The sequence below is a fragment of the Cervus canadensis genome, chromosome 1 (assembly GCF_019320065.1).
Source record: "Cervus canadensis isolate Bull #8, Minnesota chromosome 1, ASM1932006v1, whole genome shotgun sequence".
NCBI lineage: Eukaryota > Metazoa > Chordata > Mammalia > Artiodactyla > Cervidae > Cervus > Cervus canadensis.
The window spans coordinates 97261215-97405393 of NC_057386.1; the positions used below are offsets into that span (position 1 = coordinate 97261215).

A 144179-nucleotide genomic window follows, 5' to 3' on the forward strand; every position below is an offset into this window, starting at 1 on the left:
GGAGCCTGGAGATCAGTGTCCCCAACTAGGCTCACCCTGCACAGGCACCTACCTCCTAGTCCAGGGGACCCATGTCCTGTTCTGTGAAATTCATGTGACCACTTTGGAAAATAAAATCCATGTAAATGTGAACTATTACAATTAAGTCCACCATCAATGATACTTTCTCTGAAACACTGATCTTCAACAGTCAACTGCACATTTAACCAATACTCGCCTTTCTCTCAGCATGATTTTTAGAAAAGAAATTCATGAGGGAAACCAGTTTATGTCTCGATGTGATTCCTAACTGCAGTATCCTAACCCTCCAGCGTGGCCTGTTACTATTCTGAAACCACCGCCACTACATTTCCTGGGCTAAACATGTCTTTCTTAGTCTTTGCCAAGGAGGAGAGATGATTCCATTAACAGGACCTCATGGCGGGACTTTCTCAACATTATCTCGATATCGAAGCAAAAACTGCTCCAATTCCCAACAGACTCCCGCCCCTAGGCATCTGGACCCACAGGTGCCTCTGCCTCAGGTGCATAGATCAAATCACAGATGGGGATAAAAGCGACCTTAGGGCCTTGAGAAGCAGTACTCAGAAAATAATCTTTCCCCCTCAGGCCTCCTGCCCCCATTCCCCACCAAGAAATCACCTCATCTGAGTTAATGAATGTGGCAAATTAAGGATATAGCATTAGGAGGAGGAAACCACAAAAAGTCAAAAGGAGAAGTGAAGCCCTGAAGATCAAAACTGCAACTCCTCTGATGCTGGGTAACCTGTCATTAGGAGACAGGGGGCAGTACTCTCATGGAATAAAGGCTGCCAAGGGTGACTATTGGAGCTTCCTCCCAAACTAAGCTATGTTCTTTGGGAAATTAAAACGACATTACCATATTTTAAAGAAATAACCAGAGGGAATTTGCTGTAGGACTCAGCTGAAATCCGGTGCTCTGTGACAACCAGGAGAGGTGGGATGGGGTGGGAGGTGGGAGCAAGCTTCAAGAGGGAGGGGACATATGTATACCTGTGACTGACTCATGTTAATGGATGGCAGAAACCAACACAATATTATAAAGCAATTATCCTTCAATTATAAATTTAAAATTATTAAAAAACTTAAAAACCACTGTCAACTCTCAACACCATATAAAAGCAGCCACAATTTATGGATGAAATACATAACTCTCAAATCCTAGTCAGCCCACTTATCTCAAAACTGACATCCACAAAATTCAAATGGGAGGAACGGACATCTGAGAGCCCCCTGAAGTTGTTAAGTGTACGTCATTCATGCACAAGTAAACTTAGGTGGCTTCTTTTTTTAAACTATGACATGAGAAACCAAAACAAGCATTCATTTATTCATCCGAGTCTGAATCACCATTAACATTTTCACCCCAAGAACTGCAGATATCTGGTCACTCATTTTTAACAAGGATAAAACAGCATGAAGCCAGTAGAATATTTATCTTGAACAGAGATCTGGATTAGGACCAGAAAACAGAAGTAGGGATAAGCAAACATTTCTCTGGAAGGAGAAGTGTAAACAGTGTGGCCTTTTCAGTGATGGGTGGAGAGTGAACTCAACCTCTTCATGGCTGATCTACAGAGAGACAGCCAGGGACAGCCAGGGACAGGGACACAGTGCAAGCCAGGGACAGGGCCAAGTGTCGACAACACTAGACATTTTCCTGCTGAAAATGTCCAACTAAAGGGAACACACACTAAGCTCTTTCAGGTTCTCTGAACATCAGGTAAGTACATGAGTTTCAGTTTGAGCAAAGGTCTGGTCAGTTTAGGGAATGATGGCGTTCAAGCTATTCTGATGACAAACCCAAGCTCTCAAAAAAAAGTATCTTCTTAAGAGAATACATCATACATTTCTTGGCAATGAACCTCAGAAATCTAAGCTGGAACTAGTATAGAAAAAGAAAAAATGATCTATAGAAAAGAGTCTCTAAGGTTGAAGAAAAATTAAATAACCCTATAACTGGAAAGAAAGAAGAGAAGGGGGTAAACACAGACACAGACAGGATAAACGCGCTTACTGGTTAAATTCTGCAGGGGAAGCACGGGGAGATGTCCTTAAAAGCTTTAAAGAGGCAAGTTTATGCACAGAAAGGAACTTCCATAGAATGGCTCATAAATTTATATTCCTCTAAGTAGTAATACTAGCTAAAAAAAGCCAGGCTTGACTAAGTATATTTAAACATTGACTGAGTTCCAATCAGAGTCCTCAGTTCTGTGCTGTGCGCTACAGGGACATATGATGTTCCCTGCACGCAAGGTATAATCTGGTCATGTCTGGTTAACTAGAAAACCAGCTGGTAGAATGTTGTCAGTAGCATAAAGACCAAACAAAGAAACAGTAAGTGCAGGGGCTAGCGGGAGGGGTGTGCCCACTTGGGGCTCAACAAAACTGTCAAGGAAGCATTTGAACTGGGTCGGGAAGAGCACACAGAATTTGGACAAAAGTCATTTTCAGGGAGGGACTAGAAACAGAAAAGTCTTATGACGTAGCATGGTGACTACAGTTCATGCTGTATCGCATATTTGAACATTGCTAAGAAAATAGGTCTTATAAGTTCTCCTGATTAAAAAAAAACATTTTTGTGACTACATGAGCTGTCAGACGTTAACTACACTTACAGCAATTGCCTCACAATATTCATAGATATCAAATCATGATATACACCTGAAACTAATAAAATGTTATATATCAATTATGCCTTAATTTTTTTCACAGCTTTTTAATTTTTTGGTCATGAGGCATGTGGGATCCTAGTTCCTGGATCAGGGATCGAACCCACACCTCTTGCAATGGAAGCATGGAGCCTTAACTACAGGATTACGAGGGAAGTTCCTCAATGTTTTTAATTACAAAAAAAAGAAGAAAAGTCTTGAGAGAAATGTAGATTTCCTACGCCCCTTTGGCAAATACTGGCCTAAAATATCCCCTGACAATCACTGTCTCCTGAGCGCTGTGACTGGGGTATTCAGCTGCACCTCAAGTTCATGTGCAAAAACAAACATACACATTCCTTTTTTCAAGTCATTTCTTCGCTTGCATTAATTATGCTACCTTTCGCTTGAGTTACTTAAGTTCAAGCCCTACACATAATGTAATATATTACTCCTTTTTAAGAATTACTTACTCTTAGTTGACAATTCCCTGTCCCTTTCACATCGTCTCCCTTTTCCTCTGAAACATGCCTCAAGCACATTCCTCCATGCATACCAGTCAGGTCCCCCTGGAAACTACGTGCAGAGAACGCAGTGCAAGACAGATAAGCCCATAATTACTTGCAAACTTTGATGCCTGATCTCAGCCTTAAATCCTGGGAAGCTGGACTGGGCCGGGCTTGGAACCGCACAGGAGCTGATGGAGAAACTCAGCTGTGCGGATCTCAGAGCCTAAACCAATGTAGGTCAGCAACCTCTTCCTCTGACCCCAAAAGGCCACGTGGGAATTAATCTGATGGTGAGGAAAGACCCTCACTGAGAATGTCAGCCAGCCAAAAAAAAAACAAAAAAAACTACAAAGCCTGCTTGTCCCAGTGCTCAAGGCAGAGGTGGTCAAGGTCCCACAGCTCAGATATTTCTAGGATGAGAAGAAAAGGTGAGTCTTCTGAGCAGAGGGGTGATAACTGACAGTTTAACAATATTTTGGATTCATTCAGATGGGGAGGAGCAGTCCTATTATTTTATCCTCAAGGGTAACTGTGTACCACCACCCCGCCCCCAAAAGTATCCTCTGGTTCCTGGAGCCCAAGGGCTCTGCACACAAAGGTTTCTAAAACACGGGGAGAGATGGGGGTCTAACACAGGACTGACGGCAAGACTTCCCTCCAGGATGCTACTACCACAGTCTGCTGATTGGGCCATGACAATCCTGACAATCCAGTGCTCATTTCAATGTAAGAACCTTGCTGTTAAAACAGCTACCAAACATGCTAGCAGTCAAGGCAAGCTTCGGACAACTTACGTGGCTACCGCTGTGTTAAACACAATATTGACTTTTATGGTCCAGGCTGTAAACTCCATCCTCGCTGCAGCAACCAGAGTGGCGGGCGGTCATCAGCTGTGAGACCAAAGTCCAGCACCACCTGGGTGAGAAGGAGGTGGCTTGGACGAAGGAAGAAAGGATGCTGAGCAGGCTGTGTGCTGTGGGTGGGCTGCATCTCCAGGCACCAGTAGCCTGACACAGTGTCAGCTGGAGGAGGCAGAGGGCGCGGGTTTTTGAAACTAAGATCCCCACCACCTCCACTGCAATTAGGGTCAGTACTTAGCACTTCCGTTAGGTGAGATTATAGACAGCTGGAAGCTTTCCCTTCATCTAGTTTCTGAGACAAATTCCTCTCTGCCCCCTTGTCCACCCCCTTTTCTATTTGTAAAAATCCAACTCGTGTTCAAATGCAATCTCCTCTCCTTGGTACAGGTCTGCAATTTCAGGAAACTGTTCAGCTCTTCACAAAACTTGGAAAACCACTTAGGGAAAAAAAAGGAACTCCTGGGCTATGAAAAGAGATACCTGGGAGTGGGAGAGGAGAGGAGCAGGCAGAGCACAGCGGATTTTAAGACCATGAAAATACCCTGTATGATGTTACAACGATGGAAACGTGTCATTACACATTTGTCCAAACTCACAGAGCATACGACACCAAGAATGAACCTGAAAGTTAACTAAGGGCTTTGTGATGATGGTGTGTGAAGGTAGATTGGCCATTGGGAGAAAAAAAAGTACCACTCGGGTAAAGGGGAAACCTCTGGACCTTCCTCTCAGTTTTACTGTAAACCTAAAACTGATCTTTAAAAAGTCTTTACTTTAAGTGGGGGACAGTGTGGCTCCCTGATTGTCTTGTGGTAAGAATCCGCCTGCCAGTATAGAGGACATGGGTGTGATCCTTGGTCCACAAAGATCCCACATAAGGTGGGGCAACGAAGCCCACGCACCCCGAAGCCCATGCTCCTCCTCAACAAAGGAGCCACCAGTGAGAAGCCCACACACCAAACAGAGCAGTCCTCGGTCCCTGGTCACTGCAACTACAGAAAGCCCAGGGGAAGCAATGAAGACACAAGTGCAGCCATAAATACACAAACAAATCTTGAAAAAAAAAAATGCGAGTAACAGATTCTTAACAGTTTAAAAAAAGAGACCAGTGAGCTCTCTACACGTATGGATTCTGCCACGAGCTAGGAGGGGAACCATAAAGGGGAACCGTGACATTACCGGCTTGTATCCATTTTGTTCTTCCCTTCAGAGATGAGAAGCCTGGGGTGGGGGATGCGGGGGAGACTAAGGAATATCACACACAGTAAAACTGCACTGATCTGGATCCGGCACCAAAATTTAAGCGAAAGTATTTGTGCTACACTGCTTCGCCCACCCGTGCTCACACCTGCAGTGGCTCCCCAGTGCTTTGGGGGAAGGAACACCACCTCCTGATGAAGACAAGCCACCTGCCACTTCTCCACAGTCTGGACATCGCCCAGAGTCGGGATTAACACAGGGAAGAAGCTGGAGGAGCTGGAAGCAGAAGCAGACAAAAACACTGGACTCTGAGAGTGACAAGACCTGCTGTCAACGGAAGGCCTGACAGGTGCTAAGTGCTGTGCAGCGGGTGTAACTGATGTGCACTCGAGTCCTCGGGACCTTGCAAGAAAAGCCATTTTACATTCACTTTACTGAAGAAAAAACCAAGACAGGTGTGCCCTATGATATAAGTGGGGGGAGCTGGCTTTGAACTCAAGAATACAAATCCACAACGGATTCCCTACTCTATTAACCCTCCAAGTACAGATTGAGGACCTCCACTTATTCTTTGGGGCCACTGAAATTTAAAGCTGAACATGTGTATAATGCTTGCAAGGCCTTGCACGTTCTGGCCAGGGGATCCTGCCTCCCGGAAGAACTCTAACATCAAAGAATCTGGTCCATTCACGAACCCAGGAACACACCTTCAGCCTCTCCAGCCCTGAGTCCTACCCCTCAGGTCGTAACTCCTGGGTGAAGCCGCCTTTAAGCAGCCAGACTACAGAGCCCTCAGTCCTTCCTGCCATCTGAAGAGGACAGTACACTCGGTCCTGATCTACTAACTGCTTTGCACCACCGGTTAGCTTTTAAACTTGGAATCTACAATTGCACAGTTAAATGGGAAGCTCCCTAGAAACATCAGACCTCACACTTCCTTATAAACCTCTTAGGAACTTCAAATGTTAACCTGTAGAGAAGGAATACAGACCATGTACTGAATTGGGTTTTAAATTCCCAGGGCCACTGGTTAACCAGACATTGATCTCCAGCAAGCCTAGGTTTTTATCTGTAAATTATTACAACTTTATATCTACAAATTAGCTAATAAAACACCCACCGTCAAAGGGTAACTGCAAGAGGATGTAAGCAAAGGCCAGGAAGCACGGTGCCTAGAGCACAGGAAATGGTCCCTCCTCCACAGACACGGGGGGCTCCTCCAACACTCCGGAGATGCAGCTACTTACAGGCATCTTAAAAGACTGCAGACACACCACTTACACAGAGAGGCCATAGTTAACGAGGCTTAGAATACGAAAATGTATTTTTAAAACCAGAAATGGCTATTTGCATTATAAAAGAATTTTTCTTAATTTTTATTTATTGCCCATACTAAAGGAATTTTTTTTAATTTTTTAAATTTGTCTCAGAACAAAACAGGGCCATTCCAACATCACACAGAGGAAGAGCCAGTCTGGAGTCTTGACATATCTGGACTGGTCCTCATAAGGTACCAGATACCCACAGTAGGATCTGAGAAACCATTCAACCTGTCTATGTCGGCTTGTGTTCCCTCAGAAGCCTCCAGTTTGGGAGCGACAGAACCAGACATAAATACTTCCAGACCCACAGGACCAAAGGAAAGGACCCAGAGCTGGGAGAGTCCAGAGAGGGAGTGGAGAAGGCCTCCTGGGGAAAGGGCATTTTAGCTAAGGCTTTGATGTGTGAATAAAAGCTTGGTAGGCAGGTAAGCGAGAGGAAAAGTTGAAGAAGGTCCGAGCTGACTGATGTTTAGAGACCGTCCCCTTCATCTTTGGAGTGGGGCTCAGAGAGCAAATGCCTCAGTCGAGGCCATGCTGCAAGGTCCGGGAGGCAAGAGGGCCCAGGAATGAGGCATTCAGGAAAGCAGGTCATCAGGGCTGTGTGGGGCTGAAGGGTGGTAGGTGCAGCGACTCCAGCCTTAAAACCTTTGAAAACCAGAGACTCCTGCCCCAGGCTGGAGTGCCTGGGCCCCTCCACATGCTCCAGGACATGAGCACTGCCTGGGTACTGCATGGCCTGAAAAAGATAGGTTCAAAGGAGGACAGACAAGACCGGCTACATAACTTGCAGAATGAAGACGTGGGGCCACTTGTTCAAGAATTGAGAATTTCAGGACAGGGACAGCAGAGCATTAAACCAGGCTATGGGGACAGAGGTCAGCCTGGGGGGCAGAGAAGGGCCACAGTATGCTTCTGAACACCCCCTGTGTCCCAGAGGGACAAAATATGATGGGGCAGCTGGACAAGCCTCCAAGTGCAGAGACCCGGCTGAGGCAGGGCCCCCGCCTGGGACTCCACCTTTCTGATAAGCCTTAAGTTGTTCTCTTTTGTACATTTTTTAAAAAAATAAAAATCACAGAGGAAAAAAAAAATAAAAAGAATATTTACCTACAAGGTCATTACCCCATAACATCAACTCTTGCATTTTTCTGTTTTTCTTCTAGTCCTTGGTCATACATTTACATATTTTACTAATATATTCATATTGTAGGAACCAATTGATTTTAAGATTTTTATTTACCATATCTAATATTTTATAATAATATTATGTTATTAATTGTAACATTTTATATGTATATTTATATATTAGTATTTATGTATGTTTTGTAGCATGTGTTATAATCAACATGATATATATTTAGTATTTTATGTATTTGTTGATATATTAAATATGCATTAATATATTTTATATATTGTATTAAAATACTTAATTTAATTATATTAATAAAGTCCCCATAATCATTTAATCATCATATAATATCCTATGAAGCTAACATCACAATTTAGCTACTTTCCAGCTGTTAGACAACTATCATAATTCTTTTAGATTTTTATCATTATAAGAATCATGCTTAAAGAACATCTCCAGGTACAAAAGTTTTTTTTTGGTTTTTCTTTTTAACACCTTCACGCACAGAACATTTTTCTTTTAAATCATTCGGGCCCCAGAGTACAAGCTAGACAAGGGGTCAATAACTCCCAGGTAGAAGGTACAGTCCACCTACAGGCACGGGTTCTTCAGGGCACTTTCAATCACCTCCACTAGACAGCCACTCAAGTGTTAACACAGTCACACGGCTAGGAGCGTAGGCAGGTGCAGCATCTCCAGAGAGTGATTTGGCAGAAATTCCACCCTGGATCCTAACCCTAGAAAGATACTTGAGCTTCTGCAGAAACATCTTCTGACCAGGACGTTCACCATCTCTGATAAAAAAAAAAAAGACTGAAAACAATCTAAACGTTCATCAACAGAGGGCTGTGTACTTGACTGCACACTAAAAGTACCCGAGTAGGGTGTTCATAAAGACAGACCATAGACAACCAGGGTTAACGAAACTGGAATCTCGGGGAATGGTCTGGGCATTTAAATCTTTCTGGGGCCCTGTAATGTCCAGCCAGCCTGGAGAACCACTGGGTTAAATAAAGTCTTCTATGTGCATTCAGTCAGTGGAGACTAGGCAGGTATTAGCAACATGCTGGATGGTGTGTATAGCAACTACCATTTCTGTGAATGAAAGGTGATGTTTTTTCTTGTGTCTGCACAGAATATTTCCAGAAGGATAAACTAAAAGAAACTGGTATAATAAAGGTAGCCTGGACTTCGCTGGTGGCTCAGTGGTAAAGAATCCACCTGCCAGTGTAGGAGATACGGGTGTGATTCCCGGTCTGGGAAGATTCCGCATGCCAAGGACCAACTAAGCCCACGTGCCACAGCTACTGAGCCCGTGCCACGAGAGCCCCGGAATCCGCACACACAGAGCCCAGGTGCTGCAACTACTGAGTCCAGAGCACTCGGGAGCCCGCGCTCGGCAACAAGGAAAGTCACCACAATGAGAAGCCCATGCACTACAATGAAGAGTAGCCCCTGCTTGCTACAACTAGAGAAAGCCCATGCAGCATCGAACATCCAGCACAGCCCAAAATAAAAAGGGTGGCCTTTGGAAAGAGAGATTAGGGGTGTGAAGTGAGAAACTTGTATTTCAATGTATACCATTTTATACTGTTTGATTTTTAATCAGGTGCATTTAAAAGTTAACCTTGAACACAATCGTAATTTAATCTGTGCGCTGTTTCTCAGGAGCGTGTGGCACTGAGTGGCACGCAGTGTTCCTGGTCAGGGCTGACCTGTTCCAGGTCAGGGTGTTCCTAGGGTCCCCACAGGGCCCTGCACAGACGGAAGGGACCAGGCAGCTTTCCTGGCCCTCTGCGGGCTCGTGTGGCCCTGGCAACCAGTGCCCCAGCCTAAAGCAAACAGCACTGGCTGCTAAGCCAGGAAGTGTTTGCTCGTGGCCTCCCTCCCCACTCACCGAGGCCATCGCCAATGACACATCAGTCTGGGCCATCTCCTCCTAAAGGGCACGCCGGGTTTATAAACCCATTTTAAATGAGTTTTTCAGCTGAAAACATCACGCATGGAATGCAAAGAAGATGCCATCTTTTTTTCTAAAGCACTTACTTCCTGCAGCCTGCAAACCCCATCTCTGAGGATTTAGAATACCAACATTGTTTTTAGAATTAAGTTCCCCAGTGGCTCAGTGGTAAAGAATCCACCTGCAATGCAGACGACACAGGAGACTCAGGTTCCATCCCTGGGTTGGGGAGACCCCATGGAGGAGGGCATGGCAACTCACTCCAGTATTTTTGCCTGGAGAATCCCAGGGACAGAGGGTCCCGGTGGGCTATAGTCCATAGATTCACAAAGAGTCAGACACGACTGAAGTGACCGAGCACGCGTGCTGTATCTTGTTTGAAACAGCCACTTAGCTAATTTCATTCTATAACGTATTTCAGTTTTACCAAGCCACACGAAAATTTAATAATGCTAAATAGCATAAAACAGTTTTATAGCACAGTTGGCTAGTAATTTCAGAGGTTTACAGATATTATTAAATACTTTTCCTATAGGCTGCTTTCAATAGCTATGGTGTTTCACAACTGATTAGGTATATTACTTAAGTGTCATTTTGATCATTTTATTTATTCATTTTGAGTTTTGGCTGCACTGGGTCTTTGTTGCTACACGGACTTTCTCTAGTTGTGGTGAGTGAGGGCTACACTCTGGCTGCAGTGTGTGGGCTTCTCATTGTCAAGGCTTCTCTTGCTGTGGTGCATGGGCTCCAGGGCACACAGGCTCCAGTAGTTGTGGTACATGGGCTCAGCAGCCGTGCCTGGGCTCTAGAGGGCAGGCTCAACAGTTATGGTGCATAAGCTTAGTTGCTCCGTGGCAGGTGGGATCTTCCCAGATCCAGGATCAAACCCATGTCTCTTGCATTGGCAGGCAGATTCTTTACCACTGTGCCACCACTGAAGTCCCTTAAGTGTCTATTTTATGTTTCTTTGTTTTTTAAGGAGAGGGCACGTCCCTTTAGAGTATTTACCTCATTATTTTTATATCAGAAAAAGAATTCATTCATATTAACGGAAAGAAGGAAACTGCATTGTCTATAACAAGGTTCCTTTGACAAATGACACAACGCATATCAGACACATCAAGAAAAAAACATAGTATATCAAGAGATCAGGTTCTGGAATACCAGAGAATCTTTAAGGATTGTCTGCCTGCAAAAGTCTCATCCATTCATTCATTCATTCCTCTAACAAGCATTTAAGTACAACTTCCTGCCAAGCCCTGCACTAAGCACTACAGCTGGGGCAGGAGGGCTAGGATTAGAAGAATTCCCATATCTAACCACAACATGGATGTTTTCTTGTTTCATTCAATTACTCAAATGTATGCTTAAATTGGCTAAATGATATTTTTGTTACTATTTCTCAATCCTGTTTTAGAAAAGAACTTGAGTAAATGAGGATAGTCAAATAAGAGCTAGATGAAATCAAACACACTAATCTCTTCCCATTACTCCAAAGGTTTCAACCATAAGACAGAAGAAAACTCTCAATTTTCTGGGTACACCAGGGTAAGATGGTTGGCAATCTGAAGTTTAAGTGTAAGGTGTTAAAGGCAGAACTGATTAGACTGGTGATTTTGCTGCTTCTTCCTAACACATCCTAAATCAACACCTGTTTCATCTCTGAGGAATATGCAGGTTAATGTCTAACTTGTCTCCAACTTGTGAAGGAACACAGTTGCCATGACAACTGAACAAAAAGTTTAGTGAGCAAAATTCACCAGTGAAATGCAAAAATCCAAATTCCATCTAACTGACATATGCGTACTTGTAAGCAAATGCTAGTTTTCTGTTTGTTAAACCATCAAAATAAATGAAAATATGTTCTGTGAAAAGTTCCATGGATACAAAATTTAAACACACACGTTTTTGTCAGAGTAGGTCACAAATAAATAAAATGAAACAGTGACTGTTTGACAAGTAAATCTCAGCAGTGTAGCATTTAGCATTACAGGGTCTCGAGAGCATTTTCATCAAGGAAAACCAGATACTTCTAAAGTGAGTATATTTCTAAGGTTGTGTTAAATTGTCAAGTAAATTCATGTATATGTTCCATTTCTACTGATATCCATTACTGATATCCGCAATCTCCTGGATCTAATGCCTAATGATCTGAGGTTGAACTAACATAATAATAATAAAGTGCACAATAAATGTAATGCGTCTGAATCATCCCAAAACCATTCCCTACTCCCCTGGTCCATGGAAAAAACTGTCTTCTATGAATCCCATCCCTGGTGTCAAAAAGGTTGGGGGCTGCTGGATTACACAATGTAACTTAGAGTATATTCAAATAAATGGACTATCAATTTCCCCAGAAAAATCCTTCTATCATCAACACACAGTTTACTTAGGTTGTCCACATGTGATGGATGCGTGGTTACATTATTAATATCCAACATACAACTATCCTCACTAGAAATTAAGCTGAGGTTTCCATCAGATATGCAGGTTTCCCCTCAACCGCCATCAGCTCTGGGGATGAATTTCTACTCCCCCAGTGACCACTCTGCATGAACTGGTGGTCATTTTCAAATAGATATCCATGACTAATCAGACACTAGTGGTCTCTGATTTAAAGGTGTATTACCCCAAATACAGAAATGCTCGTATATGATGAAGAAAATGTCTTAAGTGTGGTGATAAAATCATCTTCATAAAGCAGGCACCTATCTCTTCATAACACAACACTGGGTGCAAATTCCAGAGCATGATCTACATATGAAGCAAGATTCAGGGACAAATAACTAGAAAAAATATTCCAAACGTATCTATGAATGAAAAGCACATAGTTAAAGAGAGAAAAACATGATAGCGGGGGATCCAGACTCATGCGAATACTGAAATCTTATGGAACAGAAAGCACCTGCCATTTAACACACACCTAAAACATCAGTGTTAATGGTTATATTTATTGCACTTAATACATTGTGTTATTTCAGCACAAACATAAAGTGCAATAAGAAAAACAGCACAATGTGTGAGGGGGCACATTGTCCTTCCCGGGAGTCCATCACAGAGGCAGCTGGACACTTCTGGCTGAACACAGAGGAACAGTAGCCCAGCCCCTAGCACCCCCATCCTGCCCCCATCCGCACACGCTGCAAAAGGGTGTCTGTGTGGCCTGAGCGGTGAGTCATGGACGTTCCACTTGCAGACAGGGTGGGGTTGAGGGAAGTCACCATTACATGCCCAGTTAGCTGGAAAAGCCCATCCTGTTTTTCCTCTTTTACATAATAATCATTTTTCACAAACCTGAGATAAGAAGAATACTTGGTAAGTAGGAACTCACCAGATATTTCAGCATTCTTATCCACAAAGGGAAAGACTGACTTTTACAGCCAAGGACGTGATCTCATGGAGCAGGCCTGATCGTTCATGCCAGCAAGGGACTCGGACAATCAGGATAAAACATGTGTTCTTTTGTGCCCACACCAAGAAAAACAGTGTCTGGGGAAATCGCACAGCACCAGTTCTCAAATCAGATTCACCCACCAGGAGTTCACACCAACAGCCAGATCATTTCAGAAGCACAAGGACAATCTTTTACGACTTCCTTTGCCAAGGAACAACAACTGTAGGGGCTTCCTCAGGCTGATCTGATGGGCAGACCATGGGAAACACAACCCAAATCCATGGTGGCAGAAATCAGCCCCTCTTTATCTCTACCCTCTATGCTTTAAAACATTGCGTGCCCAGCCCATCTCTCGAGACCACCTGCTAAGTCAAATGACAACATGTAACATGACCATTTCACATTCAGAACTTAAAACTGTAATACGTCTCTCAGCTTTAAAAACATCCAATCCCAGCCCCTTAAACTTACTTAAGCTTCCCCCAAATCTAAAAAGTTGTGTCACCTTTTTCCAAACACACTTCAAATAAATCTTAGTTAGATCTCTCTTGATCCAGGTGATCACCTGGGGACCTGGCTGCAGCTCCTGAGCCCTGGTGGACACCATGCTGGCTGAGGTTGGGGGAGGCAGGAACCTTGCCCCACCAGTAGAAATTGTGCCCACGAGTATTGCCTTCAATTATCAACTTCACCAATTAAACTGCCCTCCTAAGGATCATCAAGAACTTCGGTGTTAAGTACATTAAAATTCACAGCATATTACTCTTAATAACAGGAACTACCAGTTATTTTAGCAAAGAAGAGAAAATCTATAAAGACTTTTTATCCAAATTGGGTTTCTCGGCAAATCTTACACTTAATCCCTACCTCACAATGGAAAATACTCCAGAGCCTACTTAACATTTAATATAACTTAAATCACAAAAGTAACACAAATGGATTAGAGCAAAACCCAAAACACCAACCAAATATAAAACAGAGAAGAATCAAATAAAAATTTCACCCATGGGTTGACCACCGCTGTTAAAATCCTAGTGCGGGGCTACTCACCCTGTCCCCACGTGTGTGGTCCCACACCTACCTTCAATATCATTCACAAGTTTACATTGTTTTTACTTCTTCCAGAGAACACCTTTGTATGTGCAATACACAAACATGTACACATATGAATACACATGTACATGTATATGTACATAGAGAGAGTCAAAAAATAAAGATTTGGCAGCTGCAGAGTGCCATCCGTTGTCCAGTTGTATCACTTCACCTAACAAATTTTTCCTTTCCACTTAAATAAGATTTTATTCTTGATAGGAAAAACTTGCAAATAATTCTGAAAAACACACCACACTCCTAAAGTCAATCCTGACCGCCCAGCCACCTTCATCCAGGTCTGATGAGGGTCTTAGCACTCCTCTGAAAATTCAATCTGTTTCATGACCAACACCATCGAGGTAAAAAAGAGAAGTAATAACAAGTTGCTTCAGCTCTGTCTCGAGTATTCCAACTACGTAAAGGAGAAATCAGCCTCTGAAAAACAGTTCAGTTTTATAAAGCCTCAATATGAGTGATACTGAATTCCATGAGTTAAGAGGCCCTTGGTAATACCTAAAATCGTTCTGTACTGCATTTTACTCTTCTCACAATATTTTCAAATATATTACCTCCCTATTGCAACCTTATTACACAGGAAGGGTGCAATCACCTTACAAATGACAAAAACTGAGGCCCAGAGAAACAGAGAGACACGCGGGTCTCTACACTCACATGGTGGAACAAAGCAGGATGAAACTGGTCTCCTTGACTGGTCCTCCAAGTGATTTGAACGGAACCCACCATAAGAGCTGGACTCTGACCCCAAATTCTTAACACCCTCCAGGGCCCAGCTCAGGACCAGGCGTTGTGGTGGGGTGGGTGTGCTGACCAATCGCATGATTTATGTATCACGTGTCTTATTAAGAAGATCATTAAAAATGTGCTGTAGTGGAGCTATCTATGTTTTTTCCAGAATTTTCCTCCCTTACCCCAGGAAAATCTCACTAGATGCTAGCGTCCTGGGAGCTGGTGGGCAGGCAGGGGGCAGCCCTCCTGCTAGAGGGAAGAGTAACTCCTGGCCAGGCCCTCAGTCACAGCGAGGATGAGAACAGGGTGTCCTCAGTACGGTACTTAACCAAGAGTGTGCCCCTTATCAGCGTCTGAATGATCTTCCTGTTACAGTTTCCAGTGTGTTCTCTGCTACTGAGGCATGTCGGTGAAGGACCTGCTGTCCTCAGATGTCCTACCCTGGTATGCACAGGTGGACTCAAAGTCATGCACCCAGGAGCTAAGCATCAGACCCTCTCAGATAACGATAAGTGGATTAAATTATACTAACCCTGGAGCAGGTGACTTCAACGTGGAAGACGTGGATTAGCCCGAACTAGGCAATGTGACCTCAAATATTCAGGACTGGAGGGGTGTGTGTGTGTGTGGGGGGGGGGTCTCTTCCCAGTACTTAGTCACTGGCCCAGCGGCTGAAGCGCTCTCTTGACTCCTCGTGTCCCAGGCGACATACATGCTTACCTCATCTACCTGGTCCCAAATAAGACACTGGATAACTCATGATCTTTTCCGCCTCCATCTTGCATACACATCTGAGGCGGAAACTGGTCCACTAATTTACCAGAAACATTTAAAAAAAGATAAAGTTTCAAACTTGAACCAGACATGCAAGAAGTTGGTGGACACATCTTGGCTTTTAAAAGTTCCTAAAATGAACATGTTGACCTGAGACGCAAGGCGACCAGGAACCCAATTCTATTTCTTATTTGAGCTGCCAGACACATAACCTCATTTTGTTCTAATTTATCCTTCTGGAAAAAATTCAAAAGTGTGTGTGTGTGTGTGTGTCAATTAGTTAAAAGTGAAAGCAGAAAGAATTCTTTCAAATTTCAAGACCATAATGCAACTTTATAACTTTAAATGGAGCTTACATTTCACAAAAACCATAATCATAATTCCTCTCAAACTTATAAATTCAATCTCTTCTGATTCTTTTCCTGTTTTCCTAGCAAGCTCTTTCCTCAGAGCTATGAAAAGGGCTTCCTGTCAAGAACCTCAAAGAAATACACTAAGAAGGAATCTCAAATGTGATGATTCTTTGCAGGAGGAACCCTAGGAAATACAAAGATCTGAAAAAGACCTGCAAGGTAAGCTACTTACCCTGGTCCTCAAAGTTCCTCTCTAATAAATTCCAGAGAACTGGAGGGACATAAAGACGGCTGTAAAGTCAGGGACGTGGCGAGGCCCGGGGTTAATAGAGCACTATCCAGGGCAAGACCTCGGAGGAGTGGGGAAAAGTTTAAAATAACTAGTGGAAGTCCATCACTGCAAGAAGATATAGAAAACTTCTAAAACAAAAAAAAAAAGGTATATATATAAACTGGACCTTATTTTTACTTAGGTTTTTCTCCAAATATATAGCAATCTATGCTACAAAACTGCCCCCAAAGCCTACCTGAATCTTCCTTTCCTTCTCAAGATCTACAAGTTACCTCCAGTATCTAAACGCACTGAAAAATACTAAATTCACATTAGGCATGCTAGAGTTTTAAGGGAAGGTTTACACCTTAACTTCTGGAAATCTAAACCACCACAGAGCCCCCAAGGGCAGCTCATTCCCTGTCTGAGGTACCCGTTCCCCTGAAAGCACAAGCCAGCTCCTATTTGGTTAAATCTCATACAGGGCAGGAGGGGGACATTTTCCAGGAGGCTCTCCCAGGACGGCTTCACAGCATCTGAGAGTCAAGTCAGGTGAGAAAGCAGGAGGAAAGACTTGCCCGGGCGCCCCGGGTCAATGTGACGTGTCATGGTTGATTTGCCCTCATCTTCCTGAGTCTTTACTTCACCTTTTCCAAGGTGAAGACACACTGCTGAAGGGTCCTGGGATCACCAATTCTCTCCAACACATTTACCTCCAAAACTTACAGAAAATCCTAAGGCAGTCAACAAAGACAAAACCCATAACCAGTCCTTGGCCCAATTTTGTGTTCTTCACTAGACACTGACAGGAAGTCAGAACACCACACTGAAAATGTTCCCACCAAGTTACAATCAGTTTCCCTAATATGGCCAGGGCCTAAATATAGCCACAGTGTTTTTTGGTTCAAAATACACTCCATTGCAGTTGTGGATGGAGGGAAACACTGTGTGGGCAAGTGAGCAGAGAACATGGCAAACTATGGCCAGGCATTTGGGGCTCTCACACGCTAGACAAGAGCTGCTCAAGCAAAGATAGCTGTAACTCATGCCCTGTTCCCTCCAGGCTTTGTCCCCCCCCCACCCCACCCCCACCAAGTCTGGGTTACTGGGAGGAAGAGAAGAAATTACACACCCTGAGCCTCAAGTAATTCTACCGTTCCCTGAAGCAACAGAGCATCACTAGGACCCACAGCAGTGAAAGGGGTAGATTGCCCTACTCCAATGGTAACGATTCAGTTCACCTGCAGAACACAGGAGAATTTAACGAAGGTGTGTTGTCTTCACAATTTACTTTCCAAACAACAGCACACACCCACACACACACCACAGACACTAAATACTGGTAATATTCACGTAACTGCAACCAGGGGCTTTGTGTGCTCCCAGTAAGTGGAATTTAAGAAAAGCAAAATCTAGAGCATAAAACTTAGTCCAAAATGTATTCAAAGTTTCACTTAAAACTTTTAAAAGGCTTATTACACTGAGTCTAGACCTAGTGCACAGATAGGAAGACTTTAAACTCTTTTTGCAAGGCACTTTAGACGAAAAGTGTCAGGATTGGAAGTAGATGCTCACTTAAAATACTTGCTGGAAAACAACAGTTACGGGGAAAGAAACGAACTTCTCAACGCAAGTGGGCTGAAAGACAATATAAGAAGGCCTCTTTTAAAAAAGAGCCCTTGAAAGCAAACGAGCCTAGAGATTTCGTACTGGACTGTCTGGTCACACAGCTTGGGTGAAATGCAAGTTCAGACGCCAAACAAGCTGCTCGGTTCTCTGCGACTTTACGTCTCCCTGGCTGTAAAATGGGAATTATGGTCATAGCCGCCGCACGAGGTTGTCGGGGAAACGAACCAGAGAAATCAACCTAAGGCACCCAAGAAGCCAGCGCGCCCCCCGGGCGAGCGGCGCGTCTCCGGGGGCGCGTGTTGGGAGGGCAGGTCCGAGCACACACACCCCAGCTTTGTGAGGCCCCCTCCCTCGGCCACTTCCTAGAGCATCTCGGGCCCCGCACACACCACGCGCCGCCGGCCCCGCCAAGACGGAGAAACGACACGCTCCCATCCACGCGTCCGAGAACCGGTCCCCAGGCCAGGGAGGAGGAGGGTACCGCGCTCGTGCCGCCGCGCGCTTCCAAGTTCAGAGCAGAGTCACGGACACAATAGGGCCGAAGCGGCGCCCCGGCCCCCACCGCGGCCCCCAGACCCCCGGGCGGCACCCTGGGAGCCCCGGCAACCGCGAGCGGGAAGGGGGCCCGCGACCGGGCGGACCAGGGCCTGCGGTGCCGGAGGCGGCGGCCTGGGAGACCCCGTCCCCTTTTCCTTTCCCCCATCCCCTTCCCCTCCGCCCCCCGCCCGTCTGTCCCAGGCCCCTCACCTGAAGGCCGGCCCCTCCCGGGGCGCCCGGCCCGGGGCAGCCGCCGCCGCGGAGCCGCCGCCGCCCTTCCTGTTGAAGAGCCTCTGCAGCAGGGTCGGGGCCATGGCGCTGCGGTTCCGCTGCGGCTGCGGCTCCGCGGCCTCGGCCCGGCTCAGCGCGCGGCCGGGGGCGGCGGCGGGGCCATCGCGGCGCGGGGAGCTGTGCTCGGCGCCGGGACCGCCGGCCGGTCATATGACGGGGCTGGCCCGCCGCCGCCGCGCGCTGACAGTTCTCCCCGCGGGAGGAGCCGCCGCCGGCGCGGGAGGAGCGCGGGAGGAGCGCGGCCGCCGCGCGTCCGCCATTGGCCCCGGGACCCCGCCCGGCCCCGGAACCGGGGGGCGGGGGCAGGGGACCGGGGGAGGGGCGCGGGAGGCGGGGGTCTCGGGGGGGTGGGGGCGCGGCGCTTAAAGGGGCCCGGGAGCGGGGCGTGGGAGGCGGGAGCCTCCACCGGGTGGGGCACGACACTTAAAGGGGACCCAACGGGGGAGGGGCGCAGTGCTGAACGGGGAGGGGGGACCAGTCGGGTTGGGGGACCAGTCGGGTTGGGGGACCAGTCGGGTGGGGGCTCAGGTGGGCCGGGAAGGTCGGGGCTGGGGCGCAGGGGGCGGGGCCGGGGGCGGGGCCTGGAGTAGAGGCGGGTTGGAGGTAGTGGCGCGCTGGGGGGGCGGGGCCGCAGGGGGGAACCGCGGCCCGTGGGGGTGGGGCGGGGGCCCGCGGCTCTGGCGGGATGCGGGGGTTCCCGAGGCTGCAGGGGTCAGTTGGAAGCGGCTGGAGCGCTGCAGGGCGGGTCTTTGTTGTTTGTGGAGACAAAGCCCCTGAACTTGGGTCCTGCCTCTGCAGGTGCGCGGGCTCGTTCCCCGGAGGCGTGCGCTGGGGGAGCACCAGGTCGCGGCTCTGCGGGCTGACTGGACTCCCCACACCCAGGGTACTGGTACCTCTGCCGAATGGGCTTGCTTTTGTGAGTGTTTTCTTTTTATTTTAAAAATTTTGGTCGTGTAATTTGCTGTTTGGCGTCTTGAGCCACCATTTCCATAGTTACATAAAAAGTTGCACGTGAAATTAAAAAGCACGTGGAATCCACTACATGGATTTAGGAATTTACGCTATTTTATAACAAGGGACTGCATTCCGGATATTTAACAGACCACATCCTAGTCTGATACCAATGGCAGACGATGTTTGATATGGGGAAGGGAGAACTTAACCTGAGTTCGCTTACCTTTCGGTCCCACCTGGTCTCCGTGAGCACTCTAGCCTGGGGGTGTAAAGGACCTTAGCCTTATAACGCTGGTTCCATAGCTTCAAAACAGACACACACACACAGACACACACACACACTCAAAAAAGCTGAGATCCGACTCTGCCTCCTACGTGTCCTGCGTGAGCAGCAGACTCAGAGTACTTCACCTCAGACTTGTTTGAGGGAGGACTACTGGAGACTCAAAAAGGCAAATGTATTTCCGTGAATAGAAATAGTTCAAAATATCTCTTCTGGGCCCATTTTAGTCTGCATTGTCAATTTTTATTGCACAGGTTTCTAGCCTCGGTGGGATACAAGTAGTGAGTGAAGACGTGATGAAATTTCACAAAGGTAAGGGAAAGGTAGTAGAAATCGAAACTTATTTTTTTCCTTCAGATTTTTACCATTAAAATGGTGGATTCAGTGTTCTTGCTGGTTCACCCTTCCCCACATGGAGTGTGCACAGAACCCTGATTTGCAGCTCTACTGTTTCTGTTTATTGAAAGCAGGTACCCCACTGGACTGCCAGTATTGGTCACTATCTGGTATTCCAGGTATCGGTCTCATCTGTTATGACTTTATTATAAAGATAGGGTCTGGGTCATACACAGTCTGCAAAACACCACTCTCCCTTACCACGTCCTTGGTCAGAAAAAGTCTTTTATTCTTTTCTTTAATTTGTATTCTTTTAGTTTTATTTCTGACTGCGCTGGGTCTTGGTTGCTGCACAAAGGCTTTCTCTAGTTGCAGCAAGCAGGGGCTACTCTTTGTTGCGGTGCTCCAGCTTCTCACTGTGGTGGTTTCTCTTGTTGCGAAGCATGGGCTCTAGGCTCTCTTGCTTCAGTAGTTGCTGCTTGAGGGCTCAAGGGCGCAGGCTCAGTAGTAGTTTTGGTGCAGGGACATAGATGCTCTGCAGCATGTGAGATCTTCCCAGACCAGGGAAAACTGTATCCCCTGCATTGGCTGTGTGTGCTCAGTAGCATCTGACTCTTTCCCAGCCCATGAACTGTAGCCCACCAGGCTTCTCTGTCCATGAGATTTTTCCCAGCAAGAATACTCAAACGAGTTGCCATTTCTTCCTCCAGGTGACCTTCCCCACCCAGGGATAGAACTTGAGTCTCCTGCATTAGCAGGTGGATTCTTTACCACTGAGCGACCGGGTAAGTGTGGCTTCTTATCCACTGGACCACCAGGGAAGTCAGGTCTTTTATTCTTGAAAGTAAAATCTGGACACTCTTTGTGGTAAATTGGAACAGCATACTGTAGAGAAATTTGGCGTGACCTTTGTCCCCCACTTCCTAGGGCTGTTTCTGTCCCAGCCGCATCCTAGGGTGCAGGAACCCTCACCAGAGACAATTAAAAAATCAGCCTGCCCCACCATTATCTTCAATTTTGGACCTGACTGGGCAGCTCGAAAAGAAAAGTGTGCATTTAAAGCTATTAAGAACGTTCTTAGGGGAGAAAAAAGGAACTGAAATGGTGCCCTTTTCTCACTTTGCTTCCTCTCAACACCACATTGTTCCTCATCCTAGCTTCGGCCACACCTCTCTTGCCTTGGATTTTAAAGTGTTATAAAAATCCTAACGAACTGAGTTTTGGGAGGCAACTCTGGACAGCTCTAGCACCTCACTTTCATTATTTCTCCTCTTGGCCGTCTCGGGCCTTTTTCGAAGTCCCATGTGCCCCCTCTCATCTGTGGGTCACTGCCTCTTCCTGAGGCTTGACATCACCCCGGGCTCCAGCACTGGTCCTTCTATTCATCTCACCCACCCCACCCTACTCACTCTGTTTTGGAAAATACATCCGCTGGGTGCTCCTGTAGGCATCAAGAGGAGGAGGAAATCAAACAATATCCTGAACGTTTGGAGATACACAATAGCACTAGGGTGGACAAAGCTGACTTCCTTGTCCTAGTCCATCCTAAGTCCTGGTGTGCATTCCCTGGCGTCAGTGTGAGTTCTGTAAATTGCATCAGGTGTGTGGTTTATGATTAGACTGTCGTGGTCCCTTAGCCTACCCATTACCTGTTACCCATTCTTCCCAAGAGAAGCCCAGTCTTATTCAGGTGCCTGTTCCTCTCCTGGCCCAGGGTGCCTCAGGGCAAGCCAACTATGCCCAAACTGAGTCTGAATGATCTACGGGTAATCCCATTGCTTTTGCAAGGTGAGCTATTGGGCAATGGGAGGCTATTCTAGGCAAGGAGGCAAGAGGGAAAGGAGCTGGCAGAGGAGACATTCTGGAAGTCTCCTCACTCTTTGTAGAGAGCTATAAGGAGAGAGGTGGGGGTTTTTCTTCTTTTGGATGTTATGTGTCTGCATGTAACGCGATAGCCGTTCTGCAGCCTGAGCATGAAACCAGCCAGAGCAGAGAGGTGCGGCCCTCGATAACATTACTGAGGCACAATTCTTGTACCTCATTCGATGAGATAATAGTCCCAACCTTTCCCATTTGATGAGATCACAGTTCTTGTATCTGAAGCCAAAAGCAGCATGTAAGAGAGGGTCCTGTTTTCTGTCCTGGATTGCTTGTCATTTGAGACCAAAAAAACCCTACCTGCTTAATCCTCGGTGTGCCAGATAAACAATCATCACCAATGGACCCGTTCTGTTGTTTTCATATTTTTGTCATAATTTTTTCAAATTATTTACAGGAGGTAAGAATAAAGGAATGGTAAAAATAATTTTGAAATAAATTTTACTATAAATTTAAAGGTAGAAAAGTCAACTTTTTATTCCATATTTTCCTACATTTGGAGGAATGTTACCCAAATGGACCAGGTCCCTTGAATACAACTATTGACGGAACAGAGGATTGTGGGTTTTTGCACCTCCAGCTCCATTTGTGGATCTTGTGAGATAGCAGGCATCAGGCATGTGGTTTTTTGAACAAATTAAATGTAAAAATGTTGATGTGATAGTTTTACTTCTCGGTTTAAAAAATTGCCCACAAAATGCTTCCTTCTTCCAAAGTTTAAAAAGACAACTTCTTTTCAGGTAACACTTACCTGCTTATTAATGCCTCTGAGGTGTGTAACTTTGATCCAGCACTCAATAAAAGCCTCTTAAATTAATGCACTTATTTCAGATTCTATGGACTTTATTTCACCTCCATAGGTGAGGTCTTGGGAGAGATACAGAATCCCTCTCCCACACACTCATTCACACTCATACACAGTGCATAAAATTTAGAGAATGCAGGAAAGTACAAAGATGAATATAGTCATGTTTTCATCCGGCAACCTGAGTAGATAGAAATAGCTACACATAATATATTTGTTACCTTCCTTCCTTTTTCTTTCTTTTTTTCCCCTCTTTTTTTCATTTGTTTGTTTCAGAGGGATTTTTATTTGTGGATCTGATGAGCACCTAAGTCAGTAATTCAACAAACAGTATAGTTTGTTGTTCTTAAATCATTAATTCTACAGGAATTTATCAGTTCATGTATTTAGCCAGTAGTCATCCAGCTTTCCAATACCACCTATGCTTTAGCCAGTGTTTGTTGCACAAGAATTACTTTAGAATTCTGCTTAAACTTGTGATTCGCCCATAAATGTTTTGCCCTACTCCCCAGTTTTTCAAAGCTCACTAAAATGACAAAGATGAGCCAAGGTGTTGGTCTGCAAGGAACAAGAACAAAGGGAAGGAGAAATTTCCGCAAACATTTGGCCAAGGACAAGTGTTTGAAGGTGGAAAGTGGATGAAGGAGGAGCAACAGATTGATCAGAGGAGTTGTTCAAACCCAAGAATGAAGATGCCTGTCAGTCGCCCCAGAGACTCTGAAGCCTGTGCCGTTGGGAGGTGAAGGTCCTTGAAGGATGGGTGAGGATCTAACGTGTTAGATCTAACTAGTGTTAGATCCCAGGTTCTTTCTGTTCTTACCCTGCACAGCCAGGCCCTGTCTATCCATCCACAGACCAAAGAGGGGCATCAGGTGAGTGCCTGGCTCACAGAGAGAGATGGTGGCAGAGAAAAGCTCTCCCGACATTTGCGATGGTGGGAGCCCAGTGGAAGGCCAGTGTTCTACTAGAGCATCTGCTCATGGGTTTCACAAATCAGTACTCCATACCAACAATCTTTCATAAGATGTTTAGAGTTTCACTCCTCAGTATGAACAGAAGTCCAGGATTCACAAACCGAGTGATGAACACCTGCAACCTGGTAAGGAAAATACACACAGAAGCGAAAAAGCGTTCTGGGGTGAACAGAGAGAATGCAAGGAGATGGAGACTTCAAAGCTGTAATTGGTGGGACTTCCCTGGTGGCACAGTGGACAAGAATCTGCCAGACAATGCAGGGGACATGAATTTGATCCCTGGTCTAGAAAGATCCCACATGCCTTGAAGTAACAAAGCCCACGAGCCTCTGCTGCTGAGCCCACATGCTACAACTACTGAAGCCTGCCCACCCTAGAGCCTGAACTCTGCAACAGGAGAAACCACCAAATGAGATGCTCGAGCATTGCAACAAAGAGTAGCCCCCACTCCTCAAAACTAGAGAAAGCCCTCAGAAAGCGGCAAAAAGCCAATGCAACCAAAAATTAATTAGTTAAAAAAAATTGTAATTGATGAATAGCATCTGAGGGACAAAGGAAGATATGCCTGTAACACAAAAATGACAAATGATGAATAAAAGAACACTCAACAAGAAGGTGCTCTCAAAAATTAAATATATGATGATGTGAACAAAACATTCAGTAAAAGGAACTGAGAGATAAAGTTGGAAAAAATGATAAATCAAAAAGATAAGAATGTTACAGAATTCATCCAGGAAGTTACTAATAGGACCTTCAGAAAAGAGAGCAGAGAAAACAGAGGGGAGTACATTACCCAAGAAATAATAAAATTTCCCATAACTGAAGGGTAGGCGTCCCCATGTGGATAAGGGCCCACCTAGAACAATACATTTTTCTTGAATCCTACTTCACGGCATAGCATCATAAGTTTCAGAACATCTTGGGTAAGGAGAAAAATTGTAAAAACTTTCAGAGAGAAAAGCTAATCATGAAAACATGGAGTAGGATTCAGAACGGCATCAGAGTCGTTCCTGGCCACTCTTGATGGTGGCAAACAATAGAGCCCCACCTTAAACTTTCAGAGGGAAGACTTTTCATCCTAGGACCCTTGACCAAACTAAACCATAACTCAGTAATGTAGAATACACACACTTTTAGATACATAAGCTCTTAAACATGGCACCTCCGTTCTTTCTCAGGCAGATGAAAGAGGTATGTTAGCAAAATAGGGAGTTAAAACAAGGAAAGGAAAGATAAGGCAAGATAATACTAGGAAGAAAGGCAGTAAGGTGGCAGGAAGTAGCGACCCAGGGCTTCTAGGAAACAGCCAGGCCAGGGACGGGAAGGAGAAGGGAAGAGGCAGCTATGAAAAACAGAACATAAATATTCCAGCATAGGAATACATTCTTTTAAAAAATTACTTATTTATGTAAATTTTTTTTTATTTGGCTCTGCTGGGTCTTCATTGCTGTGGCTTCTCTTATTGCAGAACATAGGCTTTAGGGCACCTGGACTTCATTGGTTGCAGCATATGGGTTCAGTAGTTATGGACCTCAGGCTTAATTGTCACGTGGTACATGGAATCTTCCTGGACCAGGGATCGAACTTGTGTCCCCTGCATTGGCAGGCAGATTCTTAACCACTGGACCACTAGGGAAGTCCAGGAATATGTTCTTTATAAGTATGTGCACAGATGCTGGAGCATTGGAGAAAAATGAACAATAGGTAGCTGGAAAACCAAATAAGTGATAAAATGAGGCAGTTATTAACTTTAGAAAAAAAATATGCTTGGGCAGGAAAATAAAAAGTGTCCTTGCAATGTGTTACTTGGCTCTTGGTCACTGAGTGAACAGTATTTGTGCAGTCCCACTAATGTAACATCAGCTATTGATTTAACAAAAATTATGTGTGACTGTATTGGGGAGGGAAGAAAAAAAGTAGAGTTGGGGGGAGAGTCAATTTAGTCACAATAGCAGGAGGTCAAGAGACAAAGTCTTATATTGGAAAATCAAGAAATAGTGACAGAGCATATAATTTTTTTAAAGTTATGCAGGAAGATAATCAGTGAAGCTAGCTAGAAAAGTTGAAGGTGGCAGCCTATAGGGCTGGACTTGGGCGAGGGGAAGGGTGGAGTAGGAGGATGCTGGGTTTTATTATAAGCCTTTTAATACTGTTTGACTTTTTAAATGATACATATGAATGTGTTTGTGTGTGTGTTTTCCTTTGATTAAAAAAATAAAGTTTATTTTTAAACAGTCTCACTTGTGGACATTGTTAATGTCCTATTTCTGGGCCCGATACTGTGAGATTCCAATCTAGTGAGAGTGGGACTCAGGAAATGACCTTTAAATAGAATCTCAAGAAATTTAGATGCAGAGGGTTCGTGGACAATACTTTGAGAAACATCACTCAGATATCCTGAAATGCTACACAAAGTTTTACAAGAATATGCATTTCTCTGGGGGAGAGTCCCTACTTTTCCCATTCTCTTTGATGCCCCCCAACCTAAAAGAGTTTATGTATTGCTGTTCTCTGTCTTCCTTCCAAAAATAATTGAGGTTCCATTCATTATTTAAGGTCAAAAGCACAGCTAAGGGACTTCCCTAGTGGTCCAGTTGTTAAGATTCTGTCCAATGCAGGAGACACAGGTTCAATCCCTCATCAGGGAATTAAAATTCCACGTGCAGTGGGGCAACTAAACCCACATACCACAGCTACCAAGCCCTCCAGCCGTAACGAAAGTATCCCACATGGTACAACGACGATCTCATGTCCCCCAATTAAGACCCAATAGCAGCCAAATAAAAAATAATTTTAAAAAAAGCACAGCTAGTTATTGTTGTAGTGAGTAAAACACTTTGTAAAACTCATTAATGGTATAGACTGGGAAGCACTGGCTGAATTTTCAGTCCATAGCAGGTTACCAAGGAGAACCCCACTGCTCTACTATTCAGTACATTGAATATAAATCGAGTGGCCTGATACACCTGAAACTAACACAAAATATAGTAAATCAACTATACTTCAATTAAAAAAAAAAAAAAAACAGAAAACCAGTGGCTTCAAAAAGTTAATATGGATCCATTGGCACCTACAAATGGCATTGTGGAGAAGGAAATGGCAACTCACTCCGGTATTCTTGCCTGGAGAATCCCATGGACAGAGGAGCCTAGCAGGCTACAGTCACGGGGTCACAAAAGTCGGACATGACTTAGTGACTAAACCACCACAATGGCATTGACCAAGCACATAGTTAAATTTTATTCAGTTGAAAAAGCATGTCTATGTTGTCATTGAGTGTTATCTTTATATAATAATGCCACATAAATAGCACTGGAGTCCAACTAGAAAATTTAATGCAGGTCATTTGACGACTTTCTACTTTTATTCAATATTTTAGTAAGTTGATGATATAAACCAGCCTTCCTTAAATTTATTTCATCTTTCAATCTTTTAAAAATTGCTTTTGTCTTTATAAAATGTTAGAGGAGTTCATGAGTTGTGATTTGGATTCGGTTCAGTTTCAGTTCAGTCACTCAGTCGTGTCCAACTCTTTGCGACCCCATGGACTGCAGCACACCAGGCCTCCCTGTCTATCACCAACACTTAAGAGTTTACCCAAACTCATGTCCATTGAGTCGATAATGCCATCCAACTATCTCATCCTCTGCCGTCCCCTTCTCCTCCTGCCCTCAATCTTTCCCAGCATCAGGGTCTTTTCAAATGAGTCAGCTCTTTGCATCAGGTGGTCAAAGTATTGGAATTTCAGCTTCAACGTCAGTCCTTCCAATGAACACTAAATCATTAGGACTGATCTCCTAATGTGGTGCACTGGAGAAGAGAATGGCAAACCACTTCAGTATTCTTGCCTTGAGAACCCCATGAACACTATGAAAAGGCAAAAAGATAGGACACTGAAAGAGGAACTCCCCAGGTCAGTAGGTGCCCAATATCCTACTGGAAATCAGTGGAGAAATAACTCCAGAAAGAATGAAGGGATGGAGTCAAAGCAAAAAAAAAAAAAAAAACCCACCTAACTGTGGATGTGACTGGTGATGGAAGCAAGGTTCGATGCTGTAAAGAGCAATATTGCATCGGAACATGGAATATTAGGTCCATGAATCAGGCAAATTGGAAGTGGTCAAACAGGAGATGGCAAGAGTGAACATCAACATTCTAGGAATCAGTGAACTAAAATGGACAGGAATGGGTGAATTTAACTCAGATGACCATTATATCTATTACTGTGGGCAGAAATCCCTTAGAAGAAATGGAGTAGCCATCATAGTCAACAAGAGTCCAAATACAGTACTTGGATGCAATCTCAAAAATGACAGAATGATCTCTTGTTCGTTTCCAAGGCAAACCATTCAATATCATGGTAATCCAAGTCCATGCCCCGACCAGTAGTGCTGAAGAAGCTGAAGTTGAACAGTTCTATGAAGACCTACAAGACCATTTAGAACTAACACCCAAAAAAAGATGTCCTTTTCATTATAAGGGACTGGAATGCAAAAAAAAAAAAAAAAGGAAGTTTTGGATTCAACTAGGCAGTAAAATATGATTTCAGATTAATAGCTGGAAGGAATTAAATTTTTATTTATTTTCTTTAAATGTATTATACGTTAAGCAGTTAGAGAAGTTACTTGTTCATTTTAGTAGCTCTGAAGAGTATAAAAGGGACTTCCCTGGTGGCCCAGTGGCTAAGACTGCACTCCCAATTGCAGGGGGCCCAGTTTGGATCCCTGGTCAAGGAACTAGATCCCACATGCTACAGTTAAAGATCCTGCGTGTCATCTTGAGCCAAACCCAAGGATCGAACCCAAGTCTCCTGAATTGCAGGCAGATTCCTTACTGTCTGAGCCATGAGGGAAGCACAGTACCTGGTACAACCAAATAAATAAATAGAGTGAATATCTTTAAAAAGTATAAAGCATTTAAAAAAGATGCATCACATAGACCAACACAAACCAATAGCCACGTTACGATTAATATTTGTTGAATAAATAAGAACATATAGCATGGCTATTATTAGTTATTTAAGCAGATTGTACACCAGTTCACATATCAAATAGTTCTTATTAAAAGATCAGTCATCTCTGATACTCTTAGCTGTGGCACACTATTTCTTAAAAATAATAGCAAGTCCATCCATAACACTTATTGTGTCCCAGACCTTGTCCTAAGCATCTTCCTGGTACTAGCTCATTTATCCTTGGCAATATCCCTGTGAGGGAAGTCATGTTACTACTCCCATTTTACAGATGAGAAAACATACAGCTGAGTTCTGAACACAGCTAATGTACAACCACGAAATGATTGGAAAGCACCAGTCTGGCACTGAAATCTTATCTTTTTAACTACTATGCTGTAGTCTCACAGTAGAAACTATTGTAGAAAAAAAGCCACAGAATCAATTACATCAGTATACAAAAAAATAAAAATAAAATCTAGGTCCCCAAAATACGATACCTTTTCTTTAACAGCCAAAGATCTTGTATCATTCTTTGATATCCTTGAACTGATATTTCTATTTCACTTCTCCCACATAATTTTATCTTAATGTAAAACATTTATACTTGAAAACAGTTGTTTGTTCAATTACTATACTCTGTAACAAAATATGTGTATACATTTAAATTAATTATTTGGGCTAATACAAAATTTATCAATATGACATAGATTTGTGTCTTAAACATAAAAAATAAAATTCTGCTATAAATGTATTTCTCAATGATGGAGAAAGGTAAGATTCAGTTTATTCAATCTTGTGGATAAAAATTACTCATTGCATGAATGAGACAGATTCAACATTAAACTTACTTTTCATTCATTTTTATAGCTGTAAACACTGAGAAACCCTATTGACATAAATAAGTAGGTGAGAATGGAAGGAATTTTGTTACAGCATTATAATTGTTTCCAAGTCATATTTTTAAGAATCATTGTGGTCTAAACATTAAAAATTAGACTGGTGTCTACATGTGAAAAACTCACTGTTAGAAGTTAGCGTTAACTTCCAATTGTTTTTAATAGTCTTTCTATTCTCTTCTATGCTTTTTATTCCATTCCAGTCAATCATGACACTCTCATTATTATACTGGATTGGCCATAAAGTTCATTCGGTTGGTGAATACAACGTGCAGTAAAGTTTTTCATGAAAATAAGAAACATGTCTTTTACTTCTACTTAAAACAGAATGAACTTTTTGGCCAACTCAATAGATTTTGAGGGTATTTTGATTTTTTGTCAAGGGTAAGTCCCTCACTCTCATTTTCCTAAAAAAGCTTTTTTGGCTCCTATTTACTTTTCCCAAATCAAGGTTTCATGATCAACTTGTCAATTTTGTAAAAATCTGGGTTGAAATGGCTATTGCAGTACACTGAGTTTTAGATGAATTTGGGCATATTTGATATTGTTCCAATACTGAGTCCTCCCATCCAGGAACTCAGCACATCTGTCTGTCTCTGCAAGGCTTGTTTCATGTCCCACAATGAAGTTTTACAGGTTTTGTTTCATGGGTTTCACATGGGTTTCTTTGTGAACTTTAAGACATATATTTTGACCACTTTCTTTCTCCCCTCTTCCATACTTCCTTCCTCCTTCTCTCTCTCCCTTCTTCCTTCCTTCCTTTCTTTTTTTCTCTTGCCATCCAAAATAGATTGTAAACCCTTGCCAGACTGGAAATAGACTTCCTTTGTAACCTCCTAAGTGCCTAGGATGAAGCTATGCTGGAACTGTTGCTAAGGAAAGAAAACTTGCTGAATAAATAAATGAATGAAAGACCTGATTCATAAACTAGAAACACAACAGGAAGAATTGGGGGTAGATTCCTGGAAAAGATTCAAAGGAATTATAGTTCCTTAAAACTAGATGATAAAGTGTGGCTTGATTATACCACATGGCAGGTTTGACAAGCTGTTTGATTTTTTTTTTTAACCAAAGAAAAGACAAAGTGACCTGGATATTAAAGAGATTCTCCCAGTGTGGATTCACTCAGAGAGCCAGAGGAGGTAAATCTATGCTTCTGATTTCCTAAGGCTCTGAGAAAAATGCTAACATTTTTCCACTTGTGAGGATTCCTGAAACACTATTTTCACTGAACATCAAGGATCTTTTAATTTTTTTCTTTTAAAAAGGATGTGTGGAGAGTTCCCTGGCAGTCCAGTGGTGAGGTGAGGATTTGGCACTTTCACTGCTATGGCTCAGGGTTCAGTCCCTGGTCAGGGAACCAAGATCCCCCAAACCATGCTATGCAGCCAAGATTTTAAAAAAAAAAAAAAATTGTTTTTTTAATAATGAAAAGGATGTCTACTGTCTAAATGTCAAGAACTTAGTTGGTCTTTTAAAAAGGGAACCTGTTAAACACAAAGACTAACTGGTGGTGGAGTGGTGAAGGAATCTGTGAGCACAGGCCTGGGTCCATCTGTCTGTCCCGCCATCCCCTCAGGCTCAGTCTGCTGCCTGGAGAACCTTCTCACTCGGAGGCCCGTCCTCCTTTCCCCACCTTCCACCATAGAGGACACAGTCAGGGGCAGGGAGGCTGGTGGGTGTCACCATGGATTCTGTGTGTGTGGTGAGGGACCTCCAGGGGACAGACCGCTGGTCAGAGTGGAAGGAGACTTCCAGGCAGCAGGAACCCATTCCGGGAGTGTGTGGAGACCTGATCTTGGTGGGTCCGTGTCGTTCAGGCTTCAATCCCAAAGGGAGGCTGGGGAGATGCCACCAAATCCTCAGTGACTGGGACCCAGGAGTCAAAGGAGAGCCCCACCCTTCTGAGAGAGAGAGACAGAGAGAGAGAGCGCCATCCACCCTCTGCAGGGTGCTCAGGGCCCCCCTTCTCCCACCTGGGGGCAGTGGCAGGAGCTAAGAGATGGCCCCGGAATTCTTGGAAAGACCTCACTCTCCTTACCCCAGGCGCCCCAGGTTACTACCCTGAAACCATCAGTATTCATCCCATGATCCCTTCCTCCCTGCGTATTTATGTCAATGCCACCGGAAGACAGCAGACCCCCAGGTTACAAGGGGTCTCATGGACTCTGATCCCCAGGCAGCTCTGAGCCAGGTTCCCTCCCCTGCGCCCACCCCGGTGCTCACCGTGTACCCCTTCCCCTGCACAGCCCAGCCTGCCCCTCCGCTGCCTGCTGCACCCAAATAAATACACAGGGAGGAAGGGATCATGGGATGAATCCTGATGGTTTCAGGGTAGTAACCTGGGGCGCCTGGGGTAAGGAGAGTGAGGTCTTTCCAAGAATTCTGGGGCCATCTCTTAGCTCCTGCCACTGCCCCCAAAGTGGGAGAAGGGGGGCCCTGAGCACCCTGCAGAGGGTGGATGGCTCTCTCCCCGAGCCTCCCCTCCCCCTCCCGAGGGGACTGCGGCTTCCCGAGCCCTCTCCCTGGGGTCCTCAGTCTATCTCGTCCTCTGTGCTCTCCTGCCTGCAGGTGGAGTTGGGGTCTCCTTGCCCCTCGAGGCCACTTTCAAAGTGCTCCCCTCCCCCCACCCAGCTTTGAATCTGACATCATTAGATTTGCCTCCCTGTCCTTTGCCCTCATTTCACAGGGATTTTAGCAGCTGTGCCCAGTCATCTCCAAGAGCAGTCCCTGTCATAACTGAAGTCATTTTAATGTCCATTTGGCTCAGCCTGCAGTTCCCTAACCTTCGGCTCCTTGACCTCCTTTGTTCTGGGCTTTTGCCTTTATCACAGGTTGACCTCACCTGTAACAGTAAACCCTTCATGTTCCCAATGGCCAGCATCCTCTGGTACCGCCCCTGCCACCTCTGGGCCCTAACACCTGTCATTGCACTGACGACCACAGCCCCTTGACCCACCTAGCCATGCCTCATCCCCTCGGAGCCTGTTACTCCTCCTAGCATAGATGCACACCTTGGTCAGTTAATATATCACTCCCCTGCACAATGTTGTAAATTATCCACCTGCTGTATCCATCCTCCTTCTTCCAAAATGATAGAATTGTAGTTGAGCATGTAGTTGGCCATACACACGACATTTCCTGGGCTTCCCTGATTGAAATGTGGCCATAGGACTAACATTTGACCAATGGAATGTGGCTTTCCAGGTGGCCTGGTGGTAAAGAATCCTGCCAATGCAGGAGAGGGTGGTTCTTTTCCCTGGATCTGGAAGATCCCCTGGAGAAAGAAATGGCTACCCATTCCAGTATTCTTGCCTGGAGAATCCCATGGCCAGAGCAGCCTGGTGGGCTACAGTCCATGGGGTCACAGAGAGTCGGACACGACTTAGTGACTAAACAAGAACATTAAAGTGAGCCTAAGGGATGTGCGACCCCTGCAGGCTAGGCCCTTAAAGCAAGGGCAGTGCTTCCTCCCCATGCTTTCTTCCCCCTCCATATAACAGGTAAAGATGTGCCTGCTCCTCAGTCTCCAGGATTCAGATGGGAATAAAGCCCTGTCATGAAAGACAGACGAGAGAAGGCCCTTCCCTCCACCCCTAAAGGATCATCTGAAGCTGAGACCCGATGACCTGGAATGGTCACTTGTGCCTGTTGCCTGAAATAGAAATAAAATCTGCTTTAAGTCACAGAATTAATGTTGGATTGCTTTGTTGCAGCAGCCTAGCTTCACTCTGGAGAATACAACTCTCATTGCCCTGGGCTCTCGCTCGCATCTCAATACTCACCTGGCATGACCACAAGCCTGGACATCCTACCTCTTCCTCCCCTGCGCTCATTCATGGAATCCAGCCAGAGAAAAGGGAAGTCCCCCAGCCTCACTCTTTTTTAAAAAATTTTAATTGGAAGCTTATTACTTTACAATATTGTGGTGGTTTTTGCCATACCTTCACATGAATCAGCCATGGGTGTACATGTGTCCCCCATCCTGACCCTCCCTCCCACCTCCCTCCCTATCCCATCCCTCAGGGTCATCCCAGTGCACCAGCCCTGAGCACCCTGCCTCATGCATAGAACCTGGACTGGTGATCTATTTCACGTATGATAATATACATGTTTCAATGCTATTCTCTCAAATCATCCCACCCTCGCCTTCTCCCACAGAGTCCAATAGTCTGTTCTTTACATCTGTGTCTCTTTTGCTGTCTCGCATATAGGGTCATCGTTACTATCTTTCTAAATTCCATATATATGTGTTAATATACTGTATTGGTGTTTTTCTTTCTGACTTACTTCACTCTGTATAATAGGCTCCAGTTTCACCCACCTCATTCGAACTGATTTAAATGCATTCTTTTTAATGGCTGAGTAATTTCCATTGTGTATATGTACCACAGCTTTCTTATCCATTAGTCTGCCAATGGACATCTAGGTTGCTTCCATGTCCTAGCTATTGTAAACAGTGCTGCGATGAACTTTGGGGTGCACGTGTCGCTTTCAATTCTGGTTTCCTCAGTGTGTGTGCCCAGCAGTGGGATTGCTAGGTCATATGGCAGTTCTATTTCCAGTTTTTTAAGGAATCTCCACACTGTTCCATAGTGACTGTACTAGTTTGCATTCCCACCTACAGTGTAAGAGGGTTCCCTTTTTTCTGCACCCTCTCCAGCATTTATTCTTTGTAGACTTTTTGATAGCAGCCATTCTGACTGGCGTGAAATGGTACCTCATTGTGGTTTTGATTTGCATTTCTCTGATAATGAGTGGTGTTGAGCATCTTTTCATGTTTGTTAGCCATTTGTATGTCTTCTTTGGAGAAATGTCTGTTTAGTTCTTTGGCCCATTTTTTGATTGGGTCACTTATTTTTCTGGGATTGAGCTGCAGGAGTTGCTTGCATATTTTTGAGGTTAATTCTTTGTCAGTTGCTTGATTTGCTATTATTTTTTCCCAATCTGAGGGCTGTCTTTTCACCTTGCTGATAAGTTTCCTTCGTTGTGCAAAATCTTTTAAGTTTCATTAGGTCCCATTTGTTTATTTTTGCTTTTATTTCTATTACTCTGGGAGGTGGGTCATAGAGAGTCCTGCTATGATTTATGTCGGAGTGTTTTACCTATGTTTTCCTCTAGGAGTTTTATAGTTTCTGGTCTTACATTTAGATCTTTAATCCATTGCCTCACTCTTGACTGATGACATTGCATTCTGTTTCACTGAGGGAGCTGAAAGCTCTGGAAGGGAATGTCAAGGCGTGCCTGCCTCCTGTCTCTCTGGCCTCTTATATCTGTGCCGCACCCCCCTCCCCCCGCCCTGTGCTGCTTTGCCTCCTGTTACTGAGGGTCACCTGTCCATTTTTCCACTTTTGCACTAGACCTCATCCCTCCTTGTCTATTCAGAGACTTTGCCCCAGCCATCCCCCCTTCTCTCTTGCATCATCACATTTTCTCTCTTTGCTTCACCTTCCCCAGAGCATACAAGTATTTTTTTTCATTTCTCCCACCTTGAAAAAATCTAAAAATCCTTTCAAGTGTCCTTCCCTTCTGGCTATCATTTTATCTCTCTGCTCCTGTTTATCTATATTTCTTGAATTTAGCTTCTGTCTTCTTAAATTGTTTTGAAAAATACCAGCATACATAAAGGTAGAGAGATAGTATAATGAACCCCCATATATCATTACCGAGTTTCAATGATTATAAACATTTTGTCCATCTTATTTCATGCACCCTCCTTGCCTAAATCTGGAAAATCTTAAACCAAAATCCCAGGCATCATATCATTCACCTGTAAATACTCCAGAATACATCTCTAATAGATAATGACTGTAAAAAATGCCAGTCACAACACCAAGATTGTAAAACAAATTTAAAAACATAATCAGAGTTTGAATTTCCTAGATTGTCTCAAAAATATTTTTAAATAATAGATTGACTCAACTCAGTCTCTAAACACATTGTATTTAGAGGCAGTTTTTCATTTCTCACAGTTTTTTCCTCCTCCCCCTCTTTCATGCCATTTCTAAATTTTGTTTTGTTTACAAAGGTCATTTTTCCTGTGGAAGTCCCCACATTCTGGATTTGATTGCCTGCATCCTCATGACTTTGTCCAGTCTGTTCCTTTCTCACCTATATTTCTTATAAGGTGAGAAAGTAATAAGCACTTTTAAAATAATTTTTCAAAGTCAAAGTGGATTTACAGTGTTGTGTTAGTTTCAGATATACACCAAAAGGATTCAGTTATACATATAATATAAATATTAGTTATACATAAATATTATATAATAAAAATAAATATAAATAAATATTCTTTTTCAGATTCTTTTCCATTGTAGGTCATTACAAGATATTGAATACAGTTCCCTTTGCTATACAGTAGGTTATTGTTGGCTACCTATTTTATGTATGATACTAAATACCTGTTAATCCCAAACTCCTAATTTGTCCCTCTCCCCTTTCCCCTTTGATAACCATAAGCTTGTTTTCTATGTTTGTGAGCCTATTTCTGTTTTGTCAGGAAGTTCATTTATAACACTATTTTAAATACTCCATGTAAGTGATATCATATATTAATACTTGTCTTTCTCTGTCTGAGTCACTTCACTTAGTATGGTAATCTCTAGGTCCATCCATGCTGCTCAAATGGCATTATTTCATTCCCTTTTTTTTTGGATGAGTGGTAGTAACATCTTGAGGCTTGAGTCTCTGCTTTCTGGAATCCATCACCGTCTCATGTTGACTACATTGCCATCCAAAACTGTGTGTGGTCAGGTCCCTTGTTGACCCGTGTCGCTGGGGCGCATGGAGTGACCCACTCTCTGCTCCTCTTCCTGCTCCGTCTGCTTGGTGACCTCCCTCGTCCGGCTCACAGGCCTGGGCGCTTGGGCTCCACTCTTCCCTCACTTGTCGCTCCTTCCCAGTCTCTTTTGTGGCTCCTCTGACCACTCCAACCTCCATGTGCTAGAGGATTCTTTTTCATTTCTCTTTGTGTGCACTAACTTGGTGGTCTCACCCAGTTCTCAGGCTTCAAAGGCCATTTTATACATGCTGATTTCCTAATGTATAGCTTTGGCCGGATCTCTCCTCCAAACCCCAGATTCATGTAGCCAGCTGTGGAGCTGGTATTTCCACTTCTGTGTCTAATGAGTACCTCAACATGGTCCTGTCTGTGATTTGACATCTGAGCTCCTTCCTGACCTGTTCCTCTGTTAGATGCCTTCATTGCGGTTGATAGAAATGCCATTCTTTCCAGTTTTTCAGTTCAAAAATCTTAGAGTCATTCTAGACTCTTTCTGTCGACCCCAAATGGAATCTGTCACTAATCCAGGTGGCTCTACATTCAAAATACACCCACATTCTGGATATATCCCTCACCTCTCCTGCTGTCATCTTGATTCAACCCTTTGTTGTCTCTTACCTCACACCATTGTTCCTAACTGCTGCATCCCACTCCCTTGTTCGTAGCATGGCGGCTCCAGTGAGTTATCAAAAGTGTGGGTCACCCCTCACCCCAGTCGGAATGGCCATGATTAAAAAGAACAGAAATAACATTGTCAAAGATGTGGGGGAAAAGAACCCATCTTCACTGTTGGTTGAAATGTAAATTGGTGCAGGCACTTCAGAGAACAATATGGAAGATCCTTTAAAAAAAACTAAAAACAGCTACAATATGATTCTGTAATCCCACTCCTGGGCGTATGTCCAAAGCAAATGAAGAACACTAGTTTGAAAAGCTACCTGCACCCTAATGTTCATAACAGCACTGTTTACAATAGTCAAGATATAGAAGCAACTTAAATGTCCATCAGCAGATGAATGGATGGAGGAGATGTAGTACATATATCCAATGAAATATTACTCGGCCATAAAAAAGAATGAAATAATGCCATTTACAGCAACGTGAATGGACTGATAAATGCTGAATCTTAGAAATTGATACAAATGAACTTATTTACAAAACATAGACATATAAAACAATCTTATGGTTACCAAAGGGGAAAGTGAGAGAGGGATAAATTGGGAATTTGGGATTAACATATACACACAACTATATATAAAATAGATAAACAACAAGGGCCTAGTGTATAGTACAGAGAAATATACTCAATATCTTGTAATAACCTAAAATGGTAAAGAATCTGAAAAAGATATATTTATGTATATATATAAAATATAATATATGATACAGTGATAGATTATGATGAACCGTGTTGAATTCGTGATCTCCGAAGAAGATTTAGCTTTGGGACAATGAACCAGTCTTGATCACTCAAGAGCTTTTGTGTAGTAGAGTTTTATTAAAGTGAAAAAGGGACAGAGAAAGCTTCTGACATAAGACATCAGAACTGGGATGCAGAGTGCCCCCCACTCACTAGTCTTATCAAGACCTTATATACTTTTACCAGACCCATTCTCACAACATACATGTTAAATTAGCAAGATTAGAACTAATGATAGAAAGGTCTTACCAGACCCACTCCCGCAGCATATATCTTAAGATAACAAGATTAGTCAGAAGATTCTTGTTAAGGAGAAACATGTCCTCGAGCAAGATACACTGTTATATTGACCAAAACAAAGCAATGTAGAAAAGAAAGTTTGCCCTTTTCTCTTCCTTGAGAGCTCCAGATCCCTTCCTTTCTCCTCCTCCTCCTCCTCCTCGGGGACCCGGGACTTCTTACCAACCTACCTAAGAACTGACTCTCAATATCATATATGACATATAACATATGTTTGAGTCACTTTGCTTTACACCAGAAATTAACAGAACATTGTAAATCAACTTCAGCTAAAAAAAATGTAGGTTTCATCAGGTCACTTCTCTGCTCAGAATATCTTAGTGATTTCCCCCTTTCTTTACAGTCAAAGTTGAAATCCTTAAAATGACCTGTGAGAGCCTCTGTGTCCTCCTTCTCCAAAACTCCTCTGCCATGTACCCCATATTCTCCCCAGCTTGCTTTCTCCAGGCTGGCCACACTGGCCCCCCTGGTGTTCCACCACTTGCCTGCCTCCCTCTCCCCACCCTCCTCTCCCGCCCTCCTCCACCTCCTTAGCAGTTGGTACTCTGCCTCTGATAGTCTTTCCACCGCATCAGTATAACTCATTCCCTCACTTCTTTAAGCATTGCCTTTTCATAGAGTCCTTTCCTGACTGCTCTTTTCAGAACTACATGCCCTTAGAAGTACTGATGGGTAAAAGAAAATAAGCATTTGAGTTCTGATAAATACTAGAATATGACCAAATTACTTTCACCAATAACTCATAAGCATACAAGTTTCCAATAGAGCCTGGCCAATGGAGGCTATTAAGAGCTTTTGAATCTTTTGACAATCACAATGTTGTTTAATTTGTGTTTCTTTTCTCATGTGAGAATTTGAATATCACTATAAGAGCCATTTGAATTTCCATTTCTAAGAACTGCATGTTCATATTCCTCATCCACTTTTCTAAAAGTATTGGTCTTATTGATGTGTAGAAAGTCTTTGTACATTACAGAAATGAGTACTTGGTTTGTGATAATAGCTGGAATTCTCAACTACAAATTGGCACTTTTTAACAAGGGTTATATCATGTGCTGCCACAGCTGTTGACCTTCAGCACTCCCTGAAAGGAGTTCAGTGTGGAGATCAGAAATGAGGCACTCTCTGTGCTAGGAAAATCTGGCAGAAAAGGCCTTCAGAGTTAAATATTTTCAGGAGATGATTTTATGAGCCTGATGTTTGCATTTCCTATCTAGAAAAGCGCTAAAATCATTAACAGAGACATCTGCTTCTCGTGACTAGCAGTAACCCTCTGCCAAAATGTGTGCTTGACTGTGTACCCTTTTCCACCAGAGTCATATATAACACTGACCTCTCCCCCTACCTCTTTGGATCCGTTTCTCAGAGCTATCTTACATGCTCTCTCCCAGCCTATAGTCCTCATTTTGCCCCAAATAAAACTTACCTTGCAACTCTCACATTGTGTATTTCATTTCAGTCAACAAAATAAAATAATTCCAGTGTATCATTTGCTTTTTACTTTCTTTATGATGGGTTTTTCTATACAGAATTTTTAAAAGTTGAAAGTTTATTTCATTAATATTTTCTTTTATGGGTTCTGAGTATTGTGTCATAAAATGCCTCTCCCATTTGAGGTAACTTTTCTTTTTCTTTACATGTGAATCTTTTATACATCTGGAATTCATTTGGGTATAAGATGTAAGATGTATGTCTGACTTTGTTGTTTTTCTAGATGAACCCTCATCTGCCTCCACCCCATTTAGTAAGTGTTCCTTGTTTTCTTTGTTGACATGAAATGCCACCCAGAAGATTCTAGGGCAGACTTTGATGCTTCTGAGCTGAGGTTGAGGTAACAGTGTTTCCTCTTTGCGAAACCTCTCTGGGCAGGCAGAGACCTCAAACACACACCACGGAGAGCTGCAAACAAGTCAGACCTGTCACACGCTGTGAGCCCACACCCAGAACGGGCACGTGTGACGTCTCCAAATTGCAGCCTGAAACGCTGTGAGCACATGATTTTCATCTAGCTGGTTTCTCCACCCCACGCACAGTCTCACTAATAATGTCAAAAGTTGGCAGGGAATAGTCATGTGGTTTCGGTTGTTCGTTTTGCAGACTTAACACCATCAACCTGTGAGGAAGACCTGTACTTACACCTGCCAAGTACTCTGAGTTATGGAGGAGAAAGCTATTGTGGAATCCTTGTGTTACATTTTAGATTCCAAGCGTGTTATTGTGACATCAACATTTTAGGCTTAATGAAGTTTTATTTCAATTTTTATAAATTTATTCCTCTGTGTTCAACTAGCTATGAAATTGGGCCACTGCGTGTGGATTCTGAGGGCTGAAGTTTTGGAGGATGGGATGAAATTTTTCATGTTTGGTGATGGCATATGAGACCACTGAAGCCAGTTTACCTGGCATCTACCCACAAGGATGCTTTTCAAACCAGGACAATACAACTATTGTTTAGTGATAATTATATTGATAATGCTGACACTAAGATACTATGATATTCTGCTCTACCTTTTGAATTAAGTTCTGAATCATCAAAAATAATTATGAGAAATATAATTTAAGTTTCAAGGTTATTTATTGGCTTGTGATCCTTAAGGGTTAGGAGTTTTGTTTAAGACACAGACAAGAGTGAGTTTAATTCTGATTCTTCCACCTTTTACCTGAGTAACTTTGAGCAAGTAACCCAACTTCCATAAGCCTTAATTTCCTCATTTATAAAATGGTGTTAGTAATAGTATTTATTGTTATAGGGATTAATAAGAAAATGTATTTAAAGCACAAATAAGGTACTTCTTTCCTATCTGATTAGCAAATATCAAGAAGATTAATAACACCTTTGGTGGTGAGAGTCTGGTGGAGACAGATACTCTCATACATTGCTTGGGGGATTGTAAATTTATCCAACCACCAGAAAACAATTTGGCCATATCTAACAATATTTATCAAATACATATACATACCTCTGACAAGCATTCCTCTAGCTGGAATTTATTAAATAGATAGATATACTTGTAAATGAGCAAACTGATAACTGTATACAAATATTTGTTGCAGTGCTGTTATAATAAGAATACAGTGGAAAAAAACCTAAATTTCCATCTATAAAGGTTTGTTCTGATGGACTCATGCAATCAAATATCATGCTGTAATAAAGAACAAGGAAATATTTATGTCACCAAATGGGATATTTGCAGGATATACTGCTAATCAGAAGAAACAAGATGTAGAACAGTATGTAAAAACAGGATGGAAATAAAGACACACACACACACACATTTGTTTGTATAATCACAAAAAAGCTCAAGAAAAACACTCAAGAATATAATAGCATTGATTTCCTCTAAAGCTGCAATTTCCTGTTGGAAATTTTTAAAGAATTTCTTGGGTGTCCAGATAACTTTTCAGTATATATCTTTTCTGTCTTTTGATTGTACTCTGAATGTGTAACTTATTTTTTTTCATTTGTTTTAATTGGAAGATAATTGCTTTACAATATTGTGTTGGTTTCTGCCGTATATCAACATGAATCAGTCATAGGTATACATTTGTCCCCTCACTCTTGAACCGCCCTCCCACCCCTCTAGGTTGTCACAGAGCACCAAGAGTGAGCTCGCTGCATCACACAGCAAATTCCCACTGGCTATCTCTTTTACACATGGAGACGTATGTGTTTCCATGCTACTCTCTCAGCTAACCCCACCCTCTCCTTCCCCCACGGTGTCCACAGGTCTGTTTTCTGTCTGCCTCTCCATTGCTGCCCTGCAAATATATAATGCAAATATATATATGCATTAAGGTATGATCTTTGTCTTTCTCTTTCTGACTTACTTCTCTCTGTTTAATGTGCAGCTTACTTTTTAAAAAGTAAAAAAAGTATATAGAACACTTGTGACATCAGCATGCAACAAATATTAGTGCTTATTTAAAATTTCAACTTAATGGCAATTGGTTATCTTCCATTGAAATGAAGCACAATGGATGGACTTACAGGTTGTCATATTGAGTGAAGTAAATCAGAGGGGAAAATATCATGTGACATTCCTTATGCGTAGAATCTAAAAAGACATGATACAAATGAACTTATTTACAAAACAGAAACAGACTCACAGACTCAGAAAATGGACTTATGGTTGGCGGGGGGAAGGATGGGAGGAAGGGGTAGTTAGGGAGTTAGGGATGGACAGGACACACTGCTATATTTAAAATGGACAACCAACGTGGACCTACTGTAGGGCACAGAGAACTCTGCTCAGTATGTGGCAGCCTGGGTGGGAGGGGAGTTTGAGGAAATGGATTGAGACAATTGAGTTTGAGAGAACTGATACGTATATATGTATGGCTGAGTCCTTTTGCTGTTCACCTAAACTATCACAACACTGTTAATTGGTTATACTCCAAGACAAAATAAAAAGTTAAAACTTTTTTAATTAAAAAAATAAAATTTCAATTTAATGTTAATTAACTATCTTCCACTAAAATAAAGATGCCCAAAGAATTTTAAAATCAGCTGTTTAAAATTTTAAATACTATAAATTTCATAATACACAAATAATATTAAACAATAAAATGTGCCTTACTATAAATGATGAAGGTGCTTCTTTTAGCTCATGAAGTCCCACAATCTGAGTCCATTATCATTTACATTTCTCATAAAGTTGTTAAAATACCTGTTTTTTTTTTCCTAAATCATCATCAATATATTTATTTGAGGGAGAAGGGGTCAAATCTTATTAGGAACTTTTATATATTTATTGTTTATTTATTTTGGCTGTGCTGGGTCTTCGTTGCTGAGCCTGGGCTTTCCCTAGTTGTGCTGAGCTGTGGCTACTCTTCATTGAGGCGCACGGGCTTCTCACTGTGGAGGCTTCTCTTTCTGCATAGAGCATGGGCTCTAGTCACATGGACTTCAGTAGTTGTGGCACACAGGCTTACTGCTCCACAGCATGTGGGATCTTCCCTGACCGGGGATTGAACCTTTGTCCCCTGCACTGGCAGGCAGATCACTATCCACTGTACCACCAGGGAAGTCCCAGGAGCTTTCCATCTGAGGACTAGAGTCACTGATCTGCCTAACACTTGGGTATCCACAACTGCATAGGTAACTATATCCTGCGTGATAGGCATCATCACCATTAAACAGAGAAGCATTTGACGAGGGGGCCACATTCTGAGCAGTCACATGATTTCCATTCAGAAGGTGCCGCCAGTGTTGAGAAAAATAAAGTGAGTTTCTAGCAAAGACCTGGACAGCCTGGTGGCCTTGTGAAAGGGGATCACATTCTATTTACAAAGCAAGAGAGCAAAGGTCCCAGCTGGCCAGCAGGATCAGAGCTGGGGCTGATCCTAGAGATGTAAATGGGGGAGGTGGCACCTGATGTCACAACCCTTTGCTCGTCCAACTTGGGCCTCCACAAGCCATTCTCTGGTCCCCTGCATAAGACAGACTCAGGAAATCTGCAAAGTAGGGGATTCTGCCCCAATTTCCCAGCCCTACTCCAACTTCCCGGGTCTAACAGTCATCAATCCACTGGTTGCAGCCTCAATCCCACCCAACCCTGCTTCCAGAGAGACACAGGGGGAATATGGAAACCGGAGTCCAGTTGGTCTGGAGCACTTCTAGTTGCTGCTCCTTTGGTCTGACGGGTGCCTGGAGATGGTCAGGCCTCACCACAGTGGCCTGGCTCAGACAGCGTGGTTTTTTGGGTGATTTATGTTTGGGTGATTTGTGAACTGAACTGAACTATGTTTGTTGTCATTGTTATTCAGTCACTCAGTTGTGTCTAACTCTTTGCAACCCTATGAACAGCAGCACGCCAGGGTTCCCTGTCCTTCACTACCTTCTGGAGTTTGCTCAAACTCATGTCCATCGAGTTGGTGACGCCATCTAACCATCTCTTCTTCTGTCGACCCCTTCTCCTCCTGCAATCAATCTTTCCCAGCATCAGGGTCTTTTCCAGTGAGTTGGCTCTTCAACTCAGGTAGCCAAAGTGCTGGAGCTCCACTTCAGCATCAGTCTTTCCAGTGAACATTCAGGGTTGATTTTCTTTAGGATTGACTGGCTTGATCTCCTTGCAGTCCAAGGGACTCTCAAGAGTCTTCTTCAACACCACGGTTCAAAAGCATCAATTCTTTGGCATTCAGCCTTCTTTATGGTCCAACTCTCACATCCATATGTGACTACTGGAAAAAACCATAGCTTTGACTATACAGACCTTTGTTGGCGAAGTGATGTCTCTACTTTTTAATATGCTTTCAAAAGTTTGTCATAGTTTTTCTTCCAAGGAGCAAGTGTCTTTTCATTTCATGACTGCAGTCACCATCAGCAGTGATTTCAGAGCCCAATAAAATAAAGTCTATCACTGATTCTATTTTTCCGCATCTATTTGCCATGAAATGATGGGACTGGATGTCATGATCTTAGTTTTTTGAATATTGAGTTTTAAGCCAGCTTTCCCACTCTCCTTTCACCTTCATTAAGACACTCTTTAGTTCCTCTTCCCCCTCTGCTATAAGGGTGGTGTCATCTGCATATCAAAGGTTGTTAATGTTTTTCCTGGCAGTCTTGATTTCAGCTTGTAATTCATCCAGCCCAGCATTTCACATGATGTGCATTCTGCAAGTAAGTTATAAGCAGGGTGGCAATTACAACTTTGATGTACTCCGTTCACAATTCTGAACCAGTCCATTGTTCCATGTCCAATTCTAACTGTTGCTTCTTGACCTGCAGACACGTTTCTCAGAATGTAGGCAAGGTGGTCTGGTATTCCTATCTGTTTAAGAATTGTCCACAGTTTGTTGTGATCCACACAGTCAAAGGCTTTAACACTGTCAATGAAGCAGGAGTTTTTCTGGAATTCTCTTGCTTTTTCCATGATCCAATGGATGTTGGCAATTTGATCTCTGGCTCCTCTGCCTTTTCTAAATCCAGCTTGAACATCTGGAAGTTCACGGTTCACATACTTTGGAAGACTAGCTTGAAAAATTTTGAGCATTACTTGCTGGCATGTGAAATGAGTGCAACTCTGTGGTAGTTTGAACATTTTTTGGCATTGTCCTTCTTTGGGATTGGAAAGAAAATGACCTTTTCCAATCCTTTGGCCACTGCTGAGTTTTCTAAATTTGCTGACATGTTGAATGCAGCACTTTAATAGCATCATTCTTTAGGATTTGAAATAGCTCAGCTGGAATTCCATCACCTCGACTACCTTTGTTCTTAGTGATGCTTCCTAAGACCCACTTGACTTCACACTGCAGGACATCTGTCTCTAGGTGAGTGATCACACCACTGTGGTTATCTGTGTCATTAGTACCTTTTTTCGGAGAAGGCAATGGCACCCCCTCCAGTACTCTTGCCTGGAGAATCCCAGGGACAGGGGAGCCTGGCAGGCTGCAGTCCATGGGGTAGCTAAGAGTTGGACACGACTGAGGGACTTCCCTTTCACTTTTCACTTTCATGCATCGGAGAAGCCAATGGCACCCCCCTCCAGTACTCTTGCCTGGAGAATCCCATGGATGGAGGAGCCTGGTAGGCTGCAGTCCATGGGGTCGCTAAGAGTTGGACACGACTGAGCGACTTCCCTTTCACTTTTCACTTTCATGCATCGGAGAAGCCAATGGCACCCCCTCCAGTACTCTTGCCTGGAGAATCCCAGGGACGGGGGAGCCCGGCAGGCTGCAGTCCATGGGGTCGCACAGAGTCGGACACGACTGACGCAACTTGGCAACAGCAGCAGCAGCAGTACCTTTTTTGTACAGTTCTTCTGTGTATTCTTGCCACCTCTTCTTAATATCTTCTGCTTCTGTTAGGTCCATACCATTTCTGTCCTTTATTGTGCCCATCTTTGCATGAAACGTACCCTTAGTATATCTCATTTTCTTGAAGAAATCTCTAGTCTTTCCCATTCTAGTGTTTTTCTCTATTACTTTGAATTGTTAGCTTAAGAAGGCTTTCTTATCTCTCCTTGCTATTCTTTGGAACTCTGCATTCAGATGGCTGTATCTTTCCTTTTCTCCTTTGCTTTTCACTTCTCTTCTTTTCTCAGCTATTTGTAAGGCCTCCTCAGACAGCCATTTTGTCTTTTCGAATTTCTTTTTCTTGGGAATGGTTTTGTCTCCACCTCCTGTACAATGTTACAAACCTCCATCCATAGTTCTTAAGGCACTCTGTCTATCAGATCTAATCCCTTGAATCTATTTGTCATCTTCACTGTATAATCATAAGGGATTTGATTTAGGTCATACCTGAAAGGCTTAGTGGTTTTCCCTACTCTTTTCAATATAAGTCTGAATTTTGCAATAAGGAGTTCATGATCTGAGCTACAGTCAGCTCCTGGTCTTGCTTTTGTGACTATAGAACTTCTCTCTCTCCTCGGCTACAAAGAATATAATCAATCTGATTTCAGTATTGACCATCTGGTGATGTTCACGTGTAAAGTTGTTTCTTGTGTTGTTGGAAAAGGGTGCTAGCTATCACCAGTGCATTGTCTTGGCAAAATTCTGTTAGGGTTTGCCTGCTTCATTTTGTATTCCAAGGCCAAACGTGCTTGTTACTCCAGGTATCTCTTCACTTCCTGCTTTTGTATTCTAGCCTCCTATGATGAAAAGGACATCTGTTTTTGGTGTTAGTTCTAGAAGGTCTTGTAGGTAAGTCTTCACACAAGCATTCAATTTCACCTTCTTTGTCATTAGTGGTTGGGGCATAGACTTGTATTACTCTGATATTGAATGGTTTGCCTTGGAAATGAACGGAGACCCTTCTGTTGTTTTCACATGATTCATTTTACTCTAGGACAAAGCACGATCCTGATGCCACCCAGCAGAAAAGCAGACTGGAGCCTCAGACATGCTGGCCTTGCACATTCAGGTCCTTCCAGCAGTGGATCCAGAATTGGAACACTGGGGGGTGAGCAGGGAGCCTGGCATGCAACCCAGTCATTCATGGCCATGAGATTGCTGACCAGCAGGAAGGGGTAGGTCAACATGCTAACTGAGACCCCCATCACAAATTTAGGGTAGCTCTAGATGGCCAGGGCCTGGCTGAACTGGGAACCTGGATTGTGGTCTCATTGCCCAGCCCTCCCGGGGTGTCCCTCATGCAGTCACCCGCCAGGTAGACATTGATGAAGTGGCCAGCAGGTCCACAGGAAAACCGCATCTTCCAGGAGTTGAGGGGTTAAGCCCATGGAGAATCCCAGCAGTCTCTCTTCTATGAAAATCTTCCCCGTGGGGCTCAACTCTGGGCTGTCCTTGGCCCTCGGTCCACAGAACCGACTGTGCAGCACAGGGAGATGATAGGCAGAGGGGCGGGCCAGCATGCGGGACACGACCTGCATTGGCGTCTCTGGGGTCTCCTTCACCACTTCCGTTCAGAGAAGTCCTTGTGTCATCTGAGCTGGAAACCATCTCCATCTCAGTCAGAGGAAAAGTATTCCTCATACCACCCAGGTCACGGTGGGGAGGGTGGCAGACGTCAGCCAGGCGCTCAGGCCTGGGAAGAGCCTAGCTTCCCATCTGCTTGCACAGGGTCTGTGGTGTAGATGAGTAAGCTTGGTGGGCAGAGGATTTTCTTCCCCAGCATGCTGGTCCCAATGGTGGGGGCGTCCACTCATGACCTACCTGGATAAGAGGCTTCATGCAGAGCAGTGGGTGCCTGAGTACCATCACTGCCTCACCCAGCACTGGGAAAAGAGCTTCAGTGGCCCAGGTGTTTTCCCTGGAGCCCATCCTCGTGGATGCACCACAGGTCTGGGGTATGTGCTGGGGTGCCAGGGGCAGATGGGGAGCCTGGGCCTGCATCCACGCTAACACTCTGCCTCAGCTCTTGCTTGGGCTCCCCACCCCCCATAACTATCTGGTAACTGAGCAGAGAAGAATTTATGCTTTTGAACTGCGGTGATGGAGCAGACTCTAGAGAGTCCCTTTGACTGCAAGAAGTTCAAAGCAGTCAATCCTAAAGGAAATCAACCCTGAATATTCACTGGAAGGACTGATGCTGATGCTGAAGCTCCAATACTTTGGCCACCTCATGTGAAGAGCTGACTCATTAGAAAAGACCCTGATGCTGTGGAAGATTGAAGACAGGAGGAGAAAGGGGCAACAGGGAATGAGATGGTTGAATGGCATCACTGACTCAGCGGACATGAGTTCAAGCAAACTCCAGAAGATGGTGAAGGACAGGGAAGCCTGGCCTGCTGCAGTTCATGGGGTCACAAAGAGTCAGATATGACTTAGTGACTAAACAAAAACAACAGTTTTAAAAGTCTGCTAAATGTCCATTGACAGAGGAATAGATTCAGAAGATGTGGTACATATACACAATGGAATGTTACTCAGTCATAAAAAGAATGAAATAATGCTAGGCAGAGAAAGACACATACTACACAATATCATGTATACATGGATTCTTTAAAAGTGGTACAAATGAACTGCTTACAAAATAGAAATAGAATCACAGATATAGAAAACAAATTTATCATTACCAAGGTGGACAGTGGGTGAGGGATATATTGGAAGATCTGGATTGACATATACATACTATGCATAAAATAGATAAGAACCTGCTGGGTAGCACAGGGAACTGCACTCAGTACCCTTTAATGGCCTATATTGGAAAATAATATAAAAGACTGGACACATGTATAACTGAATCACTTTGCTGTGTAGCAGAAACTAATACAACATTGTAAATCAACTATTTGTTGTCCGTTGTTCAGTCGCTCAGTCATGTCCGACTCTTAGTGACCCTGTGGACTGCAGCACGCCAGGCCTCCCTGTCCTTCACCAACTCCCAGAGCTTACTCAAACTCGTGTCCATTGAGTCAGTGATGCCATCCAATCATCTCATTTTCTGTCATCCCTTTCTCCTCCAGCCTTCAGTCTTTTCTAGCATCAATGTCTTTTCCAAAGGGTCGGCTCCTCGCATCAGGTGGCCAAAGTATTGGAGCTTCAGCTTCAGCATCAGTCCCTCCAATGAGTATTCGGGATTGATTTCCTTTAGGATTGACAGGTATGGATCTCCTTGCAGTCCTAGGGACTCTCAACAGTCTTCTCCAACACTACAGTTCAAAGGTATGAATTCTTTGGGTATCATCCTTCTTTGTGGCCCAACTCTCACATCAATACATGACTACTGGAAAAACCATAGCTTTGACTATATAGACCGTTGTTGGCAAAGTATTGTCTCTGCTTTTTAATACACTGTCTAGGCTTGTCATAGCTATTCTTCCAAGAAGCAAGTGTCTTTTAATTTCATGGCTGCAGTCACCATCTATAGTGATTTTAGAGCCCAAGAAAGTAAAGTCTGTCACTCTTTCCATTTTTTCCCCATTTATTTGCCATGAAGGGATGGGACCAGATGCCATGATCTTAGTTTTCTGAATGTTGAGTTTTAAGCCAGCTTTTTCACTCTCCTCTTTCACCTTCATCAAGAGGCTCTTTGGTTCCTCTTTGCTTTGTGCCATAAGAGTGGTGCCATCTGTATATCTGAGGTTGTAAGTCCTCTTGGAGGAGGTCCCTGTTAGCTCCACTGTAGAGACACTGAGCTGACGATCCACAAACTGGAGAACATTTATAAGAAGGTGGTTCTTGTCCTGTTGGAAAAGTTCTAGGGCCCACAACAGATTTCCCAACCTGGGAATTCAGCAAAGAGACTGAGAACCCCCAGGGAATTTGACTTTGAAGGCCAGTGGGGTTTGATTTCAGAACTTCCACAGGACTGGGGAAACAGACTCTTGGAGGGCACAACAAAATCTTGTGTGTACCAGGACGCAGAAGAAAGGAGCAGTGACCCCACAAGAGACTGAGCCAGACTTGCCTGTGAGTGTTTGGGAGTCTCCAGCAAAGATGTGGGCAACAGTGTGGCCTGCCGCGGGGTCAGGGGCACTGACTACAGCAGTCCTGGGAGCTGCGGGGTGCTGGCATAAGTCTTTTTGAAGGAAGTTGCCATTACTGCCATTGCCCCTATCATAGTTTGGCCTTAGGCCAAACTACAGGGAGGGAACACAGGCCCACCCATTAGCAGAAAATTGGATTAAAGATTTACTGAGCCCACCAGAGCAAGACCCAGTTTTCCCCACAGCCAGTCCCTCCCATCAGGAAACTTCCATAAGCCTCTTATCTTCATCCATCAGAGGACAGACAGAATGAAATCAACTATACTCCAATAAAAATTAATTATTAAAAAAAAATCTCCTTAGGCAAAGAGCATGACTAGAAGGAAAAGTTTTCCACATACAAATGAGAATTTCTCATGAGTTAGTCTCTGAACAATTAAGAGTTTTGGTATTATTTAAACTTCTCTCAAACATTATTAGATTTTGGAGAAGGAATGAAAATACTGTGTGTACTCCAGAATTATGTATTTATATATAGCCAAGTTTTGCTCATAGTTGTGAGTTTTGAGCAAATCTGGGTGAAATTGTGAGTACATGGAGAATTATTTTTCTATTTGACTTTGATGTGTTTAGACCATCATTCTGCACTAGCTTTTTCCTCAGTGAACTGAGGATCTAGGTCTTACTCTTACCAGATGTTCTGCTATTAACCTTCCACTATGTTCTCCCCCATGCTTTGCGAATAAAAGCTTCTTTTCTTTCTCTGGCTTTTAATTCTTAAATGGAAATCATTTTTAGGCCATGCTCTATGTATAATATTAACAGGTGTCCCCAGACTCTAGTCTCTTAGCCTGGTGAAGTATTTTCTGGAATTTAAGAAGACTTAGATCAAATCCTACCTCCCCTATAAAATTGTTAGAGATCTCCAAAGTCTAATATTCCAATTTTTTCCCACAGTGTCTTGAATATAATACATGTTTATTATGTATATGCATTATTATACATAAATTGTACATATATTATAATGATTTGTCTCTTTTAGAAAACAGTGAACTCCTTAAAAACAGCAGCTCTGTTGTTCTTATAACTATATGCTAGCCCAGCAGGTAGTAGGTACTCAGTAATGTTGGCTGAATAACGAGTTTTTTTCCCCAGTAGATGTTGCACTGCTAATGGAAATACTTCAGCAAATATTATCACTCTATTATATCTGAGTATCTTATTAGCTATAAAAGTAAATCAAAAGAACAGAGTCCTCATTGAACATGTATCAAGATTCTGAGTGCAGAGGAATTCTATTTTCCTAGATCTAGTTGCAATTTAGCTGTGTACTAAATAATTATGATCTAAATTCTCCATTTGAAGCTTAAAAGCTTTTTTATTTTTTTAATGACCTGAATACATGGCCTCTTTTCAACAGTGTGATCCAATAGTCACTTTTAAGGGATTATTCAAGGAGTGACTGAATCTGTTGGCTCATTTTTTTTTTCCTCAAAAGCAACAATGATAAAACTGTCATCTCTAATGACAAAAACAAAATTGTTATTATCAGCAGATATTCCCAAATATCCAGATAGAGGAAGAACAATGCCCTCGGGGACATAGGAGGCATGTTTCATGGCCTGACAGCTCGACATCATGGTCTTGGGGCACTTCTCTAATGTCTTGTACGCAGTTTCCTCCTCTGTGAAAAGGGATCCAAACACCAGCCTCACAGTTTTATATTAACAGTAAAAGCTGACCTTTTTTGGATGATGCTCTGTTGTCTGAATTTCTGGAGCAATCATCAGAGTTCCAGGATTTAAATAGATCCACCGTTGCGATCTGAAAAAAAGTCAAACCCCTGTCCGAAACCTTTCTTCTTAGCAAGGTGAGATAGTCCATTCTGAGGGCAAAAACACAAAGTCAGCTCTTTGCTTCAGGTGTGCAGTCCAGGGCACTTGAATGACTCTTCTCTCAACATCATAGAAATCCTTCCTTTCCCATCGTGGCTTGCCATCTTGATGATGAAGCCACAGCACAGCACCAAAGCCTAGCTGAAACCCCAAAACAAGCAGCAGGAATTGTATAAAGAATATGATAACCATTAAACAGTAGCTTCGCTAAACATAGTCGAATTCAAAGTCCTTCAAATTTGAATTTTAGGAACCTATATCCTTCAATAAAAATGACATAACAGTATGTTCATTTGTTTATTTGTTTTTGAGGGTCAAGATAAGAGACAGAATTGGAAAGTAGTTCATTCTGTGTTTTTGGTATTATCAGGAATTCCTTTAGTCAAATACGGATGTGAGAGTTGGACCATAAAGACGACTGAGCGCCAAAGAATAAATGTTTTTGAATTGTGGTGCTGGAGAAGACTCTTGAGAGTCCCTTGGATTGTAAGGAGATCAAACCAGTCAGTCCTCAAGGAAATCTAACCTGCATATTCACTGGAAGGACTGATGCTGAAGCTGAAGCTCCAATACTTTGGCCATCTGATGTGAAGAGCCGACTCATTGGAAAAGACCCCGATGCTGGGAAAGATTGAAAGCAGGAGGAGAAGGGGACGACACAGGATGAGCTGGTTGAATGGCATCACTGACTCAATGGACATGAGTTTGAGCAAACTCAGGGAGATGGTGAAGGACGGGGAAGCCTGGCGTGCTGCAGTCCATGGGGTTGCAAAGAGTTGGATACGACTGAGTGACAACGGCAACAACACATTCTATAGATAATGAATAACTTACAAAATGTATAGGAGCCTAAACTGCTTTATAATATCAGGTCAAAAATGAGTTATGCAAGAATAAACAAGTCCAGCACTAATGTCATGAGGAGCTCAAGGCCCTTTACATATCTTGGTATTTCTTACACAATATTTAAAACTTATAGGTTTAAAGATAGAGTGTTAGGTTTTATCTTTCTAGTATTGGGTTGGTCAGAATGTTTGTTCGTTTTTTTTCTGAAGATGGCTCTAGTAGTGCTTAGTTGTCTTTAACTTCATTGAAGACAATTTTGTTAAATTGTATTGTGATAGCTCTCATATTAGCATGCATTAAAATAAACTCATCAAAATTGGTGAATTTTTGTGTACTCATTTTAAGATTGAAGACGGAAGGAAAAAAAGCAACATTTTGGCATAAAAGCATAAAATCTTTATTATTTCAAGAAAGCTAAAAACATAACTGAAACACAAAAAAAGATTTGTGTAGTGTATGGAGAAGGTGCTGTGACTGGTCGAACATGCAAAAGTGGTTTTAGAAGTTTCATCCTAGAGATTTCTCTCTAGATAACACTTCATGGTCAGGTAAGCCAGCTGAAGTTGACAGCAATCAAATCATTAATTGAGAACAATCAATATTATACCATGCGGGGGACAGCTGACATACTCATAGTATCCAAATCAAGAGCTGAAAATCATTTGCACAAACTTGGTTACATTATTAATAATTGCTTTGATATTTGGTTTCCACACAAGTGAAAAAAACCTTCTTGATTGTATTTCTGCATGCGATTCTCTACTTAAAGGTAATGAAAATGTTCTGCTTTTAAAATATACTGTGATGGGTGATGAAAAGTGGATAATGCACATAATGTGAAATGGCATATTTCCTGCCGTACCTGTAAATAAGGATGGCATAGCCATCAGCTATCCTTGGCCTTCCATAGGTAAATTTCTGGGCCTGGAGTACCCCCAGGAAGAACAATGCCTGCTATCTGGCAGCCAGGGAACCACCTCAAGCTGCCACTCCTCCCTATACCAAACGAGAAACTAAAGATGTAAAAAATCAAATCACAAGATACTGATCCAGACAACTGAGATACACATAAAAGAAATGATTTCAGTAAGCCCAGACTCGTACATCTTCCCATACATAAAAAACCCACTAAATTCCTTAATTTGAAATATCTGGTTTTCCTTAGTTAACAATAATCTTTTGATGTTCAGGCTACCTGCCCCTTGTTACAGACTTCTATATAACCTGATTTACCCTATCCCCTGCGTCCTCGGAACAGTTCTCTCAGGGTCTCTTAAAATGCTGTCTGCTGGGGTTAAAGTCCTAAAATTGCCACCAGAGAAAACATAACTCTCAACATTTAGGTCTTGACTATTTTTTACCTCGGCAATGTGGAACATGGATTCCCTGGTGGTCCAGTGATCCAACTACTGAGCCCATGCGTTGCAGTCACTGAAGCCTTCGCACCTAGCACCCGTGCTCTGCAACAAGAGAAACCAGCCACTGTGATGAGAAGCTCACACACCACAATGAAGAGTAGCTGCCCCCTGCCACAACTAGAGAAAGTTTTTGTGCAGCAACAAAGACCCAGCACAGCCAAAACTAATAAAATACATTTTTAAAAATAATGTGGAACAGAACAGATTGTGGGTTAAGCAAAATGAAACACCACCAACCACACCAAAGGCCAGTATTCATCTAAAGAAGGTGATATTGTGTATATGGTGGGATTGAAAGGGAGTCCTCTATTATGAACTCCTTCTGGCAGGCCAAAGGATTAATTCCAACAAGTACTACCCTCAGACCAACTGAAGGCACTTCATGAAAAGTGTCCTGAAGTAGTCAACAGAAAACACATAATCTTCCATCAGGATAACTCAAGGCCGCATATTTCTTTGATAAGCAGGCAAATACTGTTACAGCTTGGCTACAAATTCATCCCCTGTATTCACTGAACCTTTGAATTTCCATTTATTTTGGTCTTTACGAGATTCTCTTACTGGAAAAATTTTCAATTCCCTGGAATACTGTAAAAGGCACCTGGTATTAATAGTCACTCAGCTGTGTCTGATTCTTTGTGACCTCGTGGACCGTAGCCAGCCAGGCTCCCCCATCCATGGGATTTTCTCAGCAACAATATTGGAGTGGGTTGCCATTCCCTTCTCCAGGGGATCTTCCTGACTCAGGGATTGAATGTGGGTCTCCCGCATTGCAGGCAGATTCTTTACTGTCTAAGCCACAGAGCCCTGGCTTGCTATTAATAATTCTTGGGCCAAAAAAGAAAGTTTTGGAAATATGGAAATATGAAGTTGACTGAAAAGTGACAGAAGGTAGTGGAACCAAACAGTGAATATATTGTTCAATAAAGTTTTTGGTGAAAATGAAAAATGTGTCTTTTATTTTTAGTTAAAAAACCAAAGGAACTTTTTAGCCAACCCGATACATAGTGAATTGGCTTTGGAGTCACGTTGGGCACCTTTTGTGACCTCACTGGCACTTATTTGTCTGATGATAGGATGTTAAGATGACCTATGACACAGTTAAGTTGAAGACTGAATAACATTAATTATGTAAAGCACTTAGCACAGAGCCTGGCACATGGCAGTGAGCAGTAGGTGCCAAGTTATTTCTGTGATAATTATACAATCCATGTTGAGGAAGTCCTTTTAGGTAAATGTAAATTGGATTTCAACAGTGGTTTTGTGGGTTCACATCAGTGTATCATTGGTTCTGGTCTATTGGAGAACTACACATTTTGCAACTTAAAATAGTTAAAATTAATCTTATTTCTCCTCAGAAAAGGAATAGACATAGCCCTCTTACTGGGTGTGATTGTCAACTGATCATCAATTCCGTTTTTGTCATGTCTTCCCCAGCACCTAGAAGAAGAATCTTGTCACACTGGGAGTCCTCAGGCCTGGAGTCCCAGGCACCATTTCTGTCTGTGGGATGTGGCAGTCTGCTTGTGGCAGACTCTGCTGTCCCCTGGTGGCCTCTGCTGTCTTCCATTGGTTCAGTGTTCCAGGTCAGAAAACCCACAGTTGTCATATATGTAGGAGGCAGAACCTGTGAACTGCTTTTCCATTCTTGATCGTTCTTTTAGTGGAATCAGCCATTTTTCTATGTGGTTCAGAGCAGCGGTGCGAAGTCAGTATTTCCTCTCGCACATTACCACCTCATCAACACCAGCCCTCCCAACCAGGAGAAAAATTATGTTGTCTCCTTGAAGACTTACATGTTGACCAGTTCCGATTTTGCTGTCAGAGACTGACTTTAAACATCTAAGATCCTGAAAATTTCTCCCCAAACCCTGGTGTCCTTCCTGATTTCTTGTCTTTGACAACATGCTTGGGTGTTACTCCAAAGTTGTCTGTGTCCTTGTCACAGCCTATAACCATGCGAATGTATAAACACAAATTTATTTTTCCATAACTCACCTTTAAGTTCAATTTTGAATTGTCTATTCCAAAGGGTTGGTGATACCATAATCTTTGCCAATTTCTGGTATCCCACCTCCCCCCACCACCAGGGTTGGATCTAAATTTGAGAATGTCTAGTGTGGCGGCAACAGTTTAGGTTGGGACCTCTGGTTCCCCATCTGTCTACATGGGTATACAGTGAGAAACTCAGCATCCTAACCCAGTCATTGGTTCTCCCAACCTCTATTGGGCTCAGAGTTCCTTTCTGCAAGCTCCCGTCTCAGAAAGAAGGTGTCTCCTCTTCCAGGAGGAGAAGAGGGCATCAGAGGATGAGATGGCTGGATGGCATAATTGATGGAATGGACATCAACTTGGGCAAACTCCGGGAGATGGTGAGGGACAGGGAGGCCGGGAGTGCTGCAGTCCATGGGGTCCTGAAGAGCTGGACACGACTGAGAGGCTGAAAAACAGCAACAACTCCCAGGGCACACGGACAAATACAGGGATGTTGTTTTGCTCACTCTCCGAGTTAGGGACCATCTAAACCAGCCCTCTGCTACCCTTCCTCCTTCTCCCCACTTTTTGCCTTCCACAACCTCCTCTTTCTCCAGCACAAGAGGGGAGTTCGTTTCAGTTTTTCCTGTGAGTGGAATGCCATGTTCTTAATGAACATTTCTTATCCACATCTCTTGCTCCGCCAGGAGTTTTTTTTTTTGTTCCTGTAAGCCAAGCCTTTTGCAGTATGAAAGCCAGGACGGACTCCTTTTTTTCCCTCCTGTGCTTTCTTTTCTTTCGCTGCGTCTTTCCCTTAAAGCAATAAATAAGCACAGGATGCCTAGTTGCTTGTTGGGGGTGGAGTCATGCACAAAAACATCGAAAGAAGGTAATACTGGTTAGGGGAGGCAATCTGTTAATATTATCCTACCACACTAGGAACAGACAGAAACAGTAATAGGGCTCTTAGGAAAAATATCCCTCCCTCTCTCCAGATGAAACTGCGTCCTCAGCCTTAAGAAATAGTAATATAGGCAGCTGAGTCCTTTTGTTGTCCACTTGAAACTATCACAACATTGCTAATCAGCTATACTCCAATATAAAAAGAAAGTCATAAAAATTATATGTATATATAATATATAAAAGAAGTAATTCATAGTCTTGGCTCCGTTCCTTCCTACACATTGGGCAAGACTTCAGAACTCAGAGCCCTGTCTTAAGCAGACTGACAAAGAGACAGGTTGTCTTCTAGGATAAGGATTTATCAGTTCTGGAAAGATTTTCAAAGGTAGATTCTGTTAATTGAGTTGGTTCTAGGAATATGACAGTTATATAAAGTTGTTACTTTGCTGTGAAAAATCTACACAGAGTGAGAGTAACATCTGGATTCGTCTTTTACACCCAGAAACCTGTATAACAGAAAGAATCACGTTGCATTTTCTGACAATGCAGAGGCATCCTCAAAGCACTTTTGCTTCTTTCATTTTGAAGTATTATTCAAAACTGATGTTAGTAACTTTTGATATTAGTAATTACTGTAATATAGTATTATTAGTAATATCAATGTTGGTATTAGTAATATCAATGTTGATATTAGTAACTATAATAAAGTATTAGCTATTTATGGTTAATAATTGCTTACACTTGAGTACTTATTATGTGTCTGAAACTAAAACACCTAAATAACTTATTTAATCTGGATAAAAACATTAGAAAATACATATTATCTTAACTTACAGATAAGGAAACTAAGACACAGAGAGGCTAAGTAACTTTTCAAAAATCGCAAGCTGCTATTAGAGATTCAACCCTAAAAGTCTGATAGCCAAGTAGAAGTGCTTAGCTGTGCTGCCTAGTTAATGGTAAGGTTAATCAACCATAATAACAGAAGATTATAGTGCATAAATGACTATTTTTGGAATAAACTGAAAGCTAATACGTGAACTATGAACTTCCAGATGTTCAAGCTGGTTTTAGAGAAGGCAGAGGAACCAGAGATCAAATTGCCAATATCCGCTGGATCATTGGAAAAGCATGAGTTCCAGAAAAACATCTATTTCTGCTTTATTGACTATGCCAAAGCCTTTGACTGTGGGGATCACAAATAAACTGTGGGAAATTCTGAAAGAGATGGGAATACCAGACCACCTGACCCACCTCTTGAGAAACCTGTATGCAGGTCAGGAAGCAACAGTTAGAACTGGACATGGAACAACAGACTGGTTCCAGATAGGAAAAGGAGTACGTCAAGGCTGTATATTGTCACCCTGCTTATGTAACTTATATGCAGACTACATCATGAGAAACGCTGGGCCGGAAGAAGCACAAGCTGGAATCAAGATTGCCGGCAGAAATATCAATAACCTCAGATATGCAGATGACACCACCCTTACGGCAGAAAGTGAAGAGGAACTCAAAGCCTCTTGATGAAAGTGAAAGAGGAGAGTGAAAAAGTTGGCTTAAAGCTCAACATTCAGAAAACTAAGATCATGGCATCCAGTCCCATCACTTCATGGGAAATAGATAGGGAGACAGCGGAAGCAGTGTTAGACTTTATTTTTTTGGGCTCCAAAATCACTGCAGATGGTGACTGCAGCCATAAAATGAAAAGATGCTTACTCCTTGGAAGGAAAGTTATGACCAACCTAGATAGCATATTAGAAAGCAGAGACATTACTTTGCCAACAAAGGTCCGTCTGGTCAAGGCTATGGTTTTTCCAGTGGTCATGTATGGATGTGAGAGTTGGACTGTGAAGAAAGTTGAGCACTGAAAAATTGATGCTTTTGAACTGTGGTGTTGGCGAAGACTCTTCAGAGTCCCTTGGACTGTAAGGAGATCCAACCAGTCCATCCTAAAGATCAGTCCTGGGTGTTCACTGGAAGGACTGACGCTGAAGCTGAAACTTGAGTACTTTGGCTACCTCATGTGAAGAGTTGACTCATTGGAAAAGACCCTGATGCTGGGAAGGATTGGGGGCAGGAGGAGAAAGGGACGAAAGAGGATGAGATGGTTGGATGGCATCACCGACTCGATGGACATGAGTTTGAGTAAACTCCGGGAGTTGGTGATGGACAGAGAGGCCTGGCATGCTGCGATTCATGGGGTCGCAAAGAGTCGGACACAACTGAGCAACTGAACTGAACTGAAAAGCTGATTTTAAGCTCGTAGATCAGAATAAAAATTTTTAATCATTTGATATGTGAGTAAAAGTCTAAGCTACCAATTTGCAGTTCTGAAATGAGACTAGGTTAAGGAATAATTTATTTTGACTCTTATCAAGCAGCCCAGAGGTTATGTGCTAAGTTAAGTTCCTTTGGATCTTCAGGGAACCACAACGGATAAACACCATGAAACTGAAGGCCATCAATGCATAAAAAAGTAACATTTTACATTAGCTTTAATGTGCTGGAACTTGAAAGGATCAGCACGAGGAACTGATACAGGAACTCTTCTCACATTGCACATAAAGGCATATGAAAATGAAATTTCTTGACATTTTCATATAAACATTCTCAGGGCCTGACACTGTGATAAGTGTTGAAGTTAGAAAAAAGAACACCAAATTCTTGTCTTCGTGGAGTTTAACTCTAACGGGAGAAGACAGATGAATAGGTCAGTAAACAATTAGAATATGACGAAGTGGTAAGGACCACAGCACCACTCTTCTTCAGAATTAAGCTTTATCAAGAAGTGAGTGTGAGGTCATGAAGCGAAATCAGAAGCTTGAATACAGCCCCCCCCCGCCCCGGGAAAGCGGGCGACCTACAAGTCAGCTGAACCAGGAGTCTTCGGCCCGGCCTCCTGCCATCGTTCACGTGGCCAAGTAGGAGAATCGAATTACAGCACGGCTGCCACCGCACAGGGATCAGAGACTCGCCGCCGCTAGCTGTGCCGCCAGGCGGTTGCTGAGGGCCACCGTCTCCACCCTCCGACGACCCCCGACGTGAGCATTTCCAGCCCTGTTTCTCAGACAAACGGATTTTCAGACAGCCGGCCCCTCGCCGGAAAGCGGAGCCCCGAGGTGAAACGGGTTGACAGCCTGACAACGCTCTCCCGAAACACGAGCAACAGGAATAAGAACAACTGGGCCTGTAGCTTCACTGAACGAGAAAGAGGGGAAACCCAAGTCAGAAAGCGTAGAGCCGGCCGTGCTGGCTCAAGCGCCAGCGGACTCCAAGGGCAGCGAAGCCGGAAGTCGGGCCGCGCCGCCGGAAGTTGAGAGGCGGTGCCGGAAAGTCGGCCGCGTCCTCCGGTCCCCAGCCGGAAGCGGCTCATTAGCGCCGCCGTTCTTCGCGGACCTTGTGACTTTAGGGTTCGAGCTTCACGGTGACCACGCGGTGTTACGAGGCGGTCGTACACGCGTCCTCAGGCTACAATGTCGCATCCATCCCCCCAGGCTAAGCCCTCCAACCCCAGTAACCCTCGAGTCTTCTTCGACGTGGACATCGGAGGGGAGAGAGGTGAGGAGGCGGGGCGCCCGGGGTCGGGGGTCCCTGAGGCTGGAACGCTGGTCGGGCAGGGGGCGGCTGTGAGGTGGGGGCCGGCTACCCACACTGGGACCTGGACTGGTCCAGGCCTCCGGGCTGCGTTGCGCCCGCGACCTTGTACCGGTGCCGTGGGGCGTGGAGAAGTTTCTGGAAATTTCTGTTCGAGGAATGTTGGAAGCTTTTGGGTTTATCTGTCCCGACTTGGCCGCACCTGCCCGCAACCTAGCACCGTGAAGTTAGCACAAAACGAGGTGATTTTATGTTTGTAGGGCGAAAACCTGTTTAGAAAACCCCTGGTTAAGCGTCTGGTGGGCTTCCGTCACCCTGTGTCTTTTGCCACGTGATGTATGTCAGCAATTGCCATGTTATCTATAAATTAAAGCGACTTTCCCTGTTTTTCTTTTTTACAACTGATTCTTAAGTTAGGGATCCATTCAGATTGGTGGACATTTCCTCTGTTTTGGCATGGGGAAAATGAGATCTGTGTGGCGGTGTGGTTGCCTAGGCTACAGTAGCAGCTTGGAGGCGCCTCAGGTCTTGTGAATTAGCACGTTGCTTTGTAGCTTAATTGCTTGTGTTCTGGAATACGTTACAACTGCTTTAAAGGAAAAAACTGAGGCCGTAAGCCTGGGACAGAGTATCTCAGCTCTGTTCAAAGAGATGAGGAAGGAGGCAAGGTATTTAGGAGTTTTTGCAACAAAGACAAGTGGGCGGAACATCAAAAAAAAGATAACTGTTAATTAAAGAAAACCAGGTATCTCAGGTTAAGGAATTTAGGGCTTTTCTCTGTATGGGAAGATTTAAGAATCTGGGCTCACTGAAATCATTTGATGTGCATATCAGCTATCTGGGGCCAGTATCCCGTGTTTTCTCATCCTTAGTCTCCTCAGGGTGCGCTGTTCATGATGGCTGCAGCAACTGACTGCTAGGTGGGCTTGGAAGTGGGCAGCCTGTTTGTCTCCATACTGAGTTCCCTCAGGGCTCTTCAGCAGCGTCGGGTCAGCATAATATGATGGCTTAATGGCTGCAACATTCTTTGTTTACTGAGAAGGCAGGCAGACACACACAGAGACTTAGGTGTGCATTCATTTTGTTTTGAAATTTAGTGCTAAGTTTATTGCCTGCATTAGGAATTATCTAGAATGGCAACTTTTTCAGGTTTTGCTGCAGAGGCAGCACTGGGCAGGTTGCATAGAGCACAGAGACTACAGCTATACTTAAAACTTGACCAGCCTGACCACTCAGAGGATACTTCATTTTCTTCTATTGGTCATTTGGTGATTTAAAATTTTGCGCACATGTCAGAGAAAATCAATCAACTGATGGTGCCCTTTGTTGTTGTTCAGTCACTAAGTCGTGTCTGACTCTGTGACCCCATGACACGCCAGGCTTCCCTGTCCTTCACTATCTCCCAGAGTTTGCTCAAACTCATGCCCATTGAGTCAGTGAACCCTGAATATTCAGTGGAAGGACTGATGCTGAAGATCCAATACTTTGGCCACCTGGTGTGAAGAGCTGACTATTGGAAAAGACCCTGATGCTGGGAAAGATTGAGGGCAGGAGAAGGGGGCGACAGGATGATGGTGTCCTTATATGCTGCTAATCTTCTGGCTACTGTGTTTATGATCCTTTGTTAGATGTAGTAAAGTTGTTGTTTTAAAGTCATCTGGATACATGATATTCAATTCAGGTAGACTAAATTAGAATATCAGAAAAATGACCAAAAAAAGAGAACTTGGTATTTTTCAGTCACCATAATTTCGCATTTCTTCTATCATGTGCTTATTTAGTTGTTTTGCACACTGACACAATTTTATTTTTTCTTTCAGTTGGTCGAATTGTCTTAGAATTGTTTGCAGATATTGTACCCAAAACTGCAGAAAATTTTCGTGCATTGTGTACAGGAGAAAAAGGCATTGGACCCACTACTGGGAAACCTCTCCATTTCAAAGGATGTCCTTTCCATAGAAGTATGTATACATTTTGTGAATCTGATTCTTCTTAGAGGTAATTGAGTCCTGTTCCTTAGGGAGTTAGGGAAGAAAACACTAAGTAGAGGGTGAGAGTTAAAACTTAGTTAGTTTCCAAAGGGATGCTTTAACATCTGAGACTGTAGGTCAGTTTCATAGATGTTGGGCTGTGAAAGGTGGAAATAATTATGGGAGGGTCCTAAGGTTTGTTTATTGAGAAATGGGTTACCCTTGCTTCACCAGGATGTGGCCATTATAAACAAATAGAGCTTGGGTAGCTTCACTGCCTAGTGACAAAAAGTTATGCCTACTTCTTGGGCAGGATTGCTTGGGACCACTGCTGCTGACTTAAAGATTCCATGTCTTGGATCCCTGGTGTGACATGTGATGAAGAGGTGACCTTTCACCCTGTGTTGTCACACTTTTGTTTAGTGATGATTTGCTGGTACTCCCCATGGAGTAGCTCCGTATTTGAGGAACTGCATCTTCTCACCATTTTGTCCTCAGCATCTAGTATCGTTCCTGAGTAGGCACTCAGTATTTATTTAATGAATAAACAAATAAGTTAATTGGCAGTTATATAAGTATTTAAAGAAACTTGATTAAGAAAAAATTAACATTGATTTTAGATTACTTAAACTGTTGATTTACTTTCATGTTTAATAAAATACCAAAATACAAGCCATGTGTGTTTGTGCTTAGTCAGATTCAACTCGGCTACCCCGTGGACTGTGGCCCACTAGACTCCCCTGTCCATGGACTATTTCAAACAAGAATACTGGAGTGGGTTGCCATTTCCTTCTCCAGGGGATCTTTCCAACCCAGGAATTGAACCTGTGTCTCCTTCTTGGCAGGTGGATTCCTTACCACTAGCACCACTTGGGAAGCATTACCAGGGAGATATTGCAGGTTTGGTTCCAGACTACTGCAATAAAGTGAATGTTGTAATGGAACAAGTTACAAAGTTCTGGTTTCCCAGTGCATATAAAAGTTATGTGTGCAGGATACTATAGTCTATTAAAGTGCATAAAGTAGCATTGTATCTGGAGAAAAATACATATTTTAATCTAAAAATACTTTATTGCTAAAAACAGTGCCAGAACAGTTATAGTAGTAACATCAAAAATCACTGGTTCCAGATCACTGTAGCAAATAATAATGAAAAAGTTGGAAATAGTGTAAGAACTACCAAAATGTGACACAGAGACACAAGGTGAGCACATGCTGTTGGAAAAATGGCTCTGATAGACTTGATGCAGAATTGCTACAAACCTTCATGTTGGGAAAAAAACCCCACAGTATCTGCAAAACGCAGTAAATCAAGGAGTTGCCTGTATTCTAATAAAGTGTCTGTGGAGAAGAGTTAACATTGCAGACCTGAGACTGCTGTCCATCAAGTCTGCTTGCAATGGTGGAATTGCCTGAAGTCAGAGCACTTAACCATTCTCTGAATCGTAACATGGCTTAGTCTGCCGAGACTGTACAGTTTGATTTATGCTGAACAATTGCTTCCCTTTTGAGGATGTGGTGGAATTTTGGTATCTGCTAGGCAGAGAGTGCCTTCATGATCAGCCCCTGTAGAAACCTTGGTGGGTGCTGAGTTTCTCAAGGGCTTTCCTGGGGAGCCACATTGTACACGTGTTGCTGCATTTTCTTTGCTGGGGAAAGAAGGCACCCTGTGACCTTTCACATAAGGAGGGAGCATAGGAAACATGGATTCTTCCAGGTTCTGACTTACCTTTTTCCTTTCTCGCCCAGCTGTGTCTCCTTAGTACATTAGTGTCATACAAGCCGATACAGAGTTCTGGGGAATCTGAATGTGGTGGCAGTGTTAAGTAATAACATTTGCAGAAGTAATTCCAATACAGTGTAACAAACCTCTTGGGAATAATTGGTTTATTCAGTAGGCATTTTTGAGTTAACCATTATGTGCCCAGCCATGCACATGGTTACCACGGAACCAAAACGGTGTTGCTGTTCTTAATTGTTTGCTAGAAGAGACAGATTGTTATGATCCATATTATAAAAGAAAGGTAAACTCAAGGTACTATGGGAGAAAAATTAGTAGATCCAGTCTTGAGGTTTGACAGTGTTGTAGGGGAGGTGCCATAAGAACTAATTCTCTGAGTCTTAATGGGGATTTGGATGGGGAAAAGCCTTTTTAAGAGTCTGGAGTTGTGCGTATAGGTGGGGAGGGCAGGAGAGAAGTTGTCTTTATTGTCACATATTCATTAGTTAACACTGCTGTAGTCATCTGTACTGTAGTTTCTAATGCTGATTTTCGTTTTTTTTTAGTTATTAAGAAATTTATGATTCAGGGTGGAGACTTCTCAAATCAGAATGGGACAGGTGGAGAAAGCATTTATGGTGAAAAATTTGAAGATGAAAATTTCCATTATAAGGTAAAGTAGACAAAAATGTGTGTTGCTAATAATAAAGGTTGTCATGTGTCGGATTGTCAAATTAGGATAAATGCCCCAGATGTGCTTAGATCTCCTTTATTTGTGAAAGGTATCATATTTGTAAATATACATCTTTAATATGAAAAAAAACTCATCCAGCAATGATTTTATTGGCAAAAATACAACAGCTATTTCAGTGTGATCCAGGTTTATACACTGCGGTAAAGCCAATAAGTTTTCATGGGTGGCCAGCATATGGCAAAATTGTTTCCAGGAAAAATGTTCCCATTAGAGGGATTGTAAGTTGTGCATCTTTATGCCTAAATTTGAAGAGCAGCAAAACCATGGCTAATGTCTGGGGTGTCAGAGCATTTGCAGACTAGCGGATCTGGTTAATGTCCAGGCTCTTAAAGGACCTTAGTGACACCTGTGCCTGCTTAATTTCAATGACCCTGGGGTCCCCATCAGGGTATGTGGTATCATTCAGTCGTGACAGTGGACGTGTAAGAGCAAAAGTAAACATGTGTTTTTGGAAATGGGGAATAGGGGCAAGGTGATTAGGATTATTTGAGAATAAATGTCATCAATGTTTTAAGCAGTTTATTTCCTGCAGCTAATACAGTCACTGGCACCAAAGAGTTTATAAAAAGGAAAGACCTTCATGATAAGGAATAAAATCTTGCCAGAAAGGCAAGATTAAAACACATAGGACAACTGGAGAATAATAATATGCAAGTAAATGCTAAGTTGACCAAGACCTGTGTATACGATAGGAGAAAGGTATGACTCCTATGGTCTGGATTACTAGGGAAGACATCAAGGGGGAACGGGTGCATGAACTAGGCAGACTGGACCTCGCCAGCTGGCTGAGATTTGGTTAGAAGGAACTAAAATACAGATGCCTTTGAGGGAGGGATATGAGTGAGGAAGGAAGAAGGCATGAGGAAGCTGAGGAAATATAAGTTAATAATATTTAATATTGTGGGGAAAGCACCAGACTTTTGGAAGGGAGAAAGAAAGTACCAGAAAGATGAAAACTCAGATTATGTGATGGAAAAGTTGAGCAAAAGAAAGGGGGTGGACTTCCCTGGTGATGCAGTGGATAGGAATCTGCCTGCCAATGCAGGAGACCCAAGTTTGATCCACGATGCGGGAAGATCCCACACAGAGTGAGTAAACCCACACGCCACAACTACTGAGCCCGTGTGCTGCAACTAGTGAAGCCTGTGCGCCTAGAGCCTGTGCTCTGCCATAAGAGAAGCCATCACCATGAGGGGCCTGAGCACCACAACAGAATCGGCCCCACTCACCACAACTAGAGAAAACCCGCTCAAGAGCTACAAAGACCCAGTGCAGCCAGAAACCAAAGTAACGTTTTAGAAAAAGGGGCTGTTGCACGGACACATGGTTCTCTGGCACACTGGGTGGTCTTGAAAGCTGGATTAGATTTGGGTTTAGGGGTAAAAGGCATTTCAGGTGGGAGGGCTAACATGAGTGTCACACGCGTGGAAAGTAGGAAAGGACCTAACTTTTCTGACGTGTGAAGAGAGAATCATCATGTAGGCCCGAAAGTGGGGACACTGTTGAGTGCCTTTCAGAAAAAAAGTGCCTCAGTCATAAGACAGGGTGAAGCAGAATTACTAGATTTCCGTCCTGTGGCATCTTCGTCTTAATGATGAAGTCCAAGCATGTTCTCAGTGTGACCAATTTAGGAGTACCACCCCTGCCCCCACTGTTGTTTCTGTTACCTTAATTTGGTTTCATAAGCTCTCCTTAAAGTTTAAAAAGTGGTTAAGTGCTCTCCTGTTTTGTGACTTAAAGTCGCACTTGATAACGAAGTAAATCTGTCTACATTGTGTGCTCTAAGTGGTTTTCCAGTGCCCCCCTCACCCCCTCACCCACACTTTTCTGTGAATGGTTGGTAGAGTAGAGTGGGAACTCCCATCGTGGTTTTTTTATGGTTTATTCCCGCAGCATGACAGGGAGGGATTGCTGAGCATGGCCAACGCGGGCAGCAACACCAACGGCTCCCAGTTCTTCATCACCACCGTTCCGACTCCGCACTTGGATGGGAAGCATGTAGTGTTTGGCCAAGTGATGAAAGGAATGGGTGTGGCAAAGATTCTAGAAAACGTGGAGGTGAAAGGGGAAAAACCTGCCAAAGTGAGTAACGGGATGGTAATCTTATCTTAGCTGCTGGATTAGAGAAGGGTGAGTCAAAGGGTGATTGTTAGCTGAAAAATGTCTAGAAGGCTCTTGTTCTAGAAGCCTGCACCTGACACTTTTTTTTTGAAGCTGTTTTCTACTGTGGGAAAGATGAGGGCAGTTTAAAAAGAGACTTTTATTATTTCCACTTCAGTCTTGCTGATTTTAATAACCGAAGTCTCCTACGCCTGTAGAACTTGGAGTCGGTGTGTGTACACGTGCAGAGTACAGAGAGCAGGAAACTTGGGGTCCTTGGGTCTCCTCTCTGCCATGTAACTTGTGGTCTAGCCTTGCTCTTGTGATTTAACTTCCCTTGGCCTGACTTCTCAGCCTATATAAATCACATAAGGGTTTGGACTAGATCCTGTCACTCCAAAGAGCCTTGTGTTCTTCATGTCTGTGGATCAACACGGCCATCACAGACGCCCTGCATGCACAGGGCTGGGGATGGAAACTGGAGAGTCAGACCTGCGGGAGGTGCTGTCAGTGTGCGAAGGAGAGTCAGTGGGAAGCACGGGCCACACCTCAGGGACGGTGAACCTGTCCACTCCCTCTGTACACGAGTTACTGGCTGCAGCGAGTGCTTCCATGGCGTGGGGACGCTGCTGCGCTCCTGGCGGTGTGTGGAGCGCGTGACTGCGGTCACAGCAGGCGCGCCGGCCAGGAAGCCGCGTAGGCAGTGTTGCACACGACCTGCAGCCGTAGAGCTTTTAACCCCAGACCTTTAAAAATCATCATTAACATAGTAGTGCGCTTCTACAATTGAGGGTTATTTTTACAGTTGTGCGTTATTGCAGAATGCGGAGAACTGAAAGAAGGGGATGACTGGGGAATATTCCCAAAGGATGGATCTGGTGACAGTCACCCAGATTTCCCCGAGGACGCGGATGTGGATTTAAAAGATGTAAGTAATTTCAGATTTTGGGCTTTCCTGGTGACTCAGATGGTAAAAAATCTGCCTGGAATGTAGGAGACTGGGGCTGTTTACCTGGGTTGGGAAGATCCCCTGGAGAAGGGCATGGCAACCCACTCCAGTATTCTTGCCTGGAGAATCCCATGGACAGAGGAGCTTGGTTGGCTACAGTTCATGGAGTCTCAAAGAGTCAGACACGACTGAGCAGCTAACAAACACTTTCAGATTGTCCAAACTAATTAAACTGCTAAAAAAAATTTACTACTAAAATTTTTTTACTTGTTTATTGGCCATGCTGTGTGGAATGTGGCATCCTCACTTCCTGACCAGGAGTGGAACCATGCCCCCTGCAGTGGAAGCACAGAGTCCTGACCACCACCAGGGAATTCCCAGTGCTAAAATTTTGAGTTTTTTTGGTCAATCTGTCTTAAAGATAGAACTTAGCACTAAACTGCATTATATACTCAAACCCCACATATTTGTATTCTTTTTTACAGGTAGATAAAATTTTATTAATATCAGAAGACTTAAAAAACATTGGAAATACGTTTTTCAAATCCCAGAAGTGGGAGATGGCCGTTAAAAAATACACAAAAGTTTTAAGGTAATAAAACATTTTTAATAAATTGCATTTAAGAACTTGTAAATTGAATTACAAAGTGAAATTCAAGAGCTGCTTTTTGTATTTTTGGCCTATTACTTGCAGAGTAACCAGGTATATTGAAATTTTAATTCCATTTTTTTAGTTGCCTACAGATTCTTAATTGAAAAATTTCAGAATATGGAAAAATTAAGAATAGTACATGAATATTCATGTACCTTTATCTGCATTCACCAATTTTAACTTCTGCCACATTTATTTTTGCACAATCATTTTGAAAGGAAGTTGTAGATACCATGACACTTTACCCCTCAATATTTTAGCAAGTACCAGTATTTCCCCCCAAAATGAGGACATTCTTCTACTTAGTTTTAATGCATAAAAACATCTCCCAAATATAGATACACTAACAACTATAGATACAATATGTAATGCATATGCAAATGTCCCCAGTTGTCTCAAAATTTTTCTTAACTCCAGTATCCATTGTATCATTTGTTTTTATGTCACTACGGCTTCTCTAATCTTTAATCCCCACTTTTTTTTTAAGTCATTTCCATTTTGTGGAGTCTAAGCCAGTTGTCTTAGGTAATGTCACCCGTGTGTGTTTATTGCTTCGTCCTGATCAGTTTGAGGTTAAATATTTTAGCAAGAGAATAGATGATGTGTCTATATCCTTTGTGTATCATGTCCTGAAGGCACGTGGCAGTTTGGCCTGTTTTGAGTTCTGGCACTTGGTTAACGTGGTGTTAGTCATATGTCTCTATTATAAAAGTACCTTTACCTTTTTAATAAATAAGACGTCCTCTGTGCAGTGGTGCTGTGAGATTGTATGACTAAGTTTCTAGGCTTTCATCCACTGGTCTCAGCATCACTGAAGACCTTTGCCTGAATCAGTTACTACATTGAGGCTTGCAGAACTGTGATTTTCTGATTTTACCAGTCATTCTGCAGTTACTAGCTGTCATTCTTCTGTTTGAAAGGACTCCTTACCCTTTTTTTAGTATTGCTATAGATGTGTGGATTATTTTTTTCAATTCAGCCTATCATACTGTTCGCATCATTCTTTCTGAGGCTGTGAGGTTTCAGATTTGCCCCTTGGCTGCCCCTGTCTGACACGTCTCTTTCCGTCTGGGAGCACTTGCCTGCTTTCTGCCACAAGATGGTCCAGGCTCATCTTACATTTAACCTCATGTCCAGATCTGAATTTCTCCCAGGAGCCCAGATTCTTTTCATTGAGGGAGACTCTAGAAACTAGACTATAGGGGTCAGGTATATGTATTGTTTCAGGGCCCCTTTCAGTTAGGAACTATAGTATAAACAGCTGGGAATTACAGTAAAAGATGAGTCAGCGTTACCACCACAGGTTTCTTCACCTTTCCCAGTCCAGTCCCTCTCCTGCAATGACAACCTTAGTTCCAAACCTATTTACATTGGAAAGCGGTTGATAAAAACCTTAATTTTATAAATAGAAAAGTGTTAATAGTATTTATAATCTTTAGGTTTGGGGATTGTTCTTAAGTTGGTGTCTTTGAACATTTTGGGAAAAAAAGTTGGAACAAAAATCTTCTAAAGGAAAGCATTAAGAATATTAATATTAGCATTGGTGAACTTTTATATCAACACTGACCACGAGTCATGAGTGAGTCAGAGGCAGAGTGTCTTAATGGGCTGTTGCTTGCTGCTTGTACGGGGTGTTCTCCAGGTATGTGGAAGGCTCCAGAGCTGTTGCTGAGGACGCAGATGGAGCAAAGCTGCAGCCTGTCGCTTTGAGCTGCGTGCTGAATATTGGTGCTTGCAAACTGAAGATGTCTGATTGGCAGGGCGCAGTCGATAGCTGTTTGGAGGTGAGTCTGTTGATGTTCTTACATCTGAACATTTTGGTTCTCAGTTCTTCCTCTCAAATCATTCATTTAGCTTATAACACGAAATCACTTAACTTCCATGAAGATACTGTCTTTCTCAGCTCATTTATTAACTATTGAGCACCTATTATGTGCCGGACATTGGAAGATAAACCCAGGAATGATTGAGCATGTGGCTGTGGAGTCAGTCAGCAGACATGGTTTTTCTCTTAGACAATTGTCACTTTTTGATTTTGAGGAAGTTCTTAATGTTAGAGTCTTAGTTTCTTTGTGTTAAGTGGAAACACTGCTTTCCTCCTGGGATTGTTATGAAGACTGTGTTATGTGTGTAAAGCATTTTAAGTGCAGTGTTGGGCACAGATTAAGCAGCTGATAGGCGCTTAGGTGTTTTGATTGAAAGACAGACCCTCCCGTCAAGGAATTTACTTGGTGGGAGAGGGAGTCAGTTTCAGTTTAAGGTTGTCAAGACTCTTCTGGGGGGGGTGAGTGCTGTTGGAACACACAGGAAGGTTGCCTGCCTTCATGGGGATGTCAGCAGTGCTGACGGAGAGAGCTGGAAAGTGGCCCCAGTCCCTCCTTAAGCACAGCAGTTAGGACAGTGTGTTTGATCAAGTTTTCCAGATGAGCACATACATTTCAGGAAGACCCCCTCCAGTCATTTTTATGTATATTGCCCATTAATCGGTGTACACAGGTCAGCTATGCCTGAGCAAGTAGAAATGAAATGAGGTCCCAATTTATGGGGTAGGTGGAATAAGGTGTAAGAGTATATTTAGAAGGGAGTAGGCAACAGAGGACAAGGTGATTCTTTACTCTGGATTGCTTTTTTGACCTTTGTGAGGCAAGTAATACACCCTTTTCAGTAAAATCTGAGAGTTGACCTTTAAAGGATGTTAAATAAATAAATATATTATTTTTAAAACGTTTGAGAGGAGAAGCCTATTAATTACTCATAATCCTGAAAAACCCTGGATGTCGGCTTAAATGAGTATATACAAATTTTTATTCAGAATATTTTTTCCTATCAGCTAGGGCCCAATCAGAAGATAGGTATTACATAGTAATTTCTGTAGAGAAAGTTTACTATAAAATAGAGATAAGGGGGAATTGGAGTAATGGAGGTTGACTAGTAAAAGAGAACCCTGAATATGGCAACAGCAGGTATAAATGTATTTATATGTGCATCTGTATGTATAACATAGGAGTGCCCACTCCCTCTGGGCTGGGCTGAGATCCAGAGTCCTTGCGGAGGGGGTGACCTTGCCTCACTGGATGGCAGGGAGGTTGGGTGCTTGAGGAGCTTGCCTGCAGGAGCCTGGAAGGGACACCGGTTCCTCACCCACATCCCCTTGGCGCCCTCTGCTGACCAGATAACGTGTCAGCAGGCAGAGAAGGCTCTCCAGGTCTAGCGCTGTTGTCACAAAGCAAATCGATTTGGAGCTGACAGGCAGTAAATTGAAATCTAGGATAAATATTTAGTATTCAATGTTTGGATAAAAAAATACTAATTTTATAATTTTTTTGTAGGCCCTTGAAATAGACCCATCAAATACCAAAGCACTGTACCGTAGAGCCCAAGGATGGCAAGGATTAAAAGAATATGATCAAGCATTGGTAAAACTTTGTTCTAAATTTTAATTACAAAAAAAATACCTTTCATGAATCATAATCTATTATTTCTTTTTTTCTCCCAATTAAAGGCTGATCTTAAGAAAGCTCAGGAGATCGCACCAGAAGATAAAGGTAAGTCGGCAGTTTCTGGAGTGAAAGTCCTGAATGAGTCAGGGCCCTGCCCTCAGCTTGGTCTAGTCTGTGTCCAGAACACTCATCTGCATGTATCTGGACTCTCTGCTTTACTGTCTGGTAATGCCAGATGAAGGAGCAGCATTAGAAGATAGTGTTTATGGCAGATTTAATTAATGTTTGGGACCATTCCTTAAGCTAAATGTGGACATATCCCGAATAGCTACTGGATATGTTGTAGGAAAGTTTTGGAAAGCTGCGACAAAAATAAGCTGCTTTCCAAGTAAACCAACTACAAATAGTGATCATCAGTCTAGATATTGAAATATATCTTGAGTCTTTTGCTAAAATGAAACAAGGGAGGCACTTTAGAGCCACCTCTAATGGAAGGGAGAAGGCACTTTTAAATTATGCTCTGTTAATAGGGCTCAGTTACTCTTAAGAAGAGTTTTACCTTTTTTTTTTTTTTTTTAAAACCATACTAAAGCGTCAGTTTGGTCAACCTAATTTTTTGGATGTTTTGAGAAATAACTCATACTCCATATTTATTTTGCAGCTATCCAGGCAGAATTGCTGAAAGTCAAGCAAAAGATAAAGGCACAGAAAGATAAAGAGAAGGCAGCTTATGCAAAAATGTTTGCTTGATGAGGAATTCAGTTTTGCTTCAGTGTGCATTGATTGTATGAATGAGGAAGACAGTTTAAGGGTTTGTCTGTTCAGTGTGATCCCTTCTGTGCTCCCTCTGATGCTTCGGTTCCCCATGTTTACAGTCCAGGAATATGGATAGGGACTTGCTCTTTAATACACCAGTGTTACAAACTACAGTGGCGTCGATTCCCTTTTCAGTGACTCTCTGCATTATTCAAAGGATAATGGTGTCTCCAGCTTGTTTTTAAACTCCTAAAGACACATTGTGTTTGAATAAACAGACAAAAGCTTGAGTCTGTGTATTGTTTTTCTCAGTTCTTTGATGCATCTCTCTGCAGTACAGGCTCCGGTTTGGCAGGCGTCTCTAAAGGGTCAGACATTACTGTCTGTCTCAGCTACTCAGTTCTGCGCTTGGAGCTCAGAAGCCGCCACTGACAGCGTGTAAACCAGGAGGTGTTGCTGGGCTCCATAACACTAAGAGGACTGGTGGGCTGGATGCCAGCCTCTGGTCTACAACATAATACACACTTTACGTGAAGTGTTGAACTTGACGAGTCAAATGTACATTACAGGCTGATAGTGTGTCTTGCTTTTGGTGCTGAATCTTGGAAGAATTGGAGAAGTAAATAGGTGCTTCAGCACTTAACAGAGTTTTATTTAAGAGAAATAGTCATAATCTTTATGGGACAATTTAGTATAAAATGATTTCACTGGTAATTATTTTTTGAATACTAATCACTAATATATTGTAAGATATTTTGACACCTGTGAACTTCCAAGTACTGGAAGTTAGTTTGCCATCTGTTTTACAGACCCTGAAGCCAGCTGCAGTTTACATTCCATTGTATGCAGGGCCTCCACCGCCTTCGGGTACCACCCAGTTAATGTTCTGACTTGGATCCTTAATATCACATGTTTTACAGTGCACACAGTTCTGAGCATTTATCTGTAGCCGAAATCCATCACCTTGTTCCACAGGGACAAATTCATAAACTCCTGTGAGGAAAAACAGACATGGTGCAGTAGCTAACTTCAAAGTAGAAGCCGAGGTCCTGGAGAAACTAGCCGGAGAAACCCACCAGGTTTGCTGACGGAACATTTACTCACAGAGAAGATTACAAAGATCCGGGTGTGTGCATCTGCTGTGGGTTTAAATCAGATGTGGTAAGAGCAGAAGGTGTGGCAGCACGTGGCTAGCTGGTGTAACTAACAAGGGAACTCTGCCTCGAGCAGTTTCTGAATGTGATGTTATATACAGGCCTGCACAGGAGACACCACAATACGATGAAATAATGACAGTGTGCATCATGGGGGTTTTGTTTCCCGTGTATGTAGCAGTTCCATTACAGTGTTACCATCTGACCCTTTGGTCAGTCACAGTGGTAACATCAGAGATCACTGATCTCAACATCAAATATAGTGAGAATGTGTAGAATTTTGCAATAATTTCATGTGACCTGTGAAGTGAGCAAATGTTGGGAAAATGGCGCCAGTCAGCCTGTTCAATGCACGATTGCCACAGATCTTCAATTTTTAAAAAGCCCAACATCTACCAAGTGCAATAAAATGAGATCTGCTCATATGTATGTGGCTATGGCTGCAAAGATCAGCTCTTACCCTCAATTTACAAGCCAGTGAGATGACGGGGTGAGGAGCGAAAGTCAGAGGTGGTCACGGCCCTGCCCCTGTCCAGAGTACACTGGTTTCCACACACCTAAGTACTGTGTCTCACCACCCCTGGAGACCACTTCCTACTATAATTCTAGTTGAAAGCTTAGCACTGAAAGATACAGTATTCATGATGGATTTACAGTCTGGAAGCATCTCCCTCGGCTGCATGTGGCCAAAATGTAGTATTTCACGATATCTATATACATACTGTATGTGTATATGTGCGTGTGTATGTCAGCATACAAACCAGTCAATCCTAAAGGAAATCAACCCTGAACATGCACTGGAAAGACTGATGCTAAAGCTGAAGCTCCAATACTTTGGCTCCTGATGTGAAGAGCTGACTCACTGGAAAAAACCTTGATGCTGGCTAAAGGAGAAGAGGGTGGCAGAGATGGTTAGATAGCATCACTGACTGGATGGACATGAACTTAAGCAAACTGGGAGATAGTGAAGGACAGAAGCCTGGTGTGCGGCAGTCAATGGGGTAACAGAGTTGGACACGACTTAGCAACTAAACACAGGAGCATACACACATACATACGGGAGCAGCTGTGACAAAAATTACTTTTAAGTAGCATGAATATGGAGAGAGATGTTTGGTGCTTTTCCCCACAACCCTCACCTTGGGCTGAGGGTAAACAATTTTTCTGAGAAATGCCATCTAAGTTAGGCTTAAGAAATCCCTACTCCAAATTGCTAACGAGAGTAAGAACCGTAAGAATAATGGTTTTCGAAAGGAATCTAGATGTAGGAGCCATTTATAATTTCTAAGCAATAGGAGGAGAAATTTCTTAACGGAAGCCTGTTTTTGACGTGTTAAAGCAGCTCCTTGGAGCACACGTGGAAACGAAGGTACTAACCTGCAGGGCAGAATCGCTGCTCGGGCCCGTCATACACGGACAGGTTTCTGTTTACAGGCACGCTGTCGTCTTTCAAGGTCAGATGTGCTGGCTGGTCGTGTTCATGGTTGGTACCGCTCAGAGCCACGGATGACAGAAGGTCAAAACTGATCTGCCCGTCTGGTTTTGGATACTCAATGGGTGTGCAGTCTTTGGCTGGCTTGAGCTGATCTGAGTCAGACCCTTCCAAAGTTTGGAGGAAGATTTTTAGTAAAAATAGAACTAATTTTAAAGTACTTCCTTAGACATTTAATAACTTATAAATATTATACTGAAGAAGCAAGATTTTAGCCCCCTTACAATGATACCCTGTTCTCTTAACACTGAATTCATTTCTCTCATATGGCAAGTTTAGAACAGTAAAGTAAGAAAACTCCCCTCCTTCCCACTGACTGGATCCCGTTCCTGAGTTAATGACTAACGGCTCAGGCTCAGAGAGGCCAGAATTACCTTTATGTTTCAGAGTCCAGGGCTCCATCCCTCTGAATATCCAGTAGAAGATTCCAGTGTAAATCATCCCTCCGTACACACCCAGGATGCTATGGCAGGACGGTCGGATGTTCCTGACAGCATAGAGCTCTTTCCACACCCACGACTTCTTCAAATTGTCCTCGTACTCAGTTACATCAAGCCCTTTTTATAAAAAAAAAAAAACATGAAATACTGTGTTAAATTGCCTCAAGGAGTCTAACTGTCAAGGTACTTAGCTACCAAAATAAGTGATGCATCTTATGTAATTACAAAAAGCAGGTGGTCATGTAAGACTACACTTGAAGAATCTTTTATGCATAAATGCTGACATCATCCAAAAAGATACCTATTTGATGTGTTAACAGGCAAGGCAGTAAGGCCAAACTGGTAGCGTGGGAAATAAGTTTCAAAATTCAGTGAACCTGAAAAGGATGCTACTTATGAAAGAGAAATTTCAGAACTGATCAGTGAAACCCTTCTACCTGCTATGGGTTGCACTGTACCCACCCAAAAAGGTATTTTGATGTCATAACCCTGAGCTGTCTCAGACTGGGTCATGCTGGGTTGTCTCAGATGGAGTCAGAATAGGGTCGCTGCTGGTGTAATGAGTTAAAACGAGGTTATACTGGAGTGGACTGGGCCCTCAGTCCAATGACTGGTGTTTTAACAAGATGACACACGCAGAGAAGACTTCAGAGGAAGCCAGGGCAGAGGCTGGAGTTGCTGTGCCAGGAGCCAAGAATGCCAGGGGCTCCCGGCAGCTGGAAACCAACCTGGAGACGAGTGGTCCTGCCAACACCCTCACTTCGAGTTGCTGGCGTGGGCAACTCAGAATAAGCAAGTCGCCCAGTCTGTGGTGCTTTGTTGTGATAGCCCTAGGAAAGGACAGTGCCGGACAATGCCTACAGCTCGGGGCTTGCGTTTAACCTCTAACAGATGTCTTCCTTCTGGTTACCTGCTGTGAGCTCCGCGGTGAGCAGCCCCACTGCTCCTCCACCTGGGCTCCTCCACCTGCTCACTCCACCCTTCCGGTGAGGAACCCTGTGTGCAGTGAGAGCATCCTGGGGACACACCCTTGGTGAGGACTCAGTCCCCTGCAGCTCCTCCCCCTGCCCCTGCCCAGGCCTCCATGTCTCCAGGACACCTGAAGGTACAACCTACTTGGGCAAGCATCAAGTTACCAGACTCTGTGGAATACGGCGTAAATCAAGTATTGAGTTGCTACTGTTGTTTGTGGTTCACAGGGAATGAAGCCCCTGCTCTTGAGTTTCCACCCAGGAGGCAGGAGATAAAGTTGATCAATTCCGCCAAAAGGTGGAAAATACCATATGGAAAGAGGGGCTGGGTCTGGGAGTGCCGTGTGAGTACATATGTGTATGTGTACATATGTGTGTGTGCTGCAGATTCACTGATCAACATGCAACCACTAGAGAGATCTGAGCAGAGGTGCAGGGAACTCAGGGGCGCCTGGCACTCCCAGGACCTGGAGAGGGAAAGGAGGTGACGGCAGAGGGTGGGGCAGGTCCCGCTGTTCTTGGGGAAGAGATGAGACTGCCTGACAAGAGGCTGTCCTCGGATGAAGGGTCTCCTGAGGGGCCCTTGGCCAGGCCTGTGGAGCCTGCAGCCATGACGACTCCGCCTGCCCAGAGCGAACATCTAGGGGTGCTGGCGTGTGTGTGATGTGATGTGGGGCCGTCATGCTGACTGTGTTGCTGGCGAGGGTCTCTGGGCATGTGTGTCGGGGGGGCCCTCATGCTGATGGTGTTCCTGGGGCCAGGACACCGCAGGCACTGCTCTGCTTTCCATGTTCATAAATGAGAAGGTGGCCGGAAAAACCTCGCTCGCGGTGAGTTGGCCACAGGTTTCTTTGCCCAGCACGCATCTTAGCGCTTTGTGTAAAGGACAGACACAGTGGGCATCTTCCAGTATCCAGTGAAATAAACATAAAGACCAAGACTCTTAATTGTATTTATTGTCCTCCTCTATCTGCACACTGAGTGTATATTTCAATAGCTTCTTTCTAAATGTCCCTGTGAAGAACCTGAGAATACATAGGAAGTTCTTACCTATTGTCTTTGATTGGAGATTTTCATTAGTTAGTTGATTAAAAATAGATTCTGCTGCCAGAATACCACTTTTCATTGCTGTGTGAGTGCCTTTGATCTTGGGAACATTCATGAAACCAGGGCTACAACCAATAAGTAAACCCCCAGGGAAGGTGAGCTTTGGTATAGACTGAGGAAAGAAAGAAAGCGCATTTGTTAGTTCAGATTCAACCAACACTCTAAAACTAAATACTCCACACTATACCCTCTTTTAAAGCTGTAGAGAAAAACTGAAGAAAAAAAATGAGTACAGTGAAAGGAAAAATAGGAGCAAAAGCAGTTTTTCCCCGAAAGTGAGGGTCAGGACTGTCCCTCTTTAAGGGTTCCTTAAATTCTATTAAGGATTTTTCCCTCCCTCCCCATGACTTACCTACATGAGACCTATGTAAGACCAGAGAGCATCAACACTTAAATAAAATGTTATTTATACATATCCATGTCATAATTAAAAATATTCTCTAAACCTGAAAGACTATTATGTAAAATGTGATTTGCTTTTATAGCCATTCTGGATAACACAGGATTTACCAAGAATGTTATCTTCACTCTATGTGCCCTTTTGTTTTACCTTGGTGTTCAGGGGTGGAAACCTAGATTGTAATCATGGCATCACCACAATTAGCTACCACCCTAAATAATATATTTTACTTAACCTAAGATTAAACTGAATTTCCAAAATAAATTTTTAAAATTTTTTTCAAAATAAATTTTAAGATGATTGTTTGGACCTCAGTACACATTTCTGATGAAAAACAATGTAATCACAGGTGGTGATGTTTTGGTTTAGTCCCAGAATATAGCAGCTAAGTTGCGGATAGTTAGCACGGGAAAATGTACTGTCATCTAATCTGCAGAGTAAAAATGAAAAAAGAGACAGTCGGTGGTGTGGCTCTTTCCTCGTCATGTATTATTTCCTTCTCTGGAAGCTTCCTAAAGTACGCCATGAGTCTCTGCTGAGAAAGCGGTGGGCGGTGACAGTCTGCCAGATGAAGCTGACAGGGACCCCGAGGCGAGGAGGCCCACGGGGAGACCCTGCCACCAGCTGCCACGCCGAGGGCGCACTGCCCCAGCTCCCGGCAGTTACAGAAGCCTAACCTCGAGGGAGCGGGGTGACAAGCAAACAGAGTTGGGCCAGGGCCTTTCACAGTACATGTGGGGGTCACTGATGACTGGGGTTCTCAGACCACCTCAGTAACAGAACCACAGGGACAAAAGAGCACAAAGTCAGGAGCACAGAGCAGACAACAGAAAGAATGCCCAGGGCTGAAAACAGAGAACGGTCAGGAACCTGATCCTGACAACGCTTCTCTCAAATAAGGCTTGCTATTCCTAAATTTGATTCAAGAACCAGAAGACTGAAGTTTAATAAAAGGACATGGATTGCTAGTGTAAATTCTTCCCAAGGGGCGCTTAAGTCCTAAGTGTTGTGGTCCAAGGGAAATGCGTGTTTTTCAGTTCTGGGAGGACCCCAACCTGTGTGGGAGGAGTTATTGGCAGCTGAGCATCTTGTTAAGGAGCTAGGGGCCCAGGGAAACTCGTACTGAGAAATGTCTCCTGGGAAAACTGTTGAACAGGGCTAAATAATTAGAAAGCTTTGGTACAGACTGAGGAAAGAAAAATAAAAAGTCATGTAATACTTGTTATACTAAAAATAATACTTGTAATACTCAAAATGAAATCCAATGTTCTCAATTTTTGCATCTTAAGGGTCTTCAAAAACTTAACGGGAGTTTGTAAAGCTCTGACTAATTAAATCAGAAAACTTAGGTAAGAAGTGTACGTGTGTGTGGGGCGGGTGCGGATCATCTCTTCCTGCCCATCTAAAGATCATCTGGGGCGTTGAAGTGAACAGGCAGATGATGTAAATACGAACCTGTATGTACTGTTGAGTATACAGAAGCCTTCATACTAGAAATTAAAGAGTAGCATCAGGGTGGCAGTAGCTATTGTGGACATTATTCAAAAGAGTTTAATGGGCTTGAACACTGGCAATTTAACAAAAATTACTGCAAATGAGTAACTACTCTAGAAAAAAAACCTCATGAGAGGTAATCCTGTAGCAATGGAACTTAGGAACAGTGTTATTTTAGAACTCCAGCAATTCCATTCATAATTTAGTTGTGATTTTACTTGACTTTATGAATGTATTTAGAACTTCACTTAAGGTTAAGTTAACTTTTCTCAATTTTCTATGATCTATTTGTTACTTTTACAATAAATTAAAAAAGATATCCAATTTCTGAAGTAGTTCTAATTTTGAACATATACTAAAATAGGACACATAAGGGTAAAAACTTAGCAGAGGCCACTTAAAGGGCATGGATATTACTAGGTAGTTGAGATGAATTAATTACCTTTGCTGAAAACTACTATCGTCCTTGACTTTCCTGGCAGCTAGCTAAGGAATAAAGGAGAAGATCTTGTTTAAATTTTCTGGTTAAAAACAAACCAACAAACAAAAAAAGGCCCATGAATTTTTCTCTAGAAACAAGTATATCCTTAAAAACAAATCCATGGTATAATTTATTTAACTCTGGTGTGGTAGGTACAGTTTTATAAATACTAGGGTGCTTTGCTTGGTTACTTAAATTTTCTCCCTATGAGATAACCTTCTATTCTTTACCGAGGGTTGTGACCTCATGTTTCGACGTTGCATTCACAATACAGAAATCAGGAATAAAAGAGAAGGCAGAGTTACCTGAAGGCCACCTTCATTGAGTGCTCTGGCTCCATAGGCAATCCTCTTCCCACCTTCCAGTGTTGGTTGGATGCTGGGGTGGTGTTTCCACCTCTGAAACTCTCTAAATGGACTGAGGTATGGGTTTTGATAGTCCAGACCAACCTTAAAATGTTTATATTTAAATGAGACATTGCTATTTCAAATTATGTCAAGATGAAGTATGAGCAATTATTTATCAGAAAACATATACATTAAAATTCTTATTTCTCAAAGGATTTAGAGAAATACATGCAATGATCCAAATATAATTAAATAATTGGAATAGAATCCCTTTGGAAAAGAAGGGCAAACAATAGATGCCATGATTTCATAACTTGCAAAACTTAAAATACTTAGAAGATATTGATAAATCACTGTACTCTCCAAATCAAAACTAAAAAATATTTGTAGGTAGATGTCATGCATTATGTGTCTACAAAAGGAGTTGTAATAATTTATTATTCATTTATCAACACCAACTCTAGACATCAACTAATAAGCTCTATACAGTACACTGAGGCAAAACTTAAGAAACCGAATATAATCATAAAGAGGGCAAGAAATATCAGAGGTTATATTTTATATGGTATTATGAAATGCTGAAATTAATAACCAAGCCTTTTTTGCTCTGAGAAGATTAAATCACTATAAAAAAATAAACAAAAGGAATGCAGTGAACACACCAATAGTGAACAAATTTAAGGTATCATATACAAGTCTAATCGACATTGAACTATAAAGCTGCAACCAACGGCAAGGTGCAGTAACTCATATTGTCTTTCCATTCCCTGTAATATTCAAGATATAATTTATTGCAAAGATGTAAGTGACCAAGAGGGAGAAAAGGTTCCTGTTGAAAATTACAGGTTCACACCCGCTGTGGACTGCATTTCCAGTGATGGCGTGCCTCAGGGGACACGGGCTTCAGGTAGGACAGGTCTGGGCGGGAGTCCTGCCTCTGTCACTTAATGGGTGTGTTTGGGAAGGTTGTTTCGCCTATGTGAACTTCAGTTTTCCCATAAGTAAAATAAGGACGGACAGACTTCATGGGAATCTTATGGAACAGGATTCCCAGGGAAGCACCCAGCACAGGGTCTGGCGAGTAGCGGAAGTGGACTGATGTTGACAACGGCCATAAGCATTTCATGCGTGGATAAAAGCAGAAAGGAAGCTTCACATGACTATCCTTTTACATTCTCCAGATCTGACACCCTGGTTTTGGAACACTGAGGAGCACTGCCTCTCGCAGTGGAACTCCCCATCACGGGCACATGACTCACCACAAAGCCGAGCGCTACCAGGGGCTCCCCTTCATCCAGGTGATAGAGGAACGATCCCCCGTACGTGTGTCTGTCCAGCGGCCAGCCGACGGTGTGATCCACTCTCCCAGGTTTCCACTTCTTCTCGTCAATAACCCATAACTTAAAAAAAAAAAGGGTCCTAGTGTATTATTTAGATATTTTATGTCACCACATGTACAAAACCTGCTAAGTTCTATGTTTTATTTATGAAGTTACAGTGGAAAACTGTAATAAGAGAAACACATAAAAGGCATTTCAAACATCCCAGCAAACTGCAGGGATGAACAGAAGTAAAGAAACTAGTCAGGAATGCTTTAAGACATTAATCAGGTTCTCCAATGGGTAAGGTGTTGGTGTTTGTAGGAAACGCCATAGAGGGGATGAGGGGCTGGTAGCCACCTACACCTGGATCCAGGTGGGGGCCTTGCGGGAGTGCTTGCCTCAGAAAGTGCACTGAGTTCTGCTTGTCAGAGCTGCTACTTTACAGGACAGATGTTATTTTTTTGTAGAAAAGTTTATTTCCTCCTGCACTGCCTTCTCCCCAACTGAAGCAAATCGATCACCCTACTTTCAGAAGGGTAAGGTCTAAATTTTATACAACAATTTCCATGTGGAATACTATCTAAAAATCAGATTTTATGTGACATCACATAGTGTTAAGTGCAATCTGCCAAGTGAAGGTTGCTCAGTCATGTCCGACTCTTTGCGACCCCATGGAAGATATAGTCCATGGAAGTCCCCAGGCTAGAATACTGGAAAGGATAGCCTTTCCCTTTTCCAGGGAATCTTTCCAACCTAGGGATTGAACCCAGGTCTCCCATATTGCAGGCAGATTCTTTACCAGCTGAGCCACAAGAGAAGCCCAAGAATACTGGAGTAGGTAACCTATCCCATCTCTGGCAGATCTCCCTGACCCAGGAATCGAACCAGGGTCTCCTGGCTTGCAGGCGGATTCTTTACCAACTGAGCCACAAAGGAAGCAATCTGCCAAAACAAGCCCTTATTCACAATATAACAAATCTAGTTATGTACAGAATTTGAACCTTTCTGAGTTTTACCACCAAAAATATTTTTAACAAAAGAATTATAATGAAACTTTTATGCTAATAAACCTAAGGTTTTGGAAAACAGACTAGAGACTAAATAAACTGAGAAAATATACATTTAACCTAATAAAAATGTATGCTGCAGATTAAATATATTGAGTGGGTATTCCATAAACTAAATTATATTTACATTATAATTTTGAATAAACAATTCTTATAGGATGTGGTCATCTTAAAAAGAGCATATGGATAACAGGTCAAATCCTATTAGGGAAATGGAATTACAATGAAAAAAAATTAATGTCACAAATATTTTCAAATTCAAGACTTATTTCAATCAACATTTGATAAAACAATTAGAACATGCAGACACAATTTATATAATAGTGAAATTTGATTAGCAATATTTTCTAGCCCCTTGAAAGAAAGTGAAGTTGCCCAGTCATGTCTGACTCTTTGCGACCCCATAGACTGTAGCCTACCAGGCTCCTCCATCCATGGGATTTTTCCAGGCAAGAGTACTGGAGTGGCTCTGATATAAATCACAGCAGGATCCCCTATGACCCACCTCCCAGAATATTGGAAATAAAAGCAAAAATAAACAAATGGGACCTAATGAAACTTAAAAGCTTTTGCACAACAAAGGAAACTATAAGCAAGGTGAAAAGACAGCCCTCAGATTGGGAGAAAATAATAGCAAATGAAGAAACAGACAAAGGATTAATCTCAAAAATATACAAGCAACTCCTGCAGCTCAATTCCAGAAAATAAATGACCCAATCAAAAAATGGCCAAAGAACTAAACAGACATTTCTCCAAAGAAGACATACAGATGGCTAACAAACACATGAAAAGATGCTCAACATCACTCATTATCAGAGAAATGCAAATCAAAACCACAATGAGGTACCATTACACGCCAGTCAGGATGGCTGCTATCCAAAAGTCTACAAGCAATAAATGCTGGAGAGGGTGTGGAGAAAAGGGAACCCTCTTACACTGTTGGTGGGAATGCAAACTAGTACAGCCACTATGGAAAACAGTGTGGAGATTCCTTAAAAAACTGGAAATAGAACTGCCATATGACCCAGCAATCCCACTTCTGGGCATACACACTGAGGAAACCAGATCTGAAAGAGACACGTGCACCCCAATGTTCATCGCAGCACTGTTTATAATAGCCAGGACATGGAAGCAACCTAGATGCCCATCAGCAGATGAATGGATAAGGAAGCTGTGGTACATATACACCATGGGATTTTACTCAGCCGTCAAAAAGAATTCATTTGAACCAGTCCTAATGAGATGGATGAAACTGGAGCCCCTTATACAGAGTGAAGTAAGCCAGAAAGATAAAGAACATTACAGCATACTAACACATATATATGGAACTTAGAAAGATGGTAATGATAACCCTATATGCAAAACAGAAAAAGAGACACAGATGTACAGAACAGACTTTTGGACTCTGTGGGAGAAGGCGAGGGTGGGATGTTTAGAGAGAACAGCATCGAAACATATATACTATCAAGGGTGAAACAGATCACCAGCCCAGGTTGGTAGCATGAGACAAGTGCTCAGGGCTGGTGCACTGGGAAGACCCAGAGGGATAGGGTGGAGAGGGAGGTGGGAGGGGGGATCAGAATGGGGAACACATGTAAATCCATGGCTGATTCATGTCAATGTATGGCAAAAACCACTACAATATTGTAAAGTAATTAGCCTCCAACTAATAAAAATAAATGGAAAAAAAAAAAGAGAGTACTGGAGTGGGCTGCCATTTCCCTCTCCAGGGGATCTTCCCAACTCAGGGATCGAACACAGGTCTCCTGCATTGCAGACAGACGCTTTACTGTCTGAGCCACCAGGGAAGCCCCTTGAAAAATATCCCAAATATTTTCAGTCATTGTGAACATTTCCGACTAATGATAATTACATGACAACACAAATGAGTGGAAGCTTCATCCTTCCACATTAAAATTACACCAGCAAACGCAGGTACCTCCTTCAGCCCGATTCCGTAGGTCTGAGGCTGGCAGCTGGCCCTTAAGTCGAACTTCCTGTACAGCTGCTTGGCCAGGTGGCCGTGGCAGCCCTCTGCAAAAATCGTGACTTTAGCATGTAGTTCCAGTCCCCGCTCGAAAGTGGTCTAAGAAATAAGAACACGTTAAATTGCAACATTTGACAGTTTCTAAAACGTTCACATTCTGGTTCGTTTTGAATTGAACTATGATTCAGATACAGAAGAGAAGGTACAAATATATAATTCTAGGAGTAAAACTAATTACTGTTATAAGTGGAATTTAAATTTATAAGGCAGTCAATCAATTTCTTGTGTCTTTATTACATTTACTTTTTCACTTCAAAAGTACTTGATTGAATGGTTAAGTTTGTAAGAATTAAAACAAACAAACAGACAGAGCACGCTCCCTCTTCCCACCACCTACAAATGAATATACAGTGAGAAGTGAGGGGAAGGGCAAATGGACGAAGGGGCTCAACTGTGGTGATAGATGGTAACCAGGCTTGACGTGGTTGTCACTCTCCAGTGTATACAGACATTGGATTATAACACTGGATACCTGAAACTTCTATCATTAAAAAACATTTTTTACCTCACATCAGTCGGCAGGGCCATCATCAAAAAGTCTACAAATAACAAATGTTGGAGAGGGGCTGGGGAAAAGGAACCTCTCCTACACTGTTGATGGGAATGTAAACTGGTGCAGCCACTATGGAGAACAGTATGGAGATTCCTTAAGAAACTAAAAACAGAGCTACCATATGATCCAGCAATCCTACTCTTGTGCATATATCTGGAGAAAACTCTTAATTCAAAAAGATGGAAGCACTCCTATAGTCACTGCAGCACTGTTTACATTAGCCAAGACATGGAAGCAACTTAAATGTCCATTAACAGATGAAAGGATAAAGAAGATGTGGTACATATACACAAAGAAATATTACTCAGCCATAAAAAAGAATGAAATAATACCATCTGCAGTATCATGAATGGACCCAGAGATGATCATTCTAAGTAAGTCAGAGAAAAACAACTATCACATGATACCACTCATATGTGGGATCTAATTTTTAAAAAATGATACAAATGAACTTATTTACACAACAGAAACAGACTCACAGGCTTTGAAGACAAACCTATGGTTACCAAAGGAGAAATGTATGGGGAGGTGGGGAGGGATAAATCAGGAACTTCCATTACTGGGAGTGTGAACACTTTTGCATTTGCCGGTACATCTGTGCCTGTCTTGTGCATCATCCACACGCACATGCACCCTATAAATGACTCTGCTTAGTACCTCTGAATTTGTTTTTGTCTTTCTCTTACTATACTTCATCAACCATAAACCATGTTAAGAACCTAGCGTGCGGAGTGTTACCCAAATATATACACACGCCTATATACTGAGATCTTACATATACACCCAAACTTTTCTGGCTCCTGATTTCACAAAAATAGGATCATATAATCCAACCTTTTGTGCATCTTACTTTTCTCACCATAGCACTTCCAAGGAAATCTCCCAAGTCACTGTGTGGCTCAAATCTTTCCATGTGGGAACACCACAGGTTGGTGCTTCTGCTAACGGGTAACAGACATTCACTGTTTCTGGTCATTTGTGATGAATAGCAGGTTATAAAACATACACCCTGTATACGTGCCCTTACAACATTGGTGCTTTTGTTCCTCTAAGTTAGGTTTCCAGGAGTGGCACTGATACTCCTGGACACACCTTCTTTAATTTTACTAGATATCCTCAGAATGTCTTCCCCAGAGTCTGAACAACTCACACTGCTGCCCGCAGTACGTGAGAAGACACTTTCCCTATTTCCAGCTAGTGACAGTATGCGTGTGTGTGCTCAGCTGTGTCTGACTCTTTGCGACCCCATGGACTGCAGCTCACCAGGGCTTCTCCGGCAAGAGCACTGGACTGGGTTGCCATTTCCCTCTCCAGGGGATCTTCCCAACCCAGAGATCAAATCTGCACCTCCTGTATTGGCAGGCGGATTCTTTACCCCTGAGCCACCGGGCAAGCCCATACCTTTTCTTCTTATGTTTTTGCTAAGGGTAGTACTAATGCATTGTTATGTTAATTTGCCTTTTCCTGATTACTCTCTTCAGCATCTTTTTCTTTTTGATTCAAGAAATATTAACTGAATGCATCTGGTGTACCAGGTTCTACACGAGGCACTGGGGAAGAGATGACAGAAAAACACCGTTCCTTCCCTGGGGCGAGGCACAGGGGCAGGACTAAATATCAATAACTATGCGGGTGTACAAGGACCAAGTGTGACTGGATGCCTGGAGTGGGGAGCACGGCGCTGGCAGGGGTTCTGGGGGAGAGCCGCGTGACTGGGGGAGCAGGAAGGGTCTCTGTGAGGCACTGGCCTGGGAGTCATGGACCCTGGACAAGAGACATCTAAGGACCTGCCTCCTGGTCAGCGCTCACCTGGATCTGCTCTTCTGTCCACTGTCTTTTTTTAAGATTCTGCCCGTTTTTCTAACGTGTTCTCTTTTTCTTGTCAATGTAGAAGTGCTCTTCGATATCACTGGCACTCAAACTATTTTCCCCAGTCTACTGCTTAACTGCAGACTTCTCGGTATTTTTGGTATACAGTCATTTAAAAAGGCCTGTCTTATAGGTTTCTAATTTCTGTTATAGGATGGCCTACCTTACACCTAGGCTGTAATTATAATCTAGGTTTCCTTCTACCTTTTTTTTTATTGTCGTAAGAAGTCATCAGAATTTTTATAAAACGAAGGTCCAACCCTATCTGCTTCCAGATAGACATGCAGTTTATCCAGCTTAACTCACACCACAACAATTCAATCTCAGTGAACTAAAGTACTCCTCAGTATAATTCCACTTCCTCTTAGAGGCAACACACCCCCGTGTGTGCAAGGGGCAGTCCTGGAGCCATACGGCCTCTATTCCAATCCCAGCCACACCGCCCAACAGGGGTCTGACCCTGGGCAAGTCACTTAACCTCCTAAATGTGAAAACGTCCACATCAGAATTCTGACAGGGGGCTTCCCTGGTGGCTCAGCGGTAAAGAATCCCATGCCAGTTCAGGAGACGCGGGTTTGATGCCTGGTCCGTGAGGATCCCACATGCTGCGGAACTAAGCCCATGTGCCACAACTACTGAGCCTCTGCTCTAGACCCTGGGAGCTACAACTACTGAAGCCTGCGTGCCTCAGAGCCCTGCTCCGCAACAAGAGAAGCCACTGCAATGAGAGAAGCCCAGGCACTGCAGTGAAGAGTAGCATCCACTTGCCGCAGCTAGAGCAAAGTCCTCACGCAGCAACAGAGACCCAGAGCGGCCAAAAATATACAAATAAATAAAAACTAAAAAAAAAGGAATTCTGACAGTAAGAGCCTGACAGATATAAGATTAGAGCTACTGAATGAGCAGCTGGACAATGATTCTGGGACTTGGGGGAGAGGTGTTTAAAGCTGTGTCACCAAATGAGGCCACTATGGAGAAAATATAGGCAGAGGATCCCACAGTGAAGCCTAGAGCCCAGATACTTGGAGGATGGGCAGGGTGGGGGTGGCAGAGGATGAGCAGGCAAAGGCAGAAGGGGGCCCATGAAACACCAGGAAGCCCAGGAGAAGGTGGGGTGAAAAGCAGGAAGCGTTTCTGGAAGGAAGGTAGTCAGCTGTGCCAGCATGCCCACCAGGAGGCCGGGTGACAGGAGAGAGAACCGGGTCTGCCAGGCAGGGTCTCTGTGAGCCACCAGAAGGGCAGGGGGAAGCCCAGCCATGCCGGGATAAATGAGCCAAACAGCAGAGGACACAGTCGACCCTTGGTTCTTCCCCTTCCACACGGCTATACGAAGACAAATTGAAAAACTTAGACTCTGTAGCTCAAATTACTGAGATTCCACTGTACTCTTCTATGCTGTTACATCTATATATACACAATATATAAAATATAAAAATGTTTTTACAACTACAAAGCACAGAACACAAAAATATACATTTGGACAAATACCACAAGAACACGCACAAAAAGAAAGTATCAGAATGGGAGAATTTGTGTGCTTCAATGTTATTGTAATATTAAACACAAAAATTTTTAAAGAGTAAATGGCAATTTATAATTAACTGATCATAATATAGAAAAGAATAGCCATAACACAGGAAGAACATAGGAAAAACAATATTCTTTTGTTATTATTAAGTCCCCTTAGAACTAAGTTCCCCTTCTTACACTGTTAGTAGGAATGTAAGCTGGTGCAGCCACTATGGAGAACAGAATCAAGGGTTCTTTACAAACTAAAAATAGAACTACCATATGATTGAATAACCCCATTCCTAGGCATATACCCAGAGAAAACCATAATTTGAAAAAACACATGAACTTCGGTGTTTACTGCAGTACTGTTTACAATAGCCAGGACAGGGAAGCAACCTAAAGTGTCCATCAACAGAGAAACAGATAAAGACGACGTGGTACACATACATGATGGAATACTACTCAGCCTTAAAAAGGAATGGAACTGTGCCATTTGCAGAGACACGGATGGACCTAGAGACTGTCAGACAGAGTGAAGTAAGTCAGAAACAGAAAAAACAGTGTATATTAATGCATATATGTGAAATCTAGAAAAATGGTACAGATGATCTTACCAACATTTGCAGAGCAGAAACAGACACACAGATGAAGTGAACAAACATATGGCTACCAAGGAGGGAAGGGGAGGTGAAATAAATTGGGAGACTGGGACTGACACATACACAATACTGATACCATGTGTAAGGTAGATAACTAGTGAGAACCTGCTGTATAGCACGGGGAACTCTACTCAGGGCTCTGTGGTGACCTAAACAGGAAGGAAATCCGAAACAGAGGGGACACATGTAAACACATAGGTCATTCACTACGTCGCACAGCAGACGCTAACATTTTAAAGCAACTGCACTCCAATAAAAATTAAAAAGGACAAAGACAATAGCAGTCATTTCTCTACTGAACTACATCTTGGACAAGGCTTAGTCTCTTTTCAATAACAGTCAATAAAAAAAAAGAAAAAAAATAACAGTCAATAAAAAATACTATGTACTACTTAAAAAAAAGTTGAAAATGTAAAAAACAAAACAAAACAAAAAACACACAGAAAACTGAGTTTCTTTAACCAAGTTTCTCGATCCAGAATTTTATTCCCTTTCTGTCGCCTCTGACCTCACCCTGTGCTCTCTGAACACCAATCAACCAGAGTCAGGTGACTTCAGCGGCTATTATGAAAATACCTTTCATGTACTACAACTGCTGTTACAGATCCATCACTAATGTACAAACTCAGACTGTTTCTCCAGTGCGAGATGAACCCACAAACCCTGGAGGCACAGAGTACCTGGCCCAGAGAGTCATAAACCGATGCCCAGAGACATCCCGACTCCCCAGTCAGAGGAAGTGGTTAATCCCAGCTTTTTTTTCCCTCTTGGCCACACTGTGTGGCTTGTGGGATCTCAGTTCCCCGACTAGCAATTGAACCTGGGCCCTCAGCAGTGAGATTGCCAATTCTTAACCACTGGACCCCCAGGGAATTTCCAATCCTAACTTCTTTATTCTTCTGCTTTAAGACACCCTCAGCTCAAAGACCAAGCTGGAGTGGATCTGAGGGGCTTCTTTCCCCATGCTGCCCGGCATCCTGGAATAAACCCTTATTTTGTCATAAACTGTTTTCAGAGTTTTGGCTTTTTGTGCTGCAGGCACACGCCACACTTAGAGAAGCAGGATGAGAGGACAGGTGTCTGCAAAGCTGGCTATGCATCCGAATCCCTAGGGCCAGTTACAAGACAGCTCCGGGGCCCTGCCATAGGACAGGCTGAGTCCTATGACCTCATGTGATTCTGTACAGCCAGGTAAGCCACCAGGAGGAACAGTGAGGCAGTAAGACTTGAGGACTTGGGCACGTGCTTCTCTCTAAGCATGAAGGAGAGAGAAGCAGGAAGACCTGCTGGAGGAAATGCTAGATTAGATGCCCAGTTCTGTTGTATAATTGGAGAAAAGGAGGCGACCCATCTTTCCTGAGGCCCTGACACTACCTGGCACTGTGCCAGCCTTGGCATAACCCTCCAAGATCTCAGCCTTCAAGGGCTTCTAATCTAGTTGAGAAATTGAGACAATAAACAAATATGAATAGACACGTTTGTTTATCAAGATGTTAATCTGTGTTTTGTTCTTGTTATGGGAAAGGAAAGTTATTTTTCCCTTGTCCTTTCCAAGGGACCTAACAGAGCTGAGATCCACGTATTAAGAGCTCTTCTTTTGCAAATTCAAAAATAATTAGCTGTGAAAATTGGAAGGCCATTCAGGCATATTCTGAAAGTGAGAAAGGCAATCAGTCTTATATTTACTAAAAGATGTCAAAGATTCAATCCACATTACTGACAGTAGTGATACAAATGACTCTTGTGCATGGAAGTGGAGGACTGTGGAGGGGAGTTGAGCAGCTGACCCACGTGTGTATGTCTTTTGATTTTCCTTGAACTGGCTATAACATCTTACCAATTCCCTCATGAATGAATGAATGAAATAATATCTGTGACCTGTGTTTGTTTTATATTTATATGAATCATGTTTTTACCTTTTAAGAAAATTGTTCTTAAACATGTTATATCTACTTATCTAAATTATGTTTAATTCAAAGATGTTTATTTTTTAACAATGTGACAAAATTCCACATTAATAACTAAACACTAACATGCACTTAATTAATGTGCAGTTTGTAGCAAGACTAGATCATTGAGTATGAGTTAATTTTATATTTTACTGTCAGTGTGCTGAGCACAAACTGTCCACAGGCTCACCTTTGGTGCACCATCCTTCTGTATCCCTACGTCATTTGTGGCAATTCCTTTCACACTGCCATCTTCATGAAAAAGGACCTAAAATGAAAACACTTTCATTATCACCTAGAGACTCATAACTGCCTTGCAAACAAACAACAAACAGCCTTCGCTTTTTAGAAGGTGAACTTATTCTCTATAGAGACACAGGCTTAAGAATGTTCAGGCAAAAATAAGAGATGTGCTTTTAAGATACTCCCTTCAAGATGCAACAGAACTCAGCTCAAACAGCTGGAAATGGAGGAAATGTCCCCACCTGACGAGGAAGAATGGGAGAGCTACCGAGAGGACACCAGGGAGCCAGGAAGAGGCAATGGGAGGCCGTCTGCCACGTTCAGAGGTCAAGGGTGTGTGTACGGAGCCGGAACTCGGGGCCTGTGACACACAGGACTGTCAGCTGGGGGCACTGAGGACAGTGTCAGGAAAGTCGCTTCCCCAGTGAGCCCAGACCCCAAAACCAAACCCTCAAGCAAGACAAAACAGTGGGGCTGCAGACAGCCCGGGGGGATTAAAGCTTATTTCTGGACCACGAAGAAAGACGGCAAAGCGGTCAGAAGTGTGATTCTGAAGATGAGAAGGAACAACTCTCTGTCTCACTTGGTTTCTGTCTCTTCCAGAGGAAGATGCTCTTTGGACAGGAAAGAACTAGAACTAGAACCTCGTGCCAGAAAGCATGCGAGCGAAAAGCTGAGACCAGAGCCAGCAGCAATGCACGTGACCCCGTGAAAACAAACCCACGCTAGGACAGGGCTGTGGCCTGGACCTGTAGGCGGCCCTGGCAAACAGGAAACTGGGAGGAGAGGAGAGCTGCTGGGGACCATGGATGCCACAAACCACCTACTTGTGGCTTGGACATCGATTCCCATTAAGAACAGTTTATTCGGGAGAAATGCAAACCCAAATCCACGTGTGTGAACTGGGAACACAGAAACTAGTAGCAGGATGTGTAGGGCAGAGGCCCATGTGTTTTATCTGGCTTACATCTACTGTAATGGGAAAAACAAAGATGATTTTAATTTCACTGGTGACAAAAAGAACAACTCCCTCTCCTATCCAGATTCCTTCAGCATTTCCTTTAGAAAACTTGACTGTAAATTCTTTCTGTCTCTCTTAGATATATGGGAATCATGTAAAAAGCTAAGTAAGATTCCTGGTAGGTCAGCATCTTAGTGTTTCTTGGGTCCTCAGAGCCACATCTGACATGTGACCACAGAGGATGGTGTCCGGTCTCCCTGTCTCTGGGGGACAGTCTGGGCTACGTGCCTGCCTCCATGCTGTCACTTGCTACCGGTCAAAAAGATATAGGATGCTTTATTTTTCCTTGGGAGAAAGACGATTAACATGTATGTAGTGGACTGTATCTGTCTGGCTGAGTAAAAGGCTAAGAGTTTTTCTGTCTTGGCAACCTCCCTAGCAGATGGCCTGTAATTGCACTGCACTCTTGGTTTAATGCTCATTCAGTAATAAAACTGCTTCACTCTTGTTTATAATTTGTAGAGGTGATTTTTTTCTGGTTTGGCTGGAGATTTTATTTTTTAATAATTTCCCCAACAACAAGTAGTGAGAATCTATAATGCCATGTAGTTACCAGAGTTATTTTGAAGGAATTATTGGAAGAACAGTTTCTAGAATGAACATGGTAACCTGCCTTGCTGTAACCAGGCTTGAAGTAGTTGATTCACTCTGGGTGCCACATAAAAGGGAATGCATTCAGAGGAGGGCAATGAGAATACTGCAGGAACGCAAAATACGTGACATGGTGGTTGTAAGAATTGAGAATATTTAACCTGGAAAAAAAATCACCAGTGAAGTTTGGGCAGGAGAGCAGGGCATAAGAATTGGAAAGCTGTCCTTGGGGGAGGGCACAGATTTGTTCTACACACTGTAAGAAAGTAAAGAAATGTCTACTCAATTTACAGGAGAGAGCATCACCAACAGTCCGTACATCGGAGGCTTTTTTCATTCTAGGTTGACCAGTCACCTGATGTGGAACAATACCAGGACTTCAAGTAATCTTTGGATTGATCCTGCTAAGACTTCTTCTGATCTTACAACTCTAATATCCTATGGCTTTTTGAAAATATTTATCTATTTACCTCTGTATCATTCTTGGTTTAGTTTCAAAAGGAAAAGAGACCACGTCCTGTCAGCATTAGGAACAGAGAGGCACAAACCTCGGCAGCCGCGTAGCCAGGGTACACCTCCACACCCAGGGCTTCCGCCTGCTCCCCCATCCAGCTCACCAGATGGCCCAGGCGCACGATGTAATTGCCGTGATTGTTCATTGGGAGACCTACAGACAGAGGCTGGATTCAGAAGTCTGCCGATAAGTCTCAAAAACCTAAATACTAAATTTAGAAATTCTAAGGTCTAATTTCTGCATTAAATACACACATCATCTTCTGGCCATAATTTCAATTTATTTCCTAACAATCTGGACTAGAGTTCAAACTATTAAGTTGAAAATAACATTACAGAACTAAATCAGAAACTCCTGATTGCTTTACAGGACTATCTTAATTCTCCTAGACTGGAAGACAAAAAAGCACTGGGCTCTGGTCCTGCTTTCTTTTCCACAAGCTAGCTGTGTAATTTTGGGCAAGTCCTTCAAGTCTCTGGGCCTTTGTTTTCTCATCTGTAAAAGGAAAAGATTTAACCAGATGAAATGTAGTTCCTTCCAGCTGTGGAATTCTGTAAGTCCACAGTATTTATCATTCTTTACCTGGAAGAATTGGCACAGGAATTCTGTATTTCTCTGTTAAAATTCCAAATCTATCTTCTGTTACAGGAGTGTTGAGAGGAGCCTGGAAGCAAAAGGAGGAGAGAAAAGGATGTTTTGTGTTCATATCTGTAAAGGTAAACACAAAATAATAAAATAATGTGTCAAAAAGGAAAGAGAACTGTCTTCCTCACTTTTCTTCCATCACTTCCTTCTGAAAACCTGACACTGTAAACCCTTTGTCTCTTTGAGATGCGTGGGAATCTTTTTAAAAACTAAACAAGCCAGTTTGCATCTCAGGACTGTTTTTCCTGGGGGCTTTGGAGCCACCTTTGAAGTGAACCTCAAGGAGGCTGCCCTCCTGTCTCCCTGCCTCTGTGGAGATCAGGCAGACACTGGCTCCAGTGCTCAGTGGACACAGAAGAGAGGCTTTATTTTTCTTTGGACAAAGACAATTAACAGGTATAGAATGGACTGGATCTGCCTGGCTACATAAGGCTTTGATGTGAAAATTTTTTTCTATTCATATTAGAATTGCTATTTTGTCAATACTAATTCAATGATGCCTATTTCTGAAATACACTGAGGAGAGAAATTAGGCATAATTACAGCATGTCAAGTTTCAAGGAGTTTGCTACTTTAGAAGGAAAAGCATTGTCACTTGTGCTAAGCCCCAGGTCAGCACACCCAGCCTCAGCGCTAACCTCATTCCATCTTAGCCTCTCTGCCAGTCCTCATGAGGTGTCCTCCTGGAGCCCCCGCCTGGGAGGCGACAGCGCCTGAAACAGTGTTTTTGCTTATGACTTCCATGTCCCAACCACGTTCTGTCTGTCAAAACCTCTCCGGTTCTGCTGCTCTTTGGAGCTCCTTTCTGTGTGCTAGATGGGGTGCTGCTCAGAATCACTGAATGAAGCCAATTTGACCTTTAGATTTACTCGGGTGAATTTTGTTTGTTAACCGTCTTCACAACTGTTTATATAGAATATTTAGTATTCACAGATACTAACTAGTCTAACCTTGAATACCTTGAACAGGAATAACATAGCTCATCTCACAGAAGAAAAAACTGGGTTACGCAGAGTATAAGATTTTAACCAAGGTCACACAAATGATGAGCGCAGTAAGACTAGCACCCGGGTTCTAGTATATCTACTAGATATCTCTAGGATATACTAGTATATCTACTAGATATCTCTAGGATATACCAGTATATCTAGTATATCTACTAGATATCTCTAGGATATACCAGTATATCTAGTATATCTACTAGATATCTCTAGGATATCTAGTATATCTAGTATATCTCACCAGTGACGTGTCTGCTTAGGTTATAAGAGGTCTTACTAAAGTATTTCTTTAGAAAATTAGATTACCCTCTTTGGCTTTAGGTATTAAAAAAAATAGGAAAGTTAAAGAACATTTTACTAAGAACAATGATATAAACACCTATGGAATAAGTTAGGAAATACCCTCAAAATAAAAAAGCTGTATTTATTCAAAGACCGTCTCAAGATGTCTTCTCATAAATCCAGTACACAAATACAACATGTAGAAGGCACTATGTGAAAATGAGCTAATTTAAAAATTATTAACTATATTTGATGTTGGTCAATTTTTTTGACCCTTTTAAAATTAAAAACCTATCTACAGTTATCCTCTAAGAGCTAGAACCAGGTGTAAAGGGTTCTCCATATTCCTTTCATCTGGACATGGAAATACAATCAAGATGAGACTTGGTATAAACAACAACTTCTCATACTCCCTTCTCCTTCCAGTCTGGGAACAGCTCTTGTAAAGCTCGTGGATCCAGGCATGCCCCTGAGAGGGTGTGAGCGCCTATCTGAGCAGCTTTCTCCACCAGACACACGCGGATGTCCTTCTCGTGCTGGGCGGCCAGCTGCTTGAGCCGCGCAGCCGCGGACAGCCCCGCGGGACCGGCCCCCACAATCACCACGTCCGCCTCCTCTGCAAACCGCTCCATGTTCACTCCTGGGAGTGAAGAGGGTTGAAACATGCATGACAATTCTGGGATGACTACGACCTGATAAAATCACAAGGTTGGGTTATGAGTACTCACTATCCTTTATAGCATTATTATTTTTTTAAATAAACTTTTTATTTTGTTTTGGGGTACAGTTGATTAACAATGCTGTGATAGTTTCAGGTGAATAGCAAAAGGGGCTCAGCCATACATATACACGTATCCATTCTCCCCCAAACTCCCCTCCCATACAGGCTGCCACAGGCATTGAGCAGAGTTCTCTGTGCTAGACAGTGGGTTCTTGTTGGTTATCCATTTTAAATATAGCAGTGTATACTTGACCATCCCAAACTCCCTAACTATCTGTCCCCCCATTCTCCCCTCCCCCTCACACCCCCCCAAACATAAGTTCATTCTTTGTCTGAGTTACAGCATTATTTATATAAATTGCCCCTCTGCTTCCTGCGAGAGCTATACAAAGTATATTATTGTTTGAGTAGAATGTTCTCTTAGTTTCTGTTTGAGGGCGTTATCTTACTTCAGCTTCCATAAATCAACTTTTATTACTAAGATCTATTAGTGTAAGTTCGCAAATATTTGCTTATCTAAATATTAATGTGTAACAGATTTGATACAGTTACAAAATATTAGGTGATTTTATGCTATAATGAAAAACACAATATCAATATTTACCTCCACAAAATGATACAAAGTGTCTAGAAAGATCTCAACAATTTTACAGAAATGATGACTTACCTTCCCATCGTTTATCCTGATCCCGGGGATAAACAGTATAGTGGGTAGTAATTCGAGGTACAACAGAAGTTGAAGACCATCGTGTAGCACACAGAGGTAGGTAATTTTCCTTAATTTTTATGGCATGAAAGCACTGGTATGCTGCACAAAAATTATGAACAGTATTATTTTTTCAAATAGTTCTTCTCAGGAGTAGTTTGAAAAAATTTTAAAGCACACACACACATAAAACCTAGGATTGGGGATCTGATCTGTTTTCTATTTGTTGTTGTTGAGTCACTAACACTAAGTCATGTCCAACTCTTTTGCGACCCCACAGACTGTAACCTGCCAGGCTCCTCTGTCCATGGGATTTTTCATTCAAGAATACTGGAGTTTTCTGTTAATTAGCCCTAAAACCTTAAAGAATCACTCAACTGTTATAGATTTCAGTTTCCTCATTCAAAAAAGTAAAGGGTTACCAGGTGATCATTAAGGTACCATCTTTTTTTGTTTTTTTTTCAGTCTTGCCACACAGCTTACAAGGTCTTAGCTCCCTGACCAGGGATTGAACCCAAGGCCACGGCAGTGAAAGTTCTGAGTCTTCACCACTGGATGCCAGGAAACCCCCCCACTAAGGTAACTGTGTGAGTCCACGTGACGCCTTCTCTTTGGAAACCTGTTTATCTTCTGGCCACATCAACACTGCAGACATTCAGTCAGTGAGCAGACAGAGCTACACTGCAGAGCCCTCAGCTGGGAGAGGACTGAAGCGGACGGTCCTCTTTCCAAGGCAGGCAGTTCAGTTGGCTTTTCCTCATAAAGCAGTGTTCACAAACTAGAACATTTTAAAAGCTTTTTAATAAGCTAATCTATTCAATTTGCCTTATGTCAAGCTACACCTATAAATAGGATGACTGTATAATTTACCACCTAAACCAGATACTTGGAGAGCACTACAGTGAAAGTGAAAGTCGCTCAGTCATGTCTGACTCTTTGTGACCCCAGGGACTATACAGTCTATGGAATTCTCCAGGCCAGAATACTGGAGTGGGTAGCCTTTCCCTTCTCCAGGGGATCTTCCCAACCCAGGATGGAAGCCAGGTCTCCCACACTGTGGGCAGATTCTTTACCAGCTGAGCCGCAAGGGAAGCCCTTGGTGGTGAGCACCAAGGGGAGGTACTAACGGTTATACTGGGACCATGTGGGCAAACTGCGCGTTAGGGTTGGCTTCATTTTAAATTAAGGGGACCCACCTTCCAACTTAGTTAATGTATATATTCTTTGAGTTAGCAAATAAAATTTTATGGAAAAAAACACAAGTATGCCAAGATTTATCTGCAAGAATGTTCATTAAACTTCCATTGTCCTTAAACCTGCACCTCTCTCCCCTCCGTGCCTTACCTGACGCCGAGCACAGGAGGCCTCACAGACAGAGAAAACTAGTTGGGTGGGAACTGTCTCAGTCCCCGGAAAGAAGTCCTAAAGTCATCTGTGTTGTGTTGGACCTTTGTTCAATCACTCAGGTTACAATAAAGAGAGGTCTTTTCTCCTTACTTAGATGAATCCTTCCACCTGGATGATGAGGCTTTTCCTTCCCATCTTCTTAGAGATACTCCTACTTTAAATATTAATACCCTCTTTTACTCCTGGATCTTCAATGTCTTACGCCCTTCTCTAGTACTCCTCTCCACAGTGGTCCTTCCCTTAATAATAATAAAAATAAAAAGACAGACTCCTTCCTTGGTAATAGCCCTGAATGCTATCAAAACTTACATGTGGAGCTATGGGAGTCTGTCATGGGAGAAGGAATATAATCATCAAAGGAACAGAATAAAGAATTCATAAAAAGGTAGAATACATATAAGGATTTGGTATATGATAAAGATGCCTTTTCAAATCAGGAAGAAGAGATAGTTCTTCATTAAATGGTCAGAGACTGGCAGAAAGTTAGCTCTTTCTTAAAATCAAAATGAATTTCATTTGATCAATGATTTTAATAGAAAAAAGTGAAAGTATAAAGGATTACAGTGATAAATCCACAAATTATTTGATTCTCTGCTTTTGAGTGTGGGCTGAACTTCAGGGTCAGCTTCCAGTGAGTAGAGTGTGGCAAGGAAAGATACTAACTTTACAGTGGAGAACCATGACAGACACTTTGACCAAGTGATCAAGTTTACCATTACTGCAATCAGATACATCAGTATCACATGATGTGATGAGAAAGGTATGCAAATGTATATAAGAGGTGAAAGGCTCCTCACCTCTGTGGCACACCTCCCCCACGTCTACAGTCTTGATCTAATTGTGAGAAATCACCAGACAAACTCAGATCAAGGGACGTTCAACAGAATGCCTGACCAGTGCACACTGAAGGTGTCACGGTCATGAGACACAAGAAAGACAGGAAGCCACACTGAAGTAGGCGTGACATGAGACGACGTGACACCTAAAGCTAGGTGGGGACCAGGCCTGCATCCTGAACAGAAAAAGAATCTGGATAAAGGCCACAGTTTGTTGTATTGATGTTAATTTCTTTACATTTGATGATTATTTTATGGATATGAAGTTATGCTGGATGAAGGATATAATATCGAGAATTCTTCGTGCTATCAGAAAAGATTTTAAAAGAGTGTAAATGCTTGTGACCCTGGATTAGGCAATGGTTTCTTAGCTGTGACACCAAAGCACAAGCAACAAAAGAGAAAATGGATAAACTGTACTTCACTGAAATTAAAATCTTTTGTTTTCAAAAGATATCATGAAAGAGAAACGATAACTCATGGAAGGGGAGAAAATATCTGCAAATCATATCTATGATAAGGGGCTTGTATCTAACATATACAAAGAATGCATTTCTAGTAATAGAAAGACAAATAACCTGATTAAAAACACACAAAGAACCTGAATAGCTGCTTCTCCAAAGAAGATAAACAAATGTCCAATATGCACAGGAAAAAATGATCAATATCATTAACCATCAGAGAAATACAAATCAAAACCACAATAAGATCCACTTGATATCCACTAGTTGGTTATAATCAATAAGACAGACAACAACAAGTGTTGGTGAGGATGTGGAGAAACTGGAACCCTCCCCTACACTGCTGGTGAGAATGTAAACAGTGTAGCAGCTTTGGAAAACAGTCCGTCATTTCCTCAAAATGTTAAGCATGGTTTCCATGTAACTCACTCTTAGGTATATACTTAAGATCAAAGAAAACACGTCCATACAAAACCTTCTACATGAATGTTCATAGGTACATTATTCACAGCAAAGTGGAAATGACCAAATGTCCATTAGTGAATGGACAAATAAAAAGTGACACTGCAATCCTATTCAGCAATAGGAAGAAGTAAACATGGACAGACCTTGAAAACATTAAGCTAAAGTGACTAGCAGCCAGCCACAAAAAGACCACATTAGGGACTTCCCTGGTGGTCCACTGGCTAAGACTCCATCCCACTGCAGCGGGTCCAGATTCAATTCCTGGTCAGGGAGCTAGATTCCATAATGCTGCGACTAAGACTTCACATTCTGCAATGAAAGAGTTCACATGCTGCAACCAAGGATCCTGCATGCCACAACTAAGACTCAGTGCAGTCAAATAAATATATATTTTTAAAAGACCACATATTATATGATTCTATATATATAGAATATCCAGAATAGACTAATTCATAGGGATAGAAAATAAATTAGGTGTTGCCTAGGGCTGGAGAGTTGGGATTGATTTCTAAAGGGTATGAGGTTTCTTCCTGGGATGATGAAAATGTTCTAACACTGTGTGATGGTTGCAGAACTTTGTGGACATACTAAAAACCACTGAATGGTACACTTCAGATGATGTAATGATATGGTATATAACTTACATTTCAATAAAACTGTCATTATGGGAAAGACATTATGGGATTATGGGAAAAATGTTTATAATTTTTAAAAAGAAAATTGGATTTGGGAAAGTTTTTCTAACTATAGTTAAAAAATCTCAAAAATCATAAAATCATTTAACTAAAATTTTAAACATCTGTAAGACCCGTAAATGACATAAACATTAGTGTCTTCTTTGTATTCTCCAGTAGATAGCATACTCCTATTTATTTTCTTTTTTGTGTGCTAAATCTCAGTGCTAGCCTATATATAGGTATAAATATTTGTTGATTGAGTACCAGTCCTTTTTATATTCCTTTTTATCAGAGTACTTACTTATGACTGACTCATGCTATTATGAAACAGGTTAGTCCTGTTTTATTGTAATTCTCTCTGAAAAGGCAGGCTAGAGTCATAAATCATAAGCATTAAAAGGCCAACAAGAGGGAAAGAAAAGCTAAGCCATAGGCTGGGAGGAAATACCTGCAGAAAACATAGCTGATAAAGGGCTAACATACAATGTACACAAAGAACTCGTGTATCGATAATTCAACAAGAAAATAAACAGATCAATTTAAAAACAGGCAAAAAGATCTGGACAGACACCTGGCCAAAACAAATATTCAGACGGAAAATAAGTATAGGAAAAGATGCTAAACACCCTGTTTCATCAAGGAATTGCAAATTAAAACAACTGCAAACTAAAACACCTATCAGAATGGCCAAAATCCAGAACATGGAGAACACCTCTGAGGAGGTGGAGCAGCAGAACTCATTCATTGCTTCTGGGAATGCAAAACGGTACAGACACTGTGGAAGACAGTTTGGCAGTTTCTCGCAAAGCTAAACATACTCTTTTCTTCCCCCTCCCTTAAACTCTTTTATTAAATAATACCTCATGATCCAACATAAGTATTAAAATAACACAATGCTGAATAAAAGGGAAAGTGAAAATGCCCCTTCTCAAAATGTTTCGAGAATAAATGAATGCAGGACTTCCCTGGTGGTCCAATGGTTAAGAATCTGCCTTGCAATGCAGGGATGTGGGTTTGATCCCTGGTTTGGGAACTAAGATCCCACATGCCGCAGAGCAACTAAGCCTATGCCACACCTACTGAGCCCACGTGCTCTGAGGCTCACGTGCCACAACTAACTGAAGCCCATGTGTCCCAACTAGAGAGTCTGTGCATCACAGCCAAGATCTTGCCTGCAAGAACTAAGACCCTACACAGCCAAACAAATAAATCTGACAAAAGAGAATAAATGAGGCCATGCTGCGGTCCCCCCGCCAGCCCTTCCTCCACCTCTGCCACCTCTACACGACCCCCGCCCTCCGTCCCTGAGAGGAGCCATATTCGGTCTCCTCCGCGGCCCGAGGTGCAGCCACGGCAGACAGTGGGGACACCCAGGCGGTGGGCAGCGGCAGCGCGGGCCAGGCCTCCACGGGAGCTGCGATGGCATGATGGGCGCTGTCGGGAGCAGTGGCCCCAGCAGCCCAGCCTCAGGGCCTCTCCGGGACCTCGCACTCATCACGCTCGTCTTGGAGCAGTTCAAGAGCCAGGGCCTGTTTGACACCTTCTGCCCGGACTGCCTGGCCCAGGTGGACAACAAGCCGGCTTACTAAAACTGGAGGCAGAAAGCGGATAATTTTGTTGTCAACACATCTGGATAAGTGGGAATGGAATCCTACTATGAACAAAAACCAGCTGTAAAATGGTCTGAGGCAAGAGTGTGGTTCAGTCAGGGATGCTGGAAGCTGGAGTGGACAGAATTCTTTCTGAAGTGATGGATCCCAAACTAAACCATCTTCTGGCCACAAACGGAAACAGCAATTCATGAATTCCTGGCGGCCCAGAAAAAGGCAGCTATGCCAGCGCCCACCCCAGAACCTAGAAGCCAAGACCCTCCAGCTCCATCCCAGAAGGCTTCCCAAGAATACACCTGCCACATTTTGGAAGCTCCTTTGAATTAACGGTGAAGAACTGGATTCACTTACTACATTCAACTTCAGAAATGAAGACAAGCCAAGGTCCTCACTGACTTCAGGGTTCAATGCTGACTGTGGGGTGTTCAGATAGAAGAGGGATCGAGCAGGGCTGTAGGAAAGTGACCATGTCGGCCCCCACCCGGTGCTGCCATCTGGCCAGCCTGTCCTAGGGGATGACACCCAGCAGACACTACAGCTATATTAAGAAACACCACATCACCTTGGGGTTGTCCTGAAAGTAACCTTTGTTACTTAAGAGACTGTGTAGGGATTTTAGCATTTGTGCTTCAGGATAAGCAGAAGCTACAGTGAAGCAACACAACCAGTCTCAAAGATGCAGTTTAAAAGAATGATAGTAAAGGTTAGCCAGCAGTAGGTATTTGACAATGCTTATTTGATACTGTTTCTCAAAGTTGCAAATCAGAGTGTACAAGCTATTAGTACCAGATAGCTGTAAAATTGTTGCTACCCTCTTTACATAACTCTTGTAGCTTCTGCTTCCTTTCCACTGTCAGTCAGTTCAGTTCAGTCGCTCAGTCGTGTCCGACTCTTTGCCACCCCATGAATTGCAGCACGCCAGGCCTCCCTGTCCATCACCAACTCCCGGAGTTCACCCAAACTCATGTCCATCAAGTTGGTGGTGCCATCCAGCCATCTCATCCTCTGTCGTCCCCTTCTCCTCCTGCCCCCAATCCCTCCCAGCATCGGGGTCTTTCCCAATGAGTCAACCCTTCGCGTGAGGTGTAAGAGGTGTCAAAACATGGGACCCTCGAATGGGACCCTTGAGTGCATGAGGAAATGCAGAGTTGGGGGTAGGGAAAAACATTTGCAGACTCTGTCCAGGGCTTCTTCCTATCCTGCAAGGGCTAGTGAGTCTTGGGTGTGTTTATTTTATTCTCACGTTTGTGTTTTTTAGAAGGTGAATAAGTGGCTTAAGTTTTATAATTAAATCATTTGATACTCTGAAAAAAAAATGAATGCAAGATAAATTATATACTCTTTAGAAGAGCATATAAGATCTCTTACTATCTGAACCCAGTTTATCTTTTGAAACTATTTTCCACCATTAATCTATTAAACACATTCCCAAATACTGCATTTTTTTAATACCACTAGGCCCTTTGCTTGCTATTTTGCTGTTTTTTTATATTATTATCATGGTCAACTATATATAACATAGGATTTATTATTTTAACCATTCTTAAGTGGATAACTTGCTATTTTCCTTGTCTGGAATTTTAAGAAAAAAAAATTTTTTTTTTTTTTGGCTGGGCAGCAAGGCATGCAGGATCCTAGATCTCAGACCAGAGACAGAACCTGTGCCCCGTGCAGCGGAAACGCACAGCTTTAACCACTGAACTGTTGGGAAATCCCCTCTTTGCCTGGAATTTTCCTTCACTTTTCTATACTGGTTAAACTTCCTTTGGAAATTTTGAAAACTCTTCTTGATAGTTCTAACCCCCTCCTTGCTCTTGTAACACATTGTACAGGATTGTCTTATCTGTCTCCTCTCAGCTCATGGGTTCCTCAAAGGCAGAGATGGTCTGATTTATCCTGAAAACCTAGTGCCCGTTGCTGGGGCTGAGCAAAGAAAGTGCTCCATCAACTCTTCCTACACTTCTTTGTATCTCTGATACTTGCTTCTGAAGCTAAACATACTCTTAACATAGGATCCAGCCATTCCTATTGCATTCGGCATTCACCAAAATGAGTTGAAAATTAACATCCATACAAAAATCCACCAACAAAATGAACAAACTCTAGAGCTCTACTGTACAACACTGCACCTATAGTCAACAACATACATTTAAAATTTTGTCAAAGGTGTGTATGTCATGTTGTGTTCTTATCACAATAAAATATCCAGAGTTTAAAAGATTCACCTGAATGTTTATAGCAACTTTATTCATAACTATCAAAACTTGGGAGATGTCCTTTAATAGGTAAGTGATAAACAGACTGTGGTGCACCCATACAATGGAATGTTAATCAGTGCTAAAAAGAAATGAAGAGACACTGGAGGAAATGAAAATGCATACTGAAAATGCTATATCCTTTATGATTCCAACTCTATGACATTCTAGAAAAGGGACAGTAACAGATCAGTGGATGTCAGGTGTTCAGAAAGAGGGAGGAAGGGATGAATATGTGGAAAAAAGGGGATCTGTGGGGCAGCAAGGCTATTCTGTATGATGATGTTATTAATGGAGGATATGTGTTATTACACATTTGTCAGAACCCACAGAATGTACAACACAGAGTAAACCTGATACAAACTCTGACCTTTAATGTATCGACACTGGCTCCCCAAGTGTGACCCATGTACCACACCAATGCAAGATGTTATCAGGGGATGGGAGAAAGTTAGAAGGAAACCGTGTACTTTCTGCTCAGTTTTTTTTTTTTTTTAATCTAAAGCTGCTAAAAGAAATAACACTTATTAACTGAAGAAACAAACAAAAAAGACAACACAGAATAAGGCAGAGGCCAAGTGAACAGACGCTGGAGTTTGTCTACTCTGTGTTTGAATTCAGCAAGTTATGAACTCTCCCCACTTCATCAGCTCTGAAGTTTATTGTCAACCTTTGCCTAGAAAACACTATTGTGCAGGACCCAGTACGTCTCACACAAAGCAAGTGACTAATACACATCTGTTGACCTGACAGGTACCCTCCTAATCACAAGTGACTAATACACATTTGTTAACCCAATAGGTACCTTCCTAAGTACAGTTTTAACTGTCACCCAGGAATTCGCAAATCTCTGGTTTATTTTCCTAAAACTAATTCCTGGATTATAATGATAACAATGAGGCCTTTCTCAGTTTTTGTCTCTCATAGGGAAGCATCTGTCTGCATGTGAACGAGTTTCTAAACATGGAACAATAAATAAACAGTGAATCTCAACAAAGGTTTTTTTGCATTTTGAATTTGGAGTATATAATAAAATTTATATTTTCATGAGCATATATAACAGTTATGAATCTTCAATTTTATTACCACATGGTACTCTTTATGACTTTATGAGACATGTGGGGCAGCTACAATCCTCATTTACAGCAGAGAGAGAAATTCAGATGACTGCAGCCAACCTAGTCTCTATCCTTGCAACACCAGTCAAACTCTGAGGCTACAACTGGACTTGACCTGGTCTCTGAAGTTACAGGACCTGAAACTAGCTGTTTCCTTCCTCCCTCCCTTCCTCTTCTTGCTTTCCTTCTTTTCTGATTAAAAGGAGATGTCAGCCTGGCAAAGGCTAATTATTTATATTCTTACGCACTCAACTGCATAACATTTATTTTTATGCTTCATTCTTTCCAATAAAATGAATTTTTAAAAAGTAAAACCTAGCATCAGACAATCAATTAGATTATGATGAACACAGGAGGGGAAGAGGTTTGAAGCACTGAACCCTAAAGCCTCTTAAACACTAAAAATCTGTTTTCTGAGAGTCACTCTTTTATTAAAAAAAAAAAATCAAGGTATTAATTTTCTCTACTTGCAGCATACTAAAAACTATAATGTTGGGAATAACTTTTTAAAATCTACTTATCCCTTTTTACTTTTACTAAATCTTAAAAAAAAAAAGGTAGATAAAAATAGTATGGGAGAGCTCAGTTCCAGAGTTCAAATAGAGTATTATTATCATCATTTAAAAGAATACTTATTTACTATAAAAAAACAAATTTTTTGATGCATTGTAATTCAGCATACAGAAGTTATCATTTGCTTTTGAAATCTAATGATTCGGTACCAGACAAAACTGTAATTCCATTGCTTATATAGCTAATACTTTTCTTAAAAATATCTGGAACTAGGTAGTCTAATTTCCTTCAGAGGGTTAAAAAAAGTCACAACCTTTACCCCTTTTCTGAATACAAACCTGACACTTAACTTTAGAGATTTAACACTTAGACACCTTGACTAAATTTTGGTAAAGAAGTGAGGTCAAAAAGTTCAGAGAACTTATGATACACCATACAAAATCACACTGATGGCAATTCTGTGTCCATCTCTTTGATGTCTGTAGTCCTAACACCAGGCCATGAAAACAGCAATGATTTAGAGACCCAGTGAAAACAGAAATAGTAATTTTGGTGGGATTTGGATAGCACCTGACCCAAGAATGATTTCAATTAAATTAGGAGGAGGGCAGATTGCACCTGATTACTCTATTCTGAAAAACATAAAGCATATTGTGGACAAAAAATGTCACCTGCTAATTTAAGTATACAAAAGATGTTGAGGCCATCAAGCCATCAGCCACAGCTGCTGCCTCCAACAGTACACCCTGAGGGGATTCAGAATGGAGAAAAGCAAGGTGCTGGCCCTAGATAGTAAAGATGCCTGTCAAAGGAATAACTGCAATGAGCCCAGACTCTTGCGTCTTCCCATACAGAGAAAAGTGCTAAATTCATTAATTTGAGATGTCTAGTTTTCTCTAATTAGCAGTAACCTTTTGATGTTCCAGCTACCTGGATTTTCTGTTTTTATTCCCTGGCCCTAAACTCCTGTATATCCTGGCTCTTCTCGTAACTCTCTGGAACAGTCCTTCAGAGCTATCTCAGAGGCTGTCTCTTGGGTTTAAGCCCTCAGCATGTCTGTTGATCATATCAGGCTTCCCTGGTGGCTCAGTGGTAAAGAATCTGACTGCCAATGCAGGAGACACGGGTTCAATCCCTGAGTCAGGAAGATCCCCTGGAGAAGGAATTGGCAACCCACTCCAGTATTCTTGCCTGGGAAATCCCCTGGACAGAGGAGCCTGGTGGGCTACAGTCCATGGGGTCGCAAAGAGTCAGACATGACTTAGCAACTGAGCATGCACTCGTGTCTGCTGAATAAAACATAACGCTCAACTTTCAGGTTTTGTTCCCACCCCCCACTAGTTGACCTGACTAGTTGGTGACCCCAAAAGGACCTAGAGCTGACGTCTGTCCTTCACCTGAACTCTACAAGGAAAGAGAGCCCTGGTACCAGCAGTGGCCTCTCCTGCTCACCCACCTCCCTGGAGAGCCAAGACGAATCTGGGTGACTCTTTCCTGATTCTAGGCGCTCCAGACTATTGGTTGATGCTTCTGAGTTTTATCTGGTGAAGTATAATAGGTACCTAGCTGCCCAGATGAAAGATATTGAGTTGAAAGCTCCCTGGCTGAAAGACACTGAGTGCTCTGGACTGGGTGATTAAGTGAGAGGCTGGCCTAACATCTTTGCCTCCAGTTAACATTCCAGCCAGGTTTATCTATATACAAAACTTATACTTCCAAGTACTTACTTAATTGGGAATTACAGGAAATCATGCCTTGAAAATGACTAAGATGGGGTTCTTTCATTGTGTACAGAGTTAAGTCAGACAAAGCCAGCTTGATAAAACATCTTTTCAGAATTCTGACCTAAAACAAACAAAAGCCCTCTAGGAAGAACTTGCATTTCTCTGTGTCTTTGCCTACTTGCCTAAATGCCTACTTGATCCTTGGTGGTGTACAGGGTGGGGGTGGGGGTGTGTGTGTGCATGTGTGTGTGTCCTGAAACTTGGTCTCTGCCATCCAGAAGGTACACATATGGTGTACATCTGTCAGCCAATCAAACAGACTGAGATTCTGCACAGTCTGTTGTCCACTGTGCCAACTCCCAGGCACTTCGTAATCTTAACCTTTATTGTGTCAGCCTTCATTTCCTTAGACTACTTTGGGGAGTAAAGCTTCTGGATCTTGTTTAGGTGGCATCCTCCACACTCTCTTGTGGGGAAGCCTCTTGCATGTTATAGGTTTGAGTCACTATTAACATATAGCTCATTAATGGCCAGATGATGATCTTTTAAATGGAAAAACTTAAATTGGTAAATTTTTAGAGAGCTCTCATAACAAGCACTGTTTTATTGGTACCCGTGAAAGAAGCAAATTAGAGGGTGGGAAAACACATATAATGATTAACCTAAGAACTCCTTTAAAACAAACAAAGAAAAAAAGTTTGGGAAGACTTATTTGTGGTCTCTGCTTCCCCTCAATGGGTCTTATAGATGCTAATAAAAGCATTAGAATAATTAATGTTAAGATGAAAGTTAAAAAAAAAAAAACGGAAACGGAAGTCTACAGACTTCTTCCCAACAAGATGAAAATTTTTAAGGTACTTGTTCCCCCAAAATAAAGAAATCTATAGATGGTTGTTAATAAATGGGATAAATAAGACAGGTGTTAATGGCATTAAAGCAAAAAGTTTTGATGCAACACTAAGTAAAGATGAATGAGCCAAAGGGACACCCTGTTGGTTCCCAGTATTAATGAGCCCCAAACAAGTCTGCTCTACTTACCCAGTTTAAAAAATATATACCCTTAAAAGGCTGGGAAAAAAATTATAATTAGCTATCTGACCAACAATTAGTTGCGGCAACAGTTAGACCTATTAGTCAAGTTACAAGACTGACAAGAGGGCTTGTGTCCCTTGGCTCAATCCCTCACTAGGGATCTGAGTCTTTTATACAAAATAGATAAAATGGTTGGAGAATGTAAGAAAGGAAAGCTTCTAGGACTCCTTTTAAGACCAAAGCTTGTTGACTGGGTTCTAATGGGAACCAAAGTTAAAGGTATAAAAGTTGACAGAATTGGGATGAAAGTTTATAAAAATAGGTACATTTAAATAAGGCTTTATATAAGATGTTTACAAGTCTTCTGCTGAATTATATTGTGGGATAGACATGTTTCACTGGGCTTCCTCTGCTTGGTATTATAAGACAGGGTATTTGAATCTGGCCCTCAGAAAATATTATTTAAACATATGAAAGGAAACCAATATGGTTACCTGAGCCAAGACAATATAAAGTAAAAACTGGGAACTAATATTCAGGGGCTAAAAAAATAATAGACATTTTGCTCTGGGTCTAACCTGTGTTCTCAAAAGAGGGGCTTTGTCAATGCCTCATGCAAGTTTTTGAAGGCATGACAAATTAAATCCTAAAGTTCTATAACCCAGGACTCTTTTGTGATTTTCAGTTTAGCTGGAAATCTCTGATACAAAAGCAAATCAAAGTAAGTATAGTTGGGCAAATCAACCTTTTAATATCAGGAGCTACTGTATCTTGCAAGTCTCTACAGATCAGAAATGTAAAGACAGCTCCCAAAGAACTGAGACTGAGCCTAATTAGCTCAATCAAATAAAACCTGGAATGGAGTAGGGGAAATGGGAAAAAGACCTTTTAAAACTCGAACTGTTGGAAAGGTTCCCTCACCCAAAATCTAATTCTTAGCCTCCTTAAGGGTTTATCAAGGACAAATATAAATCTGAAGACTTTTCTACAAATAGTGAAGTAGTAATCTGAGCAAACAAATTTATCTTATTCCAACTGTTACTTATAAACTTGTGAGTTTATATGGTAATACCTGATTCATAACGAAGCTTTTAGAGTGAAGCTATGCGATCTCTAGTTTTGTCTGTTTATGTGTCTCGGTGTACGTCACATATGAGATATCTCTAACTCTGGAAAATATGAACAAAATTAAACTTATAAAAGAGCTCTATTTAATTGACTTAAAGTAAGTACTTACAAATTAAATATTTCTAAATATAAAAGAAACTTGGAGGGAATTTGGGGCTCACATGGTTTAGAAAATATTCAATATTAAATTAATATCTAATATTAAAGTTATCTTAAGCTCATTGGTTTAGTCAATACAGACATGTCTTACTTTTATTGTATGTAAGTTTACTGAAGGTCAGTAAGTTCATGTCATTTCTGTTACAAAGTTTGTCAATGTGAAAAAAAAATTTTAACTTGATATGACTTTAAGTTACCAAATAAAGGTAAATGAGAGAAGAATTTTCAGGTCAACTCTTTAGGAATTCTTTTGTTTTGGGTATGTTTATCTTAAAATAGTCTGTTCAGATTTTTGGTAATTTGAATTTTGATAAGTTAAATGATGGGAATTCCTTGAATATCCACGTTATTTCATATAAGATAAAATAGTGGAACATTAATTGCTAAACAGGTCTAAATTTACCTACTTTTGTTTCCTCACAAGAGGGAAACTAAAGATCTTTGGCTTTATTGGACATGTCTTGTATCACATAGAAGAAAGAAATTATGTTATGAGAAAATATATGTTTCTAGAAGTTATAGAATATCCCAAATGGGAAATGCTGGTTTCACAAACAGTTCACAGTCACTTATTCCTTTTAGGTTTCTGCTAAAGATTAAGGTTTTTAAGGGTTAAAACTATAACACGTCATCAAAGCTACTAAAACTATCAAGGGAAGTAGTTCATTGTATAAGGAAAGTAGGAGGTATGTTTTCAGCAAAAGAAGATTGAAGAATAGAAATGAACCTGTTGGAAATGTAAGGGTGATTTTGTCATAGAGTCAATTGGATAAACAATTAAGGAACAAACTAATAAGAACAGAGAAAGTTGTGGAAGGTCTATAGAAAAGAAGCCCTGAAAAATGAGTTTTGGAAATGGCCCGGCTAGGATTAGATTAAATTTAATAACATAAATGGATTTTGTAATTAAAAGCAGGCTGGAGTAGGATTGGTCTTGGTTCCTCTCTCTGTTAACAGAGAACAAAATTTTCCCTGCTTTTGATAACAGATTGAGTTTCTGTGCTTCTAAATGATCTGTTTTTGCTTTTGAACTATTCTGTCACTTTGGTTAAGTGAATAAGTGTTGTTTCACAATGACCTATGATCCTACTTGACCAGTGTTTTGAAATCTTGATATTTTTGACAAACTTCCCAAATAGCAAATTCTAACTAAAGTCCTTTTGACCTTCAACTAACTCTGGGATACTCCAAAGGAATCCTGATATCACAAAGAGAGATTTTAAACTAATTAGGTTCATTTATGTTAACATACATGGGAAACATTGTCACATAAGTGGTGGTAAAGCCATCTAAGGTTAGTCATTAATACAGATATTCTAAAATTTATAAAGAACTCCCAGAAGTCTGGTATGTCCTGTTATCAATATAATGCTATCAATGATACTTATAGTTATTATCTTAAAATGCTGTTTGTCACAGAAATATCCAAGTTTCTTGTCAATTGCATTGTAATCAGATCTTTAGCCATGTCATTTGAAGTATTTTGTCATTTATAGACAATCATTGCTTCACTCTGATGCTTTTGTAAAATGAAGATCTTCAAGATTTATAAAAATGACTTTTTGGCAAATAAAAATTCCTGATAACTTTCAGATCATATCACTGAACTGAAAAACCTTTCCTCTTACACTTACCTACAAGTTGATAAAGTATACCTTTGTAAATGAAGATGAAACATTATCTTTCTCTCTACGTGATCCCTCCAAAATTTGGCTTGTTCAGTTGGTTCTCCTGTGGATTGGAGGGCTTATTTCAACCAGACTACAGCTAGTTATACTGATCATTGTTTTAATTTGCTCTCTTGTTGGATTCAAATTACTTATGACTTGTCCCTCTCTCTGCTGCACTATGACCTTATTAATGTAGTGAGCTGAATTACTTATATCCTTTCTATTTCATAAGATTTCCTTTGGCATCATCCAATGTTTAACCAGGCCTCCAACAAAATTAATGTCTTAAGACAATTTACATATAGATTAACTCTATACAGAATAATTGTAACAGTGCAACTTCAGATATGGGAAGAAATGACAAGGGAAAACATCTCCTGGATCATAATAAACTAGTGAGACAGGCACTCCAGAGAATTTCAGATTATCAACAGGGCCTGATCCAAAAATAACACATTGGGTGGCCTATTAACAGAATCTTTGCCTGATCTAGGAATGAACCTTCCTAGCACCAAGGGACAAAAACTGGTCATGAAATGACTCCCAAATGGTGGTCAAATTTATGAGTTAGAGGAGGCACTGTGGACAAGGAATATCACCTATTGTATCAGTAAACAAAGGATGCTGTGGCCATCAAGCTCTCAGCTACTGCAGCTGTCCCTGACTGTGTACTCTGAAGGGATTCACGATGGAGAAAAGCAGGACACTGGGCCTAGATAGTGGAGATGCATATCAAAGGAATGATTTCAATGAGCCCAAGCTCTTACGTCTTCCCATACACAAAAAAGCACTAAATTAATTAACTTGAGATACATTTTTTTAATTAGCAGTAATCTTTTGATGCTCCAACTACCTATTTTGTGTGTTTCAGCTTGTTTGTTTTTACAAAAACTCCTATATATCCTGGCTTCTACCTTACCTCTTCAGAACTGTCCCTCAGAGCTATCTTAAGATGCTGTCTCCTAGGCTAAGTTCTCCCTGTGCCTGTTGAGTAAAACATAATCCTCAACCTTTTAGGCTGTGCATTTTTTTTTTTCATTCAACAGTATTTACACATTAGGTGTCATAAAACACGCACCAGTAATAGAAACTTTAAATTCCAATTATTTAATACATAGTAGACAAATTTGACAAAATTCTACTTTTGTGAAAATTTACATAAGAATATCCGTGAATCTGCAATATGTACACTTGTTTATTCTAGAACCAAAATTTAACTTAAATAAACTACAGAAAAAAATTAAGTCAGTTTTGAGAGATATCTTGGAGTAAACTTTTTGTTTTGATTTTTAAAACTGTTTTTAAGTAAAACAAACAAAAACCGTCCAACGACATCATTCTACTTTTTTTTTTTAAGGTGAAAGGGGAGGTAATGAGGTATTTTACTAAATCATCATGATGGTTTTAGGGGCAACCATAACACGATACGCCGTAGAGTTAATTTTAGACAACACAGAAAAATTCCAGAGATAACCTGATGACTTGGGTACCATATAAAAGTCAACATGACACAACAGAGTTCAAATTCTTAAGAAAGTAGTAGGACGGCTGCAAGACGCGTCAGGCGAGGACCAAGGAGAAAACCTGTGTAATAGTTAATTTACCTATTTTCCAACAAGGCTGTTGCAAGTCTAGGACAACATCTGGGCTTTGGGAAGAGGGTCAGCACCAGGGTTCGGGGAAAATTCCGCTCGGGAGCCGCGTTGACAAGTTTCCTCCGCCCGTGACCTCTGCCCTAGTTGTCAACTTTTTCAATAGGGACAAGCCCGGGGAGGAACCCAGGATCCACCTGGCGCTGACCGCGCGCCCTTGCCCGAGTTCCTCCCTAGTGAGGCGAGACCGGACTGCCCCGCGCCCTTGCTGTGTCAACCCGCGCCCGCAGACCCCGCTCACCCGGGCAGGCCAATCTGGCCAGCAGCACCTGCATGTTCACAGCAGAAAGGACGCTGGCGCACGCCGGGGAAGGAGGTTGGGCTTGGGTCGTAAGGGCTCGGGACCTCTAAGCCACTGGGGGCGCCATCGCCGGCCGGGACGCAGGCAGTCACCACCTGCGGGCTCCGCGGAACGCTCCAGCTTCACCACGCTCCCGCCTGTCTGCTGTGCGCGGGCGCCACGAGTGACGCGACGCGACGCCAGCTGCGCTTCCGGGACACGGACCGAAGTGGCAAGGGAAGGGACTCCAAGTCCCAGCGCCGCCCGCGGCTGCAGGCTGCGCGGCCTCTCACCCGGCGTGCGCTAAGGGCGTTGGAATGGTTGGGGTGGGGGGTAGGGGACCACAAATCCCAGGGTGAATCGCGCAGCAGAGCCCCAAGACGGTGAGGCGGAGCGGCGCGCACGGCACCTTGGGAGCTGTGGTCTTCTGCTCCGGCGTCTGGGAGCCCGTTGGGAGGTTTTCCCCTGGAGCGGAGAGCAGCCGCAGGCTAACTCATTGGCATCTGATTGGCTGTCCCTAGAAAGTGACAAGGCTTCGCGGTCACTGGCGGAGAGCCGAGAGGAGGCGGGCCCGCTGGGCTTTGGGCGCGAGCGGTTGAAAGAGACGGTTGGTGTTGGTTCGGCCTCTCAAGTCCGGTCCAGTCGCCCAGCCCCGCTCCATGGCGAACCCTGAAGGGCTACAGGTTTCCCCGCCGCCGCCGCCCCCTTCTTCTCCTTCGTCTTCAGACACGTCTTCAGCATCTTCCCCCGGCGCCCCGGGAGGTTTGGGCTGGCCGGTTCCGAGCAAGAGCAGCGGCCGACTGGTGGACCCGCTGGAAGAGGTGGAGCTGCAGATCGGAGACGTGAGTGCGGCCGGCGGGTCCGGGCGGTGTCCCTCACGTATTCAAGAGCCGCGTCGGGAGTCCAGGGCATCCCTCTCCCGCCGCGCCCGCGCCCGGTCTTTGTGCCTGGAGGTCTGGTTCCGCTCTCGCGCTGTAACCCGAAACGGCGCAGTTCACAAACCCACCGCCCTGCCTAGTCCGCGGGGCTGAGGGCCAGACAGGGATTCCTCTGCTGGGACTTGAGCCGTCTCCCTCCCCCTAGCCCTGTTTAGTTGGCCGCCTGCCCAGAGCCTGCTGGCTAGGCGATTATCCGTCTGGGCGGACCCAGTTAGGATGGGTTAGTCCCCGCCCCGTGGTCCAGATTGCTTCCCCTAACAGTACAAAGACCCGTCCCTCTGATGGCCGGGATTCCTGGTCTGGACGGCTCCTGTTGAGTCTCCAGTTTGTAGACGCGCGCGTACACTCACAGCCATCCAGCCACCCATCACACACAGTCGGGTTTCTCGATTTAATGTCAAGTGAATGAAGTCTGTAGGGTGATGTCTTAACCGGGAGATCCTCCTGTGCAGATTGCAAACCGCGGGGTGAACTCTGTTATTCTCTTATTCCTCAGCAAGTATTTGTTGTTTTAAAAAGATGGCTGAAATGCTGACACAGCTTCATCTTTGCTGAACCAGGCTGGTTCCAAGTGAGCGTGTAGAATGCAGTGCTGACGTGTTTGTTACCCAGGAACAGTGTTATTTTATACAGTGGGTGAAGAAAGCATTTGATCAAGAAGTGAGTTTTCCACCAAGAGTGCTGTGTTTTCTGCATGGGTGTTGTTTTTGTTGGCGTTAATTGTGAGCTTAGAGTGTCTGTTCTTTGGTTCATACGATTTCATGGACTGCAGTGTTAAACATAAAAATAGCGGAGCAAGTCCCTTCCTCCCATCAGTAAGAGCTGTATCATAAGTCCTTCAAATACTTCTGGTACTTGGTGTCAACGGGCCCAAGTCGTCTTGTTGAGCTAAATGAGACTAGTGTATTAGCACCCGAAAAAGATGCTGACTGGTCATGTCTCATACATAATGTATATCTTTCTAGTAGACATATGTCCTCAAAGCTTACTTAGTGTAGAAAATTTTTTTAGGTTCCACTAAAAAGCTGGCGTGTCTTAGTTTAAAGATTTTTAACTTTTAAAGAAAAGAACTTGGGCATTGGATTCTAAGCTATTTTCAGCCAGGTTCATAAAATAGGGAGATAATTTAAAAAATAAACTTATATTGTTTGACTTTTCTTTTCTTTTTTTTTTTTAAACTTTCAGGCAGCATTTTCATTAACCAAACTTCTGGAAGCCACATCTGCAGTATCAGCTCAAGTGGAAGAGCTTGCCTTCAAATGTACAGAAAATGCACGTTTCCTTAAAACATGGCGGGACCTCTTGAAAGAAGGCTATGATTCCTTGAAGCCTGACAACTAATTTGACTGTAATAATGCATACCTCCTTACCTAGGATGTTTGCACATGTACCATAGGGACTGGATAATCGCACGGTTCTGGATACTGAAGATGAAATTTTTCTTGGTTTTCTTCATTTTGTGAAAACAGAATGCTGATGTTATTTTTGAGGCTGATTCATATTTATCTTTAAACACTTTCTGTCCTCTGAACTTTCAAAGAATCTTTTATGAAAGTTAATCAGTAGATAATAATGCCACAGTGTTACCAGTAGCAAACTAGGTGGACCATTATGCTCTTCTATTTGCAAGAAGATTCCAAGAATAGCAGAATTTGAAATTGAGCTTTATTTATGAGCCAAAGAAGGTAAACTTTCATGTTACCATTGTTAGAGTTAGCTCCACTGGGCTAAGTTCCCTAGAACCAATGATTGTGTCTTAGTTACTTACATATTTCCAGCAACCTAAAACACTGTTACACAACAGTCACTAGATGTTTGTTAAATAAGAGTTGACAGCATGATTGAAAGCTGCTTTTCCTTCTTGATTTTAGCATAAAGATGCTAATTGTTTCTTGAAAAAGTATTTGAGTCAGAACCTCACTGACTTGAAGGAAAATGTTATCTTTTTTTTTTTAACAGGAATTTGAACTTTGGTAACAACTTTTAAAAATATATGATAAATATTTTTCACCCCTCTGTGATGCTTTTCAAAAAAACTTACTGAAGCCTATCTTGAAAAAATACATATTTTTTTTCTCTGTTTCTGAGGTTAACTGCTTTTATGGATATTTCTCATAGTCACTGTTTTGTATGTTTAATTGTTCTCTTTAAAGTGCCTTATCAAAATTATGGCTCTGTATTATTATTCTTGGAGCTTGGCAGGTAATAATTTTAAATTCTGAATGTAATAATTCTAAACAAGTACTTTTAAAAAATGCATCAAATTTAAATGATGTAATTATTTTCATATTATTTGATCTTCATGACAATGCTGTTTTACTTGTCTCATATCTTATGTTGTGCGCACATGCTCTCTCTCTCGGTGAGTTTGTGTCATATATGTTGGTGATTAAGCCAACTAATTCTCTGTTGTGTGACTTCTGTACGTATCTGATGCAGCATCTTAATTCTTTGTAGCTGTGGAGGTATGCACAGAACTACACTTCCAAGCCCCACAATGGGCCTGTGAAAGGGGACACATGGATGGGCAAAGGATAGTTTTATTTAACATATGAAGTCACAGTTCTTGATTAATTTTTTATGTTAAAGATAACACTTGTGGTGTGTTGCTATACCAAAGAGATGCTTATTTTGATATTAGAAAAATATTTTTCTTACGTGTCGTGAAAGTTGCAATTTTTAAAATCTATAAAAATAAGCTTGTTCAAAGCAAATGTTCTTTTCATTTCTTCAGGTTCATTATTTTACAACTTTATTGACGGGATAGGGAACACATGTAAATCCATGGCTGATTCATGTCAATGTATGGCAAAAACCACTACAATATTGTAAAGTAATTAGCCTCCAACGAATAAAAATAAATGGAAAAAAATAAATAAAAAAAATAAATCTCAGGCGGAAAACTAAAATAAATAAATAAATAAAACCTTATTGAAATATTTCAAACCTAAGAGGGAAGGTGAATCACTTAACACCCATATGTTTCCACCATGCATATTTAAGAAATTTTAGCATTTGGTTATGTTTTCTTTAGATCTGTGAACATATTAATATGTAAGTGTTAAATGCATTTGAAACTTATTTTATTACCTTTTGATTCCATCCCTTTCTCCCCAGAGATAACCTCTGTCCTAGAGGGATTGCATATTCTAGTTTGTGTTTTTATGTTTTTGATACACATATGTGTTATCAAAACACTACAAAGTACTATCTTGAAACTAATATTATTGACTGTATGTCAAATAAAAAAAATACTATTTTGTGTGTGTAGTAACCAGCCTCCAGAGGGCCCCAATGGTCTTCTTCTGACATTCATTTCTTATAGATGGTCCCCCACACTGAATAGTGCTGCCTCGTGTAAGTACAGGACATTGAGGAAATGTGGTGTGATTTTGCAGGCGATACCTTTTGACCATTTTTCTGTTATGTTTTGTCTTTTCCTTATGGATTTATAGCTATTACATATTTTCGATACTACATAATGCTCTGTTATGTATGTTTCAACTGTCTTGAAGTCTGTGGTGTATCCTTGTATTTGATTATAGAGTCTTCTTAAATAAACATTTTTAATTTTAATGTAATCTCACCAGTCTTTCATAATAGTGTTTTCTGAGTCTTGTCTAGCAAATGTCATAAAGATACTCTCCTGTACATCTTTCCAAAAGTTAAAAAAAAGTTTTTTAGTGTTTAGATGTTTAATCCACCTGAATTTCTTTTTGTTTGTGGTTTAGCTCTTGGGTTTTGTTTTATTTATTTTTGTATGTGTATAGCTGTTCCTCCAAATACCATGTTTCAGATGCTATATGTCATTCAGTTACCAAATAAATGACTTGGTCTGAGCTCTGCATTCATTCTTTTGATCTGTTTGCTTCATCTCATGCTATGATTCTCTGTAACTTCCCCTAGTTTAGCTGTATCGTAAATGTGATCTGTACTACTTTGGTCTTTGTGTGTGTGAGTTCCTCTCCCTGCCTGCCCCATCCCCCAACATATGTTTTTCTAAGGTAGAAAAATCATGTTAATTGATTTCTAATTTTATTTAATTGCCATTTGCTTGGGTTAACCCCCAATTTCAGGCAGTGAGCCTTCTGATGACACTTAATTCCTCTTGCAAAACTCATAGCTGCTATAGTTTGGAGTCCACAGGCCCACAGCTCAGCTTTGCTCACAGGTTCTATTGCCATGTGTGGTCCACGGAGAAGTTCATCTTATTTTCAAGAGTGACTTAAAAAAAATTCATCCCTTTTTATATTTCTTTTTGCTCTGCTTCATGGGAGAGATGGGGAAGGAGGTCAAAACATAAACATTTTCTTAAAGCCAAAAAAATTTTAAACTTAGTAGTTCATTGCCAAATCTACATAAACCTCAGAGGACAACTTAATGTTCTGACTGATGTAAACTTTTTTAAGAGCCTCAAGAGGATGACGTCAGTAAAATGGAATTTTTAGTGTTAAAATACTGTGTTTAGTTTCAAAAATTCTGAGCATGAAATAAATGCCAAACAATGTTAGGTTTATAAACATTATTTCATGTAACCATATTAGCTCTTTGAGGAAAGTGATATTATTCCTATCTATAGAATAGAAGGCAATGGCATCCCACTCCAGTACTTTTGCCTGGAAAATCCCATGGATGGAGCCTGGTGGACTGCAGTCCATGGGGTCGCTGAGATTCGGACACTACCGAGCAACTTCACTTTCACTTTTCACTTCCATGCATTGGAGAAGGAAATGGCACCCCACTCCAGTGTTCTTGCCTGGAGAATCCCAGGGACTGGGGAGCCTGGTGGGCTGCCGTCTATGGGGTCGCACAGAGTCGGACATGACTGAAGCGACTGAGCAGCATAGAATAGAAAACAGGCTGAGGTGAAATAATTTGCCTGAGGGTCTCCAACAACAAAACTAATATGCTTGTTTATATTATGCCTTGCTACCTATCTCTTGGTTAATCTTATTAATATTCAAGGCTGTGATTTTACTTAGTTTCCCCATATGTGATAGTTTATGTGTCAACTTGACTGGATCACAGGGTACCCATATGTTTTGTCAAACATTCAGGGTATTTGTGTGAGGGTGTTTTTGGATGAGATTAACAATTCAGTTAGTAGACTGAATAAAACAGATTGCCCTCCATAATGTGGGTGGGCCTCATGCAATCAGTAGAACCATGGACCTTCCTGCCTAATGACCTTTGAACCAGACCATTGGCTTTTCCTGGTTCTACAGTATCTTCTGGCCTTTGGACTTGAACTGGGATATTGGCTTTGCAGGTTTTTGGACTTGCCAGCCTCCATAATCTCATGAGCCAATTCCTTGTAATCTCTTTGCATATGTAAATATATATATATTTTTGTTGAAAGTACGACATTCTTATGTAAAAAGTGTATCTGTGTTATTTCATGTAAGAATGGAGAAGGCAATGGCAACCCACTCCAGTATTCTTGCCTAGAGAATTCCGTGGATGGAGGAGCCTGGTGGGCTGCTGTCCATGGGGTCGCACAGAGTCAGACACGACTAAAGCAACTTAGCAGCAGCAGCAGCAGCAGCATGTACGAACAGAAAAGACTCAGATATGGCTTTAGTAATGATGACATACAGGCCTGGTTGCCCCACAACATGTGGGGTCTTCCCAGAGCAGGGATCAAATCCATGTCCCCTGCATTGGAGGTGGATTCTTAACCACTGGACCACCAGGGAAGCCTTTAGAACTTGTTTTTGCCCAAGAAGTTACCCTGTACTTCTCAGATATTATCTCTCCAACCCCTCTACCCTGGTAACCTCTGATCTACTTTCTGTCTGAATTTGCTTATTCTAGGTATTTCATGTAAGTGGAATCATATAGTTATTTCAACTTTTTGTGTCTGGCTTATTTCACATTATCTTCTAGCATGTGTCAGAATTCATTCCTTTTTGTGGCTGAATAATATTCCATTGTGTGTGTACACCACATTTTGTTATCTGTTCATCAGCTAATGGGCACTTGGGTTGCTCCTATCTTTTCGCAACTATGAATAATGCTATGATGAGTATTTGCAAACAAGTATCTGAGTCCTGTTTTCTTTTGGGTTTATACTCAAGAGTGAAATTGCTGAATCATATGGGAATTCTCTGATAAACTTTTGAGGAACAACCAAAAGGTTTTCTACAGTGACTGCATCATTTTACATTCCCACCAGCAATGTAGGGGCTTCCCAGGTGGCTCAGGGGGTACAAAATCTGCCTGCAATTCAGGAGACTCAGGAAATGCAGGTTCGACCCCTGGGTCAGGAAGATCCTCTTGAGGAGGGCATGGCAACCCACTCCAGTAGTGTTGCCTGGAGAATGCCATGGACAGAGGAGCCTGACGGGCTACAGTCCATGGGGTCACAGAGTCGGACATGACTAAGCACGCATGCACAAATAAAACCAGCAATGTAGAAAGGGCTTAGTCGCCATATCCTTGCCAATGCTTGTTATTTTCCATTTTTAAAAAAAAAATTGTAATCCCCTAGTAGATGTAGTGTTATCTTATTGTGGTTTTGATTTGTATTTTCCTAATGATTAGTGATACTGGACATGCTTATTGGCCATTTGTATATCTTCTTTGAAGAAATATCTATTCAAGTCCTTTGACCATTTGAAAAATTGAGTTGCTTGTCTTTTGTTGAGTTGTAAGAGTTCTTTATATATTTTGGAGTTCTTTATATATTTCTCAGATATGTGATTTGTAAAAATGTCCTTTCATTCTGGAAGGTTGTCTTTTTATTGTGTTTGTTTCTGTTCTTTGATGCACAAAAGTGTTTGATTTAGTTGAAGTCCAGTTTATCCATTTTTTCCTTTTCTTACTCATACTTTTCATGTTATATCTAAAAATCCACTGTCAAAGCCAAGGTTCTGAAGATTTCCCATATATTTTCTTCTAAGTGATTTATGTTTATATCATTGATCTGTTTTGAGTAAATTTTTATATATAGTATAAAGTAGGGGTCCAACTTCATTCTTTTGCATGGTAATATCCAGTTGTACTGGCATCATTTATTGATAAGACTGTTCTTTCCCCATTTGATTATCTTAGTATATCTGTTGAATATCAATTGACTGTAAATATGAGGGTTTTATTTCTGTACTCTCAGTTCTATTCCACTGATTTCATTCTAGCTTTTCTGATTCATTCCTTTGCAATACTTCTATCACCTTTTTACAATCTCATATAATGGTGATCATATAAAGCAAAAAGACAACTGGGCTGGAAATTGATAGAAAGGTGCTGTTTTGAGCTATTATCAGAGCACCTTTTTTTCCATAAGAATAAATGTGTATTTCCTCTCAAGTGTATGAAGACTTGAAGAGAGGTAAAATGAGTTCTTAAAATAAAATATTTGCATTTTCCAGTAATGAGACATTTTCTCTGATGTTAGTATATTGATTATTAGAAAACATTAAACTTTTATTTAAAAGTGTCCACGATCCTTATGTTTTCAAGACAGGCAAAGCTGTACCTTAGATTAAGAGTTGCAGGTGCACTTTGTATTAATATATTCTTGTAGTTATGCAATTTAACATTGCAAATTGACAAGATTTTTTACTATTTGCTCCCAGGAATTTATCACAGTGCCATGCACATAATGGGTACTCAGTAAATGCATGCTAATAGAACAAATGAGCCTTTCTGAAATATATTTCTCTTAATTTCCTATCAAAATATGTACTAATACATACACATTATCAATATAATTTATTTCCCTTCACACAGGCATCAGTCATTTTGATTTCTCCCAAATAACCTCATGTCCTTCTAAGTGAATTGATTTTAGCCATTATTATAAATTATTTTGTGGCATTTAGTTTAAACTCATAAATCCATCATGAAACATCTCACAGTATTCTCTGTGTAGAAATTGGTATCTGTCAGTTATGAATAGGAGTTGAGTCTAGTTGATTGAGAAATAAGTGATAATTTAGAGGGGTCTGCGAAAAGAACTGGCTCCATTAACTCAGAAGGCATCTCCTGCATGGGCCACATTTCCACCCAGATGAATGATGGATCATATGTCTTCTGACTTCCTTTGCTGTCTATAGATCTTCTCTGTCTGTAGTTATACCAGAACTGATGGATCATTTCTTTGAATGGTCTTGTGGTAAGAGTATAGAGAATTGGGTTCAAAGCACTGTTGATAGGCAGAATAAAAATCACTACCCAAGAGGTTATGGTACCTGGAAGAGAAAAATGAAATTTGTTGAGTTTTTGTGGATGTTTACAAGGTATGTAAACATCTTTTTCTTAGTTCTCCCCCAGCTGTCTTTTTAGTCTTAATTTCCTTCCCCCCTCCCCCCCCCCGCCCACCTCACCGATGTCACATAATTAAATACCAAGTCTACATGTAGTTCCAGGATGTTTTTCCAGGGTGCTAGTATTTGAGGGGGTGCTGACATTTCACCCTGTATATTGTTACCCTGCTTATTTAACTTATATGCAGAGTACATCATGTGAAATGCTGGGCTGGATGAAGCACAAGCTGAAATCAAGATTGCCGGGAGAAATATCAATAACCTCAGATATGCAGATGACACCACCCTTATGGCAGAAAGTGAAGAAGAACTAAAGAGCCTCTTGATGAAGGTGAAAGAGGAGAGTGAAAAAGTTGGCTTAAAACCCAACATTCAGAAAACTAACAGCATGGTATCCAGTCCCATCACTTCATGGCAAATAGATGGGGAAACAGGGGAAACAGTGGCTGACTTTATTTTTGGGGGCTCCAAAATCACTGCAGGTGGTGATTACAGCCATGAAATTAAAAGACACTTACTCCTTGGAAGGAAAGTTATAACCAACCTAGAAAGCATATTAAAAAACAGAGACATTACTTTGTCAACAAAGGTCTGTCTAGTCAAGGTCATGGTTTTTCCAGTAGTCATGTGTGGATGTGAGAGTTGGAGTATAAAGAAAGCTGAGTGCTGAAGAATTGATGCTTTTGAACTGTGGTGTTGAACAAGACTCTTGAGCGTCCCTTGGACTGCAAGGAGATCCAACCAGTCCATCCTAAAGGAAATTAGTCCTGAATATTCATCGAAAGGACTGATGCTGAAGCTGAAACTCCAATAATTTGGCCACCTGATATGAAGAACTGACTCACTGGAAAAGACCTTAACACTGGGAAAGATTGAAGGCAGGAGGAGTAGGGGACGACAGAGGATGAGATGGTTGGATGGCATCACCGACCCAATGGACATGAGTTTGAGTCAGCTCCGGGAGTTGGTGGTGGACAGGGAAGCCTGGTGTGTTGCAGTCCATGGGGTCGCAAAGAGTTGGACACAACTGAGCGACTGAACTGAACTGACATTTCAAGAAACAGGTTTCGGGCTAAGTAACTTCCTGAATACAAACAACAAAAGAATTCTAGTAGCTAGAAATGTTTTTTTTTTTTTTTTTTTAACTGGGTGATTACATATTACTCTGATATGATTCAATTTTAGGAAAAACAATATTGTTTAGTATTTAAATCATATCTTTGCAAGTGTTTTAATTACTAGGTAGTGCGTGTAGTATTTCTTAGAATATATAGGCTTATCCTTAATATATTTCTGCTATTTATCTGGTTTGAAAAACTGGTATGCATTTTTAGGCTTTTGACTAGATATTTATTTCAGTAAAAATATCTTTGGCTAAACTTATCTTAAAATTACTGTAGTATATATGCAACTACCAAATACTCATATTTTCTTTATGATTTAATTTATGCTATGTTCCCTCTTCTACTTGTAAAATGTAAGGCACTATCACCACTAACCATGGGAAAAAGCAAAGTTAAAATTGTATGTTTATAAATTTTTAAAGTGTGAGTGCACATTGCAATATGCAAACAGTTAACAGGATTTTTATACATTTTTATTGTGGTAATTATACATAACATAAAAATTTCCATTTTAACCATTTCTAAGTGTACAGTTCAGTGGCATTAACTACGTTCAGATTGTTGTGGAACCATCACCACCATCCATTTCCAAAGCTTTTTCATCTTTCCACACTGAAACTCTGTGCCTTTAAACAATAATCCCCCATACCTTCTTCCCCTTAATCCCTGACAACGCCATTCACAAAATTTCTGTCTTTGTGAATTTGATTACACTAGTTATCTCATATAAGCGGAATCATACAGTATTTGTCCTTTTGTGACTGGCTTGTTTCAGTAGCATAATGTCTTCATAATGTATCCATATTGTAGCATGTATCAGAATTTCCTCCCTTTAAAGGCTGAATAATAATCCACTGTGTGTATATAGCATATTTGGTTTAAGCATTCATCCAGTGATGGACACTTGGGTTGTTTCATTTCCACATTTTGGCTTCTGTGAATAATGCTGCCTTGAACTTGGGTGTATGAATTTATGGTTCCCATAATCAGTTCTTTTGGGTATATATTCAGTAGTAAAATTTCTGGGTCCCATGGGAATTCTATGTTTAATTTTTTGAGGAACCACCATGGTGTTTTCTATAGCAGCTGTGCCATTTTACATTCTACCAGTACAAGAGTTCTAATTTCTCCACATCCTCACCAGTACTTACTATTTTCTGTTTTTGAGAACAATCGTCCTAATGAGTATGGTGCACCTTATTTTGAAATATAAAGAGTGCTTTATCATCTCTCACACTCTGGGGTAATGTTCCTTAAATTGCTATGTATTCCAGGAATAAAAATTTCTTATGTTCTAGAAGAAATGAAGCAATTACTTGATAATCATCTTGATCTGTGTTCCTTTCTGGTCATCTCGAGCATGGAATTATTAGAATTTCAACACACCAAGTGTAATTTATTTGAGCCATTAATACACTAGAGGATATCAATGGTACATTAGGTGATACAGAAGAACTTGGAAGACAGAATAGGGTAAATCATCCAATTAGAGTAGCAAGAAGAAAAAATAATTTTAAAAAATGAGGATAGTTTAAAGGACTTCTGAGACAACAAGTATACGAATATTTGCATTATAAGTGTTCCAGAAGGTGAAAAGAGAGAGAAAAGGGGGAAATGTATTTGATTAAATAATGGCTGAAAACTTCCCTCACCTGAAGAAGGAATCAGATATCCAGACCCAGGAAGCACATAAAGTCCCAAACAAAATGAACTCAAAGAGATCCACACTAAGGCATACTATAATTAAAACGGCAGGAGTTAAAGATACAGGCAGCAAGAGAAAGACAAAGACCTGCCTACAAGTTGATTTTTCAGCAGAAATTTGCAGACCAGAAGGGAGTGGCTTGATGTATTAAAAGTGCTGAAGGAAAAATACCTATAACCAAGGATACTGTACCTGGCAATGCTATCATTCAGAATTGAAACAGCACTAAAGAGTTTCCCCAAAAGAAAAAAATTTAAAAGTTCATCACTACTAAGCCAGCCTTACAAGAACAGTTAAAGGGATTTCTCCAAGTGAAAAAAGAAGGCCGCAATAAAAAATAATATATATGAGGAAAAAAATCTTATGGATAAATGTAAATATATAGAAAAGGCAGTGGATCAACTATTTAAAAGAACTAGTATGAAGATTAAAAGACAAAAGTTGTAAAATAAAGATCAAGTATAACTTAAACAGTTAATGCTATAAAATAGATATCAAATTGAAACTTCACGGGGAAATAATAAAATGTAGAATAAAAAGTATATATATATGTATATACACACACACATATATATATGAAACTAAACCATAAACCAACAATAGATACACACACACACACAAAAAGGGAAAGGAATCCAAACATAACACTAAAGAAAATCAAGGATAGATGTGAAAAGACAAAAAGGAAATCTATAAAAACAACCAGAAAACAAGTAGCAAAATGGAAATAAGTACATAACTACCAATAATCACTTTAAATATAAATGGGCTAAAGGCTTCAGAAAAAAGATATAGGGTGACTGAATGGATTAAAAAACAAGCACCATCTGTATGCTATCTACAAGAGAGTCAATTCAGAACAAAGAGTCATACATAAGGAAAATGAAGAGATGCAAAAAGATATTCCATGCAGATGGAAAGAAAGCTGGGTTAACAATATACATATCAGACAAAATAGACTTTAAAGAGAAGTCAGAGACCAAAAACAAAGAAGGGCACTTATATAATGAAAAGTGGTAAACCCAAGAAGAGGATATAACATTTGTAAACACATATATACCTAACACAGAAGCACCTAAATATATAAAGCAAATATTATCAGACAAAAAGGGAGAAATTGACAGTATCACAAGGTAGTAAGGGACTTTAATACCCCACTCACATCAATGGCTATATCATCCAGACAGAAAATCAGTAAGGAAACAGTGGCTTTAAGCAACACATTATATCAGATGGACTTAATAATATCTACAGAATATTCCATTAAAGACAGCAGATAAATAATCTTCTCAAATGTGCAAATAACCTTTTCTAGGACAAATCACATGCTAGGCCACAAAACAAGCCTTAATAAATTTAATAAGACTGAAATCATATCAAGCATCTTTTCCAACCACAATAGTATGAAACTAGAAACCAATTACAGGAAGAAACTGGAAAAACACAAATGTGTAGACTAAACAACAAGCTACTAAAAACCTGATGGGTCAACAAAGAAATAAAAGAGGATATAAAAATATCTTAAGATGAATGAAAATAGAAATACAACCCTCCAGAATCTAGGGGCTACAGCAAATGCAGTTCTAAGAGGAAAGTTTATATAGTGATTCATCACTACCTCAAGAAATTAAAAAATCCGAATAGACAACCTAACTTTCTAATAAAGGAACCAGAAAAAGAACAAACATAGGCCTAAGTTAGTGGAAAGAAGGAAGTAAAAAAGATCAGAGAAGAAAGAAATGAAATAGAGACTAAAAATAATAGAAAAGAACAGTGAAATTAAGAGTTTGTTTTTGAAAAAAATGTTGATAGATCTTTAGCTGGACTCATCAAGAAAAAAGAGAGGAATCAAAATGAATAAAATTAGAAATGACAAAGTAGTTACAGTTGATATCATATAAGTACAATCATCAGAGAAGACTACTAGCAGTTATATGCCAACAAACTGGGCCATCTACAAGAAATGGATAAATTCCTAGAAACATAAAATCTTTTAAGAATGAATCAGGAAGAAATATGGAAAAAGGTATTCCATGCAAATGGAAATCAAAAGAAAGCCAGAGTAGCAATATTTATATCAGACAAAATGACTTTAAAATGAAGACTGTCACAAGAGACAAAGACTTTTACTACCTAATAATGAAGGGACCAAATCAAGAAGAACATAGAACAATTATATATACATATGCATCCAATATAGAATCATCTAAATATATAAGGCAAATATTAACATAAAGGCAGAAATCAACACAATAATAGTAGGGGATTTTAAAATCTCACATCAATGAGCAGATATTCCAGACAGAAAATCAATATGGAAATACTGGCCCAAGTGACACATTAGACCAAATGAAGTTAATTGACTTTATATATAATACATATGTATATATTATATATATATATATAATTTCATCTGAAAGCAGAATATACTTTTTTTTTAAGTGTACATGGAACATTCTGCAGATCATGTGCTAGGCCACAAAATTAACCTCAGTAAATTTAAGAACACTGAAATCATATCAAGTATCTTTTCTGACTATGATGCTATGAGACTAGAAATCAACTATAAGAAAAAACCTGCAAAAGACACATGGAGGCTAAACAATATGCTACTAAACAACCAACAGATCACTGAAGAAATCAAAGAGGAAGTAGAAAAAAATACCTAAAAACAAATGTATATTTAAACAAGATGATCTAAAATCTCTGGGATGCATCAAAAACAGCTCTAAGAAGACAAGCTATATCAACATAAGCTTTGTTGTTGTTGTTTAGTTGCTAAGTTGTATCTGACTCTTTGTGACCCCATGAACTGTAGCCTGCCAGGCTTCTCTGTCCATGGGATTTACCAGGCAAGAATATTGAAGTGGGTTGCCATTTCCTTCTCCAGAGGATCTTCCTGACCAAGGGATTGAACCCATGGCTTCCCTAGTAGCTCAGACGGTAAAGCATCTGCCTACAATGCGGGAGACCCAGGTTCGATCCCTGGGTCTGGAAGATCCCCTGGAGAAGGAAATGGCAACCCACTCCAGTATTCTTGCCTGGAAAATCCCATGGACTGAGGAGCCTGGTAGGTTACAGTCCGTGGGGTCGCAAAGAGTCGGACACGACTGAGCGACTTCACTGTCTCCTGCATTAGCAGACAGTTTCTTTACCACTGATCCACCTGGGAAGCCCAGCAATACAAGTTTACCTCAGGAAATAAGAAAAATCTCAAATAAACAACCTAACCTTACACCTACAGGATCTATGGAAAAAAGAACAAACAAAATTCAAAATTAGTAGAAGGAAATGAATCATAAAGAACAGAGCAGAAATAAATGAAATAGAGACTAAAAATACAATAGAGAAGATCAATGAAACTAAAAGCTGGTTCTTGGAAAAGATAAACACAATCAATAATTCTTTAACCAGACTCAGAAAAAAACAAGGGAGAGGGTCCAAATCAATAAAGCAGAAATGAAAAAGAAGTTACAACTGACATCATAGAAATACAAAGATCATAAAACTACTATGAAAAACAATATGCCAATAAAGCAGACAACCTAGAAGAAACGGACAAGTACTTAGAAAGGTACAATCTCTCAAGACTGAACTAGGAAGGAATAGAAAATATGAACAGACCAATTACAAGTACTGAAATTGAATCTGTGATTAAAAAACTCCCCAAAAAGGTCCAGGACCAGGTGTATATTTTTATATACCAATTATGAACTATCAGAACATGAAGTCAAGAAAACCATTCCACTTACACTCAAATCAAAAAGAATAAAATACCTAGGAATAATCTAACAATGAAGTGAAAGACCTGTATTCTGAAAATCGGAAGACACTGATGAAAAAAACTGAAGATAATACAAATACAAGGAAAGATACACCATCTTCATGGATTGGAAGAATTAATATTGCCAAAATGTCCATACTACTCAGTGCAATCTATAGATTCAATGCAATTCCTATCCAAATACCCATGACGTTTTTCACAGAATTAGAACAAAGAATACTAAAATTCGTATGGAACCAGAAAAGATCCCAAATAGCTAAAGCAACCTTGAGAAAGAGGAACAGAAGTGGAAGTATAATACTTCATGATTTCCGACTATACTACAAAGCTGCCATAATCAAAACAGCATGAGAACTTTCCTGGTACTACAGTGATTAAGAATCTACCTGCTGGACTTCCCTGGTGGTCCATAGGTTAAGATTCTGAGCTCCCAATGCAGTGGGCCTGAGAATTAGATCCCACATGCTGCAACCAAGAGTTTGCATGCTGCACTAGGACTTGGCACAGACAAATAAATAAAAAAATAAAAGAATCTACCTGCTAAGGCAGGGGACATTGTTTCAATCCCTAGTTCAGGAACTAAGATCCCACATGCCATGGAGCAGCTAAGCCCAGGCACCACCATTACTAAGCCTGCATGCCCTAGAGCCCATGCTCCACAACACAGAAGCCACCTCAATGAGAAGAAGCCTACACACAGCAACTGGAGAGTAGCCCCTGTTCATTGCAACTAGAGAAAGCCCATGCACAACAATGAAGAGCCCGTGCATGAAAAGCCCATGCACTACAACAAGGACCCAGAAAAGCCAAAAATAAATACATAATTTTTAAAAAACACTATGGCACTAGCACAAAACAAAACACAGTCAATGGAAAAGAACAGAGAGCCCCAAAATAAACCCACACATTTATGGTTAGCTATTGTATGACAAAGGAGGCAGGAATATAGAATGTGAAAAAGGCAGTCTCTACAATAAGCGATTGTTGGAAAAGGTGCACAGCTACACTGAAAAGAATAAAAGTAGAACATCACATTATACCTTATACAAAAATAAATTCAAAATGGATTAAAACCTTAAATGTCAGACCTAAAGCTGTAAAACTGGAAGAAAACATATGAAGTAGACTCTTGGACATTAGTGTTAGCAATATTTTTTGGTTTCTATTTCCTCAGCCAAGGGAAACAAAAAATAAACAAATGAGACCTGATTAAACTAAAAAACTTCTGCACAGCAAAAGAAGCCATTGACAAAATTAAAGACAACTACTGAATGGGAGAAGATACTTGCAAGAGACGTGACTGACAAGGGGTAATGTCCAAGATACATAAACAACAAATACAACTCAATATAAAAAAAATATGTTTAAAAAATAGGAAGAAGACCTGAATAGTCATTTATCCAAAGAAGACTTATAGATGGTCAACAGCCACATGGGAGAAGGCAATGGTACCCCGCTCTAGTACTCTTGCCTGGAAAATCCCATGGATGGAGGAGCCTGGTAGACTGCAGTCCATGGGGTCGCTAAGAGTTGGACACGACTGAGTGACTTCACTTTCACTTTTCACTTTCATGCATTGGAGAAGGAACTGGCAACCCACTCCAGTGTTCTTGTCTGGAGAATCCCAGGGACGGGGAGCCTGGTGGGCTGCCGTCTATGGGGTCGCACAGAGTCGGACACGACTGAAGCGACTTAGCAGTAGCAGCAGTAGGCACATAAAAAGATGATTAACAACACTAATCATCAGAGAAATACAAATCAAAACCACTGTGAGATATCACCTCACACCTGTCATAATGGCTATCACCAAAAAGACAAGAAATAACAAATGTTGGTGAGGATGTGGAGAAAAGGAGACCCTTGTACACTGTTGATAGGAATATAAATTGGTGTAGTGAACAGCAAGTGAGGTCGCTCAGTCATGTCTAACTCTTTGCGATCCCATGGACTGCAGCCTACCAGGCTCCTCAGTCCATGGAATCTTCCAGGCAAGAATACTGGAATGGGTTGCCATTGCCTTCTCCAGGGGAGCTTCCTGACCCAGGGACTGAACCCAGGTCTCCCACATTGCAGGCAGACGCTTTACCGTCTGAGCCACCACGGAAGCTCAGACCTATATATCGGTGTAGCCACAATGTAAAATAGTATGGAAGTCCCTTAAAAAATTAAAAATAGAACTACTATACAATCCAGAAATTCCACTCCTTGGTATATGTCCAAAGAAAATGAAAACACTAATCCAAGAAGATTTACCTATCCCAATGTTCATTCCAGTACTATTCTCAATAGCCACGATATGGAAGCAACTTAAAAGGCCACTGATAGATGAATGAATAAAAAAGATGTGGTATATAAACACAATGGAATATTACTCAATCTTAATAAAAAATAATTAAATCTTGCCACTTGTAATAACATGGATGGCCCTGGATGGTATTATGCATAGTGAAATAAGTCAGAGAAAAACAAATATTGTATGTTTTCACTTATATGTTGAATCTAAAAAATAAAAAAAGCAAGTAAATATAACAAAACAAAAACAGGCTCATGGATACAGAGAATAAGCTAGTGGTAACCATGGAGGACAGGGCTGGGGGTAGGAAAAAATAGGTGAACAATATTAAAAGAGATGAACTACCAGTTATAAAATAAATAAGTCACAGAGATGTATTGAATAGTACAGGTAATATAGTCAATATTTTGTATTTATTTTGCATGTTGTGTAATCTGTAAAAATACTGAATTGCTATGTCATATACCTGAAACTAATGTAATATTGTAAGTCAACTACACTTCAACAGAATAAAAATTTTAAAAAGAAAACTATTTCATTTAAGAAAGTGTTAGTCACTCAGTCATGTCCAATTCTTTGTGGCCCCATGGACTGAAGCTCTCCAGGCCCCTCTGTCCATGGAATTCTCCAGGCAAGAATACTGTAGTGGGTGGCCATGCCCTTCTCCAGAGGATCTTTCTTTCTGATCCAGGAATTGAACCCAGTTCTCACTTCATTTAAGAAAAAACTTAATTTACAAGTAAATAACATTAATCTAAAAATAAAAGGGAATGGCTTAGGAAAAAAAGAACCAGGCACCTTTCTCCTAGTAAACATTTGATCAATGAACAGAGCTTTAACTACATGTAACTCTAACTTATGATTCTTGAAATGAGTTACTGTTAGAGATCTTAATACCCTTCTAGAGGAATTCTGTAGAAACAGATTTATTATTTCATTATAGGAAGAAAAAATTTGTACCTGGTATTTCTACCTGAAGCAATGAGAGAAATTTCAATATAAAGATGGGTATCCAGCACAATGCATCAGTAAATACAATAAAGAAAAACCGTTTGGCAAGGATCATTTCTTTTCTAACTTGATTCTGTACTTCATTTGCTGTTACGGCACTTTGATGAATGCTGTAAAACATGCTTCCGTAGGAAAACACTATGATGATAAAGGCTGCCAAGTTAATACCTATTAAGAACACGAAGATTATTATTAATAAATACGAGCATTCTTTCAAAACAAACAAATCTTTAGGTGTTATTATAAAGAAGGCAAAGACCACAATGTGTTTTTTGTTCTTTATAAGAATTACTAAAGTGCAAAAATCATGAATTAAAAAATTTAAATATTGTTGCAGTTATAAGGATGATGAAATGTTTAATTTTAAAATGACATATTAAAATTAGATTGTAGTGATTATAGTGATTCAGTGAATATCCTGGGCTTATTAAATTAATCTATTTTTGTGTAATTCAGTTACTTTAAATTATACTTTGAGAATATTCTTTCAAAAGGAAACACTTGTCTACTCCCAAGCCAAAGACCTGTGTTGCTACTTTGAATCTATTCATATTATAAACACAAAGAGTTGAAATATATTTTGCTTAGTATTATTAGGGTGAATGCACGAAATGCAAGTGTTTAATGTCTTTTATTAAAGTGTATCATATGTGAATTAATATGACAAAGTGGTAATTTAGAAAAAAATTCCCTTTAGGGAGTTTTGATGAAATCCACCCCCAGCGTCCATTCTGGTTAGAAGATCTGAAATTAAAATGTAAATGTTAAAAGGCATAATGAGATTTACATTGTGACTTATTTTAGCCTTTAAATAAAGGGGCTTTTAAAAAATACTCATTTTAAGTCTTGAATCTGCTACAATATTTTTTTCTGTTTTTTTTGTTGTTGTTGTTGTTGTTGAAAGACATGTGGGATCTTAGTTCCCTGACCAGGGATTGATTTTGTTGTTCTTTTTTTTTTTCACTTTTTGATGGTACCACACAACATGTGAGATCTTAGTTCCCGTGCCAGGGATCAAACCCACATCTCCTGAATTGCAAAGCAGATTCTTAACCACTGGACCACCAGGGAAGTCCCTCTGACCAGGGATTGAACCTGCACCCTCTATATTGGAAAGGGAAATCTTAACCACTGGACTGCCAAGTCCTTGAAAAGGCTTTTAATACAGAATTTCTTACCAAGAAAAATTGCCACTGAATAAATCTGGGCTCCAGTACTTTCTGCGTCTTCTGAATGAAGAGGGAAACATACTCCATTGGTGCCATAGTAGTTTTTGAAAAATTCCTTATTGCTCAGTGGAATGAAAGCCACGATAACCCCAATAATCCAAATGAGAATCAAAACTGTAATGGTTCTGCATTTTCCAGGTCTTAAACATCTAAAAGGATACACAATGCAGATATATTTTTCCAGTGTCAGAAATGTTAAAAGTAATACAGATACTTCTGTGGACAGAATGGCCAGGGACCCCAGAAGCTGACAATGAATGCTCTCCATCCACAGCTGCGCATGTTTATTGTATTCTCCTCGAAACTTCAGGTCAAAGGCTCCAATCACAAATAAATAGATTCCCATCAAGCAGTCAGCACCTGCAGGAATCAGTAAATTCAACAAATGCAGAGAAATAATTAGGTGAAATGGAATTATCATTAAACAGTAATATTTTTAACATTAGCCCCAAATAGACAAGTGTCTATCTTGGGGGGATGTAAGATGTATTCTAAGAATTCATTTATGGGTGAGGACCATTTCATCATCTCTCTCTGATAACCATGCTTACAGCATCCTCTGCAGCTAAATATGTAAGCATGTCTCTGCTTTTATCTAACACACAGGTCTATAAGAGCAGGGGTCTTGTCTGTTTTGTTTTCCTTCCTAGTCCCACCACCTAGAAATGCTGAATAAATGAGTAAAATGCAACTATGTTTTGCATTCAATTATGGACAAGACAGGGGTATTATAATTTGGTTCATTTCTTCCACTGAAATTCTCCCAGTTTAAGAAGTTAAGTCATTCAAAATCCCAGAGAAAGTATTTCAGAACCTGCTATGATAGAGTAATGACTATGAATTTTGAGGTCTATAATTTAGAAGATAGGAATAATTATGAAGTGCTCTGTAGTTAGTATAATTTTAAGGGGCTTAAATGCCTTATCCAGAGGTGGTCTAAGCAAAACTGTTCTGATTCTTTCTTCCTGTGTTAACATCTTTCTCTGTCTCTTTTCAGACTCCTCCAAATCAGCTGTTCATGTGATATATTTCTTGGTGTATTTTCTTTTTTAAGTAAATATTGCATATCATAAAGAGAGGGTTTTTTTTTTTTTAATTTTTTTGACCATGCAAGCATTCTACCCAATGATCCTAAAGTCACATCACGGTATAAATCACAAGGCTAGCCTTAATCTTAAAACACTGAGGTTCTATTCTAGCCTTTACCAGGGAAGTTGAGTGAACTCAAAATTTTGTAGCTAACAATACGAAAAAAAAAAAGTGAAAAAAGTGAAGTTGCTCAGTCGTGTCCGACTCTTTGCGACCCCATGGACTGTAGCCTACCAGGCTCCTCCATTCATGGGATTTTCCAGGCAAGAGTACTGGAGTGGGTTGCCACTTCCTTTTCCAGGGGATCTTCCTGACCCAGGGATTGAACCCAGGTCTCCTGCGGGTAGACGCTTTACCGTCTGAGCCACCAGGGAAGTTCCCTGAGTAGTTAACAATTTCTAAGTTCTGTTTCTTAGGCAATTTGCAATGAAAAAACAGTTCAGCCTTAGACTTCGAATGCATGTAGGGGTAAGACATAACACAGAAAACTCATAAAAATAGAACACCATGTAGATGGATGTTTGCTTGAGGGAGTGTGGATGAATTATAGGCCACTTGACCCAGATTATAAGCAACCGGAAAACTAGTTTCTTGCTTTTATTTCTTTTTTTTTTTTAATATATTTTTCATTTAACATACTACCTTGCAATCACGTTTCAACAACTTAAAAAATTTAATACTACTTAAAATACTTTCTTATTTAAATATTTCAAATTATGAATGGAAAAGATGTTAGAAGCTCAGAGACCAGAAGAACAATAATGTCTGAATTCAGTGTCTATGAACTGGATGTGAGCACAAAAAATAAACAGAGCTCTGGGCATGAAAATGTGATGATGAAAGGTTTCAAGGTTATTCACAGTAAAAAAATTTTACATGTTTTCATAAAATACTATACCGGCTTCCCTGGTGGCTCAGCTGGTAGAGAATCTACCTATAATTCAGGGGACCCGGGTTCTATTCCTGGGTCAGGAAGATCCCCTGGAGAAGGAAATGGCAACCCACTCCAGTATGCTTGCCTGGAGAATCCTATAGACAGAGGAGACTGGCGGCTACAGTCCATGAGGTCACAAAGAGTCACACACACAACTGAGCGACTAACTCACAAAATATTATACCTTTAGAGAAGAAAGCAAATAAACAAAAGCTTCCTTATCAGACAAAATTAATGAATGAGTGCTTCATTAATCTGTGTAAGGTGACTGAGTTTTCTTACTTTAAAAATTTTATCACTTTATTTTCCTGTAGCATTTCATTGAGTGCTTAGAAAACATCTAAGCAAAGGGGAGGAATTTTTAACATCCCATGATTCTAGTACTCTGGTTACTTATTTTCTAATAGTAACACTTTAATATATTTCAAAACTTGTAATTCCTCTTCAGCCAGGAAATACTCACAGCAGAGAGAAATGATTGACATGGCATGCAGCTTGTTCTCAGATCTGATACAAGGTCGCATACAGATGACAAAGATGTTTCCAAAGCACGTGACTGCAGACACAACCCAGACGAACACTCTCTGAATAATGCTCGCCAAGAGATCCTCTAAAGATGAGAGTCCGTCAGTATTTGGTTTACAGATGCGAACATGCGGTGCATAGCCACAGTACTGAAATCTCTTAAAATAGCTGTTGTGCAGAGAAGGGAAGATAAGACTTTAAACTAAAGTGTCACTCTACCTTAATATCTATTTTCTCCATTTCCTATGTAAAAAGAAAACAATATCGGTCTCAGAGGAATAAAACATTAGGGACACTAAAGTTTTATTAAGAAACTTAAGTTTAATTCTTATTAACTTGATTTTACTACAAAATAATGTGTGGATGAGAGCAGTAAATGGGCATAATGAACAGACAAGCATTAGACATATTTTAGAATGTAAATCAGTTGTCATGTGATCAAGATAATCCACCAAAGGAAACTGTTACTGGATTTTCAGTGCTTGGTACATAACTCCTGTGCTGCCGCAATTGATTTTACTTTTTCAGACCTGGAGGAAGGGAGTTAAAGGCTTTTTCCTCTCTGCTTCTATGGCTTTTCTATTATAGAAGTTGCATGATCTGTAACTACTTGCTAACATGTTTATTCTCACACTGGATTTTGGTACACGATGAGGTGTTTGATAAATATTTGTTGAGTGAATTCTTTCATCAGTAAAGAGACCTCCCTTGTTAATAAAAGACACCACCTGGATAATCAGTAATTACTACTGTGTACTACCAACACCCACACCATTTATTGAGCATCTACTAAGTATAACTTCTCAAATCAGGAATGACTTCTTAAATCAGCTTAATGAGGTTGGTGTTGCGATGACCATATGAGGAGATGAATCTTCAATGGAGGCAAATTATCTGCTAGGGAACTTTCTACTAAGTGCAGAAATTTAGTATTCAAATTAGATCCATTTGCCCCTAAAGCCATGTTCTCTGGCAAAAAGTATAAATGATCTTTATAGTATAAACAGTTGTAGTAATATAAGATAAAAACTTGACAGTTACAGTCTATAGTCCTGTTGTTTCACTCTTGCTGTCTGGATCCCAGGATCTGCTCTATTCAAGTCAAGTCCTTGAGTTGTTTCTTGGGTTTTATGAGTTACATCATTTTCTTTCAATAAACTCTGTTTGCTCAATTTATTCAGAGTGCTTTATATTGTGCGTAACCAAGGAAACTTTGCTGTCCAAGGAATTATGGGAAAAAAATCAGTGTCCTCTGTTAGATTTAAAATACAAGCAAGATTATATATAGAGTGATGGTGGCTGCCATGACACTTTCTAAATTATTGAGAATTAATTACCTTGGCATGGAGATCACTCTAATATTGTGTGTGTGTGTGTGTGTGTGTGTGTGTGTATATATATATATATACTGCTATATATTACATTCAACTAAAGAAAATGTTTCTAAAGCATGTAATGATGGCATGATGAGACATGATGTTTGAATAAAAGATTTTTCAAAGCTTGCAATTTTATCCATACACCCTTGCTCCATCATGCCCTGACACTGTGGGCAATTTTCACTGAGGAAACTTTCTCTCTTCCTTCCTCCATTTACATGAATTATTTATAATTGTTCTATGTTGTTTATGTGACTTCCTACTTCTTCATCTGGTTGCATTTATGCCAGGTGCACCAGTTGCTAGCTCAGTGGACAAACGTGAATATATGTGAGTGTCACGAGAGGTCATTAGAGCTTACAAGCCTGAGTGGGTTCCCTCCATACTCCTGTTGTCTGACACCCAGACAAATCTCCTTTCACTCTCTCAGACCAAATCATGGACAACTAAAAATCACCTTACCCTATATCTATGCTTTAAAAGTTAGTTATTGTTTAGGCAAATTAGTCAGTAGGAAATGTTAATAAATTGGATGCGCTGCATATGGGGGTATTAGCACAATACAGGTGGAAACCTAAACAATTAAAATCAAGGTGAAGAACAAGAAAAATATCTGCTTACATGTAAGAGAGATTCACGAGAGGTCTAAACATCCTTTGTTGGATATTTGAAATTTCAATTCCATCTAGGCTGCTAAAATATCAAATTATCAAAAAACATATGTTATGCAGGGTAATGAATTTTTGTGAAGGACAGTTTAATACACAATTATTTAAAACTTATTCTGAACTAAACATTCACACTTAGCCTTCCCTAGACACTTTCCCAGTTCCTTTCATTGCATGAAAGATTTTTTAAATTCTATAGTATTTCCAAAGTTTCACACACGTGATTTCATGTGATCTCATAATAACCCTTTCTCCCCCCAATGGTTTTTTGATTCTGCTATTTATACACAATATAAATACTTATATTGATTCTATATCTTTCCTATTTCAATTTTTGGCTTCTAATAGATTGTGGCATGATGCTTTTTTCATACTAACTATTCAACAAATATTTGTGAAATAAATGAATAAACATTGCCTTTTGATGATATTGCAATAGCAGAGAGGGGCATTTTACATTCTTGAAAATTTTCTAATAATTTTTTTTCTAATAAAATGACATTTTACCGAGGGAACACTTAAAAGAACTGAAGCACACCTTCTTAAGGCAACTCATAGATCCTAATATAATTTATGTATGTGTGTTTGTGCATGTGTGCTGCAAGTAAAGATTTATATAATCTAGAACATTCTATCTTGGGATAACAATAGTTATAATAAACTCTTAAATACCCCCAGTGCTAATGAAGGAATAAATATGCATAGATGCCTTCAGAGTATCAAAACAAACAATCCAATATAAGCTCCTGGTGATTATAGAATTATCTAATTTTTAGCTCATAAATATGAAAGATTAAACTAATAGCCATCTCTTTGTTTATAGCTCAGCAAGTACTCATATGGTTTCTGTAGAGTTTAACTAACATCCTGGGAATAAAGCTTCTGATTCAAGACTCTATTAACCTTATTTTATAGAATGTATTAGCTATTGATATATAAATAAACAATGTATCATAAAACTATCCCCATAGGTGTATACTTACAGAGATTTGAGTTTGACAAGATTATCAAATTGGTTGGCTTGAATTGTCTGGATTGGGTTATAGGAAAGATTCCTGTTTCAATAAAAAAAAAAAAAGAGCAGCAATTGGTCATTTCTAGAAAGGATTTGAGTAAAGAGGAAGTATATCTGTTGACAGAGGGTTGCTTGTAAACATTAGCAAAAAAGTACATTGATGGCACTTGTACCATAGGGCTCCTTAGACATTCAAACGGATTAATGGAGATAGAACTCTTAGAACCATGCGAGGCTCTAAGTGTCTTAGTGACAGAGAGAGAGCTGAGACCACATGATCATGAAGGTGGGGTGGTCCTGGATGGTCCCACCAGGGAACTTGCAGGTTTCCCAAAGGGAAGCCACACCACTTCAGGTTTTGCCTATCATCAGGTGTGATTTAAATAAAAGAAAAAGAATCTCATTTAGTCAAAATTTGAATGAATGAAACCACAGTGAATACGTTTTACAATAAATCATATCGAATAGTGGCATATTGTGTTAGCAAGTTATGAGGCATGAAGTGAAAAGTAAATGGCTTTACGGCTAGGAAAAGGAGATGAAGATAGTGCTAGAAGACCTATCAGAGGGATTAGGCAAGAAATAAAATAAAAGGCATCCAAATTGGGAAGTGAAAAGTAAAATTATCTCTGTTTATAGATGACATTATTTCATGTGTGAAAAGTGAAACTGTTAGTCACTCAGTCATGTCAGACTCTTTGTGATCCCATGGACTGTAGCCTGCCATTCCACGGATGTGGAATTCTCCAGGCAAGAATACTGGAGTGGGTAGCCACTTCCTTTTCCAGGGGATCTTTTTGACCCAGGGGTAAAACCCGGGTCTTCTGCATTGCAGGCAGATTCTTTATCATCTGAGCCACCAGGGAAGCCCATTTTTTATTTTTATTTTTTGGCAGGGAAGTCCATTTTATGTGTATAAAACCTTAAAGATTTCACACACACACACACACAAACACACACACAACTGTCAGAACTAATAAACAAATTCAACCAAATTGCTAAATACTGAACGAATGCACAATAATCAGACAATGATGAATAATCAAATGCATTTCTATACATCAACCCTGAGCAATCCAGAAAGAGAATTAAGAAAATATTTCAATTTACAACAGCATCAGAAGAATACTTAGGAATAAACTGAAGAGAGGCTTCCCTGGTAGTCCAGAGGTTGGGAATCTGCTTGCCAATGTAGGGAACATGGATTTGATCCCTGATTCAGGATGATCCCACATGCCACAGAACAACTAAGCCCACCCACCACAACTACCGAGCCACAAGAGAAGCTACCAAAATGAGAAGCCTCCATACTGCAATGAAGAGTAGCCTCCACTTGCCATAATCAGAGAAAGCTTGTGTAGCAATGAAGATTCAGTGCAGCCAAAAAAATCCCAATAAACTGAATAAAGGTAAAGGGCTTGCACCGTGAAAACAAAATATTGTTGAAAGAAATTAGACACTGGTAAATGGAAAGACATTCTGTGCTTTGGGACTAGAAGATTTAAAATCATTAAGATGGCAATACTACCCAAAGCAATCAAGAGATTCAGTATAATCTCTATCAAGATCCCAGTGACGGTTTTTCTGAATAAATAGAAAAGTCCATCTTAAAATTTGTTTGGAACCTCAAGGGAACCTGAATAAGCCTTGAAAAAGAAGGACAAAATTGGAGGTCTTACTTTCTGACTCAAAACTTACTACAAAGCTACAGTAATCAGTAATAGTGTGGTGCTGGAGTAAAGACAGTTGTATAGGATGATGGAATAGAATGGAGAGCCCAAGAACAAACTTTTGTATGGATGGTTAACTCATACCAAGACCGTTCAATGGGGAGAGGACAATCTTCTTAACAAATGGTTCTGGGAAAACCAGATGGATGTCCACATGCAAAAAAAAAAAAAAGAAAGAGCTTAAACCCTTAGCTTTCACAATGTACAAAATTAACTCAAAATGGATCTAAGTCCTAAATATAAAAGCTAAACTATAAAACTCTTAGAAGAAATCATAAGAGAAAAACTTCATGACACTGGATTAGGCAGTGATTTCTTGTATACTGTGATACCAAAAGCATAGGTAACAATAGAAAAAAATATAAGAATTGGAGTACATCTAAATCTAAAACTTCTGTGCATCAGAAAACACTATTAACAGAGTGAAAAGGCAACCTACAGAATAGGAGCATGTATTTATAAATCATATATCTGAAATTATTTACTATCTAAAATATATATGATCCTACAGCTTAACAGGGGTTCCCAGTGCTAAAGAACCCACCTGCCAATGCAGGAGACATAAGAGACGCGGGTTTGAACTCTGGGTCAGGAAGATCCCTGGAGGGCATGGCAACCCACTCCAGTATTCTTGCCTAGAGAATCCCATGGACAGACAGGCCTGGTGCACTGCAGTCCATAAGGTCACAAAGAGTAGGACATAACTGAAGTGACTCAGCATGCATGCACAGCTTAACAATGAAAAACCAAACAACCCAATTTAAAAATGAGTAAAGGACCTGAGTAGACATTTTCCAAAGAAGATGTGCAAATGATCGATAAGCACATGAAAAGATGCCCAACATCATTAATCATTAGAGAAATGCAAATCAAAACCACAATGAAATACCATGTCACATCCATTAGGTTGGCTACTATTAAAAAAATACAAAATTACAAGTGCTGTTGAAAATGTGAAGAAATTAGAATCTTTGTGCACTGTTAGTGAGAATGTAAAATAGTTGCAGTCACTATAGAAAAGAGTATGATGTTTCCTCAAAAAATTAAAAATAGAGTTACCATATGATCCAGTAATACTATTTCTGGGGCTATATACCCCCAAAGAATTGAAAGCAAGTTCTTTAACTGATATTTACACACTCATGTTCACAGCAGCCCTACTCATAACAGCTAAAAGGTGGAAACAACCCAAGTGTCCATCAATGGAAAAATGGATAAATACAATGTGGTACTTACACACAATGGATTGCTAATATGGATGATAATATTCAGAAATTCTGACACATGCTACAGCATGGATAAAACTTGAAGACATTAGGCTAAGTGAAATAAGCCAGCTGTAAAATAACAAGGTATGTATGATTCTACCTATATGAGATACCTAGAGATGCCAAATTCATAGAGACCAAACAGTGATAGAAGCCAGTTGGGGAGGGGTGTCGATGGGGAGTTAGTGTTTAATAGGTATGGAGCTTCAGTTTGGAAAGCAGGAAAAGTTCCAGAAATGGATGGTGGTGATGGTTACACAACAGTGTGAATGAACTTGATACCACTGAACTGTACACTTAAAAATGGTTAAAATGGTAAACACACATACTGATGTGTATTTTAATGGCAATTTTAGAAAATAAATTAAAAATAAAGATAAAAATTCATATCAATCTTACAGTTGTGAGAGCTCCTTCAGATCCTTAAAGATATGTGGAGAAAGATTTTCAATCTTATTGCTTCCTAAATCCCTAGGGAAATAATTGCAAACATGTCATGTTATTTTCTTAAGACTTTATCCA

General features: G+C 41.3%; 5 protein-coding genes, 1 long non-coding RNA gene and 2 pseudogenes across 10 annotated transcripts in view; 3 read left to right on the top strand and 5 right to left on the bottom strand.

Annotated features, from left to right (window-relative positions):
* Positions 1 to 19009, bottom strand: part of FNIP2 (folliculin interacting protein 2) — a 123548-nt gene extending 104539 nt beyond the window's left edge. For 2 of the 4 annotated variants that reach the window (XM_043487414.1, XM_043487408.1), the window contains exon 1: positions 18660 to 18899. In XM_043487414.1, coding sequence (XP_043343349.1) covers positions 18660 to 18763 — 104 coding nt within the window. In that variant the 5' untranslated portion in view covers positions 18764 to 18899. Of the gene's footprint in view, positions 1 to 3975; positions 6407 to 18659 lie in introns of those variants that run through there. The other 2 variants (XM_043487409.1, XM_043487411.1) reach the window with 2 other exon arrangements.
* A 28091-nt stretch (positions 19010 to 47100) lies between these two features.
* On the bottom strand, positions 47101 to 48116 carry LOC122439864 (annotated as a pseudogene).
* Positions 48117 to 49718: 1602 nt separating this feature from the next.
* Positions 49719 to 60177, bottom strand: LOC122453545. Of its 2 annotated transcripts, none has more exons than XR_006273099.1 (3): positions 60053 to 60177; positions 54255 to 54353; positions 49719 to 52037 (listed from the first exon to the last, which is right to left on the bottom strand). It is a non-coding gene; the product is annotated as an uncharacterized LOC122453545 (long non-coding RNA). The 2 variants fall into 2 exon arrangements; XR_006273100.1 differs by having other exon boundaries at positions 49719 to 52188.
* On the top strand, positions 60169 to 73413 carry PPID (peptidylprolyl isomerase D). The gene is made up of 10 exons (XM_043487424.1): positions 60169 to 60746; positions 62603 to 62743; positions 65039 to 65145; positions 67120 to 67308; positions 68132 to 68254; positions 68761 to 68867; positions 70570 to 70711; positions 72257 to 72343; positions 72430 to 72472; positions 73029 to 73413. The coding sequence occupies exons 1-10, from the start codon at positions 60662 to 60664 to the stop codon at positions 73115 to 73117; spliced, it is 1113 nt and encodes a 370-aa protein (XP_043343359.1). The 5' UTR covers positions 60169 to 60661; the 3' UTR covers positions 73118 to 73413.
* A 338-nt stretch (positions 73414 to 73751) lies between these two features.
* ETFDH (electron transfer flavoprotein dehydrogenase) lies at positions 73752 to 115038 on the bottom strand. Its single transcript, XM_043487415.1, has 13 exons — positions 114660 to 115038; positions 97673 to 97813; positions 96695 to 96924; positions 94939 to 95020; positions 94391 to 94509; positions 92178 to 92255; positions 85338 to 85484; positions 82269 to 82409; positions 80968 to 81111; positions 78231 to 78399; positions 76144 to 76326; positions 75655 to 75876; positions 73752 to 74116 (listed from the first exon to the last, which is right to left on the bottom strand). Exons 1-13 carry the CDS (start codon positions 114691 to 114693, stop codon positions 73953 to 73955), a joined length of 1854 nt encoding a protein of 617 aa, XP_043343350.1. The 5' UTR covers positions 114694 to 115038; the 3' UTR covers positions 73752 to 73952.
* Positions 102241 to 103494, top strand: LOC122423770 (annotated as a pseudogene).
* An 89-nt stretch (positions 115039 to 115127) lies between the features above and the next one.
* C1H4orf46 (chromosome 1 C4orf46 homolog) lies at positions 115128 to 118350 on the top strand. The gene is made up of 2 exons (XM_043487489.1): positions 115128 to 115540; positions 116822 to 118350. Exons 1-2 carry the CDS (start codon positions 115358 to 115360, stop codon positions 116975 to 116977), a joined length of 339 nt encoding a protein of 112 aa, XP_043343424.1. The 5' UTR covers positions 115128 to 115357; the 3' UTR covers positions 116978 to 118350.
* A 5123-nt stretch (positions 118351 to 123473) lies between these two features.
* Positions 123474 to 144179, bottom strand: part of RXFP1 (relaxin family peptide receptor 1) — a 100411-nt gene continuing 79705 nt past the window's right edge. The window contains exons 12-18 of the mRNA XM_043465559.1: positions 144057 to 144128; positions 140628 to 140699; positions 139598 to 139669; positions 137536 to 137765; positions 134999 to 135409; positions 133770 to 133988; positions 123474 to 123828 (exon numbers count right to left, since the gene is read on the bottom strand). Coding sequence (XP_043321494.1) covers positions 123527 to 123828; positions 133770 to 133988; positions 134999 to 135409; positions 137536 to 137765; positions 139598 to 139669; positions 140628 to 140699; positions 144057 to 144128 — 1378 coding nt within the window. The 3' untranslated portion in view covers positions 123474 to 123526. The remainder of the gene's footprint in view (positions 123829 to 133769; positions 133989 to 134998; positions 135410 to 137535; positions 137766 to 139597; positions 139670 to 140627; positions 140700 to 144056; positions 144129 to 144179) is intronic.

Excerpts from the sequence above, each read along its gene's own strand:
- PPID (XM_043487424.1), top strand. The coding sequence starts at position 60,662 with ATGTCGCATCCATCCCCCCAGGCTAAGCCCTCCAACCCCAGTAACCCT. Across the intron at positions 62,744-65,038 it reads AGGATGTCCTTTCCATAGAA|TTATTAAGAAATTTATGATT; the intron begins GTATGTATACAT and ends GTTTTTTTTTAG. Across the intron at positions 68,868-70,569 it reads AAATACACAAAAGTTTTAAG|GTATGTGGAAGGCTCCAGAG; the intron begins GTAATAAAACAT and ends GGTGTTCTCCAG.
- ETFDH (XM_043487415.1), bottom strand. The coding sequence starts at position 114,693 with ATGCAGGTGCTGCTGGCCAGATTGGCCTGCCCGG. Across the intron at positions 94,510-94,938 it reads TCCTGTGCCAATTCTTCCAG|GTCTCCCAATGAACAATCAC; the intron begins GTAAAGAATGAT and ends CTCTGTCTGTAG. Across the intron at positions 82,410-85,337 it reads ACGGAATCGGGCTGAAGGAG|TTATGGGTTATTGACGAGAA; the intron begins GTACCTGCGTTT and ends TTTTTTTTTAAG.
- C1H4orf46 (XM_043487489.1), top strand. The coding sequence starts at position 115,358 with ATGGCGAACCCTGAAGGGCTACAGGTTTCCCCGCCGCCGCCGCCCCCT. Across the intron at positions 115,541-116,821 it reads TGGAGCTGCAGATCGGAGAC|GCAGCATTTTCATTAACCAA; the intron begins GTGAGTGCGGCC and ends TTAAACTTTCAG.